General features: G+C 38.4%; 1 protein-coding gene across 2 annotated transcripts; it reads left to right on the plus strand.

The window, feature by feature from the left end:
- Nucleotides 1-32,627: 32,627 nt before the first annotated feature.
- Nucleotides 32,628-92,698, plus strand: ZEB1 (zinc finger E-box binding homeobox 1). 2 transcript variants are annotated; one of them, XM_019800979.2, is made up of 8 exons: nt 32,628-32,828; nt 60,305-60,367; nt 68,028-68,189; nt 75,093-75,295; nt 79,995-80,100; nt 86,184-87,991; nt 89,877-90,057; nt 90,175-92,698. In XM_019800979.2, exons 4-8 carry the CDS (start codon nt 75,266-75,268, stop codon nt 90,765-90,767), a joined length of 2,718 nt encoding a protein of 905 aa, XP_019656538.2. In that variant the 5' UTR covers nt 32,628-32,828; nt 60,305-60,367; nt 68,028-68,189; nt 75,093-75,265; the 3' UTR covers nt 90,768-92,698. The 2 variants fall into 2 exon arrangements, with proteins under 2 accessions (XP_019656538.2, XP_019656539.2); XM_019800980.2 differs by having other exon boundaries at nt 60,308-60,367.
- Nucleotides 92,699-144,179: the final 51,481 nt, after the last annotated feature.

The following is a 144,179-nucleotide window of genomic DNA, read 5'->3' on the forward strand; positions in this document are numbered from 1 at the left end:
ATCTAGTTTACTACTGTATTTTCCATGGTGGAACCCATGCCTCGGTCTTGCCCTGTTCAAATTTATTTAAGCAATGTCTTTATGTTTTCCAGTCCCACTTAGGAGTTGTAGTAGTCCCGAATTGGTTACCAGATCAAAACTAATCTCAACCTAGAATTTAAAGTTTTCCAAATCGTACTTATTCTTGCTCTTCAACAGAATTTCTTCATGGTAACATTTATTCTTCTCAGCATGGTATCCCACTTCTTGTCTTGGTACCTTATCATACCTCTTTAAGGATATACTTTAAGGATATACTTACCATTTAAAGCTGTAACAACCACAACGGCCAAAGTACCTTGTTAGGTTTGAGTTTTAGGTTGATTTAGTCATCTTATCTGATCATTCTTTTATTCTGGATCCTGAAGGCATCATCAGGAATTTGAGTATTCTAGTTAATTAATGGCTTATCCCATATTATTCATAAGTGAACAATGCTAAGCACTCTTTATTCAAATTCATGTTATAAGAAAATATACTGCAATGTATCTAATGCTTTGGTGATATAAAAGGCATTTCGCTTAGAAATTTTGATGTATAGGAATGCTGGTTAGTAGAAATGTCTAATTTTTACTGTCTTTCATATTTGATGATGTTTTATTTATTTGAAGATATTGTAAATATTTTGTATGTTTTATTTTTTTAATCAGACAGTATCTCTTTTCCCCTACTCTGAATACCTAATATGGTACTTTGTATATTATAGGTTTTCATAAAATACTTGATTCATTCTGTCAGAAAATACTTATTGAAGATCTGCTATGTGCCAGGACATAGGACTTTAGGACTATAGCCATGGAAAGACAGTCTTTACTCTTCGCTTGCTTATAGACTAGTAGAAGAGATAGACAGGTAGACAACATCCCTAATACCGTGTAAGCTTTCTAATAGAAGTAAATGCACAATAGTATGTGGTACCTTTTCATTTTGAAGGGTGTCAAGCAAACTTTTCCAGTAGAAGGAGTCAATATCAAGGAGAGAATTAAGAAACTTAAGTCCCTCATAGTCTTCAGGCCCCCAAACTGCACCGGATGAAATTTATAATCCCAGGACAATGTGTTTTTGTTATACAAATATAGCTGTAAAACAAATCTCCAGTTTTCTTTCCCTTCAGAGTACCACCACTAAACCTTCTCATATAGAAATTCTGGAGCCCCCTCTGAAAGGGAGGGATAGCTAAGTGGGGTAAGTAGAAAGTCATCCTAAAGGAGACAGGGAACAAGAGTGTTCCTGGAATGGGAACATGAACAAAGGACAACGGTGAAAAGAGAGCAAGGCGAGTTGGAGGAAGTAGTTCTTCAAGGTCACAGTATAGATTTGGTTGGAGGGGTTAGTGAAGGGAAAATGGTCATAGATGAGTTGTAGAAGTAGACAGGAGTCAGGTCATGAAGGGCTTTCAAGGCTTCACAATTCACGATTCTCTGTCATGAGACCAATGGGAAGTCACTGAAAGGTTTTAGGTGAAAGAAAAACGACAGGATCCTGTTTGTCAGAGTTGTTCTAAGCCCAATTTAGATTCTTAGTTTATTTTTCATGCTTTTTATTAATCAGATTTTTTAACGTTTCTCTATACTTTCTTAATCTTAAAAAATATTTTTTATAAAAAGCATTTGGAATCCTTACCTCAGCAATCTTAAAACTTGTTGTTTTCCTAGCATTGGAATTCTTAAGAATTTAAAAATTCTACACAGTATTAAATAGTTCAGTTATTTAAAAAGAGTAATAATAAAAGGAGAATCACTTTGTTTTTACTTCTGGTGCCGTTTAATGTTTATTTTGTTGTTTTTACAGTGAGGTGGTGGAGTGGTAGGGATGATAGTTGTCTTGGTTGCTTTCCTCTGTACTCTACTGAGGTTAGGGATTATGTTCTAGAGTGACATATCGCTAGGTGGGGCTCCGTAGTTCTAACGATGGTAGAAGTAGCTTTCATAATTTATGGTTGGCAGCCTCGTAAGCATTTAATTTTATTTATTCAACAAATATGTATGAAATATTCTTAGTACTAGTGATATTTCTCTGAGCAAAATAGACACAATCCCTGACCTAATGGAGCTTCAGTGTAATGGAGGACACGGATAGTAAAAAGTAATCATATGATATAATTGCAAGCTATATAACAAATGCTGTGTAGAAGGGGTAATTTATATTGGGAGATCATTGAAGAAGTGGTATTTAGAGATTTAAGCTGGGATCTGAGGGATGAGTAGGAGGTAAGCAAAGACAGAATGTTCCAGGCAGAGAGTATAACAAACATGCATGAATTCTCTGATGTAATACGGTAAGTGGCAAGGGATAAAAGCTGGAGAAGGAGGCAGAGGCCAGATTATGGAAAGACAAGTTAAGGGCTTTGGCTTTTATCCTCAATATAATGAGAAACCATTAAAAGGTTTTCAAGAGGGGAATGAAATAAGATGATTTGTCTTAAAATATTACTGTGGCTGATGTGTGGAAATTGGCTAAGAGCTAGAATGGATACAGAGATATCAGCTAAGAAACTATTGCAGGAGTCTTATTCTAGAATCAGGCACACAGTAGGGTATCAGTAGATATTTGTGGATTAGCCACATGACAACTCTACCACTGTCTCTGTTGTGACATCTCAAATTATTCATACTTTGAGTTAACTTGAGTATTTTCAAGAAGTCACAGAGTAGTGCCAATTTATACTAACGTTTCCTCATAAAATTTCATACTTTTAATCTACTTTTTCACACTGCCTAGTGTGAAAGTCATTCATTCATTCATTCATTCATTCATTCATCCATCCATCCATCCATCCATCCATTCATTCATTCATTCAGTAAATACTGAGTGTTTACAATATGCCAAATACTGGCTGGGGCCTGAGGATATAGAATCAGCAAATAAAATAAGCATTATATCTGCCATCAGGTGACTTCTAGTCTGGTTAACCAGATCGAAGCAAAGCAAGCAGTATATTGACCTACAAAAGGATGTGGCATGGACTTTGTCAGTTTATCCCAACCTCAACATCAGGAATGTCCTAGATGAACCACGTGACCTTTATGTATATCTATTCCTTACCTCCTCCTGGTTCTAATTTATACTACTAGGTTTCTGCTTTATCTTTGCTGAAAATTCAGCCTTCATAAATCCTAACACATATGTCAGAGACTGACAACCAAAGATTGAATCCCAGCCCTCCTTTACTTTCACAAAAGCTGGGACCTTGCTTGATGGATTACCTTCTATTGCTGCATAACAAATGACCACAAATTTAGTGGCTTAAACAACACATATTTATTATCTCACATTTTGTGTGGATCAGGGGTCCAGGCACATAGCTTAACTGGGTCCTCTGCTCACAACTGCAATTAAAGCATCAGTCATACTGCTTTCTTATATGTAGCTCAGTGTCCTCTTCCAAGCTCATTTAGATTATTGACAGAATTCATCTCCTTATGCTTGTAGGAAGGCTGCCCCTCATCATAGGCATTCACAACATGGCCCTTTGCTTCTTCAAGGACAGCAGAAGAGAGACAGTCTCTGCTAATTGGAGTCTCTGAGCTCAGTGAGGCCTTAGGCCTCTTTTAAAGCTTTTGCCTGATTAGGTTAAGGCCACTTAGGGTAATCTGTAAACACAAGGTCAGCTGGTTAGAGACTGGCAATATAGCTGCAAAGTCCCTTCACATTTGTCAAATAATCTAACATTATAATGGGAGTGGTATCCCATCATATTCACAGCTCCCATCCACACTCAGGAGGGGATTATTCTGCCTGTCTCATTTGCCTCTTTTTAGAATCTCCTACATCTCTTGGCTTCCAACAAGGCATGCTCTTCTTAGTCTCTCCGTGTCTTTGATGGTTTCTTTTCCTCTCTGTCTTTCCATTTTGTAAATGTTGAGGTTCCCCAGAACATCCCATTAACCATCCAACCTGTTTCTTGACCCTATATCTGTTGTTTTCCACTGACTGAGGACCAATGTCCTACTAAAAATTGATCTAAGAGAGATTTTTTTCCCCCAGTCACTTGCTGAGGAACACAGACTAATCAGATAATGAATAAAACAAAAGCAATCTATTATTCTGCCATTCTTGGATCCATCTAGGGAGAAGGGAAGATTCCTAGCTTAGGGGAGCATTATTGATTCAGCTCTAGATACTCAGGGTAGGATAAGTTGTTCATGGATGGTGAAGAAAACCTGAGGATGGTTGGGAAAACTTCACCAGATCGAGGGATAGGGAGTTGTGTCAACTGATTCTAGATGTAGCTGCAATAGTCTTGTTATGCCAGGGTACCTTAGGAGAATATGGGTGTGGTCATGGCTTTTATTGAGAGGGACCAGATACGAATGAGTTGGGCAACGGCGTGTTAATTCACCCACCAATGATTTCAAAATATATTGCCAGAAACAAATAGATTCTTTGACATTAGCCATAGAAACATTTCTCTAGATATGTCTCCTCTGGCAAGGGAAACAACAGTAAAATTGAACTATTAGGACTACACCAAAATAAACAGCTTTTGCGTAGAAAAGAAAATCAACAGCAAAACAAAAAGGCAACCTAACATGGATGAATATATTTGCAAATGATATATTCAATGAGGAGCTAATATCCAAAATATATAAAGAACTTCTGCAACGTAACACCCAAAAAGCCAAATAATCCAACTAAGAATGGGCAGAGGACCTGGAAAGACATTTTTCCAAAGAAGACATACAGATGGCCAACAGACACATGAAAAGATGCTCAATATCAGTAACCATCAGGGAAATAGAAATTTAAACCACAAAGATATGTCACTTTATACCTCTCAGAATGGTTAAAATGAAAAACACAAGAAATAGCAAGTGTTCCTGAGGATGTAAAGAAAAAGGAACCCTTGCGCCATGTTAGTGGAAATGCAAATTGGTTTAGCCACTGTGGAGAACTGTGTAGCGGTTTCTCAAGAATTAAAAATAGAATTACTTTATGATCCAGTAATTCCACTACTGGGTATTTACCAAAAGAAAACAAAAACACTAATTCTAAAAAGATATATGCACTCCTATGTTTATTATAGCATTATTTACAATAGCCAGGATACGGAAGCAACCCAAGTGTCCATTGATAGATGAATGGATAAAGAAGATGTGATATCTATATCTATATATCTTTATCTATATCTACACACGCACACAGACACACACATGGAATATTACTCAGCCATAAAAAAGTGAAATCTTGCCATTCTCAACAACATGGCTAGACCAAGAGGATATAATGTCAAATGCAGTAAGTCAGTCAGAGAAAGACAAATACTCTATGATTTTACTCATATGTAGAATTTAAGAAACAAATGAACAAAGAAAAAAATGAAAAACCAGACTCTTAAATACAGAGAATACACTGGTAATTGCCAAAGGGGGGGTGGTTAGGGAGATGGGTTTGAAAAACAATTTTTTATGTAAACTCAGCCCCCATTGTGGGGCTTGAACTCATGACTGCAGGATCAAGAGTTGCATGCACCATGGACTGAGCCTGCTAGGCACCCTGAAAAAAAATTTTACTAAAAAAAAAAAAGCAAATAACGTTCTTACAATTTAAGTGTAGCATTTGTGCCTGAATTTCACCTCTGTCCTCTAGCAAAATTGAGTATCTTGCATACAACTTAAGGCCTTCAGTCTTCTGCAGTCTTGAATAGCTTGGTGGAATCTACTTGGAAGAAGCAGTGCCTTTCTTCTTTCTGAAATGACCTTCATCTCTTTTCTTATCTGATTCGTTTATTGTTAAAAAACCAGCTTAGAGGAGCACCTGAATGGCTCAGTCAGTTGAGTGCCTGATTCTTGACTTCAGCTCAGGTTATGATCTCAGGGTCGTGAGATTGAGCCCCACCTTCGGCTCCGTGCTCAGCAGGGAGTCTGCTTGAGATTCTCATTCTCCTTCTCCTTCTGTCCCTCCCCACCCCTCATTCTCTCTCTCAAATAAATAAATCTTTTAAAAAATGCTTAGAAAAAAAAAGCTTAGACGTTATCTCACTAAAGCCCTTTCATTTTTAGAAACCTGCCCCCAGTGTCCATCCTTGAGAAAGTTTCTCTTCCAGATTTATATCAATTACACCTATCATAATGTATCACAACTTACTTATTTACGTGCTTGTCCACCCTATTAGTCAGATCCTTGCTGATAGAAATTGATATATTCATTTTCTTTTTTCTTTTAAGATTTTATTTATTTAGAGAGAGAGAGCGAGCATGCAGGGGGAAGGCGGAGGGAGAGAGAATCTCAAGCAGGCTCTCTGCTAAGTATGCAGCCTGATGCAGGGCCAGATCCCACAACCCTGAGACCATGACCTGAACAGAAATCAAGAGTTGGACACTTAACAGACTGAGCCACCCAGGGGCCCCAGCAGTATATTCATTTTCTTAACTATAGTGCCTAACATAACCAGTGCTCCATAAATGTTTTAAATAAAGAAATGAATCAATCATTGCACTCATCCAAATCATAATGTTTTCACCCACTTGACTTCAAGTGACCAGGTCTGATTCCCTCAGCTACAGACACTGACCCTGGTAAACCTCTTTTTACTTTGCTCCACGGATTTATACATCAAGTACTGGCCATCTGTTCTGTTGCTAGTTTGGTCTGGCCTAGAGTTCTTTGCCTCGCCCTCAGCCTCAGCAGTCAGCCTGGTTTAAAGTCATAAGACCAGACTTCCAAAGAGATATTATGGCTGGGACAAAGCCCTGTGAGTTACTCCAGAAAGTATAGGAAAAGAAAATGCTTGGCACAGGGTATAGCAAATAGCCAAGGATCTTCATTATGATTCTTCACATCTGAGTGAACTTCTGAGCCTATGGAATAGAAAAATAGGAGCTATCATTCCAGCATCCTTAAGTTTGGGGTATGGACCAAGGAGGACCTCCAGAAATCCCATTTTGAAATGTACGTTTCATTTTTAAGGCTGTGGATGCTAATTTAAGGTTATATAATATCTGGACTCTAAGGAGACTGATTTTATAGTCATACTTAACAGAGAGCTTAGAGATAGTATCTTCAGATTGCATCTCCACTGAAGATTCTTATGTATTTGTTGAAAAGCAGCATTAAAGTGATATAGCAGCATCACTAGAAATATGGCCTTTTTCTAACTTCCATATTAGAAATATCTTTTTAATATGAGAATTCTATAAAATATTGATGACTATAGCATAGGAGTATAGAATTAAGAGAGGGGGCGCCTGGGTGTCGCAGTCATTGGGCGTCTGCCTTCAGCTCAGGGCGTGATCCCGGCGTTATGGAATCGAGCCCCACATCAGGCTCCTCCACTATGAGCCTGCTTCTTCCTCTCCCACTCCCTGCTTGTGTTCCCTCTCTCGCTGGCTGTCTCTATCTCTGTCAAGTAAATAAATAAAATCTTTAAAAAAAAATAATTAAGAGAATGTGATACGGATTACAATGCTTCATTGATTTCAGAAATAGCTCTTCTTCTGGAATACGGGTAGAAATTAGTTTCATGGTTTTCTCTAGTCATCATTTTCTTTCTTTTTTTCTTTTTTTTTATAAAGGTTTTTATTTATTTATGTGACAGAGAGACAGCCAGCGAGAGAGGGAACACAAGCAGGGGGAGTGGGAGAGAAAGAAGCAGGCTCCCAGGGGAGGAGCCTGATGTGTGGGACTCGATTTCCGAACGCTGGGATCACGCCCTGAGCGGAAGGCAGATGCTTAAGGACTGCGCTACCCTGGGGCCCCGTCTAGTCATCATTTTCTGTTGGTACTTACCTCGTCAGAAGATATCTGACTATAATTAACTAAAAGTTCTTGTTTAAAAAATAAAGTCTTTTGTAGATGGAAAACAGAGCCCACAAGATTTTGCAAGAAATGATGTTTTTAACCTAACAGTTCTAAAACCAGGTGAAGGTAATAAATGATTCAGTAAAAATTGGGACATGCATGTGATTTTTTAAAAGATTGTAAATCTTTTTCCAACTTTTTTTCTGTTTTCAAATTATCCTGATAACAAAGGTTTATGCAGTAGGCATACCCCCACGAGGTTGTGTTACCATATAATGTGAACACATGAGGTCAGATTTTAAGAAACTAAGGAGTCACAGATTTCTCATTTATCTCTTCCCTAAATGTAATGTTTTATCTTTTGTTATCTCTAAACAGGCACACTGGAAGGAAGAAATGGAAAAATGGGGAAAAGTTGGTTATGTAGGATTTTTAGTTTGAAAACTTAATGGGAAATATTAAAATAGTCAATTAAAATCTGATTGTGGTTACTTGTTATCAAATGTTCTTCAGGCCCAGCCTTTTGATACTATCACTTCTTAAATGAGGAATTTTCACTCTCAGTCCAACAGGGAATCTTTGAAGGTGCCGTAATGGTAGAAAACCACTCTGGAATCATGGGGATAATTTAGACTTTTTTTAGAGATTCTATAAAGATCAGTTATTTATAAAGGACCTGTTACACAAAACCAAGTAGTTTCTTTTGTTTTTCCTTGTTATTGTCTGTTGTGTTGTCCCTGTTTTACTTTGTTTGTTTTAGCTTATTATTTTAGATCTTTGCCTTCAAAGTGGTGGTTTATCCCCTTATTCTCAATTTTAATTTTTTTCAGAAAGATATTCTGCCACTCTGTTAAGACATTTTGCATCTTTTCTAACATGTTTACATAAATTTATGTTGAAGAAATACATTCAGATTATCAGCTAAATGGGGTAATTAATAGCCAGTGGTATCATCAGTAATACTATACATTTTTCCTTGTAGAATAGTCTTTTCATCATGACTTTGTATGGCATTTTTCCAGGTAAATCAACAAATTGAGTATTATATTTTATTTTTATTATACCACGAATAATGCTTCATAATAAATGAATGAAATTTATTGGGCAGCCTTTCTTTTTAGGCTGTTGTATTTAAATAGTGCTACAATTAATTATTCCACTGAATCCACATAGAGTGCATACTTGACATAGTTAATAGAAGATTGTGTTAGCTTTCTTTTTAGTGAACATTTGAGAAATACACAGTTCTGTTGTGCATTAGGATTTGAATTCCTTATGTACAAGAATATTTACTACCCTCTTTGTTTCATTTCAGAATGACCTTATTTAAAAATGTATGAGGCTATTTATAATCGACTCTGTGGCAGTGATTAAAGAGGTGTGAATAATAGGTTATTGGAACTTGACAGCTCCTGGTTTGCTAAACTAGTGTTAGAACATTTATGCTGCTCAGATGTACTTTATTTTTCTAAGGTGGGAATTTCTCTTTTGACATGTGGGTTATTGGCATAATATATTCCATAGGGTTTTCTCTTTAAAGTGGTTTACAAAATCATAGTATTTTATTGATTTATTTTAGGTTTCATATTTTCTTCAACTTAATGAATCAACATTTTATGCTTAATAATTATAACCTGAGTATGGGTTATTAATCAAATATCCGATTTAAACAGAGGATTAGTCCCTTAGCAGAGCACTGGCCTATCTGAAGCTTTTCTATAAGACAAATGCAATCAAGATTTTATTTTTTTAATGGAAAAAACCCTTTCTTACAGAAAATTTGAAAATATTTAGTAGGTTGATACTCAGCGGTTGTTACTTTGGGGGAAATGTAAGTACTTCTGAAGATATTTGGGATAGCACAATATATCCAAAGAAAAGAGTTGTATACTTAGTATTTCAGCAAACCTTTATTAATTTTAAATGTCAAGACCAGAAAAACATTAATTTAAATTAATTGAATTTGGATTAGATAATATTTTTATTTAAGAATCAAAGGAAATGTAGGAAAGTATTTTAAAATTTTGAATAAACCAGTAATTAACCTAATGATTTTTCACTGTTATCATAGATTCAGAGCACTTGGTCAGTGCGCATTCTAAAATACACTAAAGATTTATTACTAAAACCATTTTAGTATTATCACTCATTTATGCCTTACCAGCCAGGAGGTTAGGTTTCTAAAAAGAATGAGGTTGGCAAAACTGAAGCAGAAAAAGTCAAGCTTCACAGAAAACAAAGGTTAGGGAAATAACAATAAAAATTACTCTGTATATATTTCACTCTAAGTCTGAGAAATCTTTAACCTAAAAAAAAATTCAAAATAAACCCCATCTCTCAGCAAGACAGACTTCCTAAGCTCTTTACTTGACCCACTCTCCTCAATTGTAATCGGTAGCACCAGTCTCCCACAAATTTTGAACTATGTAAATTGTCCCCATTTTTAAAGTTTTAAACTGTCTGGTTTGAAACTTACTTTTTCACTTTATTTTTCCCTTGTTTTTTTTTTTCCAAGTCTGAAAAATTATTGTGAAGCGGCTTGTATTTTTATGGAACTTAAGGGCATATTTTTCTAAAACTGAACATCTGTTGAGAAACTGGAATGCAAATGTTTACCGAAGGGTGGAAAAACTGGTCGAAGGTGTCAAACAGAATTTTATGTGCATACATATAAACAGCCCAAAGGTTTTGTGAAAATTTAATGTGATGATGTATTCAAAGCACCCAGCAAGAGACTTATATTTATTCCTGGAGTACCATGGTACTTTGGAGAGAATGCCAGAGACGTTTTTAATCCTTACTTTCCTAATTACTTTCTGTATGAATTTGAATGGTCTGCCTAATTTCTTCAAGCTTCATATACCTTTTTCTTAAAAAGTGATAATACCAACTCTGCCAGTCAGTCTTACAGTATTGTTCTGAGGGTGTTCTCATTAAAGTACTTTGCAATTTGTAAAATGCAGTAGAGTTGTAAAGTTCGAAGATGTTGTTTTGTTCCTTGTCAACTTGAAGATGCAGGTTGAATACAAAACAAGTGACCAAGAGAAAACATGACTCTCCACCCCTCCCCCATCCAGGGTGACTCAAGTTGCCAGCTGTTCTGAGTTAAGAGATACTTGGGAAAAACAGGATAGTTTGGGGAGGTCCCTATGGATGTTCTTTGACTTCAAGTTCACTTTGGTCTTCTGAAATGCTTTTCTTGAAAGACAGTTTTATGTCAGTAACTTCAAAGTCTATAATACGACGATATTGTGATTATAGAGTCAGCCTAACTTTATAGATCTGCAGTAATGCAGAGAACCCTCGTGTTGTTTAGGTTTTACAACTGGGGACGTCCTGTGTTCTGACCGTTCAAGTGCACAAGCTAATCCCACCCGTATCCTGTTTGTGAGTAATTGGATGGATGCCTGGAAACTCTAGTGCCAGATTATATAGCACCTTCTACAATAGAAGTCTCTACTTGGAGTGTTTATTTACCTTCTCCCTAATCAAACACCTCTTGTTAGGTGAGTCTCTTTGCTCAAAAAGACAAGATTATATAATAAGCGAGATCCTTAGTTATTTTTCCATAGTCATGCTTTGCATAGCATTTCCAGTTGATCTGGATGGAAGATAGATCTAAAGTACAAATATAGGGCTGTAGTCTTTCTGTATAATGGAGGAAATAGGTTTTGAATTTTACACCTCTTCCCATAAAAAATAGAAGAGATCCTTCTGGGAAGAGAAAGAATTTAATTATCTCCTTATCTAAATCATTAAGAATAGGAAAATACCATTTACATCATTGTAGTCTCTATTGCTATTCCAATCTCTTTACAAAGTGTCAAATATATGCTTAAAGATAGATACATACAGATGTGTGCAACCTTGTCTTAATTCAGAAAAGTATTCTATTGTTACATCTCAAGAGGATATATGTAATACTGCTGCCATTTACTACAGCGTTGTGATTAAGGACACAAGCTCTGGAGTCAATATCCTGACTATGCTAAATCCATCACTTACTAAAGGATTCTAATGGGTATGGTAGAAGTAAAACCTCCTTTTTGTCTAATTGCTACATTGTCACCCATAATTAGTGTATTAATAAAGACTGTTTTGGTTGTAAGCTTTAGAAACCCAACTCAATCAGTTAGGCATAGCCTAAAAGAGGGAAGAGAGCAATCTCTCTTTCTCTGTCTCTTCCTCAAATCTTTCTCTCCTCATCTCCCATCTGAGTTATAAAGAGCTTAAACTGGTTCTTTTAAAAATCGATGACTGTCAGGAATACCATAGACTGAATTCTTACTGAGGGGAGGAGTCTCATAGGATTTGTTTTGTGTTCTTAGTATGCAGTTGTGCATATGATTTTGAAGTCTAAGTCTTTTAATTTTTGTATTTATAGTTCTAAATGATATTTGAAATAATACACTATTTAAAATTTCTTACTATATCAGGCACAGATTACTAGAATGAATCGAGGTGAAATGCTTGTAAATATAGTTGTGTCCTAGGGAACCTCTGCGTGTGTACAGTGTGTAGGGCATTTATTAATCACTTATTGTGAATCATTTACTGTGCTAAGCAGTTTATATAAATTACCTAATTTGGTTCTTTAAGCAATCTTATAAGTGGTTTTAATTATCATCATAATTATCATGTTATATGTAAGGAAGCCAAGACTTAGGAAAGAAACTTGCCCCAAAACAACCAGCTATTGACTGTTTGACCCATAATTTGAACTCAAATCAGCCTGACTCCAAAACCTCTGTTACATGGTCAGCTTATATGTTTATGGCTTTTATTAATAAACTGTCTCCTTATGCAAGCTAAATAAATACTGCCTTTTAATATAGTATCTTGCTACTGTTAATAGACATGACTTGAACTTACTAAAAATTCTTTTTTTAGTTTAATAACTACTTAGTCATATGACTTTTATCTAAATTTTCTAATATTTCAATGTTAAAATTTAACCAATCTGAACCATAAAATCTGATTTTACTTTTTAAAAAATTTCTACCACTGAAAATATAGCACAAAAATTTTACCCTTGGCTGTAGATCGTTACTTGGAAAATAAATTGCTGCAAAGGCACACACCCAAACTTTATGGAAAGCAAAGCAGTTTATGAAAATATGTTAGCTCTTATTTAGATCATAAGCCTTTCTAGCTACAGAAACATTGTTTAGAATGAACTTCTATAGCAAGACAAAATTGAAAACAGAGACCTTAGAATTTAGCATAATATAAAGTTTACAGTTTACAAAAATTATTTTATTTAAATAGCAATTATTTTATTTCCTTTTATTGAAGAAATAAATACCTATGATTCAATTTATGGTACACGTTCTTCTGCATGGAGTAGGCCTGATTGTGTGAGGCTTATCAGTGCCTGCTCCATGTTGCACAAATAGTATATTAGGTTTGTAGATCGTGTTTTTGCTTCTCTCATCCAAAAAGCAGACTTAAGAAATATTTTATTCTTTTTCCAAAAAGAATCTGTAGGAGTATATGGAGAGAGTGATGCATAGTCCTAAATTAGCAGAGGGCTTGTGTGTATATACAAGTAGCTGATCTCTCACCTAGTTCCAGGTACATCTCTGGGTTGTTGACCAGAAAAGTACCTGGCCAGAAGCCCACATATCTCTCCTGTTATTCTCCTTCCTACAAATGTGGTCTTGCTTGCCAGGAACATTGCCTCAAACTACACTGGAAACAAGCAGCATTCACTACACTATAAATCTCTAAGTACTGTACAAGGAATAATAGAGGGCAACCAGAACATTACAGGCAAACCCTAGCTTTTTGGTATCCCGAAGTCCTTTGCAGTTCTGAGACGTGAAAATCTCAGAAACGTATTTAAACAAAATTTAATTTAATTTAAATTTTAATTTTAACAAGCTTTTACAAATTCTATTCACTACTTTTAGTAGGAATAAAGATTGTCAAATTAAAATAATAGGTGCTAAAATTTCAAGAAGTTAGAATCCTACAAAGCTATGAAGGAAATAAAATCAAGCTGTAAACCCTAGGTAATACTTACTCATTCAAAACAAATTTAGTTATTGTTTACAGATTTAATGTAACCTTTAAAACATTGCTTTCAGCCACATGTATGGAAGTCTTTAGAAAACTTGCAAGTCAGAATTAGTAGTCCATAATTATGAATAATATAACCAATAGATAATAAGAGGAAAGATTGTCTTTAATCCTCATTTATGAAAATATGAACTGAGGCAATGTAACATTAAATTGTTAATAGAATAGTTTATTATAATCACATGAGAACAGAAAAAGTGGAGACCCAGACCTTATAAATTTGAATAGGAATATAGTAAAATATGAAAGATAATCATAATTGCATGGTACCTGTCTTATATGAAACTCTCAATAAGTATTTATTGAGTTAATAAATACTCAGTTTAGCAGCTATCTTATTCAGCATATTTATTCCTAGTAATATATATATAAAGCATCTTTTGGGCTGCAAAATCATATATATACATAACAATATCATTATCATATAGAGATATAGATATCAGTGTTCTAGTCTCAGCCCTCAAAAGGCACATATATTCTTTTTAAGGCGTTAAAACAGGTATGGTAAAATATTGTAGGATTATACCAGTGATATTTAGTAAGATGCTAATTAACTGCCCCCACATATAGACCAGGACTGACCAGTAGGACTTTCTGTGGTAATAGAAATATTCTGTGTCTATTATATCTTGTAGCCACTAGCCACATGTGGTAATTGAGCACTTGAAATGTGTCTAATATGAATGAGGACCCAAACTTCCTATCTTACTTATAATTTTAATCAACTTCAGTGTGAATAGACATATGTGACTAGTAGCAACCTTGTTAAACAGCATGATTCTGAAAATTTTTTGATCTCAGGATCCGTTTACACTTTTTAAAAATGTTGAAGACCCCAAAGTGCTTTTGATTCTGTGTGTTATATTTATCAGTATTTACTGTACTCACAAGTAAAAGTGAAAAAAATTTAAAATTTTTATTAATCCTTAATAATAAAGGCAGCTGGGTTCTCATATTTGCTTCTGCATTCAATCTGTTGTAATTTGTTATGGTTGAAATATATTAAAACTTGGCCTCACATAGATATATATATATGGAATTAGCCTTTTGAGATAATTGTGGTTATTATTTGATTACTGCACCAAAGCTTACCATGTAGCATGTCTTAAAGTCTAGTTGCAATGCAGATTATGAAACCGTATCTTGAATTTTATAGTCTGTTACATTAAAATTCTATCAGTCTATTTTGAACTTTAAATGGATCTTTTTTACACACTCATGAATTTGTATTTCCTGCATTAGTCCTTTGGAATATATTGGTTCACTTAGTTGTATAGATATTTCAAGTGTTGACCCATTGCATTTTACCCTATAAAAAAATCCACCAGTACTAGCATCAGTTTCTTCAGAAGGCTCTTTAAAATTGAGAAGCTGTGAAACTCACAGTGGCAGTTGCATGTTTTCCAGAATTCTAATTTATACCTGAAATCTCAAATTTTGGTCTTTTGTTTTCCTTGAAGTGACAGGCTTATTACTTGGCTTATTTTTTAGAAAATGTCTTCCAAATATTCAAGTCTGAGAAAACCATAGTCAGTTGTTTTTCTTTCAAGTAAAATTGGTGTACCATGAAAAAAGCATCTAGTTCAGCTGGAATTTCAAAACAACTGCATGCTTTGGTACCCTGCAGAAGTGGTTTATGCATACATCCCATTTTCTCACACAGCATATTAAAGACATACACAGTATTAAGAGGTCATTATTTAATAAAATAACTTTTCCTGCTTCATCGGGGGACATTCTTAAATGAAATTGGCAATTTTTTTAAAAATATTTTTTACTGGGATTGAGCATCAGTGAAGAATACAGGATATGTGTGGTTTGTTGCCATGGTCTTGAATCACGCTGAAGTACCAACAGTTCTACCCACCATTGCCTTTGCATCAGTGCAAATGTCAAGAGTGAAAAAGGTACATAATGTGATACCTTAGCATTAATACAAAACCAGTTTTGGCCCTGTTGGCATAAACATCAAGGGAGGAGAGAAACTGCTGTTAGCTAGAATAAGTTGGGCAAGGCTTCATGATGGAGATCAATGTGATGTGCATGCTGTGCCCTTTTTCTTCTCTTTTACCGGATTTGTCCTATAAAAATTGTTTCATTTATTATCTAAAATTGTTTAATTATGTATTTTACTTTTATTTTTCTAAAGATTTTTTATTTATTTATTTGACAGAGACAGTCAGCCAGCGAGAGAGGGAACACAAGCAGGGGGAGTGGGAGAGGAAGAAGCAGGCTCACAGCAGAGGAGCCTGATGTGGGGCTCGATCCCACAACGCCGGGATCACACCCTGAGCCAAAGGCAGACGCTCAACCGCTGTGCCACCCAGGCGCCCCTATGTATTTTACTTTATAATCATTTATTGATTCAAGTATTTTATTGAGTACCTACTTTGTAGAAGTTATTATATTGTTGAGAAACAGGAAATATATAGTGTTTATGGTAACAGTCATACCAGTAAAAGCATCTACTGAACCCTTAATTATACAGCAGTTGCTCTGGTGAGGCCCTGTGTTTACGCGTGTGCTTTTAAATGCATTAAGTTAGCTTTCATGGCAACCTCAGAAGGTAGATTTTTATAGAAGTTCCACTGGGTTTTGTGTCAGGCTCACGATGTTTTGTGTAGCTAGACAAATTAGTTAGCTTCATTAGGTTTCAGTTTTCTCAAGTGTAAAATGTGGAACTGAGATTTATCTTCAGATCCTTAGCAGGTTTAAAATTCATTAAATTAATATGCATTTTACAGTAAGGTAATCCTTTACCAACAATTATTAGACTATTCTGCACACTTTATTAGGAATCATAAAAACAATTACAAAATCATTAACATAAACCTTTTGGAAATTTTTACTGTGCCTTTCACTTTAAAATTTATTGATTCAACACATCTTTCACAGCACTAAATCCTTTATTGACATATTATCATAACACTTCACACTTGACCAAAGACTTATGATAAGCATGTGAACATAATGAAAACATGATGGGATGTGGCACTATTGCTGAGAGATGTAAAAAATTATACAGAAGCACAGAGTTTAGGACAAGAGTCAGAAAAAGTCAAGAAGTGGGGGGCCTGGGTAGCGCAGTCATTAGGCGTCTGCCTTCGGCTCAGGGCGTGATACCGGTGTTCCGGGATTGAGTCCCACATCGGGCTCCTCCGCTGGGAGCCTGCCTCTTTCTCTCCCACTCCCCCTGCTTGTGTTCCCTCCCTCGCTGACTGGCTATCTCTGTCAAATAAAGAAATAAAAAATATTAAAAAAAAAAGAAAAAGTCAAGAAGAGCATCACCAAAGCAGTAGTGTCTTAATTTGTTCATTAACTCAACAAATGTAAGTGCCTTTGAAGTTTGGAACTTGGACTGCTGGAATGAACAAGACAGTGTCCTTGCCCTCATGGAACTTACATTTTAGTGGGGAAGTATGGTAGGTAGAATAATGGCCTCCCAAAGATGTCCCGTGTCCTAATCCCCAAAACCTGTGACTAAGTTATATTACCTGCAAAGGAGAATTAAAGTAGCAGAAGAAATTAAGGTTGCTAATCAACTAACCTTAAAATAGGGAGATTATTTTGTCTTATCTGGTTGGGCCCAATGTAAGAGTCCTTTAAAGTGGAAGCAGGAGACAGAAGAAGGGTCAATGTCAGACTAATGTGATGTCAGAAAAGTCTCAACTGGCCACTGCTGGCTTTGAAGATAGAAGGGGGCCGCATGCCAAGGAATGCGTTCAGCCTCTGGATGCTGGAAGAGGCAAGAAAACAGGCTGCCAGAAAGAACACTGCTCTACCAACACCTTGATTTTAGCCCAGTGAGACCTGTCTTGGGCTTCTGACCTTAAGAACTGTAAAATCACAAGTGTGTGTTATTTTAAGCCTCTTAAGTTTGTGGTGAGTTGTTACAACAGCAACAAAAACTAATCTAGAGAGAAAATAAGCAAGTAACTAAACCAGATAATTACAGATTAGATGCTTTGAAGGAAATAAACAGGATGATGTGAGGAATAAAAGATGGAGCATGTTTATCAGGTGGTCATGGGAAGGGTTCTTTGAAGCTAGGACATTGGAGTGGAGACTAAGGGAAAGAAAGAGCCAGCCCTGCAAAGAACTGGGAACAGCATTCTAGGCAGAGGGAAAGGCAAGTGCAAGGGCTTGTCACCTGCAAAGAATGAAATTTTACTCAGTGAGAATGTAGAAGAGTAGTGCAGAAGAAGGTGAGGGTCCAAGCTTGCAAACCCTTGCAGGCCCTGATAGAACACTGAAAAACCATTGAAAGTTTTCAAGAAGTAGAGTGACATGTTTTGCTTTATGGCTTGGAAAAAGTCACTCTGGCTGCTGTGTGGTAAATGGAGACAAGGGGACCCAGTATAAGGGACACGACAGTTTGAAATAGAGTAGTGGCCATGGAGATGGAGAGAGACAACCAACAGGATTTGTTGATGGGTTAGACACAAATTTTGAAAGATGAGTAGAAATTTGGCAGTAGAGGAAAAAGGGCAAAGGGGAAGATGGAAGTCCAGCAATGTCTGGAGAATAGAATATATTGGGCAGAATGGTAGGAGTTACAGATGACTGAGGCCCTAACGTTCACCGTCTAGAGACCCTTATTTGTTATGCATAGGAGTTTGGAATTCATAGTATATGCAGTGGAGAGCCGTCAGAATCTTAAATCAAGGGAATAAAACCATCTCTGAACTGAGGTTTTATGTATCTTCCATTGTCATTCTGATACAAAGACGAATAGTAAGGATATCTAAAATTTTATTTTCTTAAATTCTGAGGTCGGAAAGATTTAATTAAGTTCTTGTAAATGAAGTGTTTAGTAATTCATTGTAACGTTTCTTCTCTTGTTTTTGAGGATTTTTTGCTCATTTGTTGACTATAATCTGCTTGCTTCAGAGAAGCAGTGTAAGTGGTTCAGAGCAAAGTCTTTAGAGCCTCATGGCCTGGGTTGGAATCCTGGCTCCAGTACTAACTGGTCTCCTTTTGGCAAGTTATACAACCTCTAAGTCTCAGTTTCTTCATCTGTAAAATGAGGATAATAATTCTTCATGTGTTCCTTATGAGGATTACGCAACTGAATGCATATAAACGCACTGAATACTTCCAAGTACTTCATGGGGAAGGGTTGGAGCAGCATGCAAAACTATATTAGACAGCATTGATTGATTTAATTTTTCTTTCTGCCAGTAGTAGAAATTTGATAAAAGATAATTTCTTTGAAATACTCTAAAAATACCATTTTCTGTGTTTCTACACATGGTACTTAAGTTTCCATTTATCTGTATTTTTCCAAGATGTCCACTCTTTCACCACTAAGTCCATTGTCCATTTACTCTCCAAGATAAAATTTATATGAAAATGTGAGTGGGGGTGAGTTCACATGGTCTTCTAGTTAATTGGATATTATTTATTTTCTGAATATGTTGTATTCACAGATGATTACCATATTAAGTGCTTTTCAGATAAATAAGGTAAAACAAAACACCAGGAATGCTCTGGTACCTCAATTCAAATCCATTTAATTTTCCAACAACGTACTTCAAGTAAAAAAGAGTGTTTAAAATTTTATTTCTTTGGAACATTAGCAGGGCATTAAAAAAGAGTTTAGATACAGCAGGGTTGAGAATCCTATAGTATTGATTTTCTGTATCACTCTCAATTTAGCATTGGATTATTTATTGTCATATTTCTCTCTGTAATATTTAATGTACATTACTCATATTTTATAAACAGCGCACGTATGTTAGAAGCAGAGACTGTAAGTACTCTGTGTCTTCATTCTGCCTTCTGGAGCACTTAGGTCAGAGGAACTAAATTATTCATTCTAATATGATAATTCACAAGCTTGTAACATGTTGTGATGTTTAGAAGGTCTCAGTAAAACTAAACTGATGTTTTTAATGCTTCATTAAACTATAACTTCCAATTCAATTTTTATTAGCATGATCCTTGTTGTTCCATGTCTAGCCAGTAGAGGAGTAGAAGGACTTTAGACTCAGGGAATTAGCACACCTGTACTAAAATTTGGCCCTTCCCAAGGAAAGCTTCCTAAGAGGAGGTGCCCTGGATGGATACCATTAAGCCTTACCTGGATTATTGTTTACTGCCATTCCCATGGAAACAAGGGAAGATGAGTCAGCCGACTTCATCCTTGTAGATGCATCCCATATGACCTGTTTCTTTTCACTTAGCCTATGATTTCCTTTCCTGTCGTGGACACTAGTATCTAGCACATGACCAACAGTTTTAAATTTTACACACTAATTACATTTCTAGTTTAAAGGACATCTGTGCAGTGTGTGTGCAGCTGCCCTCAGCGTTGGCAAGAGGAAGCAGAATTCACTTATCTTGGTCTTCACTTCCCTCTTTTTTGCAAGTGTTAGCTTTCTTTTCATTTTACATAACTTCACACTTTATGTAGCTATGCATAGAAAAGGTGAGTGTTATTCATACTTTAAAGCAGACCACTGTCTTTCATACATAAAAAATAGAGATTGTTGGCTAATAAGAACTTCAAATAAATTGTTTTATTTCAAAACCCACAAGATAAAGGTTTACAGCATAGCATTTGTTTTCTTCTTAAATGTCATTTTATTTATTTATTTATTTTTAAAGATTTTATTTATTTATTTGACAGAGAGAGAGACAGCCAGAGAGAGAGGGGACACAAGCAGGGGGAGTGGGAGAGGAAGAAGCAGGCTCCCAGGGGAGGAGCCCCATGCGGGGCTCGATCCCAGAACCCTGGGATCACGCCCTGAGCCGAAGGCAGACGTTTAACAACTGAGCCACCCAGGCGCCCCTCTTAAATGTCATTTTAACCTTTATTTTTAAAATTTCATTTTAGTATGTTGATTGCTATTTCTTTTTTTATAATAATTTATTATGTTATGTTAGTCACCATACAGTACATCCTTAGTTTTTGATGTAGTGTTCCATGATTCATTATTTGTGATTGCTATTTCTAATTATACCTCCTACCTACTGTTATCAAAATTCAAATAACAAAAATATTAAGAAAATATTTCCCCCAATCCCAGTTCAGTTTTCTAAAGTTTACCATTGGCAACGGTATGCTGAATATTATTTCAGACTTTTTCTTCACACATTTGAAATAGATCTTTAAATTTTTTTTTAGATTATTTATTTGGGGTGCCTGGGTGGCACAGCAGTTAGGCATCTGCCTTCGGCTCAGGGCATGATCCCGGCATTATGGGATCGAGCCCCACATCAGGCTCCTCCGCTATGAGCCTGCTTCTTCCTCTCCCACTCCCCCTGCTTGTTTTCCCTCTCTAGCTGGCTGTCTCTATCTCTTTTTTTTTTTTTAAAGATTTATTTATTTATTTGAGAGAGCATGAGAGGGGAGAAGGGAGAGGGTCAGAGGGAAAAGCAGACTCCCTGCTGAGCAGGGAGCTTGACTCGGGGCTTGATCCCAGGATTCCAGGATCATGACCGGAGCTAAAGGCAGTCACTTAACCAACTGAGCCGCCCAGGTGCCCCTAAAATTTTTTAAAGTAATACATATAGGGGCACCTGGGTGGCACAGCGGTTAAGCGTCTGCCTTCGGCTCAGGGCGTGATCCCAGCATTATGGGATCGAGCCCCACATCAGGCTCCTCTGCTATGAGCCTGCTTCTTCCTCTCCCACTCCCCCTGCTTGTGTTCCCTCTCTCGCTGGCTGTCTCTATCTCTGTCAAATAAATAAATAAAATCTTAAAAAAAAAAGTAATACATATATTTAAAGAATATAGAAGGCACAAAATAGAAAAAACAAGTCACTCTTTCATTACCTTATTTCTTCAGTTGTATGTTCTTCTAGACCTTATCATTCATTATTCAGGTACATGTATGTGTACTACTATGTCTTCATTTTCTGCAAGAATGGAATCAAACTATTTTGGAGGACTCCTCTCTATATCAGTACAAAGGGTGTCTATTTAGGCTTTTTGTAGTTAAAAACAAGTTTGTGGATAAACATAGGTATCTGTATTTGCATACATGTGTAAGTTAATTTGTAGGGTGAATGCCAAGAAATTTCTGGGTCAACAGGTAAACATTTTAAATTTTGATAAAAATTAATTAAAAATAAAAATTTGTTTTGATGAACAAGTTAACACAACAGCATGTAAATGTGTACTCATTTCCTTAACTCTTGCATGTACCCTGTGTTATGAAGATTTTTTTTTGCTAATTTATTAAACATTTATTGAGCAGTTAATACTTAATGGACGGTGTTATAAATGCAGGGGGCACTGCAGTAAACAAAACAAAACAAAAATAAACCTGGCTACGTGGAATCTATATTCTAATGAAAGGAGACAATAAAAAAATAATAAAATATTACGGCAGTTGGTGATAAGTATTTTAAGAAGAAATAAATCACAGGAGATAGTGGGGTATGCTCTTGGTTGAAGGAGGTCTATAAATTTAAATGGAGTGCTCACAGAAGACCTCACTAAGCAGATAAAATTGAGCCATGCTTCAAGAACATTCCAAGGGGAACAACAAGAAATACAGAAGCTTTGAGACAAGAGACCAGTGTATGTGGAATGGATTGAGCAAATATGAAGTAGAAGATAAGAGATAATGAATGAATGAATGGGAGCCAGCTCTGAAGGGCCTTTGGATCACAGTGAGGCGGGATGCCATTAGATGGTTTGAGTAGAGGAATAACAGTTTCTTTAATGCTCTGTAAGGATTGTGTTGGCTGCTGTGTTGATAACACTCTATAAGACACAAGCGGAGGCAAGGAGACCTGATGGGAGCCAGTAACAACACTCTAGGTGAGAGATGGTGGCTTAGAACAGGGAGGTGGTGGTGGGGAGTTAGTGGTAAGGGGGTCAGTTGCCAAATTTTAAGGTATTTCTCTCTAGATTAGATGTGAGTTATGAGGGGGCGGGGTTGGAGAAAGAAGTCAAAACTGACACCAAGAATTTTAGCCTGAGCAACTGGAAGAGTAGAAGAGCCATTGACTGAAGTGGAGAAAACTGAGAGGATCAAGAGCTGGGTTTTGGATATGGCGTGTTTGCCTAGACATTCAGGTGGAGATGTCAAGGAGGCAGTTGGGTTTGGGGTGCAGAGAAGTTTGGGCTGGGATATAAAGCAGGGAGTCCTCAAATGGTATTTAGAGCCATGAGACAATTGAAGTCCAGGAGGTGGAGGACAGAAATGGAAAGGCAGCAGTCAGTGAGTTAGGGAAATCAAGGGAGTCAAGAGAAGAGATTGGTTTGAAAAGGAGAGATTTTATATCAGTTGCTGCTAGTAGGTCAGATGAAATGAGGATTGATCATTGTCATTGCCTTTAACAATATAAAGGTCCTTCATAATCATGACAAGAACAGTTTTGTGACCAGAGAGGGTTTAAGAGAGAATAGGGAAAAAAAGCTTTTCAAGAAGTTTGCAGCAAAAGGGCCTGAGGTATAGAATTTGGAATTCTGTAGACTTAATCAAAATAGGGATTTAGCCAGGATAAGGTTTTTAAATTAGACAATGGCAGGAGAGTTAAGAGTGTATGCAAAGAGTGACTATAATGATAATGGATTAAAGTAGGTATTTCTTTAATTATTACATGTTTACTGTCCATTCATATTTGTGTTTGTAGATTTTCTTTGTATATTCTTACTGGATGGTTCATTTTTCCCATGGATATTTAAGAATTCTCTGTATAATAAATCTTTAATAACATGTATTGCAGATATTTTTTACAGTTTGTGTAAAACTGAAAAACTTTTTTACAGTTGTTTGTGTTTTGACTTGAATTTTTTTCTGTGTATAGTCATGGGTTTTATATCATGCTTATAACAGCCTTTCTTATTCCAAGACTGTAAAACTATTTGCCTATATTTTCTTCTAGTACTTATCACTGTGACAATCCTATTAGGGACATACAGTTATTATTCCCACCTTAGAAATGAGGAAACTGAGGCAGGAGAAGATTAAGAAACATGCCCAAGGTGGCATGGATAGTTAATGGTGAAGCTATGGTTTGAACCAGACAGCCTCATTCCAGAGAGTGTGTTCCTACGTCTCCTTGTAAATGTTAGAATCATTTGGCCTAAATGACTTAGATTTAGAATTTGAAATACCATGTTAATATTTGGATCAGAATTGTATTAAATTTATAGATTATTTTGGGTAGAATTGACATCTTTATAATATGAAACCATTCTATCCAAATACAAGGTATGTCTTTTCATTTATTCAAATCTTCTTTTTTTGTTTTTATTTAAATTCCAGCTAGTTAACATACAGTGTAATATTAGTTTCAGGTGTGCAACATAGTGATTCAACACTTCCACACAGCACCTGTGCTTATCACAGCAAGTGCACTCCTTATTCCCCATCACCTATGTCACCCATCCTCCTACCCCCTCCCCTCTGGTAACCATCACATTTTTCTCTATAATTAAGAGTCTGTTTCTTGGTTTGCCTCTTTTTTTCCCCTTTGCTTGTTTGTTTTGTTTCTTAAATTCCACATAGGAGTGAAATCATATGATACTTGTCTTGTCTCTGACTTATGTCACTTAGCTAATACTGTCTAGCTCCATGCATGTCATTGCCAATGGCAAGATTTCATCCTTTTTATGGCCAAGTAATATTCCAGTGTGTGTGTGTGTGTGTGTGTGTGTGTGTGTGTGTGTGTGTGTAGGTATATATGTATATACACACACATCTTCTTTATCCATTTATCAGTCGGTGGACACTTGGGCTATTTCCACAATTTGGCTATTGCAGATAATGCTGCTATAAACAGCAGGGTGCGTGTATTCCTTTGAATTTTTATAACCCTCACTAGAATGTTAAAATTTTCTTTTATAGGTCCTCCTTGGTTCTTTTTTTTTTCCGTTCATGGGTTATCTTTTGATAGAGTTGATAGGTAGAGATTTAGTTGAGTTTTTCTTCTGTTATGTTTTTAGCAGGTTATTGTTGGTTTATTAGATAGCTATTGATTTTTTCTATTAAATTTGTAACTAGTCATTTACCAGATTTCTAATTGCTAGTAGTTTTTTGCAGTGATTTTTCTTGATTTTACCAGAAACATCAATATATCCCTTGCAAATAATAATTTTGCATTCTCTTTTCCACTATTTGTGTTTTTTCTTTTGTTGTTTTTAAAATTTAGCTTATTCTTTTAAAATGGTGTCAGTAATGATGACAATATACATCTTTATCTTATAAATGCCTCTGATACATAGTCATTTGTCATAATATTGACTTCAGTTATATTTTTATGAAAAACTATCAGCAAGGAATAGTGAATTTTATCAAATGTCTTTCATGGCCTATAAAAGTTCTATTGTTTCTCCTTTACTATGTTAAGATGGTGGACTTACATATTTCCTAATGTTGAATAATGCTTGCTTTATTTAACTTCTAATGTACCACTAGATTTAATATTTTATTTAACATTTTTACATCAGTGAGACTGAGTTTATGAGTGTGTGTGTGCATGCATGTGCGCATGCATAGAAGTGTGCTCTTAGATTTTAGTTGTCTGTTAGAAAGCTGGCTTCGTAGAAAGAATTTAAGCTCTTTACATTTTCCTCTCTTGAACAAGCAACAGAATTATCAGTCCTTTGAAGATCTGAAGACGTTCACCTGGGAAAACACCTGGCAATTTTTGGGTGGTTAACTCTTTGATGTCTTCCTAAATTTATTGTATGGTCTGTCTACATTTGCCATCTCTTGTATAATTTTATAAACTCTGTAAAATAATACATGTAGTTATAATCACTGATATTTTCCTAGCAAGTTATTTCATCCAAAGTTTTAAATTTATTTGCTTAGATTTGTACAAAATATTTCTAAAGTAAGTCTCTTAAATTCTTTTCTAGCATAATTACTTCTCTGTTTGCATTAATCTTGAATATCCTTGTGCCTCTCAGTTTTTGCTAGGATTAAGTGGGCTAGCAATTTATCTACTTTATTGATTCTTCAAAGATGTGGCTTTTGGATTGATTTATCAATCATATTTTTTCTATATTCTTCTCTATTTTTTGACTCAATAATTTCTGCATTTGTATTTTTAATTCAGTCTTCACACTTCACTTGATTTTGTCATTCTGCCTGTATTCCACAAGTAACAAGTCCTATAAATTAAAAAGCATCCTTTTTATAAATGCATATTTTCCTATGAAGGAAATATTACTTATTGATAATTTCATGTGAATTATTTTAGTCTAGATACTTTCTTCACACACACAAGAGAACCACCTGTCCCTGGGACTGATTTTAGTTTATCTGCTAAAGAACTTTGCTATTTAACTGTTTCATCTGTCTCTTTGTGAGTTGTACTTACACTGGCTGAAATTAGCACTCTGAATGAGTGGGAGCTTTGATAAGTCAGGGAAAGGAGAGGTAACTTGGGATGATTCTTGTTGGGGTATTTAGACAGAGAACCTGTGGAGAATGGGAAAGAGGGCAGAATAAAAACTGAGAGAACAACCAGAGAAACTTAGTAATGATTGTATAATGAGAAAGGGGAGAAAATAAGGACTAGGATTCTGTACGTGATGGCAACCCTCTCCCCTGCCTTCACCTGTCAGTTATCATTCTACAAATAGCTTGTATCTGAAGACACTGAAAACCACCAACCCTTTGCAGGGAGTAAATGTCAGAATCACTGACTTTTGGGGTACTAGGGTGGCTCAGTCGGTTAAGCATCTGCCTTTGGCTCAGGTCATGATCCAGGGGTCCTGGGATCAAGTCCCATGTCAGGCTCCTTGCCCAGTGGGAATCCTGCTTCTCCCTCTGCCTGCCGCTCCCGCTGCTTGTGCACTCTCTCTCTCTCTCTCTCTGTGTCAAATAAAATTTTAAAAAGAAAAAAAAAAGAATCACTGACTTTCATTGGAGTTATGTTTTTAAAATTATTTTGAAAATGTAAAAACATAAATGAGTGAACCCATATGATAATTGTCTTTCTCTGCTTGACTTATTTCACTTAGCATAAGAAATAGGAAGATCGGTTGGAGAAGGAAGGGAAGCTTGAAGGGGGGGTAAACAGAAGGGGGAATGAACCATGAGAAACTATGGACTCTGGGAAACAAACTGAGGGCTTCAGAGGGAAGGGGGTTGGGGGATTTGGATAGGCCGGTGATGGGTATTAAGGAGGGCACGTATTGCATGGTGCACTGGATGTTATACGCAAATAATGAATCATGGAACTTTACATCAAAAACTAAGGATATACTGTATGGTGACTAACATAATAAAAAATTATTTTTAAAAATTCAAAAAAAATGTAAAACAGTCTGTGATTATTGTTCAATTTAATAGGCACCCTAGATTTAAAAAGGTTTTACCTAGAGAAAGAGAGATTTAAAAGCTTTCCCCTAGATTTGCTGAACTGTTAATATTTATTTAAACCTAACATTAGGTTCAGGGGTGCCTGGGTAGCTCAGTCAGTTAAGCGACCGACTGGTGATTTCGACTTAGGTCATGATCTCATGGGTTGTGAAATCCAGCCCCGTGTCAGGCTCTGCATGCTCCCCTCATGCTCAGCAGAGAGTCTGCTCCCTCTACCCCTCCCTCCTCCTCCCCCCACCTTGTGCACATGCACACACGTGTGCTCTCTCTCTCTCAAATAAATAAGTAAACCTAACATGTTCATCGTGCTTGGAGCACTCTAAAATCATTATTATGCCTATTTTTAAAAGACTTAAGCTATAATTACATAATATACATATTGCATATTATACTTACATGTTACATTAAATATGCATATTATGTCATGACATTTATGCAGTAAAATACATATACATTAATATTATTTATCAGTTAGATTGAAGGCCAGATTAATATTTACAGTATGCCTGGGTATAGTATTTATGGACACATAAGCGCCTCTTTCCTAGAGTAACATTATTTTCAGAAGTTTTCTCCCCTTGGGATTGTCACATGACCTCTCTTTTTCATTTTGTGTACTACTTTACCAGTTCTTTGGTTATCACTATAGTTTTGTCATTTTCCTGAATCATCAGTAGCACTTAAGTATATTGACTTATATCTGCACTCAGAAAAAGCGTGGCCCCACATCCAATTCAACAAGTAATTCTATACCTACTATGTGGAAGGCAGTGTGCCAGGGACTCTTTTCAGGATAAGAAAAACATGTTAAGTGGTGTTGTTATGGTTTTGTCCCAACTGATGTTAAAGAATAATGGAAATACTTGTTCAGTGTCTCTAAATATTATCTTCATATTTCATAGCATTCATACCTATATTGTGTTGTTCTCAGCATAGTGCTAATGTTACTACTTAATCGAGCTATAGTCTATTACTCTTGAGAACATGACTCAAAATGTATGTTTTTCTGGGTGTTTCTTAAATTATGACACTGGGTTAATCTGATGGATACGGAGCAATTTGTTAGAAGTGCAGTAGTCTGTTATTTTGTAAGGCTCAGTCTTACATCTTTTCCTAAGAGAGATTTTATCTTTCTTTTCTGCCATGCAGATGAGTGTGAGTGTTTGATAGGAATGAGTGAGACAGCTAAGCACTTATTAACGGCATGATATAAGCAGAACTTCTCCCTCTAGGAAAAAAAAAAAGAAAATAAGCCTTTTTATGCCTGAAAATATGTTGACATGTGGCCTTAGCCTGTGGCTTTCATCAGCACTTGCCGTGGTTATCACCTGATAAGAATCAAAGACCCGCGGGTTAAATACGTCCTGCCCTCCCTCCTTCTCTTCCCCCTGTGAAGCCTAACCTGCTATTCAGAGCTATAATAAATGGAGTTTGGCAGGGTTCTTATTTCTAAAGCATTTAGATGATCTCACTCTTATCTTAATGACTGAAGTTGAGATTGTGTTGCTCTTTTTTGAACTGTATTCATCTAATTTATTTAATTCTTTATTATAAGTGTACATTACTTAAGAAACAGATGTTTACATGGGAGTTTAATTAGTGCAGTTGATACTGTACTACACGCAATCAGGTGCTAAAAATAGCATGTTATGTGAGTCTTTCAAAGGGTTTATTGACTATAATATACCATTGGTTATATAATAATGAGATTCTTCTGATGGTTAAAACTTTTTAGCCATTTGAAGATGTGTTGGTAGCATATTGTTAAGTATGGAATTCCAGAGCCCCAAAATAGGCTAAACACAAAAATACAAGTTTAAGAATATTTATCATTAGTGTAACAATTTTCAGTCAGGAGGCTTTTTATATAAGTAGTTAAAGTATGTGAGCTGTGGAATCAAGCACACGAGGATTCGAGTTCAGCTCCATAACTTAATAGCTAACTAACCTCAAACAGGTTACTCAGCTACTCTAGTTTTGTTTTGTTTTGTTTCGGTTTTTTGAGGGGTTATTTTTTGGTCTGTAGAAGGGGGAGAAAACAATGCCAACTTCTTAGGAATTGTTGTAAAGATTCAGTGGGATGATGATGATGATAAAATAATAATAATAATGCTAGACACTTCTGTAGTATTTACTGTGTGCCAGACACTGATCTAAGCACAATACATTTTTAAATCGTTAGATCCTCACAACTACCTTATTCGGTGGATACTGTTATATCTGTCATTAAATGTTAGCAAGTAATACCAACAAGAACTACCACCAAGAAGTCACTGTGTCCTTAACCACATTCCAGTGACAACAGATGCATTGAAATGTTACCATTCTTCTATAGAAATTTCAATTCATATTGTCTATTGTAAATTATATTTAAAGATTCTAAAAACTGTTTACCTTTTCTATTTTCCTTTATCTTTGTTTTCTTGAAATTCTTTAATTAAAACTCAGAAACAAGAGGTGATAATCACCTGTTTTAGGTGATAGTCACCTAAAAAAAGATAATCACTCTTTAGGTAAACTATTTTTCATTATATTTTTTTAGCCAAAGGTTTAAAAATATAGAGGCATGGAGATAGATGGGCAAACAGTTAAGATAATGGACATTTTTATTGGCTACTAGAATTTATCAGGGCCTGCATTATTATTTATGCTTTTCATACTGGAGCTCTATTTTTTAAATTAGCTCCATGGAGCTACAAAGCGGTAGATCCAGAAACATAGGAAGCTTGACTTTTTTCTAAGTTACACTAATCAACATAAGCAATTTTCATTGCTTTTTCTCTCAGCTAAGTAACCGTGAAGCAGAAGACAGAAGACTTGGAAAGTAGTTATTGGTCTTTTTTCCATCTTAACCAATAAAATGTAGTAGGTTTTTTTATTTTTCAAGTTCTTTGCCACTATTCAAAACATGCTTTGAGAAAATTCCCAAGATAACTGTAAAATATATGCAATCTTTGTTGTTTTGGGTATTTGACTTAAAATCTTCCATATCACAATGGCAGCTCATACTGGAGACCAGAGTCCTAAAAAGTGACAGGTACTCTTGAACAGTACTTTGGGCAACAGTGACCTAGGCAGAATAAAACACGGTGAAGGAACTCTGGATAAAGAGAACCTAGTGCAGCTCAAGGTACAATGAACTTAGTAAAAACTATGAAGCATGCAAGCAAATATTGGAACGAAAATGCGTATATGTCTTAAAGACTAATTCAATAGGGTACTTTTTAAGCCCCAAATACTCTAAATGTAAATGTAGGGTTAGAAAACCTGTGGCTAACAAAATTGATAGTGATAAAACTGAACTACAGTTTACATCATTAAAAGACAAGAATAGCGCCAGCATAAAACTGTGGCCAACTCAAGATACTGAAGAATCACTAAACATTCTCTTCGTAAAATAGTCAGAATTTCAACTATCCATACTTGTCCAAGCATGGTGAGAGCTATGGAACAACCTTGGAGAATCATTCCCTTTATCGACACTTAAAATGGCGCCATTTACTCTGCTCATTGTGTGTGGCTGGAGTACAAGAATTCCCCAGGTTTCCATATCTATCTACTTTTAATAAGTTTTCCCTTTGACTCAGCACTTCCATCTGTACTAGTATACCTGACAAATGTATTTAAGGAATGGCCAAAGATACATGTACAAGAAAGTTTGCTGCTAATGCTTAAAAAACACTTGGAAACATAGATTTTATCAATATAGGTTATTGGTTAAATTCTATCCATACAATGAAATTATGTATAGCCAGTGAGAAGAAAATGAGAAAGCTTCACATATACTGAAATTGAAAATTTTCTATGATATGTTATTAAGTTGCAAAAAACTAGGTGGCAAACAGTGTAATGTGATCCCATATGTGTGTATTTAAAGATGTAGAATGCATTTATATAGAGAAATGGTATTAAATATGATATATACATGTATAAGTTGAGGTCTGCATTATAATTAAATAGGATAAGGTATATAAAATTATTAGTACCATGCCTACCTCGTGCATAGATAAATTAAAATTTGAAGAGTGAGTCAATGAAGGGGTATGTGGTGTGAGGGCTTTTACTAATTTTACATGTTTTATATTATCTGATTTTTTTGTGCTAATCCTCTATTACCTCTATAGTAACATTAAAAAATAGTTTGCTCTTGGGAAAAGATTTGGAAAAATGTATTCACACTAAAATATTAATGACACAACAAAACTTGATATTTTTCTTCCAACACAAGATATTGAAGGATTTCTAATGTGAGCGAAAGGGTAACTCCAGTACACTTGAACAGAGGGGTCTTCCTAAGGTCTATAAAAGCAGTTTTGGAGATTTTTGCTTATTCATTCTCATTGTGACATATACATCCATACTTCTAATTGTATTTCTTTCTTCCTGTTCTCAGCTGTGTGTGTGTATTTATATGGGAAGGGGGTATATATGCATATCATTTAAACATTTGGTCATTACCTTCTTTCAAGAATGGTTGGAAATTTTAAGGAAGAAATGGAAAGAATAACTGAAAGTAATTACTGCTTAGTTATCTCAGCGAAGCAGCTTCCTTTTTCTCCTTTTCAGTCTTTGCTTAGCAAATAAGAATCACCTTGCCAATAATTGAAAAGAGGTATTCCAGTGACCACACCCAGTGAGGTACTAAATAATTTATACCAGTAGAATGATTATTACAAGGACTTTGAAGAAAAAATATTGACTATACTGTATTATTTGTTTTAGAGAATTTTATTCTCAGCTATTACTCATGGTTCTGTAAACTGTGGTCATTCCAAATACTTACTTATCTTCATAATGTTGGCATTAAATTTTATTGAAATTCATTAAAAGTGTAGAAAGGATGCCCATTTGAAAGCTTCTGGGCTTCTGGATGTCAGTTATTTTTTCCAAAATTACAGATTTACATACAAACATTACTTAAATCATGCCTTACTTATATAGAAGTTTGGCTAAATTGATTTGATAGATCCTTTCTAAATTCAATGTGGGATTAATATGAAATACATGGACCCAATTGGTATCTTGAAAATATCTTTCTTATGGTAAATTCAATGAGGTTTTTTTGTCTTATTAGGAGAGATGAACTCTTTTCTTAATTGTAATGCCTTAAGATTTGAGGTCCTTACTGTGCATAAGAAGTATCATATAGCATAAACTCATTATGACTGGAGAGGATATTTAATGTAGTATTTAAGAGCACAGAATCTAGAACCAGACTGCTAGGGTTCAAATCCTGGCCCTCCTACTTCTTAGCTATATGATCCTGGACAAGTTACTTACCTTCCTATATCTTGGTTTCCATTTCTGGTTTCGGAGTTATGAGTAGTAGATGGTAGATACTCACTCTACTTCATAAGATTGCTATAAGGTAATGAGTTACTATTTATAGAGCACTCATACTACGTCCTTTTTAAAATAAACTGATTTTTACACTAGTTGGTTTTGATTATTTGTTTCTTGTTTGTATTACAGTTACAAATTATAATACTGTGGTAGAAACAAATTCAGATTCAGATGATGAAGACAAACTCCATATCGTGGAAGAAGAAAGTATTACAGATGCAGCAGATTGTGAAGGTGGTGTGCCAGAAGATGACTTGCCAACAGACCAGACAGTGTTACCGGGGGGCAGTGAAAGAGAAGGCAGCGCTAAGAGCTGCTGGGAGGATGATGGTAAGTTTAATTTTTCCGTAATATTCTTGTCTCTTGATTCTTTAAAAAATATATATATTAACTGATAAGATAAATTTGATGAAGTTTGAAATGATCTGTGAATTTGTCTATTAATCAATCGAAGGTATCCCACTTAATGAAAAAGTAGATTATGAAACAGAATAATAGTTATTCTAATTATTTGTACAATGCATATATTGAATTTTAGTGGGTTTTTTTTTAACCAGAATCAAGCTTTCCATATACTGTTGATATAATTGAACTACCTTTAATTTCATATTATGACTTCTAATGAGGAATCTACTTAGAAATCTACGGGTTATAGTTTGGTACAGTAAAATTATAACACAACTCAACAAAAATCCTCAAAACAGATAAATCACAGTAGTATTTTTAGTGTTTGAAAGCTTCTTCCTCCTCCCTCTCCTCATCCTCTCCCCTTCCCTCCCTTCTCCCATATATATCAGAATGATATAAATTTTCACTCAAGTAATATTTTTACTTTTACTTATCTCAAGCATGGTCGAGTGGAAGGATTAGTAAAAGTCTCTCTAGAAGAGAGAGTTTCTCTGCTTACTTACATTGAATATTTAAAATTCTTCCTCATTTGTCAAATGAAGAAATTGGACTATAGTCTTTTCTTCTAGATTGAAAATTCCTCCTCTCTGCTTTTCCTAATAAAACTAATTAAATTATTTAGCTTTTCTTACCAGGATTTAGACAACAGTGGCATAAAACAAGAATGTGAAGAAAGAAGGTATTGTGAGTTAGAGGGATTGGGGATCAGGAATAGGGGCATCAGCAAAGGCAAAGAGGAACCTGGACAAGTGATCACATTCAAAGTCAGCAAAAGGCGAAGCCTCCCCAGCAAAAGCTTAAATTTGGGGAGGTCGTCTAAATAAGATACCAAAACTCAGTTTAGGCAGTCTGGGGAAATGAGTCAGGTTTGCAGATCAGAGAATCGAGATATGAAAATGTGGAAGCTTAGATAAAGTGTGGAAGCTTAGATAAAATGTGGATCAAATAATAGGCACAGTATAGCAGTAAAGATTTCTACAATAAGACAAATTTATAGCTAATAAAAAACTTTCAAAATCATGTAACTGCCCCCTCATTTTATAGCCTTGTTCACTGGTCCATTGAGCAAATTCTGCAGGAATGGAGTTGCAAACTTGAATAAGACTGTCTCTATATGAAAAGTGCTTATAGTTTAGTGAGTGAGAAGGATAAATACGTCACAAATTCATTACAGTTCAATGTAGGTGTAAATTTAGAGTTCTGTGGAAACATTAAGCAGGAAAATCCAAATCAAAGAGAAGAAGAGAAGTCCTAAAAGAATTTCTGAGTAAAACAGTGCTGGGCTTGAGTTATGAAGGACCAGAAGAGGTTGATTAGGGAAAGGAGAAGTAAAAGAAGGTGTTTCCAACAGAAGAAGCAATACACACGAAACCATAGAGTCTGGTTTGAACAAGTAGTGTTTACAGAAAATGAGATCGGAGAAGTAAACAAGGAAAAGATTATGAAGGGTACTGTGTGCTAAGTCAAGGAATTTGAATTTTACCTTAGAAGCTATGAGAACGTCATTGATACATACTTTAGAAATAAGTCTGGTAGCAATATGGAAAATGAATTTTGAAGGAAGAGAGTGTAGAGACAGGTAGCACCTTCAGTAAAGAGGCTATGAAAATGCGGCCAATGATGAGAGTTTTGGACTAAAGAAATGGCCCTTGGAATGAGAATAAAAGGGAGAGATTTAACAAGAATGTAGGAGGTAGAGGGGTGCCTGGGTGGCACAGTCGTTAAGCGTCTGCCTTTGGCTCAGGGCGTGATCCTGGCGTTCTGGGATCGAGCCCCACATCAGGCTCCGCGGCTGGGAGCCTGCTTCTTCCTCTCCCACTCCCCCTGCTTGTGTTCCCTCTCTTGCTCTCACTGTCAAAATAAATAAATAAATAAAATCTTTAAAAAAAAAAAGAATGTAGGAGGTAGAAAATATAAGATTTGGTTTGTTATTATATGGAAGCTAACAGAAGTAAGAACTGACAATTCATAGGCTTCTAGAAAGAGAACCCAGAGAAATTAAATTGCTTATTTATTATCACAGCTTATTAATAGCAGAGCTATTAACTTGTTAAACTATAATACTGAGCTCAAAACTTTTGGGAACAAGGATTTTCATATATATTTCCTGTCTGGGGCCAGAATTGATCCATTGGTATAGTTGATCCAAAGTGGGTTTGTTTGTTTGTTTTTTACAGCCCTTTTAAACTTTATTTTTTTAATTTTTTATTGTTATTGTCTTTTATTATGTTTTGTTAGTCACCATGCAGTACATCATTAGTTTTTGATGTAGTGTTCCATGATTCATTGTTTGCATATAACACCCAGCGCTCTATGTAGTGCATGCCCTCCTTAATACCCATCACCGGGCTAACCCATTCCCCACCCCTCTCCCCTCTAAAATCCTCAAAGTGTTAATATGGAAACAAGAAGGTAATGATTTTTCTGGAAAAAGGGGAGACAGGAGAATGAGGGAAACGGTAAAAGAAAGATGAAAAATCAACGAAGAGGTTCTATTTCTGAAAATATTTTGGGATAAGTTATTTGAACTGTCTCACTGAAAGTAACTAATGATACTAGATTTAAAAATAAATAAATCTTCTTGAAAGCTTTAAAAGAGCTAACTAGAGAGTAGACATTAATAGATCAAAATCTGAATGAGGACAGGATCCCGTAGAGGTAAGCAGAGCACAGCTTAGAAGACCCATTGGCCTTAAGGACATTTACTTACCCAGGATAACATAAGACATGGTTTTTCATGCCTCTGAGAAGAAACAAAGCCTAGGACCACCTACAAGCTTAAGAGCAGATCCTCCCCTAGTATGAATTACATCTTAACAATATGATGGACTATGGTGAACTAAAAGCAAACCCTCTACCATCCCTACCATCCTCAGGAGTTAGCAAACATCATTGCCTTGGCTAGGGATTGGGAAATTGGAGAACTGTCTACCAGCGGTCTTGCATTGATTTACAATTTAAATTCACATTACTACATGGCCTGATAAATCTCAAGCCATAACTGAGTTTAAAGTAGAATTGCTGCTGATACTCATAGGCACCAAGAAGAAGTAAATCCAAATCTTTTGGAGGAACATACCTTTATCCTGTGCTACAGAAATCTCCCAAATAAATTAGCAGGAAGAGGGCAACATTAGTGACAATTACCAGAAACAAAAGGAAGCAGAAACTCACCTGTAAAGACCTTAATTAGTAGAGTTATCAGATACAGATTATAAAATGACTGATATTTTTCAAGAAAAATGGACAAATTTGAAATTACCTGCTCTGAGAGAATAAAATATAACCAACAGATTTTAAGGAAAACCAAATGGAACTTCTAAAAATGAATAATTAGAATAATAGAAATTCAGATTAAAAGATGGATTTTAATAACGAAGTAAACAGAATTAAGAATTAAAGAATTGGAAGATGGAGAAATTATACTAAATACAACACAGAAGACAGAGATAGAAAGATAAAAAAAAACAGGATAAAAAACATGAAGGATATAATGAGAAGGTCCAATATATGTCTTAATTCTAGGAGAAGAGAGAATAGGGAAGCAGCAATATTTGAAGAGATAATGGCTGCGATTTTTTCAGAATTGACAAAGGACACCAGACCAGACTCAAGAAAACCAACAAATCTCAAGAAGTATAAATAAATCTACCCCCACTGACATTATGGTGAAATTGCAGAACATCCAAAACCCAAGAGAAAACTCTTAAAAGTAAATTCAGAAAAGTGAGATTTTGTTTGAGAAAGCAGCAGTTAGACTGAATTTTCAGTAACCACAGTGGAAGCCAGACAGTAAAAATTGCCTACCAATACAGACTTCTGAAAGCAAAAATATCTCTTAAGAAAGGAAGTGAAATAAGGTAATGATTTCAGGCAAGTTTGAAAATAGAAAATTTATTATCAGTAGACCCTTATTACAAAAGGAAATTTTAAAGAAAGTATTTTAGGCAGGAGGAAAGAGATCCTTGATAGAAGATCTAAGATGTAAGAACAGAGAAAATTACAAATAGATGGAACAAATAGATACCATAGATACATAGTATTTCCTATGAAAATACTTTAAAAAATGGATGTGACTAAGTTAATTTCAGATTATATCAAATTTTAAGCCTTAAAAACATTATTATAGATAATAGGATTACTTTATAATAATGAAAGATTAAATTCCCTAATAAAATACTATTTTAAGTGTGTTTGTACCTAATAGCAAGACTTCAAAAATATAGAAAGAAAAATAGGCAATCTACAAGGAGAGAAATACAAATCTAGTCATTGTGGAAGATTTAATACACCTCAGTAAGTCATTGATGGAATAATCACACAAAACCAGTGAGGATGTGGAAGATTTGAAAATATGCCTAAGGTGTATAAGGTTGTATATAGTAATCACAAAATATTTTTCAACTATATGGAATATTTATAAAAAGCAGTTTTTAGAGGGAAATTTAGAACCTTAAGTACATATTTTAGTAAAGGTTCTGGCTAAAAGTTAATGGGCTAACCATCTATTTTAAGAACTCAGAAAAAGAACAGCAAACTGAAATTTTTGAAAGTAAAAACAAAAAAAGTAATATAAAATTGAAAATAAACCTACAATACAAAAGGTCAACATAGGCAAAACTCTGGTCTTTGAAAACTATTGACAAACTTTTGGCAAGACTGACCAAGAAAAAAAGAGAGAGAAAATATAGCCAAAATCAGCTCAGGTCATGACCCCAGGGTCCTGGGATCAAGTTATGTATCAGACTCCTTGCTCAACGGGGAGGCTGCTTCTCCCTCTGCCTACTGCTCCCCCTGCTTTTGCGCTCTCTTTCTTTCTCTCTCTCTGACAAATAAATAAATAAATAAAATCTTAAAAAAAAAAAAAAGAATGATAGAGGACATAACTAAGATACTACAGACATTGACAAGGTAAAAGGAAGTATTGTGAACAACTGCATTCCAATAAATTTGAAATTATGGACAAGATACTAGAAATTCTTAACCAAAACTGGCTAGGGAATAATTGGAAAACATGAATAGTTCTAAAACCTCTAAAGAAATTGAAATTATGGTTAAAAAATATTCCCATAAAGAGGTAGTGAAGATATGGAACAACTGAAACTCTTGTACATTGCTCATTTTAGGTGATACGTCACTCTGGAAAACAGTTTGGTAGTTTATCATAAAATTAAATATAAACTTAACTATATGACCCAATAGTCCCACTCCTGGGTATTTTTTCTAGAAAAATCAAAACTTAGGTTTACCCAAAAACTCGTACACTAACGCTTAAAGAAGCTCTGTTCATAATTGCCAAAAACTGGAAATAACCCATTGTCCTTCAACAGGTGAAAGGATAAGGAAACTGTAGTACATCCATATAATGGTCTACTACTTAGCAGTAAAAATGAACAAACTATTAATATAAGCAACAAGTTGGGTGAATCTCAGAGTCATTATACTGGGTGAAAAAAGCCAGTCTCAAAAGGTTACATATTATATGATTCCATCCATATATATGACATTTTCAAAAAGACAGAGTATACACTGGGTAACAAATCAGTGGTTTCCAGGGGCTGGAGCTGGAGAGAGGCTGACTCTAAAGGGATAGCATTAGGGAGTTTTGGGGGGTGATGGAACTGTTCTGTATCCTGATTTTGGTGGTGGTTACATGAATCTATACATGTGTTAAAATTCAAAGAACCATACACCAAAAGAAAAAACAATAAAATTTTCTGTATGATAATTTATATATCTGTATATGTGTGTGTGTTTGTATATACATATATGTATGTATGTATGTATGTATCATATATGTATGTATTATAAAATTTATGTTTTTCCTCTCCTACAAAGAAAACTCTAGCCTAGATGGCATCCCTGGTAAATTTTTCTAAGCATTCAAGGGACAAATAATTCCAGTTTTAGACAACTCTTCCAAAGCCTAGTGTAAGAAGGAAGATTTCCCAACTCTTTAAATGAGGCTACCATAACCTAGATACTCACTCAGTAAGTGAGGAAAATAGCAAAATATTAGTTATACAGAATATATGTATGTACATATGTGGGATGCAAGGTCAGAATAACACTTAAACCAATTCAAAAATACCACTTTACTGGACTAAATGAGAACAATCAAATTATTCATTTCAACAGACAGGAAAACGTTAAGTAAAATTTAGTACATATGAATAGTATCATAAAAACCAGAAATCTAGGAATAGAGGGTACTTCCTTGTTCTAATAAAGTATATTTCTTTAAAATCTATCACATTATACTTAATGACAAAATGTTGAAAACATTTTTTTGCAATCAAGAACAAGGTAATGATTTCTGCTATCACCACTTTTCATCAATCTTTTATTACAATTGCTACCCAGTCCAATAAGACAAGAAAATAAATCAATAAATATAGGGAGTAGAAAGAAAAAAAAAAAACAAAACTCTCATTATTGACAGATGATATAACTGTATATAAAAAGGAATCCAACTAAATTATTAGAACTAATAAGGGAATTTGGCAAGTTTTTGGATAAAAATAATATACTGAATTCAAAGTCATTTTTATACATCAGTAAGAGCTATAAAAGAGAATAGATGTATAAAACCACATGAAAAAATTATAAACTCTTATTAGCAGTATTAGCAAATTTCTCAGTAAGTGGAGATATAAATTTTGTTCATGCATTAGAAAACTCATTTTTTTTAACCTCAACTCCAGACTTTATTTGGATTTCACTAGTTTTTCCATTAACATCCTCTTTGTTCAGGATCCACTCCAGCCTACTGCATAGCATTTAGTTATGTCTCCTCAGTTTCAGGAGACTAGCTTTTTGTTGTTTCTCGTGTCCTTGACAGTTTTGAGGAGTATGGTGAGGAGTTTGTGGTTTAGGTTTGTCTGATATTATTCTCATGATTATATGTGTGGGAATTTGGAAAGAACAACACAGTGGTAAAGTACCCTTCTTATCAACTTCGTATCAGTGGGCCACAAGCCATCACTGATTTTTTTTCCTACTAATTTCATAAACTTATTTTTTTGTTGTTTTTTTTCTTTTTGTATTCAAGTATAATTAACATACAGTGTTACATTACTTTCAGGTGTACAATATAATGATTCAACAATTCAATCTATTCTCAGGACTTCACTACCATATTTAATCTGGCATGTCAGGAAAAAGCCAGGAGTTTCATAAACAAAGTGAAGGAGGGAAAGATTAGTAGAAAAGAAGCCAGTGAATTAATGGAATGCCAGAACATTTAAAGGTCTTAAAAACTGTTGGGAATACTTTTTCTTCAAAAGACTTTATTTATTTTTAGAGAGAGAGAAAGGACATGAGCAGAGAGGGATGGAAAGAGAGAATCCCAAGCAGACTCCCCACGAAGCAGGGAGCCCAACGAGGGGCTCAATCCCGTGACCCTGAGATCATGACCTAAGCCAAAATCAAGAGTCGGACCAACTGATATATCCTGGGAATACTTTTACTGAAATGTGGAGACATTAGAAGAATTTGAATAGAGTAATAGTATAATTTGATTTTTATTTTGGAAGTATGACTCTGGCTGCTGTTTTGAGAATAAACTATAGAAGGCAAGGGTAAGGGCAGGAAGACCAATAAGGAGGTTTTTACCATAATCTAAGGTGGCAGTTTGAATTAGGAAGTTAGCAATAAAGATAGAAGATAGCAAATTCCGGTTATATTTTGAAAGTAGGAATCAGTAGGACTTATTGACGGACTTGGTCAGGATTGCAAAAGAAAGAGGAGCTTAAGATGATTTCATGGTTTCCTCCATTTGATGGTTATGTTTGGAGGGGATCTAATTATGAGACATTTATTACTCTTAATTTGTTGGAACCAGTCCCTTTATCTGTTTTTTATTCTGATTCTGTCATTTGTCATGTCCATGTCCATGTCTTGTCATCCAGAAAAGTGGTGATTCAGGCCAAGAACAGACCTGGTGGCATGGCACTAGCTTTCTTCTATTGTCATCATTCTATAAATCACCACTTTTGAATACATTTATTCAATTACTTTTAATCCATCTATATTTTCAGAAATAAATGTCATATTGAGAACATGTGCTGTCAAAAATGGATATGAGGCCAGTTTGACTTTTTTTCAGTGAACGCATCCTGGATGCTCACGATCAATGTGGTTTTTTTTAAACACACACACAGACACAAAACCTTTATGATCTATTCTAGAAGACATTTGTAGGATATAAATCAAAATCTCTGATCTGTAGTTTACAAAAGGAAATCAGAGGTAGAAGGTGCAAATTAAATGACATTTGTTCATCTATCCTAATCTTCACCGTTCCTTAAAGATCATAACCAGGTCAGTTATTTATTTTCAAGTGCTTTTATATTTTCTAAAGATATATGAGCCAGGAGATCCAAGTGCTTCTGTTTAATGATTTATCTATCCTGAGCTTTGATTTTCTTTTGCTTCCTGAACTTACACTTTCTGGAAGAGAAAACAAAACTAATTCTTGTAGTTCCTGGTTTCCCATAGGATTTGAGTGTAAATTCTTTAGCATGACAGCTATGCAATGTCTTTCCAAACTTGATTCTGCACCACTCCCTTTGTCCATACTCATTCATCTCTTTAAACCTTTGTATATCCTATTCCATCTTCCTAGCATTTACTTCTCTTCCTTTTCTGTCACCTCCTCTGTAAACCATTGCTTAACCTCCATAGACATAGTAAATTAGCTTTCCACAATTGATTATAGATTTTACACATTGTATTGTGATTGACAATGTGATTGACTGATCACTCTGTATCACTAAAAATTTATCGAGGGCAATGATTCTATCTTATTGATCTCTTTTACCACTAATGCTTAATCCATATTATATGCCTAAATAAACTCCTACAAATGAGTGAGTGAATTAAGATGTTTTCCTTTTTTATTTTAACCTTCATTAATTATACCATCAATTCTCAAGAAAATTGTTTTCCCCTCTTTGCTTTCCCTAGCATTTTGAGAGCTTCATGTTTTTTACATTTTTTTATCTTCTTGGCGCTGTTTAGGCATTGCATTGTCTTAACTCATATATTTATCCTTGGCTATATGACGTTCTTTCTATTCTTTGTAAATATATTTTTAAAATGTGAGCTACCTGGAAATTCCATCTGTGTGTCACTTTTCTTTCTTAAGAAACATTTCTTATATAAAATATGGATAGAGATTAAGGAGTTTTTGTGGCCTTACATGAGGCATCCAGGAAGAAGTAAAATAAGATAATCACAAAATTCTTTATCAGTTGTTTAAAAAAGAAAAAACAGCTATAGAGACTTCCTCTTCTAGAAAGATGGCATAGATACATTTTTCTCTATTCCTCCTATTAAGCACAGCCAAAATCTCAAATTATATATAAAACAAACAGAAGAGTCTAAAAGGTAGATAGAAGGAGACAGACAGGCTTAGGGACCTGAGGAACAAAGGAACAATACTGCAGTGAGTTCCCTGGTTTTCTTCTAGCTTATGTACCCTCTTATACATCTCTCATAGATCATACTGGGTGCTAGAGAAGCCAACCCACAAAAACCTTAAGACTTGCCAGTAATGAGACAATGCCTTCTTTCACACAGGAGTCCTGCTAAAATAGAACATCTAAATAAGATTTAGTGTCTTTCTTTATGCAATAACTGAAATGTCCAAGTTTCATTCAAAAATCACTTGTCACACCCAGAACCAGAAAAACTTCAACTTAATTAGAAAAGACAGTCAACAGACACCAACACTGAAGTGATAAAGATGTTAGAATTACCTGACATGGATCCTCATGGATTGCAGCCATGATAAAAATCTTTTTTTTTTTTTAAAGATTTTATTTATTTATTTGACAGAGATAGAGACAGCCAGCGAGAGAGGGAACACCAAGCAAGGGGAGTGGGAGAGGAAGAAGCAGGCTCATAGTGGAGGAGCCTGATGTGGGGCTCGATCCCATAACGCCGGGATCACGCCCTGAGCCGAAGGCAGACGCTTAACCGCTGTGCCACCCAGGCGCCCCTTTGATAAAAATCTTTTGACAAGCAATTACCAACATGCTTCAACTAAATACAGTCTCAGAAAGAAGAATGAAAATGAGAGCAGAAATAAATGAAATAGACACTGAAAAGACAGTAGAAAAGATCAATGAACTAAGAGCTGGTTCCTTAAAAAGATTAATAAAATCAACAAGCCATTAGCTAGACTCACCAAGAAAGAAAGAGGGCTCAAATAAGTAAAACCAGAAAGGAAAGAGAAGTTACAACTAACACCAAAGAAAACAAGTATCGTAAGAGAATACCATAAACAATTAAATACAACAAACTGGACAACCTAGAAGAAATAGATTGCATACAGTCTTCCAAGACTGAATCATAAAGAAATAGAAAAATCTAAAAAGATCAATTACTAGCAAGATTGAGTTAGGAATCAAAAAACCCCGACAAACAAAAGTCCAGGACCAGATGGTTTCTCTGGTGAATTCTACCAAACATTCAGAAAAAGTTAATACCTGTCTTTCTCAAACTCTTCCAAAAAACCGAAAAAAGGGGAATGCTTCCAAACTTATTTTATAAAGCCAGCATTACCCTTATACCAAAACCAGACAAGGATGCAACAAAAAAAGAAAAATTATAGGCCAGTATCCCTGATGAACATAGGTACAGAAATTCTCAACAAAATATTAGCAGACCAAATTCAACAATACATTAGGATTATATACCATGATCAACGGGAATTTATTTAAGGAGTGCAAGGATGGTTCAACATCTACAAATCAATGTGATACAACACATTACCAAAATGAAGAATAAAATTAAACGATCATCACAGTAATGCAGAAAAAGAATTGAAAAAAATCAACATCCATTTATAATAAAAACTCTCAACAAAGTGGATATAGACAGAGCATACTTCAACATGATGAAAGCCATCTATAATGAGCCCACAGTTAACATCATACTCCATGGCAAAAAGCTTTTCCCTTAAGATCAGTAATAAGACAAGGATGCCCACTCTCACCACTTATATTCTACATAGTATTGGAAATCCTAGCCAGAGCAATTAGGCAGGAAAAAGAAATAAAAGGCATCCACATTGGAAAGGAAGAAGTAAAACTGTCACTATTTGCAAATTACATGATTCTTGTATATAGAAAACCCTAAAGACTCCACCAAAAAAAAAAAAAAAACAACTTTTGTTAGAACTTAATAAATTCAGTAAAGTCGCAGGGTAAAAAATAAATATATGAAAATTCTGTTGCATGTTTATACATAACAATGAACTATTAGAGAAATTAAGAAAGTAGTCCCCTTTACAGGTGCATCAAAAAGAATAAAACACTTAGGAATAAATTTAACCAAGGAAGTGAAAGACTTGTACACTGAAAGCTATAAGACATTAATGAAAGAAATTGAAGAAGGCACTAATAAATTGGAAGCTATTTTGTGCTCATGAATTGGAAGAATCAATATTGATAAAATGCCCATATTACCTAAAGCAACACACACATTCAATGCAGTCCCTATCAAAATTCCAGTGGCATTTTTCACAGAAATAGAACAAACCATCCTAAAATGTTTATGAAACCACAAAAACTCCCAGATAGTCAGAGGAATCCTGAAAAAGAAGAACAAAGCTAGAGGCACCATGTCCCCTGATCTGAAATTATACTACAAAGCTATAGGAATCAAAACAGTATGATGTTGGTTTGAAAAACAGACACGTAGATCAGTGGAACAGAAGAGAGAGCCCGGAAATAAACTAACAGATATATGGTCAATTAATTTACAAGAAAGGAGGAAAGATTATACAATGAGGAAAGGATAGTCTTCAATAAAGGATGTGGGAAAACTTGACAGCCACATGCAAAATAATGAAACTGGACCACTATCTTACATCACACACAAAAAATTAACTTGAAGTGGATTGAAGACTTGATCTAAGACAAGAAACCATAAAATTACTAGAAGAAAACATAGGTGGTAAGCTCCTTGACATTAGTCTCATTGATACGCATTTGGATCTGATTCTAGAAACAATGACAACAAAAGCAAAAAATAAAAAACAAAATGGGGTGATATCAAACTAAAAACTTTCTGCACAGTGAAGGAAACCATTGACAAAATAAAGAGGCAACCTGCTGAATAGGAGAAGATATTTTCAAATCATATATTCAATAAGGGATTAATATCCAAAGTATATCAAGAACTCAAACAACTCAACAGCAATAACAACAAAAAAGCAGTCCAATTAAAAATGCACAAAGGATCTCAAGAGTCATTTTTGCAAAGATGGGCCAACAGGCACATGAAAAGATGCTCAATAGTACTAATCATCATGGAAATACAAATCAAAATCACAATAAGATATCATTTTATTCACCTGTCAAAATGGCTGTTATCAAAAAGATAAAAATAAATAACAACTGTTTATGGGGATGTGAAGAAAAGGAAGCCCTCATGCATTGTTGGTGAGAGTGTAAATTGGTATAGCCACTATGGAAAACAGCATGGAGATTACTCAGAAACTTAAAAATAGAACTGCCATACAATCCAGCAATTCTGTTTCTGGATATTTATCTGAAAAAACGGAAAACACTAATTTGGAAAGATATATGCACCCATATGCTCACTGCAGCATTATTTATAATAGCAAAGATATCAAAACAACCTAAATGTTCATTGATGGATGAATAGATAAGGATGATGTGTGTGGCATATCTATATATAATAGAATACTATTCAGCTATAAAAAAGGATGAAGTCTTGCCATTTGTGACAACATAGATGGACCTCCAGAGTATATATGCTAAGTGAAATAAGTCAGACCAAGAAAGACAAACGCCGTATGATTTCACATATATCTGGAATCTAAAAAACAAAACAAATGAAAAAAGAAAACTCCAGATATAAGAAAAGTTTGGTGGTTGCCAGAGGGAAGGGTGGTGGAGGGTCAAAATTAGTGAAAGAGATGAAGAGGTACAGACTTCCAGTTACAATGTAAGTAAGTCGTAGGGATGTACAACATGGGGACTATAGTTAATAATGTATTACAATTTTGAAAGTTCCTAAGAAAGTAAATCTAAAAAGTTCTTATCAAAAGAAAAAGGTTGTAAGTTTGTATGGTGACACATGGTAAATAGACTTAATGTGGTGATCATTTCTCAATGTATACAAATTCAAATGATTATGTTGTGTATCTAAACTTAATACAATGTTGTGTCACTATACTTCAAGGGAAAAAACAGATGGAGAAAGATACAGTCTCTTTGTTAAAATAGAAAATATAAAGAAGCACGGAATAGATAATTTAGAACTGAAAAATACAATAAATAAAGTTTTAGAACTCAGTATACAGACTCAGTAACAGCATGGAAGGACAGTTGAAACAATTGATGAATTTGGAGATAGAACAGTAGAATTTAATTTAACCAGTTTGAACAAAAGAAAGAAAATAAGGTGGAAAACAGAGCAGAGTCTGAGCAACCTGTTTAGATCTAATGTTTATATCATCAGAATTCCAGGAGAAAAGAATGAGGATGGGGCTGAAAAAGTATTCAAAGAATTAATAGCTGAATTTTCCAACATTAGGCAAGTGACAAAAACCTGTGCCCCAAACAGGATAAATCCAAAGAAATCCATGCCAGGACACATCATAGTCAAACTCCTAAAAAAGACAAAGAAAAAATCTTGAAAGCAAAGAATAAAAAGGGATATCTTTATCTTTACGGGGGAAAATTATTTGAATGAAAGTAATTTCTCGTAAAAAACTGTGGAGGCCAGGCAGAAATGGGACACTTCAAATGCTGAAAGAAAAGAATTGTCAACCCTGATTTCTGTATCCAGAGAAAATATCCTTTAAGAATAGAGAAGAGATCAGGACATTTTCAAATGAAGGAACACTAAGAATTTGTCCCCAGCAAATCTATCCTAGATGAATGGTTAAGAGAAGCTCTCTAAACAAAAAGGAAATGGTAAAAGAAGGAATCTTGGAATATCAGAAAGGAAGAAAGAACACAGGAAAGAGTAAAAGTGTGGGCATATACAATATAATTTCATTCTAGGGTTTTCTTAATTATGTATGATGTTGAAGCAAAAAATGTAAGTATGGGTAAATAAAATTAATGAAACGTGGTGAACATTAATACTTATTATGATTTGTATAATAATTACAATTTGTTTTGTATACAGCTTACCTAAAGAGTTCTGTATAACCACCTTTTATGGTAAAGTTGACACCCAAGTCATAGGATATTTAGAATTACACATTAATTCCTACCTTAACTATTTTCATTTGAGTCATTATTATTCAACATGCATTATTTTAGAGTATATTCTCAGACACTAAAAACTACTTAAAATTCCTATAAAGAAAAAAATCCTCCAGTTGAAGATACATTTCTTTTGTAAGTAAACTATATTTCTAAACCTGTCTAAGCACTAATTTAGGTTTTACCTCACCTAATTTAAAAAAATGAAAGGTTTATTTGTGTCAAACCATGTTCAAAACAGTTTTGCCTGAGCAAATAGAACAAATTAGTAAGCACAAAACTGTTCCTTTCCTAAACAATTTTGACCAAAGTAAGAAATTATTATCAGCCACCAAAAATCACAAATTAAGATAATTCTGGCATTCCCTCGTTAACAAGTATCTTTTCCCATTGTGAGAGTTTAAAATGTCTTTATGAAACGGGCACAAGAGATCTGCAACACTGCCTAGTGATGCAAGGCAACCAAGACTTCTTGCTAGAATACTGATTCAGAATCCTCAGCAAATTAATTTAAATTCACAAATATCGAGGTTAGTAACTCTTAATAGTTCATTTAGTTGTTTACCATGAAGTCATGCATTAAAATGAAAGTTTATATAGCAGAGCATCAGATCCAGAGTACTCCTACCCTTGAATTGTTTTATGGCTCCTCAAGATGATTGCTGTGGCTGCATTTGAAGTTAGTCTATCAAATTGTATGTGGTTGACCAAACCAACCTGCTCCTGAAGCAGAAGGGCAGTCAGTCAGCTTGATAGAGAGCCACTGTTTTCACAGTTACTTTCAGATTCTTTTCTTTCATGAGCCCTGTCTGCACTGCTCTTCCTATGTTCTTTCTGGAGCATCCCAATCATAAACTACTACCCAATGTGAAAAGCAAATGAAAACAAGGGGTAAAGTGTAGGGTAATCATATCACTACTAAAACTTCAAGAAGACAGCAATATGTAAAATTTCCTGCTATTGAAAAAAGAGATTATCAGTGTTTTTGCTTACAAAACAGAGTAGCTGCAACTTAGGTTTTTAGAAGACAAATTGCTCAGTGTTTCTTTTCTAGTTACTCGAGGGTGACCAAAAAATAGTGATGCAAAGGCCATTTACTGTCACTTAGTTAATGGGAGCCACACCATTTATGCCAGTGAGTTACTTTAAAACTTTTAAGAAAAGGGAGAAACAATAGAGAAGAAAGTGGTCACTGACATTTACCCATGCTAGAGACCAGCACATGGAACTGATATTCACAGATCTGTAGCATAGTGTAAATCAATAATCCAAAGTGTATTTGAAAATATAATGTGCCATTGAAATGTTAATTACGTAATAATTACCTTTAAAAAGCTATTCCTAGCTGTGAATGAAATCTCAAGTTAGATCAAGTTCTTAGAAGGAATATATAGAAGAAGCAATATTTTTATTGTAGACATTAAGTAAACTAGGACATGTTCACTTTCAAACATAAATAAAACTAGGTTAATTAAGTCCTGTTTTTGTAGGGAAGACAGTATAACTTGGCAGTACTCCAACGTATCTCTACCCATCTTAGAAGAGCTTCTTGTGGTTCAACCCAAAACTCTTCTGCGTCTGTCAGTTAAACGTTTTTAAATATGTGCTCCTGCTTTTGAGACACCTGGTTTTATAGGCCTTTCATAATTTTAGTTTTAAAACAGTAATCTAATAACTAATTAACTAGTAACTAATCTGAATATATAAAATACTGTTTAGTATGTTTGTTATTCCTTTTTTTTAATCGATGAGCTGAAAAAAATGATCCCAGGGGTGACTTAAATATTTTTCTGACTTGAAGTTTTTAAAACTCTGTAGAAATTTGCACGTTTACAAAAATGCCAAGGAAATGAAAACTTCTTTACCATAAAAATATTTAAAATTCTGATGTTACCCATAGCAAAAAGGCTTTCTTAGGCTTAGGTACAGGTTATAACAAAATAAAGTAAGTAATCTTATGCAAAGAACACATCAATCACTATATAACTCAGCATTGAATCATACTATACTTCTCTTTCAAGAGTCAATTTAACCTATTCTTTGGATCCTTTTTCAACCAAAGGTAGTGTGTAATGTAGAAAAAGCTCAGCATGTGGTTTCTAGTCTTCATTATACCACTGTGTCTCTTGAGTTCCACCTCTGCGTCTATAAAATGAGAAGACTGGCCCACATGACCACAGAGCTATTTTTTAGCTGTACTTATAAAAGAATCCAATTTTCATTCGCACTAAATATACACCTCTAATATTTAATTACCTCTAATATCCAAGTAATAAGAGACGACACTAATGAAGGAATTTGGGCTTTCCCACAATGCTGAACCTCAATTGGATACTCTCTTCTCTTTAAAATCCTTGTCAAACAAATTTACTACCTGGATGTACAGTGCTTTTTGCCATTAGCCTTATAGTATATATTCAAAATGTTATTTTCCAAAGTTATTTAGGTTATTTCTTATCTTTCCCACCGCCTTCAATGTGTTATAGAACTCATTTATAATATAATTAGGTTCATTTGTCATCGCTTATATTTCATTGTCCATTCTCTCTGTCTGCTGAGGCTTAAATTATTTTTGTGTGAATGGGGAACATTTTCATGGTTAAAGGTATGCTCAGAGATGAGTCATCCCCCCATGTCTACTACCCCAACCCCATTTTCCCTCTAGTAAATAAATTTGTTTCTTGAAAGCTATGGTTTATTCTGAAACTACTTTATGTATATACTGGAATTGAACAAATAAGTAGATATATTGAGGGTAATGAGACCAAAATTTCTCACTATCAGAGAAAGAAGTTACAAACAAGGAAAAGTGAGAAGGCTAGAATAAATCCTATGGCTTTCTATTGGAATCAGAGATGTCAATATGAATTCATGGTACAAAAATATAGATGGGCTTTATGTGGGTATTAGTATACATATATATATTTCCTAGCTCTTGTTTGCTGAGAATGCATGGAAACAATGATACCCAGTAGCAGTGAGCATACCTAGTGCCCAGATCTGGGATTCAAATACCATTCTCCAATAAAAGGTACCAACACACTTTGCATAAATGACTGATTCTAGAACTGTGGTAGGGAAAATATAAGCTAAGCCCAGAACAACAAGTAAGAAAGTGTTTTTAAAAAAGTCATCCTGTGGAAAGGGGCCAAGAGCCAACCTGAGGAGGGAGCTCCCACTGACCAAATCTGGAACAATATTAGCAACAAAATAAATAATGATAGTACTGGATTATAATCAGTAGAATAAAATAAATATACATCGATCCATACTGATATAAATTCTTTAATAAATGGGGGAGAAGGAAAAGTTTAGTAGAATTTCAGTTATAAATTAAGAAGTAATTAGGGAAGTGGAAAATCACTGTTTAGGCAAATACCATGGTAATAATTGATGCAGGCAAGAACCATCAGTGGGGCGTCTGGGTGGCTCAGTTGATTAAGCGTCTGATTCTTGGTTTTGGCTCCAGTCATGATCTCATGGGTCATGAAATGAAGCTCAGCAAGGAGTCTGCTTGAAGATTCTCTCCCTCTGCCCTTCCTCCCATTCAGGCATGCTCACTCTCTTTCTCCCTCCAATAAATAAATGAATTGTTAAAAAAAAAAAAAGAATTGTTAAAAAAATTCATTACATCAATGAATGCTAAAATTAGTGGGTAAAAGTATATGAAGAAAAATGATATTTGCATAATATCAAAGTATTTCCTCACCAGAGGAATTATTATACTATATACTATTATACTATAATAATTAGTATAAAGAAACCTGACAGATACCTTCTTAACCAGGTGATCAAGTTTAATGTCCCAGTAATAAGATAAAGTGACATTATATACTACTGGTGAGATATATTAACAAAGGCATTATCACTTCAGTGGTATTCTTGCTGACAATGTGTTTCCTCATCCAATCAGTAGAAAACATCAGGGAAATCAAATTGAGGGACACCCTGCAAAACCAGTGATCAGTACTCTTCAATAGTGTTAAGGTCATGAAAAAAAGCAGAGTAAAGCAACTTCTCAGAGACATGATCGGATTGTGAAATTTTGGAGGAGGTTATGGAGACCTGACAACTAAATGCACTGTGGGTCCAGAATTGGTTTCGTAACCAGAAAAGGAAAGGGCCTTAGTAAGAAAACTGGCATAAGTCAAATAAGGTATTTATGTTAGTAAATAGTATTATGTTAACATTAATATAATGGTTTCCATAATAGTAGTGTGATTATGTAAGCTGTTCTCATTAAGGGAAGTAGGTTGAAGGGTATACAGAAGTCTGTGCTAGTTTGACAACTTTTCTGCAAGTCTGAAACTATTTTAAATTAAAATGTTTTTTAAAATCCTCATCAGAAAGAAGCAAAACCCTTTTCCTTCATTCTTTTTTTCTCAGGATTGCTTTGGCTAAATAGGGCCTTTTAAGATTGTTTTTTCTTATCTCTGTAAAAAAAATGCCATTGGAATGTTGGTAGGGATTTCATTGAATCTAGAGATGGCTCTGGGTAGTATGGACATTTTAACAATATTAATTCTTCCAATTCGTGAACACAGAATATCTTTCTATTTATTTGTGTCATATTCAATTTCTTTTATCAATGTATTACAGTTTTCAGTGTATAGATCTTTCACCTCCTTGGTTAAATTTACTCCTAAGCATTTTTTTTATGGCTCTTACATGTGAGATTCTTTTATTTCTCTTTCAGACAACTCATGATTGTTATATAGAATTGCAACTGATTTTTGTATGTTGATTTTTTTATGCTGCATCAGTCCTTGATTTCTCTCATTAGTGTTTTGTAGTTTCAAAAACAGATTATAGCATGTTTCATTAGAGTTATAGCTATGTATTTCTTTTTTAAAGGGAGAAACCATTGTGAATGTTTTTAGTTTTGTTTTAATATAGCAAGCAATATGATCGATTTTTGTGTCGACCTTGTGTCCTGTGGACTTGCTAATTCTGTGTAGACAATCTTCTCAAATAGGGCATTTTTGTTTCTTCCTTTCTAATCTGTATACTTTTTATTCCTGTTTATTGACATAAGATGTCAGGAGTGGTAAGAATAGACATTTTCCTTTTTCCCAATCTTAAAGGGAAAGTACTCAGTCTTTTACCTTTAAATATAAGAACACTACATCAAAAACTAAGGATGTACTGTATGGTGACTAACATAATAAAAAATTATTTTAAAAAAAGAGTAAAACTCTGCAGACACACACATACACACAAATGTTACCATTAGGTTTGTTATAGATGCCTTTTACCAAATTGAGTAAGTTCCTATCCTAGTTTGCTGAGAGTTTTCATCATGAATAGATGTTGAGTTTTTTCAAATGGTTTTTGTGTCAGTTGATATGATCATGCGGTTTTGCTGCTTTAGTCTATTAACACAGTAAATGCAGTAATGGATTTTCACATTTTGGACCAGCCTTGGATTCCCTGGAAAGCCCCACTCAGTCATTTTCCTTTTACATATTGCTCAATTAGATGTGGTAAAATTTTTTTGAAAATTTGAAGTCTATTTTCATGAGGGATATTGGTCTATAGTTTCCTTTCTTTTTTATACCATTTTTATACAGTTTTGGTATCAGGAAGATGCTAGCCTCATAAAATGAATTGGAAAGTGTTCCTTTTTTATTTTCTTGAAAATATTATTTAAAATTAGTGCTATTTCTTCTTTAAATGTCTGATAAAATTTTCAAGGGAAAGAAATCAGCTGGGTCTTGAGTTTTGTTTTGTTTGGGGGGAAGATTTTAAACTACAAGTTTAACTTCTACAGCAGTTACAGGAATATTCAAGTTAGCTTTTTTATCTTGGATGAGTTTTAATAATTTCTAATTTTTGAGGAATTGGTCCATTTCAGTTTTCAAATTTATGTGTGTAGAGATGTTCACCTTACAGACCTGTATTAAGGAAAATAGCTAACGATTACATAGCACTTACTGTGTGCCAGGTACAGTACTAAGCACATACTGTATCTAATTTAATCTTCACAGCTACCCTGAAAGGTACTATTATTATCCTCTAAATTTATTATATAAAATAATTATATACTGCCTCCCAAATTTCTTAATGGGCATACAAATTTTTCAAGTATAAGTAGTTGAAAACAATCTAATTTCTAGCATATTAAATATATTTACATTTTTAACATTCTTATATATGAGATCCATAGCAATTTAACACCTACTGTCATTCAATTTTTTAAAAAAAGAATAAGCTCTTCAAGAGTCAAAAATGTTATATCATAGTGTTTACTCCTTGAACTCAGAGCATTCCTTTTACTGTCTCCTTTTACTATCCTTTTATTATCCTTTTACTATCTTCAGCTCTGTAGTGATATTCCCTTTTCATTCCTGATCTTAGCAGTTTGTAGCTTCCCTCAATTTTGTCAGTCTTACCAATGGTTTGTTAATTTTATTGATCTTTTCAAAGAACTAGTTTTCTTTTTCATTGTTTTTCTTTTTTGTCTTTAATTTTATTGATTTCTACTCTTTATTCCTTCCCTCTGCTTATTTTGTTCCTTTTTTCTGTTTTTTAACACAGAGGTTTAGAATTTTAATATGAGAACTTTTCTGTACCATAAGCATTTAATATTATAAATTTCCCTTTAAACACCGCTTTATGTACATCGCACAAATATTAATGTTTTGTTTTTTTCATTTTTTCTCTTTGACCGATGGATTCTTTAGAAATATGTTAATTAATTCCCTATGTGTTTAGAGATTTTCTTATCTTTCTGCTATTAATATCTAGTTTTAATTTATTATGGTCAGAGGACAAACTTTATATGATTTCTTTTAAGTTTTATTATATGATCTTGGATATGGTCTGTCTTCATTAGTTTTCTATGTGTATTTGAAAAGAATGTGTAGTCTGCTGTTGGTGAGTGGAATGTTCTACAAATGTCAGTTGGATGGAGTAGTTGCTAGTGTTGCTTAGTTCATTTTATATCCTTGCTGATTCTCTGCTTCTCCTTCTTGTTCTGTCAATTAACATGAGAAGAACACTGAAGTCTCCATTATACCCATGGATTTTTCTCTACTTTCTGTTCTGTTGGTCACATATTTTGAAGCTGTGTTGTTAGACACATACTCTTTAAGATTGTTACGTCCTCTCAGTAAATTGGCCCTCTTATATAATGTTTTTTTAGATTTCTGGTGATTTTCTTAGCTCTAGAGTCTACTTTGATGTAAAATAGTCACTCTAGATTTCTTTTCCAACTTTTCACTTTTAACCTATCTATATTACGTTTGAAATAATCTTTTTTGTAGAGTGCTATAAATGGGCCTTGGGTTTTTTAATAATCTCTATCCCTTACTTTGGCTCATTTAGATCATTTACACATAATGTAAGTTTTGATGTTTGGATTTAGGTCTATCATTGTATTATTTGCTTTCTGTTTGTTCCCTCCATTTTTAATGTCTTCTGTTTTCTTGCCTTCTTTTGAATCATTTGCATATTTTTTAGTATTCAGATTTCATTTATTTCATTTTTTACTGTATCTACTTGTATTGATTTTTTAGTAGTTGCTCTGTAGATGAGAATGTACATACTTCTCATGATCTACTTAGAATAAGTATTTCACCACTCAAATTAAAATATAGAAACGTTACCCCCTATGTGGTTTCCATTACCCTCCCTGCTTTATGTGACCCTTGTCATGTATACTACATCATTTCTTGTGTCCTCTTTCAGTCCTAACATTTCAAATTTTCCTCTAATATCATTTCCCTTTCTTTCTGAAGATCTTCCTTTAGTAGTATATCAGGTTTGCTGGCCGTGTACTCTATTCACTTTCCTTCCTCTGAGAATATCTTTATTTTACCTTTGTTTCCAAAGTATATTTTCACTGGATATAGAATTTTGGGTTGACAGGTTTTTTTTTTCTTTTAGCACTTTAAAGATGTTCCATTTCCTTATGAAATCCCTCATTTCTAATGATATATATGCCTTCTTTTAAGTCATTGTTCCCTTATAGTTATGTATCATTTTCTCTATCTCTTTTCAGAATTTTTTTAACTACTAAGGTTTCAGAGTTTGATTGAGGGTCTAGGCCCAGATTTGGGGGGCTTTGTCCTGTTTGAGATTCAGTTAACTTCTTTAATCTATGGGTTTGTGTTTTTTTTTATTAAATCTGGGAAGTTTTTAGATACTATTCCTTCAACTATTTTTTCTGCACTATTTTTTCTCCTTCTGGAACTCTAATGACTGAATGTTAGATATTTTATATTGTCCCACACATCTCTCGAGACTCTGTTTATTTTTTTAAATGTTTTCACTTTATTGTCCAAATTGGATAATTTCCATTTACTTACCATCAAATTCACTGATCTTCCTTCTTTCATCTCCATTTTGCTATTGAGTCCATCCAGTGATTTTTTTTCCAAAAAATTTGTTACTGTATTTTTAGTTCTAAATTTCCTTTGGTTTCCTATCTATATCTTCTTTTTGCTGATAAGAATTAGCCTAGACTTTTTATCTTTCCATTCTTTCCAAGTGTTCATCCTTAGCTCTTATTGTACTTTCATAACAGCTGCTTAAAGCCTTTGATAGCTTCAACGTCTGTCTTCTCAGTATTGCCATCTCTTGATTATCTTTTCCTATAGAAGTTGAGATCTTCCTGGTTCTTCATATGCTAAGTAATTTTGGATTGTATCCTGGACATTTCGAATATTATCTTATGAGACTCTTGGTCTTATTTAAATCCTGTGGAGCATCTTGATATTTTTGGTTTAGCAGGTGACTTATCCAGTTCTATCAGGCTGTATGTTCTAAATAACTTTCTTTGGGTTATGTTTCCAATATCAGTTTAGTTGTCAGAGCCTTTACAATTCTTTTTGGATCTGTGCCCTACAGTGGCCATTCTGGGACATGATTAATGGCCTTATCCTTTCTTCAGTTCTCAAAGCCTGTGGTCAGATCCACACATGGGAAGTTGGATATGAGCCCAGGATTTCACAAGCAGCTTTATACGAAGGTTATACAGGTTGCTTTCCTGCGCTCCTCCCTTTCCATGATCTCCCTAGTACTTTCAGTTCCCTGGGACTTCCCTTGTTAGTTCTCTATCCAAAAATCTGGGACTTCCTTTGTCATACTTTGCCACATACTTCCCAAAACTATGCCTGCAGGAAGAAGAGCTGCAAGAAGATGGGGAGAAAGAACTTGATGGAAGTTTGTACCATCTCTTGGGGACACTGCTCCTCTGAGTGGATAAGAAGGTTCCCCTTTCTTGGCATTTTAAGTATCTTTACGTTCTTGCTGTCACCATGATCTCAACCACTACCTTGTGGTGATCTAGGGACTAGGACACAACAGAATTGAGGGGAAAATAATTTCTCCCTTCTTTGAGCCCTTTCTTATCCCGTGAGCCTAAACTAGAGGGTTCTTCCTAGAGTTTTTCTCTGCCATGCCCCAGTGCCCACTTCTAAATCTAGGCTGCCTTCAGGCCAGGCCAGGGGGTAGGAGAAATTACTCCTCAGTGATTCAGTGGTACTTTGAATTCTTGTTGTGATTTCTTCCCCATTCTTCCTGCTACGATTTAACTTGTAGAGCCTTCAAATAATTCCTCCGTGAATTCTCCCCGGGTTTTTTTAACTTCATTCAGTGGAACACACAGGGTGGTTTTTGTTCATTTCATCTTAACCAAATGTGACCTCAGTTATGTATTTTTTTTTACCTTTGTTTAAGTTAATAGGTATTCGTGGAGACTGTGAGTTGCATTTACTGTGACTTTGATGGACAGTTATACCAAAAATATATGCATATATGTAGAAACTAGGGGATATAAGAGAGAAAAATGAAGCTTTTTGGAAATACTCTGAAAAAGTACACAGTAAAAAAATCATTTCTAATTATTTGAACATTTTATGTTTGAATTCAGGAATCTGTTGGCATTTACTTCTGAACAGGGTGGGGGAAGAATTACAGATTGAGAGAAATGTGAACTGATCTTTTAAGAATTGGGTTAGTAAGTTTTTCAGCTGGAATGGGTAACAGCATTCTAGACAGAGAGGTCAGCTTGAGAAAAACAGGTATAAATGTGCATGGCATATGTGCGCGTGTGTCACGGAGGAAGAGACGAAAGCAGGAAAGGAAAATCTGGTTCAGTCACCCACTTGTGCCTTATTAGAAATTGCTATCAGATCTTCCCACAAACACATTTGAAATGGTTAGAAACACACTGGTATGAATTTGAAATGAGAGTTTTAGAATTTTGAACATGTGCTTAATAATCAGTCCTATACTTTGAACTGTTCTCTCCGGCCATTGACATTGAGCCTTCAGGATTTTTGGTTAACATGAATTGCATTTGCCATTCTTGCTTTTACTTACGAGGAGTTACATCTTATGGCAAAATAAACAAGTGCTATCTCTTTTTATCTAAATTTGTGATATCAACCATTGGCTTATTTTTCAATTAAACTTTAAATTTTGAGATAATTATAGATTTACAGATAATTCACAAATAGTTCTAGATTCACAAATAATTCAGAGATCTTGTTGTATACCCTTTACTCCATTTTCCCTGATGGTAACATCTTGCAAAACTGTAGTATAGTATCACAACGAGAATGTCATCATTGATAGAGACAAGATACAGAACAATTCCATCACCACCAAGCTCCCTCCTTGCCTTTTACCCACCCTCCCTTCCCCTCCCCTCTGCCCCAACCCTAACCCTTCACAACCACACATCTCCATTTTTATAATTTTGTTATTTAAAGAATGTTATATAAATGGAATCAGACAGTATGTAATCTTTTGGATTGACTTTTTTCACTTTCCATAATTTCTTGAGAGATTCATCTAAGGTGTTGGATATATCAACAAATTGTCCCTTTTTATTGATGAGTAGTATTTTTTTACTTATTTTTTAGCTATATTTTGCCACTATTTGAAAAAACAAAGTCTTGTTACTTGAGAGTTTTTCCTCATTTATGTATTTGCTTTGGAATTTAGACTAAAAGCAAAAGCCTTAGAAACATTCCAGTTTACCTTTCTAAGTTGCATTTAGGTTAGTCAATCACAATGTGTTGACATTAGTAAGTCTTACAGGAGAGAAAATCTCATGCACAAGGAGATTCTATTACTTTACTCCCTTACATTTTCTAAGCTGTGAGATCAGAACACATGAGGGAGGAGGCTGTTGAACAGTATTTAGCTGTTCCAGTACACCCTCATGATGGTCCATGGATGAAGCAGGAAGGAGACTGTTCCTGGCAGCAGTCTGTAGTGAAAGAAGTTTGTTCATGCTGCAGACCAGCATTAGGATATTTTCTGTTTTCATTAGGCAATATGATTTTACTTGTTGAACCAAAATTCCAGCCCCAGTGATGAGGGAAAGAATGGAGACTTCCAATTTTTAAATCACAGTAGAGAAGTCCGGGACCAAATTCTGAAGTATGTTAAATGCTTAGATTTCATCCTGAGCAGAAATGAAGAAATCATTTAATTGAATTGCAGACAGATTTTTAATTAGCTATAATAACTATAAGCAAAAAAATTAGTATTGTCCAAAATATCATAACTTTTAATATCACTGTCATCTTTCATCTTAGTAACTCTGGCTGTCTTAATTTTCATTTGAGGAGAAATAAAGAGCATAGATTGATCAACAATCAATAACTATATTACTATTCTATAATTATCCAGCTGTCATACTGTTTATTATTATTTTAGTTTAACTAGATACTTTAGAGGAAAAAAAAGATGTTAAAGATTTGCAAACATTTATCTAACATTGGTGTTCGTCCTACTATATTATAAACAGTTTAGCAAGGGTTTTTTAATTGTCATTTTGCTGATGGCAAATATAAAATGAGAATTATTTATCAGACATTAATCTCTTTATTACCTACTTTAGACAGTGTTTTTTATGCTGATCTAAAAAGGTTTAGGCATATTTTAACTTTTTCACATAGTGATCATCTTTAAGTACTAATATAAAAGTTAATGAGTAAAGAAGATCTGCTGACTAAATCCACCTGATAATCCAAGGCACTTACAGAAATACACGCTTTAATGTGAGCAAAGATTTTACTTGATTAGTGTTCTATTTCTCAATTCAATTATCAAACTTAGGGGAAATCTAAATCAAGATCTTTGACTGGCATATTCAATGGGATTTGATTGGGGTGTAGATTAACTACATGAGGTGATGTTTCAGCATGACTTATAAGTATTCTGATCATAATTATGTATCCTCTGCTGCGAGTTTTTTTAAAAGCAGTTTTTAACTCCTTCATGTTTTTATATGCAGACATGTACATAATAAACTATTATAATAAATAAAATGTGCCTGAATACACAAAACATACTTTCTCCTTGCTACACTGATATGCCTATTTACTCTGATCTTATTCTGTATAGAATACTACAGTCAGCTCACTATAAACCTAGGTGGCAAAGGAGGACAAATGACATCTAAAAATGTTTACCAGTACTATTATTATGATGATTTATCAGTAGTTAGAATAATGAATAGAGTGAAAGAGAAAATATTGTGCCCTAGGTGTTTACTCTGGACACAGTGAAGTTTAGTACAGTCTTCTTTTTGGTGAGTTGTCTGGTCCTCTGGTCTTACAGGCAAGGGCGGAGCGGGAAGTAGGTTTTACAGCCATTCAGACCTGAATTCAAATTCCACTTCTATCACCTAATAGCAGTATGTCCTTGGGCTATTTAACCTCTTCAAGCCTCAAGTTTTGGTTGTCTTTTTTTTTTAACTTATAAAATAGGTAGTTATGAAGGTTAAAGGAAATCAGTTTATAAGCATCTAGCACAGTGCCTAAAACGTAGAAACGTGTACTTTGCAGAAGAAATTTTAAAAAAAAGGAATCCTGCTACCTAGAGGCAGAACTCCTCTCCTAAAAAAAAAACACTAAAATTCCAGTATGCATATAATTCTAATGTATGTATAATTCTAGGATTATGTACAAATCTTCACTAATTTTGCTTCTCTAAGGTACCTTCGTGAGTCTGGTAAAACTATCTGCTTAATCTCTTTTAGAAAGTTCTCTTTTCAAGTGCACATTACTTCTAAAAGGGAAAAAAATCCAAATTAAATATAATCTAAAAGTTCCTTTTCAGATTTCTAGATGTTAAAAATGTTTGTGCCACATGGATCTATTTTAATCCTTTGTTCTTTGAATTTAGCAGGAAAGGAAGGACAAGAAATCCTGGGGCCTGAAGCTCAGGCAGATGAAGCGGGATGTGCAGGTAGGCGCTTGCCATTTTCTTTCATACTGTAGCCTTTGAAAGAGGTCTTCTGTGTCACTGGTTTTTGCATTTGTGAGTCATGAATTTAGTCTGTTTCCTCCTCTTTTATCTTGACCTCCTTCAGTGTTTCAGTACTCAGGCATATAGGGCACGATATGAAAAGTTAGAAATTTATATTCTTTAAATACAGCGTAAATTTGCGGATTCATCTGACACAGCATATTTTCCATTCCATAAGGATGACAAGTACAATCTACAGATAATCCAAAAAATGATGATTTGAATTTATATCAAATTTTTTTACCAAAGCTATAGAAATACAGATTTAACTATTTTGAGTTTCATTATTAGTTACCAAGATCTACATTGAGTTGCCCACAAGACAGAAAGCAGAAGGGAGAAGAATAAGCAAATATCATGAGTTATCTATAAACTAAATGAAAATCATGAATATTGATGAGCTGAGTGAACATGTCACAGCAAACAAGAGAATCAAAATTTTTTCTTATAATTTCTGTGGTTTTGAAAAAGGCTAAGATGAAGTTAAATTATAGTAAACAAGGAAATTTGCTTCTAGGTGACTAAAAGTACATACTCCCTGAGACTTAAGGCTATTCCTCTATAATGGATTCAAATCAGATTTAAGAATCAAAAGAATAAGTGGAAAACTTAAATCAAGATCTTACATATAATAACACCAGGCACTTACTGTGTCACCTAAGTCAGCCAGAACTCTTAGAATGAAAACTTCAAAGATGGATTCCAAGTTATTAAAACATTTCCTCAAAATACTGTACTTCCAAGTAGTATGATTGTATTTTGTATGGTCAATCATAAATTAGAAATGTCTGTCATATCATTTTAATTAAATTTTCTGTTTTTTCTTCTTTTTTTTGGTTGAACACTTGCAGTTTTTTCTTTTCTCTGCAGTGCATTTTAGGAATACTCCATAGAGCCCTATAAGTTATCTTTCATTATGTAAGATGAGTATATTTCATAGTAATATGTCAAAAATAGATTTTTATCTATAATATAAACAAACACTCCCATACTTGTCAGTCAGTTCTTAAAGATGAATTCCAAATTAATTAAATAGTAATGGGATATGTGATGATTTATGGTACCTGATGCCTAAGATTTTATATTCTGCCTTTAACTTGGTTGTGTTTAACTTGCATGAATAATGTATTCAAATATGTTGTTATCAACTATTTGTCATGCTAACTTACACATTATATAAAATATTTAACTCTCTATTTGTTATTAGCAAAATAGTCTTAATGAACACAAAAGAATGCTGTTTATTAACTCTTTTACCTAACGTTAAAATTAGATGATTTACATTACCAGAGTTACAGAAGATTATTTGCCCTTTTAGGCAAAATGCTATCAAAAAAAAAAAAAATTCACAATTCCTAGTGTTAGTATTTTACCTCACGCTTTGCTCTTCACTACAAAAATAAATTCTTTCATTTAGTACTGAGTAGTATATACATTCCCTTAACCAACCCTCCTCCCAAAAAATCACATCTGGAATGTAAAGTAACCCTGTATTAACTTAAATTGTTGCTGAAATCTGAGGTCCCCCCCGCAGTGGAAGATGATCCCTGCTGCACTATTTCCCTGGAACATGGGAAGTTAGGAGTAAGCAAACATTTAATAAAGCCCTGATAAGTGTAGTTTCAAGGAAGAAGGATAGAATTTGGACGGTCGAGGCTTTTAAGCATTTAAACTTAAAAATTATGTTTTGTCTTTGCTTTTGTTACTTCCTTGACTTCTAGGGAATAATGTGCTGACAAAGTAAACAAAAACATTGTACAAAGGGCACCATCATTAGTTCAGAACTTTGTCAGATCCTTTCTTCAGCTGACTTCCTTTTGCAATTCATGAAGTTAAGAGAACTGTAGTCTCAGCTTAGTATTCAGAGAGTGAAAATTTTACCCAAAACATCCTTTGTTCCTTCTGAGCATCCCTTTTTTGTTTATATAGTTATAGCTTTACAAAGTTTGAAAAATGGAAGATAAAGATAGGAAGGAGCCTAAGGACAGCTGATCAGAAAATACCTTCAAACAGGAAATATATACTCTGTTAGCATCAAATTCTATTGGTTATGTAGAATAAAAATATGAGTTCAAGGAGTAAACATTATGATATAACATTTCTGACTCATAAAGAAGAGCTTATTCATATTTTTAAAAGTTGGATGATGAGCGGGTATTAAATTGTTGTGGATTTCACATAGAAGAGTGGCTCAGGTCATGATTCTAGTGGAAATAAAATATAGCTAAATAATTTTTAATCTTTATATTAAATGTTTGCCTCTCTCTCTCCTTGCTCTCTCTAATTTGTGATTATAACCCTATAATTCTACACTTTGGCAAATGATAATGGTCATATAGGCCTGTGGTCCAAAATAATTTTATATTTGACAGCTCTGAGTTTTGCCATATCTGAAGAAAGCCAAATTATTATTATGTTTCTATGTATTTGCTCATCTCTCTATTATTTAAATATGTAAGTTTATCAGTCTTAAGACTAGAAATTTTGCTTTATAACTGACCTTTTACAATGTGCACTTCCCAACACTTTAAATTTACATGTAAAACTGCAGGATTTCTTGTCTCAGCTTAGAGTTGTTTTGGCTTAGATGCAGGTTCCTGAAGACAGGGTAGTTTAGTTGGAAAGAGCCCAGAATTTGATACCACACCTAATACCAAATCATCTAATCTAATAGTAATAATTTAATTCTCACAAATACCCCTAAGAGGCACTGTTATTATCCTCTAAATTTTATATTATGTAAACTGATTATGTACTGTCCCACATATTTCTTAATGTACATTTAAAATTTTTCATCTTAAGTGTAAGTAGTTACAATCTAATTTCTGGCATATTAAAAATGACATTGTTAGGGGCGCCTTGGTGGCTCAGTTGGTTAAGTGTCTGCCTTCGGCTCAGGTCATGATCCCAGGGTCCTGGGATGGAGTACCAAGTGGATCTTCCTGCTCAGCAGGGAGGCTGCTTCTCCCTCTCCTTCTGCCCCTCCCCTGCTTATGCGCACACATGTGCACATGCCCACTCTCTCTCTCTCTCTCTCAAATAAATAAAATCTTTTAAAAAAATAAATAAAAAATAAAAATGACATTTTTAACATCACTCTTGTATGTAAATCTATAACAATTTAATACCTGCCCATCATTCAATTTTTAAAAATATGAATAAGCTCTTCTTTAGGAGTCAGAAATGTTATATCATAATGTTTACTCCTTGAACTCATAATTCTATTCTACATAACCAATAGAACTCAATGCTAGCAGGGTATATAGTCCCTGTTTGAAGGTATTTCTGATCAGCTATCCACTTCTTTATAAGAAAAACATGTATATAAATTAAAATTTATGTTTCTTTTTAATTTCTAGGGACAAGGCTCTTAAGATTTTTTTAATTTATGGATTTATTTATCGTATAATTATCAGTACTACGTAGTTGATCACAACATAAATACATTACAAATTTAAACAAATAATTATTACAAAAAAATTTTTGCTGGAAATGAGATTGAAGGAACTGAAGTATTCTTCAATTAGTTCATTTATCAATAGTTTAATGTTACTTATTTCTTTTTTTAAAAGATTTTATTTATTTGAGAGAGAGAGAGCATGAGCAAGGGAGGGAGAGGCAGAGGGAGAAGCAGCTCCTCACTGAGCAGGGAGCCTGATGCAGGACTTGATCCCAGGACTCTGAGATCATGACCCAAGCCAAAGGCAGCCTCTTAACCAACTGAGCCACCCAGGGGCCCCAGTGCTGCTCATTTCTAGAGGAAAAACTGTTCAGCATTAATTCTGTTTCTGTGTTTTGTTTAGCACTCAGATAACTTTATTCTCTTAAATAAAAAGGTGAAATACATTTTTGTGATAACTGATTTACTTTGATTATACATCCTTAGAATGATGTGCAAAGAGTTATAGTTATATATCAATAAAAATACTTTTAATGTCCTGTTAAATGACAATTCCTTCAATTCTGTTGAAAGCAAAAATTCAAAGCTGCCTAATTTGCTCAAGAATTTGTTTCCCAGTCATTAGACTCTTTCACTCCCTGATTTTCTGGGACATATACCAAAAAAGCTCTGCCAACACTTACTTCTCCAAGTACTGATGCTACCTGTTCTTGGCTTTTGTTATTTCTTCCCCTCACTTAGAGGTACCTTGATTAATATATTCAGAAACGGTTAGGGAAATTGAAATATTGTGAATTTCAGTAACTTTTGCCAATATATTTTGGCAAAAGGGTAAAAATCATTTTATCTTACCACATGAGATAATAATATTCTTATTAATGCCTTAGAGCTACAAACTTTAGTTCATTCAGTTTCTAGAAATTTTGTACCTAATAACCTAACTAGCAAAGCCAAGTGTTACTGTTATAGCAATCAACCTCATCAGACTTGTTGTCAAGAAAAAGTGTGTTTTCATTTTTCTAATTCAAATAATTTTGCCAATACACAATCTGAGAAGTTTTATAAAAATTTCCTCTATGAAAAATATGTAAATTATAAATAATGAGGAATATACAAAGTACAAATAAACATATCTTTTAAAAAATAGATTATTCACTTAACAATAGAGAACAAACTGATGCTTACCAGAAGGGAGATGGCTGGGGGGTGAAATAGCTGATGGGTATGAAGGAGGGCACTTGCTGTGATGAGCACCAGGTGCTGTATGGAAGTGTTGGATCACTATTGTACACCTGAAACTAATATTATTCTATTTGTTAACGAGACTGGAATTAAAATTAAAAGCTTAATGATTTTTTTAAAAAGTAGATTATTCAATAGTGAGATGAAGATTATTTATATCTAATATAATTTTTTTAGTTATGAAAATTTTTGTTTCCAAATGAGTAGTACATTTAGAACCAGTCAGTACATAGGTAAGCTTCTAACTTATTGAAGATGCAAGGTTCATGTATAAAATACAGACTATATAATTCTGCAAAATGTATACTATTTAAAAACTCATTATTCTAGCATCTAGCCTATACACACATGTATATACACAGATACTTAATAGGATGTAGAAAATATAAACTTTATAAGTGAAGACTATAATAGAAATAAATATAATTTGATAAAAATATTTTTAAGTATCTTGTAATCCATATGGAAATCAATCACATAAAATATAAATTTCGCTCATGAGTTTTATCTAGTTTAACTTGAAATTTTGAAGTTACATTGAAAAGACTCAATGACACTGACTTGTACTGCTTTAGCATATAAGCAAAAATGCTTATTTTTCCAGCTAATGACAAATGTAGGAATGATTTTTGAGAATACACTTTGCTTTGCTCTGACCAGGTTCCTGAAGAGCAATGAAATTTTTAATAATAGTTAGGGAATGGAACAGATGACATCATTAAAGGAAACTACTCTCACTCCCTCTGACCATATTATTATATAGCTGATTTCAGATCTTCCTAACTAGAGTCAAAATATCCCCATTTCAGAAAATTGCCATGCTTTACCCCCAATAGAAATCCATGTAAACAGGAAAAACTGGAAGGCCTGTGGTGGTTTTATGTTGTCTTGATTAATCAATAAGAAAGTTTTCCCAGAGTGCCTGGGTGGGTCAGTCAGTTAAGCCTTCAGTTCAGGTCACCATCCTGGAGTCCTGGGGTCAACAGGACCTCCCCCGAGGTGGGCTCCCTGCTGAGCCGGAAGTCTGCTCCTCTCTCTGCCCCTCCCCCCCTTCTCTCTTGCTCTCTCTTTCAAATAAATAAATAAATCTTTAAAATAAAAATAAAGCTATGCTAAAAAAAGAAAGAGGGAGGAAGGAAGGAAAGAAGGAAAGAATGTTTTCCCCAATCAGTATTTTGAATATTTTCCTTTGGCAACTCCAGGGTGATGCACCATATTAATGTACTGGGATATGCCTTTTTCTCTTCTTTTTTTTTTTTAAGATTTTATTTATTTATTTGAGAGGGAGCAGGGGTGGGGCAGAGAGAGAAGCAGACCCCTCTCTGAGCGGGAAGCCCAAGGGGAACTCGTTGCCAGGACCATGAGATCATGACCTGAGCAGAAGGCAAACACTTAACCAACTGAACCACCCAGGCATCCATCTTCTAACTTTTTTTTTAAGGATTTTATTTATTTATTTATTTATTTATTTATTTATTTATTTATTGAGAGAGAGAGAGAGAGAGCGCCAGTGTGAACACGGGTGGGATGGGGGAAGCAGAGGGAGAGGGAAAGCAGACTCCCAGGTGAGCACAGAGCCAGATGAAGGGCTCAGTCTCACAACTCTGTGATCATGACCTGAGCCAAAATCAAGAGTCAGATGCTTAACCCACTGAGCCACCCAGGCACCACTTCTCTTCTTCCTTTTGAGTTTGAGCAAAGGTACGGTGGAAAGGGGAGAGTAGAGACAGTCTTCCAGAGTCTAAGAAAGAATGTACAAAGAAGGTGAGGATTTGAAAACAAACTCCCTTAAAACCCACAGTACCAACTTCCCTCTTAAAGAGTCTTCACTTATCCCTGGATCCAGTAATCCATTGCTAAATAATTGATAGCTATTGGCTATATTAAAAAGGAAGGGGAAATGATGGGTCACCATTATTATTATGCTATTGGCTTTAAGGTTTTAGACAGCAGTTGCCCTGAGGAGTTCACTTACTATGCTGTGCAAGAGATTTAGCAAGATTGTTTCAATAACTGTTACACAAAAAACATGCCCCCACCTCAGCATTTTAATCTGGCCCAATTTTAGTCTGCTGGGAAATGCGGTTTTACAGATTCAGAACTGAGAGTTCAGCCCAAAGTGTATAAAGAAGTCAGCCATGAGACACCTGGGAGCCATACAACCCATTACAGTTCCCACCAGCATGGAGTAAACACTGTCCTCTGGAGCCAGTGGAGGAAATGGAGGGAAACATAGTGCAGCAATACTGCTTTAGAAACTCAGCAGCACTCTGGGTTACTTTCTCAAAGTGAAAGCATTCCGTTATCTCTTGAACCTTTCTAACCGAAGGAAAAAAATGCCTCTGCCCTCAGCCCACCGTTAAACATTTATTGAAGTGAAATAGAGGAAGAGTAGCCTTGTTTATATGAATACTAGAGGAGATAGGAAGCAGTTTTATGGATCTGATACTCCTGACCCTTACTAGAAATATTTCCAACTACAGATAACTATTAACACTGTTTCCTAAGAAATCACATAACCGCACTGAACTTTGAAGTGGTTTAAACTGAGAATGATTGAGATTTAAGCTACAATTCTAAGTAAATATCCGATAGGTTACTAGAAGGGGCTAAGGTTTTCTCCTTTTTTCCTTGCTTTATCCTTGATTGAGAAATTAAGAATTCAGTCAAGTATATAACCTTTTCTGCGTCTTGTTTATCAGTCACATAGACTAGAAGTACACTCTAAAGTTTAAAAGGGATATTGTGAAAATTTTAAGACTTCTATAATGCTTTCTAAAAGACTTCTTAGTAGTGCACAACAGAATGAGTGAATTTTGTTTTTAATTTTTGGTAAATATTTCCTACAAATTCAAGAACGATAGTGTATTCTCTTAAGGTAAATAATTTCTTATTTAGAAAAACCTCATAACAGCGTGGTGATGAAACTGCTTTCTATAAAGTATGCATTTCTTTCAGTAAAAGATGATGAATGTGACTCAGATGCAGAAAATGAACAAAACCATGATCCTAATGTTGAAGAGTTCCTGCAACAACAAGACACTGCTGTCATTTACCCCGAGGCACCTGAAGAGGACCAGAGGCAGGGCACCCCTGAAGCCAGTGGTCACGATGACAACGGTAAGTGGGGCTTCACAGCTGGCTTTGTTTTCCTCTTGACAGGCTTATTATTTCCACAGCTGTACGATGGGAACCTACTTTACTCTAGGGAACATTTCTGAAATCTAACATCTATGGCAGGTGCCCATAGAGAATAATCTCTTTAGTGAAAGGAAAATGTTTATGATAACAGTGTAGTATTCCATTTGTGGCATTTCCTGTGTATCATGGTAAGGCCACTGCAGTGAATGCTTAGAACAATGCCTGGACGTTGATTTCCATTCACTCACATAGCAGCAAGTAGTAGAAATGGGAGCTAGGATGACCTTTAACTTTTTCTTGATTTTTTTCCACCATTCTGGCAAGCAAAATATGATTGTCTGGTTCAAAACATTCTGATTTGGAGACAAATGAGGTTTTTTATATTTGCTCTAGTCTATTCTGATATGAACAGCCAGTATACGAAGAGTTGTAAAATGTAGTTCTAATATGTTCATACTCTCCTGAAAGGAAACAGGCTGCTGTTCCCTCCTGCCATGCTAGAAACAGATGACAATCGCATGCAAATATTCCTGTAAGAAATTTTATGCAATATGTACACCAAGAACCAAGAAGTCACTTGGAATGTTTAAGGATATTTAAAGTATTAAGATCCTAAATCTGGTTTGATTTTTTCCAAGGTTCCTAGTTTAATGGATAGATTTAACTTAACATTTAAATAATCAACTTTTTTTGGGGCGCCTGCGTGGCTCAGTCCGTGAAGTGTCATCTTCGACTCAGGTTGTGATCCCAGGGTCCTGGAATTGAGCCCCACATCGGGCCCTCTGCTTAGCGGGGAGCCTACTTCTCCCCCTCCCTGTGCCTGCTGCTCTGCCTACTTGTGCTCTGTTTCTCTCTCTCTCTCTCTCTCTCTGCCAAATAAATAAGTTCATTAATCAATTAAAATCTTTTAAATAAATAAATAAATAATCAACTTTTTAAAAAGACATTTTTAGAGAAGCCTAAAGCTTACCAAAAAAAGTGAGACAGAAGTACAAGTATTTCCCATGTACCTCTTGCCCCCCAAAGTGCATAGCTTCTCCCATTATCAACATAATTCACCAGAATGGTACATTTTTTTTTTTTTTACCAAGGATGAACCTACATTGATACATCATAAACATCCAAAGTCCATAATCTACCTTAGGGTTCATTCTTGGTGTTATACATTCTGTGGGTTTGGACAAATATTTAATGACATGTATCCATCATTATAGTATCTCATAGAGTATTTTCATTGCCCTAAAAATCCTCTATGCTTTGCCTATTCATTCATGTTTCCCCACCTCCCCGCACCCCTGGAAACCACAGATCTTTTTGTGTCTCCGTAGTTCTGCCTTTTCCAGAATGTCATATAGTAGGAATTATATAGCATGTAACCTTATAATTTGGATTTTTTCACTGAGTAATATGTATTTAAGATTCCTCCATGTATTTGCATGGTTTGATAGCTCATTTCTCTTAAGTGCTGAATAATATCCTGTTGTCTGGATATACCATAGTTTATTTACCCATTCACCTACTGAAGGACACCTTGGTTACTTCCAAGTTTTGGTAATTATGAATAAAGTTGCTATACCATCCATGTGCGGATTTTTGTGTAGACCCAAGTTTTCCAACACCTTTGGGTAAATACCAAGAAGTGCATATGCTGGATCCTCTAGTAGGAGTATGTTTGCTTTTGTAAGAAACTGCCAGACTGTCTTCCAAAGAGGCTGTACTGCTTTGCATTTCCACCAGCATGGTGAGTTTCTGTTGCTCCACTTCCTCACCAGCATCTTGTGCTGTCAGTGTTCTGGATTTTGGCCATCCTGATAGGCGTGTGGTGGTGGCGTGTTTTAATTTGCATTTCCCAGATGACGTATGATGTGGAGCATCTTTATTTACCAGCTGTATATCTGCTAAGTCTTTGGACTATTTTTTAATCAAGTTATTGATTTTTTTATTGTTGAGTTTTAAGAGTCCTTTGCATACTTTGGATAATAGTCCTTTATATATGGTGTGTCTTTTGCAAATATTTTTCCCAGTCTGTGACTTGTCTTCTAATTCTCTTGAGATCATCTTTCACAGAACAAAAGTTTTCATTTTAATGAAGTCCAGCTTGTCAATTCTTTCTTTCATGGATCATGCCTTTGGTGTTGTATCTAAAAAAAGGCATCGTCATACCCTGGGTCATCTAGGTTTTCCTCTGTTATCTTCTAGGAGCTTTATAGTTTTGCACTTTACAGTTAGGTTTGTGATCCATTTTGAGTTAATTCTTGTGAAGGGTATAAGGTCTGTGTCTAGATTCATTTTTATGCATGTCCTGAATGTTCAGTTGTTCCTTTACTATTTCTCTTATTTTGTATTTAAATTCATTTTAGTTAACTTATAATGTATTATTAGTTTCAGGGATAGAATTTAGTGATTCATCAGTTGCATATAACACCCAGTGTTCATTACATCACGTGCCTTCCTTAATGCCCCTCACCCAGTTACCCCATCCCCCCATCCACCTCTCCACCAGCAACCCCCTCTGTTTGTTTCTAGGGCTAAGAGACTCTTATGGTTTGCCTCCCTCACTGTTTCTATCTTATTTTATTTTTCCTTCCCCTCCCTATGTTCATCTGTTTTGTTTCTTAAATTCCACATATGCATGAAATCATATGATATTTGTCTTTCTCTGACTTATTTCGCTTAACATAATACCCTCAAGTTCCATTCACATCATTGCAAATGGCAAGATTTCATTCTTTTTGATGGCTGAGTAATAATCCATTATGTATATATACATACACATATGTATATATACACACACACATACATATATATACACACATCTCATATCTTCTTTATCCATTCATCTATCGATAGACATCTGGGCTCTTTCCATAGTTTGGCTCTTGGGGACATTGTTGCTGTAAACATTGGGGTGCATGTTCCCCTTCAAATCACTATTTTTGTGTCCTTTGGATAAATGCCTAGTAGTGCAATTGCTGGTCATAGGGTAGTTCTACTTTTAACTTTTTGAGGAAACTCCATACTGTTTTCCAGAGTGGCTGCACCAGTTTGCATTCTCACCAACAGTGTAAGAGGGGTTCCCTTTTCTCCACATCCTTGCCAACATTTGTTGTTTCCTGAGTTGTTAATTTTAGCCATTCTGATCAGTGTGAGGTGGTATATCATTGTGGTTTTTATTTGTATTTCCCTGATGCCAAGTGATATGGAGCATTTTTCATATGTGCGTTGGCCATTTGTGTGTATATATATATATATATATCCTGTATATATTTTTAAAGGCAATTGAGAAGAAAGAAGAAAATAGATTCTGTTGCAGAGAGTCAACTGTACTTTCCTTAAATCAGGAATCAGCTATGAAAAAGCAGAAATAGAAGTTTCACCTCAGAATAGATAGGATTTTCTTTTTTTTTTTTCTTAAGATTTTATTTATTTATTTGACAGAGATAGAGACAGCCAGCGAGAGAGGGAACACAAGCAGGGGGAATGGGAGAGGAAGCAGGCTCATAGCGGAAGAGCCTGATGTGGGGCTCAATCCCAGGATCCGGGATCACGCCCTGAGCCGAAGCAGACGCTTAACTACACTGTGCCACCCAGGCGCCCCTAGATAGGATTTTCTGTAACTAAATGAGTGACAAAAGAAATAGAAGTAGGACACTCTAGAACTGATTCCTCCAGTATGCCAAAAGGACACATTTTTGAAGACTATGGATTATTGCCCCTGGGGACACAACATTACAGCTTTATGAATAGTGTTGTGTTGATCTATTTGCATATTTGGAAAGTCTATAGTTATAGGCACTGTAATCCTGTAGGGCCCTACAATTTCTACTTTGATTTCTCAGGGTTTTTTTTCTTTTTTTTTTCTTTTTTTAATATGTATTTATTTAGTTGAGAGAGAGAGCAAGGGGAAGGGCAGAGGGGGGAAGAAAGGATCCCAAGCAGAGTCTGCTCTGAGTGCAGAGCCTGCCACAGGGCTTGAAGTTGCGATCCTGAGATCATGACCTGAGCTGAAACCAAGAGTTGGACACTTAACCAACTGAGCCACCCAGGCGCCCCAGTTTTTTTTCCTTAAAGAAAATTTGTTAACATTTCACATGAAGAAGCAATAGGTTACAATAAACATGAAAAGAAAATTTCAGAATTTTAATGTATATATATGTAAATGTTTTATGTAACATAAAGTTTTTCAAGAAGCCTTATTAAAGAAAATAATGAGAACCAAAAAAATGTTTCATTGCACAGACCAAATAAGGTTAAACTTTGTAAAGCCCATTGTTACTAATCAACACAGTAAAATCCCATAAAAATTGGCCCCCTAATCATTCTGAATCAGTAAAACATTTGAATTCTAGAATCTGTCCTAGGTAGTCCTTGAATTCAGGTAGTCATTACTTTCAGGTATACAGCCAATGAAGTATTTCACAGTAGGTATTCTGTCACACCACTAGATCCAATTATCCTCAGAAGCCCTTAGTTTTTTAAGTTTTAGTGGATTCAGCATGCTCTCCTACACTTCATAAATTGTGAAAGCGCAAACTTTACTCGAGCAGGTTGAAGTATCACAAACTCTGAATCGGTGGGGCACAAGTAAAGAAGATTTTTCAAAAGTTTTATATCAAGTACTACTAACAGTCTGAAGCGTCATGCTACCTAGCAAAGGAAGTTCAGGATACAAAAATTACAGTTTTTTTTAAATAAGCATGTTCATAGTCACAGGTATATAAGGAAATTATAGATAGCTCAAAAAATAATCAGACATAAGTTGGATTTTTTAGTAGTCTTCAATCACTACCTTAAGTTTATTGTAAGAATTCTAAAAAGAAAAATTTTTTCCTTACATGACGAGCCTTCTTTGCTAAAAAAAGTGATTCTTTTTAAAAAGCAAACATCCAATATATTTCAAAAATAGAAACAAAATTTTCATTTAGCTTTCAAGCCTGTTCATTCTATAATTTGCTTATTATGGCAGATATTCAGGTTTACTTTTCATTGTTTTATGCTAGTATCCTAAAAGAATAAATTCGTATCTCTTGTGTGAGAAATTCAATAGATACTGATTTATGAAAATAATAACTTGCTGGTAAAATATCATGAGCAGCATGCCATTTTTCAGAATTATTAGTATTTCGTTTATTAATGATGAAAGCAAAGAAGAAAATAGAATATAATGAGAGCAGACAGCGGTATTATGCTATGGATTATAAGCAGCTTAAGTAATGGAAATCACATTGTGATTGTGGTGCCAATAATAAAGCACCTGAAATGGCTGACTTGGACTTTTGCCCTTGTAACCAGCTAAAATCAATAGGATGGATTAGGTTCTCTGGCAAGGAGAATGTCCCAAATGTGGATTTCCTACCTGCCTATACAAATAGGAAATTAATACTGGACCAAACATAGCATGATTTCCAAAACAATTTCATGTGGCTAATCTACCCCCCCACAGAAGTAGGTCATTTTAGAGACATCACCAACAAAAAATTCTCTGATTCCAATTGCCTTGCTAGGTGATAATAAAGATATCATCATAAACTTTGGGGGATTTGGTTATTTGATTTTATGCATATATGTGATACATATTTTAACATAATTAACAAACTATGTGGGGTCAGGTCCTCAGTCTATAACATGCAGGCTGGTTCTTGAGCAAGACTTTTAATTTATATGGACTTGGAATTTCAATAAAGGTAATATATGTTTATGAAGGATTTTGAGGTTATAAAATTTTCTTTGGTAGTCTTTTTCAATAAATTCAAAATGAAGGTAGAGATATGATTTATAATAAATTATCATCTTTTAGGAACTTTTTTTTTAAAGAAACAAATCAAATATGGAAACCCACTCTTAGTTAAATAGTATTAATTGGCAAAATAGTATGTTTTAGGATTGTCAGGCTTAGGTGGTTCCATATGTAAAAATATGGTCCATTCAGGGGCACCTGGGTGGCTCAATCAGTTAAGTGTCCAACTCTTGGTTTCAGCTCAGGTCATGATCTCATGGGCCCTGGGATCAAGCCCTATGTCAAGCCACGTGGCAGGCTCGGTGCTCAGCAGGGAGTCTGCTTGAAGATTCTCTGCCTTTGCCCTTCCCCTCACTCACACGCCCCTCTCTCTCAAATAAATCTTAAAAATATATATATGGTTCACTCAGTGAATTCCAGTTTTTCTATATTGCCTTTATTTTCTGAATGCTATCCTATATTTATCCATATAAAATTCTACAGAAAATGTATCCACGTATTTCAGTAAGAGAAAGAACATAAAGAAGTATGCGTGGGAGCCCGTTGTGGGCCAGACCTCGATTCGGCTCCTTTCTTCTCTTGTGGTCCAAACTCTGTCATATGGCTACACCTAACTGCAGGAGTGGCTTGAAAACATAGTCTAATTATATACTACTTACTGTCTAATGACAATAACTTTATAGTGTCATTTCCAAATTAGAAAGAATGAGCATTGAATAAATAATGATACATTGTTACCAATAGAAAGATTCTATTATGGTGTGCAAGTCCCCTTCAATATGTATATATTTACAAACATAATGCATATTCTAATTCTATCTTTATTTTCTTTGTCTAATTAACCATACAAAAAGAAGGGAAGATTTGTGATTTAGTGGAAAAGATAGGGGACTTTGAAGTCAGACAGCACATGTTTGAATCCTGACTTCATCATTTACTGGCCATGTGACTTTTAAGTTATTTAACCTTTCTGAGCCTCCTGTTTGCTCTTTTATAAAATAGAGATGAGTATCATTGTATTGGTTTAAGGATCAAATATAAAGTGGGTGGCATAATATCTGATACAAAGCATAGGGACTCAGTGGTAGCTTTGGTAATATTTTTTGAATGTTTTAAATTCAAAATACCTGATCTTTCTTTTACAGGAACACCAGATGCATTCTCCCAGTTACTCACCTGCCCGTATTGTGATAGAGGCTATAAACGCTTTACCTCTCTGAAAGAACACATTAAGTATCGCCATGAAAAGAATGAAGATAATTTTAGTTGCTCCCTGTGCAGTTATACCTTTGCATACAGAACCCAACTTGAACGTCACATGACGTCACATAAGTCAGGAAGAGATCAAGTAAGTGAAATCAATCATCCGTAGAAGGCAAGGGTTTTAATATACTTAATAGGATGTACCAGAGAGCATCTTATCTTGTAGCCTTACAAGAATTAAAGTGATTATTTGAAGTATCTGGTCATTTCTGAGTTACAGAGTACATGTGAACATTATTTTCGATGTTTTTAAATTCTTTTTCAGGTAAGATCCCTTTCTTGTCGTTTTAATTATTTTGTTTATACTGTAACAAATATTTCCCTTAAGTTTAAAACTAGATTTCAAAATGCATTCTACCAAAATACTCAGTGTAGGAAAAATAAATACTAGTTTCATAAACCATAGGACTAAGTACAGACCAAATTGAGAAGAAAGTCAAATGATAATAATAATAAAAATAAATTTTCTGGGAATCAAAGACTACTTTATTTATTCTCGGTATAAGTTACTGTGTTCTGTTTACTATAGGAAAGGAAGTTGCTTCCTCTAAGAATTTAAAGTTTAGATTCTAAACATTTTTATTCTGAAGACTCAGTTTTCAAATGGTTTGTTCTATTCCTGTGTCACTGTGCCTCAATTTCTATATGTATAAACCAAGACTATTCTTCCGTAAGTTAAGTTATATTTGAACTGTTGGTTATGTACTTAAGAATTAAAGGCTAAGAAGCTCTTGCCAGTTGTCCTTTTTTTAAAATAAGATCCTGATAAGTGTCAACTCTAAAAAATCAAATAATATCAACATGATTCTAACTTTAAAAGTCAAATAAATATTTAGCTGCAGAGTATATTTTAAGGGTACGTGTTATTATTGGGGCACATGTCCAGTTTCTTATATCAAAGGATTATGACTGTCTATAAACACGAATCTGTGAGAACTCTGCCCTATGCATGTACCTAATAAAAGTCCTGTATCTCGTAGAGAATAAGTTAGACCCTTTCTAAGATGATGGCTAAACCAAACAAAAAAATTATGGCAGAAACAGGATCATCAAGGAGGGTCAACCTTTCTTCTCAGGACTTTGGCAGTAACACGCACAAAATCACAAAATAAAGGGGGAGAGGATGGTAATCAGGAAGTATAGGACCAAGATTTCCTTAGATAGGTTAATGGTTAAGTGCATGAGGGAACGCTTGAAATGGGGAAAATACCAAAAGAAGGAAGAAATTGATACAGAGAAGGAATTACTGAAGGCAAAGACCATCTATCTACCATCTGCCCCTATACAAGTCTTATCGGGGACAATGCAAAAGAGTGCTTTTTCCATCTGAGAGTCCTAACATGACTACAGCATAGTCAAGCCTTGGGGAAAGAGCCTATTCATGTGACATTTGGGGAGCAGACCCAAACTGCACCTGCTGCCCCCATATCCTTTGTCTACAAAGGCCCACCGTCAAAGAAAGAATCTGCAAAGCACAGGTAGAGCTGATGGTGAAAGTGAGAGATGCCATTATAGAAACAGATCGTAAGATCAGTGGTGAGCATGAAAGCCAATTTTGTGGTGATTTTTCTGATGGGTGAAAGGTAGTAGGTTTTATATATGAAGTATGTAATCAGACAAAAATCAGGAAGGAGCTGTGATTAATATGGGGACCAGTAATGTGAGGAAATATGATCGGGATGTCCTGGGAACAATTTAGATTATGGGGCAGCAAACTTGAGTTTGAAAATCATGCCAGGACCTAAAGGTAAGAATTTCCACGTATTATTAATTTATTCATTAAACAAACATTTATGTTTGTATTATGTATCAGGCCCTGTTCTAGGTGTTAAAGGCACAATAGTGAAAAAGATAAGCAAAGATCAAGACAGTAGGGAGCATATATTAGCAGGTGATATAAAATATAAGAATGGTAGTATGAAGAAAAATAAAGCAGAAGATAGAAAGTGAAGAAAGTTGCTACGTTTTTAAGGATGGAGAGACCTTTCTAAGAATGGGACACCTGAACTAAGACTCAAATGAAAGGAAGGAGCCAGTCATAAGATGACTGGGGGGAGGGTGTTCCGGTCAAAGGGAACAGAGGGAAACATGAAAAGGCCTTGAGGCAGCAGCCTGCCCAGCATCCCCGAAGGATAGCAAGGAGGCCAGTGTGAATAAAGAGGAGTAAGGTAAGTGAGGCCAGGAAGTATTAGGGGCCAGATGATATACCCCCTTGTATAGACCACGATAGAGACTTTTAATTTTATTCTTCAGTGTGACAGGGAAGCCTTGAAGGATATTGAATTTTGTCTTTATTTTTTTAACCATTTTTAAGGAAACACTGGTTGTTGGATAGAAAGTAGATCAAGAAAGACAAGAATGGAAGCAGGGAGACCATTTGGAGGCTATTGCTATAATCCAGGCCAAAGGCGGTGGTTTTGAAATCACTGGTAGTGACAGATATGACACAATGATGAATGTTGCATGCAGAGTATATTCAGATGGCTTGCTGAATCAATGATTACTCCGTAGTTCAGGGTCTAAGCAATAATCAAATAAATGAAGGTGTCGTTCACAAAGGTAGGAAACACCAGAGGAGGAGCTGAGTCTCAGAAGGGAAATGAAGAGTTCAGTGTTAACCATGTTAAGTTTTACATCCCATTGCTTTCCACCTGGCAGCATCAAGGACTCAATCGGCTGTAAGAGTCTGTGAAGTTAAGCGGAAGAGGTCTAGAGATACACCACTGGGAGTTGTCACCATATATTTGGTGCTTATAGCCATGGGTTTGGATGAAGTAGGGCCTGATCCATAGGAAGTACTCATTCTTTTTCCTTCCTGTATGAAAAACAAAAGAAGGGAAATTCCAGCCAGGGTGAGCGCGAAGCAAGTAGTACTTGAGTTAAGTCTTTGAAGTATGGCTAGAATCTTAATAATCATAATTATAGGGAAATATAGCCAAGAAATAAGAAATAGTTATAAACCAAAGCAAGGAGATAGAGAAGAGTAGTATATGTGCCAAAAACTGAGACTCACGAAGTGACTGAGGCATGAACTTCTTATAGGGAACTGGTGAAGAATCAGCCTGGAAACTCAGGTAAACTTGGAATGTATAGACTTAGAATCTATATTCAGGGGTTAATGGGGGGAGCTTTTGGATTTTTACAAGCAATTTATGGTTTATGGGGTTTATGATAGAATTCAATTCAAACAGTGCTTTTGTATGATTAATCTAATAAAAAGCAACAACAACAAAAAAACAGAAACAGACTCATAAACACAGAGAACATGCTGGTGGTTGCCAAAGGGGAAGGAGGAGGATGGGCAAAATGGGTGGTGGGGAGTGGGAGGTCCAGGCTTCCAGTTATGGAATGAACAAGTCGTGGGGATGAAAGGTACAGCATCGAAAACAGAGTCAGTATAGCATAGCATAGCATAACGTATGGATTGTTGACTCACTGTGTTTTATGCTGAAACTAACTTCGTATGTCAACTAGACNGGTATTGTGATAGTGTCGTATGGTGACAGATGGTAGACCTTGTGATGAGCATAGCATAACGTATGGATTGTTGACTCACTGTGTTTTATGCTGAAACTAACTTCGTATGTCAACTAGACTTGACTGGAAAACAGTTTTTAATAATAAATAATTTAATGATGGATAAATAAAAGTAAACAAAGTTAATGGGACCTGGGAAAAAATCAAGGAGTGAAGAATATATTTGAAATAACTTCGTATGTCAACTAGACTTGACTGGAAAACAGTTTTTAATAATAAATAATTTAATGATGGATAAATAAAAGTAAACAAAGTTAATGGGACCTGGGAAAAAATCAAGGAGTGAAGAATATATTTGAAATAACTTCGTATGTCAACTAGACTTGACTGGAAAACAGTTTTTAATAATAAATAATTTAATGATGGATAAATAAAAGTAAACAAAGTTAATGGGACCTGGGAAAAAATCAAGGAGTGAAGAATATATTTGAAATAACTTCGTATGTCAACTAGACTTGACTGGAAAACAGTTTTTAATAATAAATAATTTAATGATGGATAAATAAAAGTAAACAAAGTTAATGGGACCTGGGAAAAAATCAAGGAGTGAAGAATATATTTGAAATATATAAAAGTGAGAATTTGATAAACCAGACAGAAAGCTATTATAATACTGCATATTCAGATGAAAAGATGGAAGTATTTTTTAAATTCATCAGATTAAAGTACATTTTGGAATACCAAGCATCTAAGACATAGAATAAACTACTGGGAAAAGCCTAGCCACAGAAGAGATAATCTCTAGTTTCTAGTAAAGTATATGTTATCTTATTTGTGCTAAATACTATATTACTCAATAAAGTATGATTCTAATACTCTAAACTAGCAAGTGGGGATTTTTTCTCTATGTCAGAATTCTGATCCCACTATCACCTTTCTTTTTGGTGTAATACTCCAAGTGTTAGAGTTTTGTGACTGCCTCAATCTGAAGCCTTTGAGAAGCAGAACTCATCAAAATATTACTTTTAGGGGTGCCAGGGTGGCGCAGTAGCTAAGCGTCTGCCTTCAGCTCAGGGCGTGATCCTGGAGTTCTGGGATCGAGCCCCACATCAGGCTCCTCTGCTATGAGCCTGCTTCTTCCTCTCCCACTCCCCCTGCTTGTGTTCCCTCTCTCGCTGGCTGTCTCTATCTCTGTTAAATAAATAAATAAAATCTTTTTTAAAAATATATTACTTTTAGCAGATTGGCTATTCTTTTATGTCCAAGCTTTTTTGCTTTATAATTAAAATATCAATTCTTTCTTACAGAGACATGTGACACAGTCTGGGGGCAATCGTAAATTCAAGTGCACTGAATGTGGAAAAGCTTTCAAATACAAACATCATCTAAAAGAGCACTTAAGAATCCACAGTGGTAAATATTTGTTTTCCTTCTACACCTTGAATATCATAGCATATGTGGTAATAAATAAATCTGTTGTAACGTGGTCTACACACATGGTCAGAAACTTTTTGCTTTTCTTGTAGAATGAAGACTAATCTGGAGGAGTTTTCTATTTATAAATGGTATTTTATTGGAGTCTTAATCTTTAACTGAAGCATATTAAGCTAATATAATAGGACATACTCCAAATTTCCTAATCAGAATATAGCATGTTTTAACAAGAAGTACAACCTCCTTGAGCTTTCTGATGAATGCTAATTTCGTTGCCTCTTTTGCACAGTTAACCAGGGAATGGAAAAGGAGATAGAGGTACAATTTGCACAAGCAAGTAATGAGGCATTCTTTACATGAGAGAAGTAAAAGTGGAAACTCCAGATAGGAAGTGGTCAGAGGTGATGCGGAGTCACCCAGACAGGGCAACACTGAACATTTAGAAGAAAAATGTGTTTACCTATCATTTCACCTTTCTATTCCCCATCCTTTTCTGAATTTTACTTAAGAAATGATACGATATGATAAAAAAAATCTGTTTTAGAAACTTAGAAACAAAAAGAGCTGTATTTGCATGTCTTTAGGGCTCTACTTCAGCAAAAGCTATAACGAAAACTCGGTAGCATCTCACATTGCACTGTGACATCTGTTCATCAGATTAATTTTGGTATGTTATTTTAGATTTAAATAGTAGTGAAAAAGAACTGTTTTCTAATTAATGAGAAATGATGGGTGTCTGCACATTGCTTATTTTGTGAAAATGATTATACTGATATTTACAGCTTACCAACATCCTACCAAAAGAGGACAGCGGGTGGCTTTGTGAGGGGTGACTGGTGATCTGTTTTATTTTGGAACTACGTTTCTAGAAGTTTCACTGTCTTGTTTGTTGAGGGCTAAATAATGTTAAAGTTACCAATTTGTTTAAACCAAGATTCTTGCAAAAACATGTATTTATTTTCACACTTTAATATTCCCGGAAATGAGAAGTTATCTTTTGCAGTCTGCCACAAAATCCTATTTGTTAGCTTCTGGGCTATCAAAAAATTTTCTTCAAGAACCTATTTTTATTGACCTGCTTTCTTACTGCAGCTGATTTGTAGTTGATAGAGATAGAGCTAATTCAAGGGAGCTTTCTTAAATGTTGAGATTGGGGTAGGGAAAATAAAATAAAATTTAGAGTAAGATTCATGTACAAAATGAATGTCCTAGGGTCCTGTTGCACTTAGACAGGATACGGCTCCGTCAGACCTGGAGATGTTACAGAATCGGGAAGCGTGCATCACACCAGAGATTACAACGGCAGGGCAGAAACAGGAAGTTGGTATTAATCACAAAATTCTGCATTGATATTCCAAAATCAGTCTCAATCAAGTAGTAAGTAGGGAGCTACCGTCTGTAGAACTAACCGAAAAATTTTAGGAGTTTGGAAGGACAGGAGCTTTATATGAGCTCCTTAACTGCGCGCTTTTGCTGTGGCTGCTGAAGTAGCTGGTGCAGACCGAGGCCGCATCGCAGAGCGCGCGCCCGCCGCACTCTGCACTGTCCGCTCCTTGTGTGTTTCCTGCAGGTTACGTTATATGAGGCTTGTATACCTTTAATACAGCAAGAAATTCTAATTTAAAAATACATTAGGAGGGGCGCCTGGGTGGCACAGCAGTTAGGCGTCTGCCTTCGGCTCAGGGCGCGACACCAGCGTTGTGGGATCGAGCCCCACATCAGGCTCCGCTGCTGTGAGCCTGCTTCTTCCTCTCCCACTTCCCCTGCTTGTGTTCCCTCTCTCGCTGGCTGTCTCTATCTCTGTCAAATAAATAATAAAAAATCTTTAAAAAATAAAAATAAATAAATAATTAAAAAATAAAAATACATTAGGAAAATAAAGTTAAGAAAGTAACACAGGCATGAAGTAAATATGAAATAAAATGGGTACTCTGAAAAGCCAAGCACATGCAGCCTCTAAGGTTTAGGAAATCAGAAAACGGCAATCAGTAACCAAGACCCAGACTGTCTGCAAATAAAAGAAATCAGTCGCTAGGAAAAGGACAACTCTTCCTGCTACAAAGCCCGTAGAGAAGCAAAATGCATTTTATACTATTTTCCAAAATATCCTTGAAATAGTATAACAGAAAACTCGATAGAGTTTCCTTTTTAAAGTAAGTTTCTCCAATAGGAAGCCAGTGTGATATTTCACCAAAATGCAGTTCAGAAAAAGCATTTCTCCAGGGTAGCCACTTGGGTACAATATAAGTATACAGCTCTCTGATGGTCTGGTTCATTCCAAAGGAAGATTTCTGAGTTGTGGCTACTCAGTGTCAGCCCAGGACTGGTCTGTAAGCTTGTTTCAGACTGGTTCTTGAAGAGCTAAATATAGAAGTTAAGAGTAATTTAGAAACTATGAGACAAAGAAAATTCTGTGACAATTTTATTATATTTTATACACTATTGATCTTACAGTAGATTGGAAATTTAAAACAAAAAATGGGGGGGGAAGGGTCCTTCACCACAGATAGTTTTGAAAGGGCTGTTTAGAGTATCGAATAATGGATGAGCTTCATATCCTTCAAGAAACCTCTGTAATCTTTTTTTCTCAGCTGAGTTTTTAATCAGGGTCTTCAGATTATACTCCCTAAAATTACCTGGATTGTTGCCATCTTCCGACACCATTGAAATGAGCCGTAAGCAGAGTCATGTGTTTCAGCCATCATCAGAACTCCTCATGTGGGAGTTGAGCTATGATGACCCTCCCCAGAAAATGACTCGGGTTTGTTCTGTAGCCCTAGGAACTTCAGCCTGGAAAGCTTTTACGTCAGGTGCAACCAAATGCCCACTTTAGCCATTACAAAAAAATCAGTATTCATAGGACATCTGACTTTTTACAGCACAACTTTACATCCAGGTTTTAACAGTTACTAGACAAATTAGGTGATGTACTTTAGCTATAAAGCTTAAAGCTCTGAAGTTAGAAACAAGGGGTTTTCCAACAAACATAGTGGATTTGGCTTTAGAACAATTGTTCTGCACTTTCTTTCTGGCAATGATAAAATATCAGGTAATCCCCAACAAGAACACTGATAAGTAGCATTTATTGAGTACTTAAGTATGTACAGCCACATTCTAGTTATTTGTCTACATTAACTTATGTAGTCCAACAGTAGCCCTATGAGATAGATACTATTATTTCCTCCCTTTCTACTGATGAGAAAATGGAGGGTGAAAATGGGGGCTCAGAGAGCTTAATTAACCTATCCAGAGTCACTCAGCTAGTTGATGGCAAAGCCAGGGCCCCAGTGTAGGTATCTTGACTCCAAAGCTGTTGCCTTAGCCACTGTGCTTTTCTAGCCCCCTGTTTGTAAAGATAAAAATAATCTATGGGGCACCTGGGTGACTCAGTCAGTTAAGTGTCTGCCTTCTTCTGCACAGGTCATGATCTGCAGGTCCTGGGATCAAGCCCTGTGTCAGGCTCCCTGCTCAGCAGGGAGTCTGCTTCTCCCTTTGCCTCTTCCTTTCCCCCTGTCCCTTCCCACTGCTCCTGCTCTCTCTCTCTCCCCTGTCTCCTTCTCTCAAATAAATAAATAAAATCTTTTTTAAAAATAATCTATATTATAGATTCTTATTTTCTGAGTGTCTCTAACAAGAGAACAAGCATATAGCTCATCTAAAAATGTTACACAAGAATTTAAAATGTTAAAATGGAGATACTAGAACACATCCCTTGTTTCCCCTCTCCCCCAGAAATTTACCTGATGCATTTTGAGTATTGAATCATATTTCAGGCATCCCATTGGAAAGATACTGAGAAAGTGGAGAATTTCCAGAGATGAGTTAACAAGTGGGTAAGTGGGAAGTGTTCTAAAAACCATGTCCTAGGAGGAATCTTTGAAGGACCTGGTTATATTTAATCCATACAAGGGAAGTTTTAGGATACAGATGACCGCTCTTCATCTGTTTGAAGGGCTGGCTTTTAGAAGAGAAGTTAGGCTTGCTCCGTCTGGCATCAGAGGGCAGGCTAGGACAGGAAAGTGGGCATTAGAACAAGTGAATTCTGGCTTAGTACTCAACCTATCTCTCCATAGAATTACTTTTTAGAAGAATCAATAACATGTACTGAGACAGAGCTTTGCTATATTGTCATATAACTGCTGCAACAACCTAGTGAGGATGTATTTACATTTATTTACACACCGAAACCCTGAGGTTTGGGAAGATCAAGAAGACAGTAAGCGACAGGGGCACTTGGAGAGCTCAGTCATTTGAGCGTCCAACTCTTGATTTTAGCTCAGGTCATGATATCAGGGTCGTGAGATTGAGCCCCTAGTTGGACTCCATGCTCAGTGAGAGTCTGCTTAAGATTCTCTCTCCTTCTCATTCTTCACCTTTCCCCACTTGTGCTCACTCTCTCTCTCAAAATAAATAAATAAAATCTTAAAAAAAAAAAAAAAGAAACTAGTGGCCGAGTCAGGTTTTGAACCCAACTTCATGATCCTGAGCAGAACCAAACTAGACCATCTTCCATAGAGCTGTGCAGCAAATAATAACCGCCTTTTAATAAAGGAGCTTAAGCAGGAGGCTAGCCAGAGTCAAGGATGATATAAAATGGACTTTTTTACTGTAGATCCCTTCCAGTTCTAATATCTGATTCTTCAAGTAATTATACTTTGAGAAAATGTAGCTCACTCTTTAAAAACTTTACAACACTGAAATTACATTATTAGAAGAACTTACGTCGACTTTCTCACTGCTTTCATTTTCATTCTTAAAAAGAACAGAGGAAAGAAAAAGCGTTATCTTGGTACTGAGTAGGTAAATAGCATCACCATATTCCCTAATTTTGCAATTCACCATTCATTCATCCAAAAAAGGTTTATTGAGCACTTTTTGTGACCTATACTTCAGTAGGTACAAGGCATAAATGGCACACAAGACCCAAGTTCCTACCTTATTGAAACTGATGGTCTTTAACCTATAAATTATAAATTAACACACTATAAATATAAATTAAAATTAAGGTGAAAAATTAGGGTTGTACTGAGTTCACGTGAATGTTGTCTTTTTCTCCATAGTATAATCTGTGTTTTAAATTACTATAACCACTGTCACTAAAATTGAAACTACAAGAAAGCTTTGCATATCCACTAGAACATTGTCTTCTAGCTCCCAGAGTGCATACCTCCCGGTTTAATAAGGCAAGGCTTACAGTGATACCTCTTATGGAAAGTTTCCTGCCCACTGAGAAAGATCTTTTCAAGGAAACCTTAAAACCTTGTGGATATGGAAAGGATAGGTATTCGTATTTGTTAAGTCTTATATAAGGGAGATTTTACTTACTTTTCTTTCCTCTAATATTAATTTCTCCTGCAGATGGCAAAGTATAGTGAAATATAGAAAAATTACATAGGTAGGTGAAATAGGATAAGAAAAAAAATTACCTGAAAGAGTAGATGTACGTTGGACCCTTGAACAATGCAGGGGTTATGGGAGCCGACCCCCCATGCAGTCAAAACTTTTGACTCCCCCAAAAACTTAACTACTAATGGCCCACTGATGACCAGAAGCCTTAGCTATGACATAGTAAATTAATACATGTTTTGTATGTTATATGTATCGTATACTGTATTCTTACAATAGAGTAAGCAAGAGAAAAGGGTAATTAAGAAAACTCATAAGGAAGAGAAAATACATTTCCAGTACTGTAGTGTATTTATCAAAAAACATTCAGGTATTAAGTCAGCCCGTGCAGTTCAAACCCATGTTGTTCAAGGGTCAACCATAATTATTTTTAGCATTTGAGAGTTGTTTGAAGTTCTAAAGGTTAGCGGGAATACTATACGTATATGCTGAGAAGATCCCCTTATGGGTTAGCACATGTACTACAGACGAAGGTTTCACTAGTCTTTATAACATTTGTGTCAGTTTTGAACTTAAAATGAATATTCTAAATAAAATTGTGTCACAAGATACATGGTAATCTCTTTTTAAATTGATGCTCTTTGTTTTAAGGAAAATGTGGACACATAAAAATTTGTATGTAATAATTCAGTGAATATAATTTTTTTTTTGTTTAGGAGAGAAGCCATATGAATGCCCAAACTGCAAGAAACGTTTTTCCCATTCTGGTTCCTATAGCTCACACATAAGCAGCAAGAAATGTATCAGCTTGATGCCTGTGAACGGGCGACCAAGAACAGGACTCAAGACACCTCAGTGTTCCTCACCATCTCTTTCGGCATCACCAGGCAGTCCCACACGACCACAGATACGGCAAAAGATAGAGAACAAACCCCTTCAAGAGCAACTTTCTATAAACCAAATTAAAACTGAACCTGTGGATTATGAATTCAAACCCATAGTGGTTGCTTCAGGAATCAACTGTTCAACCCCTTTACAGAATGGGGTTTTTAGCGGTGGTGGCCCGTTACAGGCAACCAGTTCTCCTCAGGGTGTGGTGCAAGCTGTTGTTCTGCCAACAGTTGGTTTGGTGTCTCCCATAAGTATCAATTTAAGTGATATTCAGAATGTACTTAAAGTGGCAGTAGATGGTAATGTAATAAGGCAAGTTTTGGAGAATAATCAAGCCAATCTTGCATCCAAAGAACAAGAAACAATCAATGCTTCATCCATACAGCAAGGCGGCCATTCTGTTATTTCTGCCATCAGTCTTCCTTTGGTTGATCAAGATGGGACAACCAAAATTATCATTAACTACAGTCTGGAGCAGCCTAGCCAACTTCAAGTTGTTCCTCAGAATTTAAAAAAAGAAAATCCAGTCCCCACAAACAGTTGCAAAAGTGAAAAGTTACCAGAAGATCTTACTGTTAAATCGGAGAAGGACAAAAGCTTTGAAGGAGGAGTGAACGATAGCACTTGCCTTCTGTGTGACGAATGTCCAGGAGATATTAATGCACTTCCAGAATTAAAGCACTATGACCTAAAGCAGCCCTCTCAGCCTCCTCCGCTCCCTGCACCAGAAGCCGAGAAGCCCGAGTCCTCTGTTTCATCGGGTGGTGATGGCAATTTGTCTCCCAGTCAACCACCTTTAAAGAACCTCTTGTCTCTTCTAAAAGCATACTATGCTTTGAACGCACAACCAAGTGCAGAAGAGCTCTCCAAAATTGCTGATTCAGTAAACCTACCACTGGATGTAGTAAAAAAGTGGTTTGAAAAGATGCAAGCTGGACAGATTTCAGTGCAGTCTTCTGAACCGTCTTCTCCTGAACCAGGCAGAGTAAATATCCCCGCAAAGAGCAATGAGCAGCCTCAATGTACAAATGCAAATGAACCCCCGGACAGCACAGCAGAGCTGCAGAGCCCCCTGAAGATGTCTGACTCCCCAGTTCTACCAGCGGGATCACCCATCAATGGTTCCAGAAGTAGTCCACCCTCCCCATCACCTCTAAACCTTTCCTCATCCAGAAATACACAGGGTTACTTGTACACAGCAGAAAGTGCACAAGAAGAGCCACAAATAGAACCTCTTGATCTTTCACTACCAAAGCAACAGGGAGAATTATTGGAAAGGTCAACCATCACTAGTGTTTACCAGAACAGTGTTTATTCTGTCCAGGAAGAACCCTTGAACTTGTCTTGCACAAAAAAGGAGCCACAGAAGGACAGTTGCGTTACAGACTCAGAACCAGTTGTAAATGTGATCCCACCAAGTGCCAACCCCATAAATATTGCTATACCTACGGTCACTGCCCAGTTACCCACAATCGTGGCCATTGCTGACCAGAACAGTGTTCCATGCTTGCGAGCACTAGCTGCCAATAAGCAGACTATTCTGATTCCCCAGGTGGCTTACACATACTCGACTACAGTCAGCCCTGCAGTCCAGGAAGCACCCTTGAAAGTGATCCAGCCAAATGGGAATCAGGTAAAGATCTCCCCATCCCAAAGCTATTTGGTAAAATGCTAGCGTGACTGCTTTTGGTGAAATTTTTCAAATAAAAATCAATCTCTGTAGAGCCAAACAGGTTGTTACAAACTGTCATTTTTGAAAGGAAATAGATGAACACTTGCTTTAACTTTCATAGCATCACGCCTTCAGTTTCCTCCTAATCCAAGGCATGGTTATCAGTTAGAGTTGTGTTATTCTACCGGGGAAATGAGAAGACTCAGCTCAAGACTTGACTTATCTGAAGCTTGAAACAGAGAAGAAAACTTGGAATACTCACTAATTGGATTTCTGTTTTTAGAGTTATATTCCCAGATTAATAACAGTTTCTGCTGTATCATCATTAATACATGAAAGTACATTCCCATTCACAGACATTTCACACCAGCAAAACTGAGCTTTTTACGTTAAACTTTTTACATGTTAACACCTATATTTGTTAAAGGCTTTAATTAAACAAGAATTAAGTATAGAAAGAGCTAATCTAGTGAATTTGCTGATCACTTTATGAGCTGTAATCTAAAACAGTATTCAGTCATAATTAATATATATGAACCTATATGTGCATTTTCCTCCCTACTTTTCCCCCAAAATCCCTGATATAGTTTCACATAGAACCATTTTGTGTGACTATTGTGTGGCTCATTATCCAGACTTTTTCTAGGTTACTAACCTTGATGGCCCCCCAATTTTTTTCATCAGTTTCTTATTGAATCAACCAAATACTAGAGATAAATTTGTTCTTTCATCCAAATACTTGCTATAAGTAGGTGCAGCTGAAATAATTACAGCATCCTGTTCAAATGTGTATGTGCTGCTTTCTTCCCCTGAAATACTGCTACTGACTGGGTTTCCTGCAATTGTGGTTACTCTTGAAAAAAACTCTCACATAACTAATGAATCCACCTAGACTCTCAGTGTATAAAACACTGTGCACACCTTTGAATAATAACGGGGGACCCATCAGCATTTCGCTTAATCGTATGACCACATCAGATAGCAAGGAAAGTAGTCCAGTTACTGGTGCCTCACAAACCAGCCAGGCAAATGGCTCCGCCTCGCCCATTTTGCAAAACTGTAAGAAATGTTGTGAAAAACCTTTGAGCTTTTAGACAGTTTGTGGGTTTAGAGGCAATAGAATGGAAGGCTTTAGGAAAGGCATAAGGATCTTGAGGGACCCAATTCCACTACCAGTCATTTTCACCTACATGAGAGCTTCCTGTACATTACCGCCCTGAGACTGCCTGAAATGTTTTTATTCCACTGAAATTCTGAAGATTTATTTTGTCTAGCAAGTATTCTTGTTTCAAAATATAGACCCGCCTGCATCGTTTTGCCCTCTTGTTCCATAGAAAAGTAGTAGAGCAAACGCCTCTCTTTTCAAAGAAACCATGAAGGTCAGTTCATAGACCTCTGAAATTCTGGAGGGTACAATTGGAAGACCAACTTTCAAAAAAGGAATCTTCATTTTTGCTTAGTAAAACCCAGAAGGAAAACAATGAAGGTAAATGAGGCAGTTAGAAATTGCTGATGATGTAGCAAACTCATGAGTTAAAATTTCCTACAAATTTCTCATAAAGTCAGGTAAATTTTGTTATTATACGTTTTACATTCTTTCTTTTCATCAGTTGATCACTTGTTTTTGTCATCGTCGTGACTGTATTGCTCCCAACCTCACTTTTTTCTGTATCAATCCCCACCTAGCATGTAGCCCCCCACCCTTGGAGCCCATCTGCAGCAATGAGCTTGATTTGGTCAAGCTACTGAAAGTCAAATCAAATCAGTTTTTTTAACCTGTACTTTTATACATGTCTCTCGTTTACCTTTTAATTTGAAATTAAATGTTCTTCTTTTCTTCCTTCAGGATGAAAGGCAAGACACTAGCTCAGAAGGAGTATCAAATGTAGAGGACCAGAATGACTCTGATTCCACACCACCCAAAAAGAAAATGCGGAAGACAGAGAATGGAATGTACGCTTGTGATTTGTGTGATAAGATATTCCAAAAGAGTAGCTCACTATTGAGACATAAATACGAACACACAGGTATGTCGATAAACCCGACCACTTGTGGAAAATGACTCTATAACGCTTTCTTCAAACTGAAGTGCCCCCAAAAGCCTTCTGAGGACTCTGTGTCATGGCTGTGTTCTTATTTTGCAGGTAAGAGACCGCATGAGTGTGGAATCTGTAAGAAGGCGTTTAAACACAAACACCATTTGATTGAACACATGCGGTTACATTCTGGAGAAAAGCCCTATCAATGTGACAAATGTGGAAAGCGTTTCTCACACTCTGGGTCTTACTCTCAACACATGAATCACCGCTACTCCTACTGCAAGCGGGAGGCGGAGGAGCGCGACAGCGCGGAGCAGGAAGAGGCCGGGCCGGAAGTCCTGGCCAGCGAGCACGCCGGGGCCCGCGCATCTCCCTCACAGGCCGACTCGGATGAGAGAGAGAGTCTGACGAGGGAAGAGGATGAAGACAGTGAAAAAGAGGAGGAGGAGGAGGAGGACAAAGAGATGGAAGAACTGCAGGAAGAGAAAGAATGTGAAAAACCACAAGGGGAGGAGGAAGAGGAGGAGGAAGAGGAGATGGAGGAGGAGGAGGGGGAAGAGGCAGAGAATGAGGGAGAAGAGGCAAAAACTGAAGGTCTGATGAAGGAAGATGACGCTGTAAATCAAGCGAGCAGCTTAGAACAAAAAGTAAGCAAGAATAGCGAGCAGGTGTCTGAAGAAAAAACAAATGAAGCCTAATAGTTTTTCTAGAAGGAAAATACATTCTAATTGGTAATGAAGTTTGTTCTATATTATACATGCTTTTCATGGAAACACAGTAACCTGTATACTGTGGTTTCTGTTCACTACTGTGTAAAGTAAAAATTTAAAAAAATACAAAATACAAAAAAAAAAAAAAAAAAAACCCAAACACACAAAAAAAAATCCGGGTGTGCCTGATCTCAGACCTAGTAATTTTTCATGCATTTTTCAAAGTTAGGAACAAGTTTGTAACACGAAGCAGATTAGAAAACTTTAATGACTCGGAAAGCAAAGATTTAACAGGTTAAAGGAAACTGATTAATTAAAGAAGCATCTGGCATTGTTTCATTTTGTCAGTATTAATTATCACTCTTACATTGGTTTATTCTTAAGCTGTACAATTGGGAGAAATTTTATAATTTTTTATTGGTAAACGTATGCTAAATCCGCTTCAGTATTTTATTATGTTTTTTAAAATGTGAGAACTTCTGCACTACAAAATTCCCTTCACAGAGAAGTATAATGCAGTTCCAAACCGTGCTAACTACCTTTTATAAGATCAATCTAGAAGGTAGTAATTTCTAATATTTAGATGTCATAGTGGAGTATTATCATTTCAAGTGTATTGTTAGCCTTAAGAAAGCAGCCGATAGAAGAACTGAAGTTTCTTACTCATGTGGTTTAAAATGGAGTTCAGGAGATTGTCATTGAGTTCTGATTGCAGGGACTAACAGTGTTAATCCTGGAAGGGTAGCAGAGTCGTCAGAATCAGTGTTCGTAATTGTGTTTGAGTATGTGGTGACAAAAATGAAGGATATGATATGAAGCTTTGTATCTCCTTTGGCCTTAAGCAAGACCTGTGTGCTGTAAGTGCCATTTATCAGTATTTTCAAGGCTCTAACCCGCCTTTGTTCAATGTGTGGCCTACAATAACTAGCATTTGTTGATTTGTTTATTGTATCAAAATTCCAAATAAAACTTAAAACCACTGACCCTGTCAGAGAGACCTAAACACTGGGACATTTCATCCTTTAATTCCTCAGTATTCATTTTATGTTAATTGACTTTCAAAATTTCTCTACAGAAATGAAAGGGAAATTTTCTAATCTGCTCTGTCCATGTACTTGCATTTCAGACATGGACATGCCATTGTTATTTGGCTCATAACTGTTTCCAAATGTTAGTTATTATGGACCCAGTTTATTAACAACATTAGCTGATTTTTACCTATCAGTATTATTTTATTTCTTTTAGTTTATAGATCTGTGCACCATTTTTGTACTGTATGTCTTCAAACCTGGCAGTATTAATACCCTTCTTACTGACATGTACTTTTAGTTTTAGAAAACTTTTATATTTATGTGTCTTATTTTTATATTTCTTTATTTATTACACAGTGTAGTGTATAATACTGTAGTTTGTATTAATACAATAATATATTTTAGTATGAAAATTTGGAAAGTTGATAAGATTTAAAGTAGAGATGCAATTGGTTCTCTTGCATTGAGATTTGATTTAACAGTGTTATGTTAACATTTATACTTGCCTTGGACTGTAGAACAGAATTTAAATGGGAATGTATTAGTTTTACAACTACAATCAAGTCATTTTACCTTTACCCAGTTTTTAATATAAAACTCTTAAATTTTGAAATTCACTGTGTGACTAATAGCATGATGCTCTGCAGTTTTATTAAGAGATTAGCCTAACCATAAACCTCTCATTTCCTTAGTAAGCCAAATTAGGATAACCTTATATAAACAGTGTTGGGAACAATGTTTAACATTTTGTGCCAATTTGTTCCTGTATTCATGTATGTAAGTTACAAATCTGATTCTTCATTTTTAAGTTCCTTGTTACACCATGGTCATTTTCTAGTTTTTTACCAGACTCGCCCATCTCACAATAAAATGCATCAACAAGCCTGACCTGCTGTCATTCTTTTCATTATGATCAAGATTTTCTTTGGAAAGCTTTCTGTGAAATGGGGTGTTGCACGGTCATCCTGCACTCAATTTATCTTGGGCTGAATGTGGGTAACTAAATGTTTCAGACATTCACCACCAAATCATGGACTTCCCTATGGCCGATTGTTTCTGGTGAGATCAGAGTTGGCAACTAAAGGCTTCCTGAGAGGTTGCTCTCTCTTCCTGAAACCCTAACTGCACCCCATCATGATCCAATGACTTCTCATCCTCAGGTCACTTCAGGGAAGCCTGGGTGTAGATGACTTTCCTCTGTACGTTCCTTGTCCTTTCTTGCCATAGCTCTTACGCACTTATTTACATTCCCTCCCCACTAGGAACAGGAACTATATCTGCCAGAGTCACTCTCACATCCCCAATGCCTAGCAGAGTGCGTGGCACTAGTAGGTACAACAGATTTTATTGAATGAAAATGTAATTTGCATGTTAACAGAGCTCAGCTATGTCTTTACTGCTCTTTTGCCTCTAATCCAAGAATATGTATATTAAATAATTCCAGCAATCTAATATTTTTCTTAGGTCCTATTAAACATTGGACATCATAGACAGTAAATTATGCCTTTTTTCCCCAATAGAATGCCTTACTGTTCTGATTTGAGAGTTTATTTCTAGGTGTCTTTCTGATGCTTACTTACCCTCATGGTACATGACACAAGCTTTCAAGGCCTGTGGATATGACTGCTTCTAGTATGAACGATGTCACCAATTCTAGGGGACTCTTATTTTAGGACTCACTTCTGTTTCTATGACCCCACATTCCTAAATACTCATTAACGTCATGTTGCTTCATTTCTTCTGTCACTGACAACAGCTACCCGATAAACTCACTATGTAGGATTAGGAAATAAGAATAACCCTTTCTAGGAGGCATTTATACAGCAATCACTGTAATAAGCTCAAAGAAGGCAGTGCTTGATACACATTGATAAATGGCTAAGAAAGGAATCTAGCCATTATCAAAGAAGTTTTGGAAAGGAAGACAAGTGAACACTTCCCAGAATTTGCTTAAATCACATAACAACAATAGAGCCGTATGTTATTTACTTGTGCTATGCAAAGGTGCTTCGCTACTATTATCAAAATTAATTTTCACAAAATATATATAAAAACCATGTGCCCATGAACACACACACACACACACATACACACATATTAATAGAATAAGGATTTAAACACAGGCCTATCTGGCTTTAAATCCATGTTCTTAACTAGCCTATGCCATATCTCATAAGAACAGCTCACATTACATTTAAATTCAAACCTGGCCTTAAAGAATATGAGAAGAAAATGTCACCAAGACCAATATACATTACATTAACAGGATGAAAAAGGAAAGGAGGGGCATGAGATTTTTCAGATCTGTGTGCAAGCTTAAAATTATCCTTGAAAACATGAAACTGTAAACTTAGATTTCTTCTCTTAAGATCAAGGGAGGACATACTAGGACAATCACAATATGGACTTTGTCTCCAAAACTTAAGAAAAAGCAGAAGCTCCTCTTCTCTAATGAACAAATACATTCCATTCAACACAGCAGAATACACATTTTTTTTTCCAATAGCTCATGGGACATTCATAAAGAGAAACCAGATTATGAGCCATAAAACAACTCGCAAATTCAAAAGAATTGCAAATAAAATGTTTTCTGAGACTACAAAAAATTTAAACTAGAAATCTATAACAGAAATATATCTAGAAAATCCCCCAAAACTTATTGGAAATAAACACTTTTCTAAGTAACTCATGGATAAAAAAAGAAATTAACAATTGTAAAACGGGGTGAACCAAATGAAAATGCACTATATCAAGACTTACAGTGTGCAGCAAAAGCGGTGCATTTAAGAAAATTTATAGCATTAAATGCTTATATTTTTTTAAAAAAAAATAGAGGGCTCAAGTATCTAACCTTGAGATCTCACCTTAAGAACTAGAAAAAGAATAAAATTAAAACCAAACCAAGCAGAAAGGAGGCAATAATAAAAGACAAATTAATGGCATAGGAAACAGAAAAATCAGTGAAAAAAAGTAAATCAATGAAATCAGAATCTGATTCTTTGAAAAAATTTAAAAAATTGATAAACTCCCAACCAAATAAAAGGAGACAAACTGCCAATATCAAGAATGAGAGAGAAGACATCCTTGCAGACCTACAGACTAAAAGGATAAAAAGAAACCATGAACTTTATTCCCAATGAATTTGACAACTTTGATGAAAATGACGTATTTCTTGAAAGATCCAAAATACCAAAACTTACTAAAGAAGAAATAGATAGCCTCAATAGTCCAATGTCAAAGAAGTTAAATTTCTAGCTAAAAATCTCCCCACAAAGACTGTAGGCCCAGACAGCTTCACTGGTGAATTCTATCAAACATGTAAGGAAAATATCATACCAATTCTACATAAACTCATTGAGAAAATTAAAAAAGGAGAAAACACTTCCCACCCTAGTCTGTGAAGCCAGGATTAACCTGATAACCAAAATCAGGAAATGACATTACAAGAAACAAAAACTACACACCAACATCTCTCATGAATATTAGTGCAAAAATCCTTAAAACAATATTAGGCAATCGATTTGAATAGTGTATCAAAAAGAAAAGGTCTCACGACCAACTGGGATTTATCCCAGGATTGCAAGGTTGATTTTGAATTGAATTCATAATTCAATTAATGTAATGCATCATATTTACAGAACAAAAAGAAAGCCTATATAGTCATCTCAATAGGTGTAAAGAAGCACCTGACAAAATTCAACACCAAGTCATAAAAATTCTCAGCAATCTAGGAGTAGAAGGAAATTTCCTAAACCTGATAAAAGTCATCTCACAAAAAAAACCTATAGTTAGTATCATACTCAATTATAAAAAATGAAAGGTTTTCTCCTTAAATTATGAACAAGGCAAGAATGTCTGCTCTCACACTTTTAGTAAACATTGCACCAGAGGTCACACCAGGGAAAACATGACAAAAAGAAAAAAAAAGGCACACAGGTGGGAAAAAGTAAAACTGTATCTGCAGACAGCTTGGCTGTCTATGAGGAAAACAAGGAATCTACAAAAAAGCAACTAGAAATGGTGAGAGCAAGGTTACAGGATACAAGGTCATCATAAAAACTCAATAATATTCTATGTAGTAGTGATAAAAAAAGAAATTTAAATTTAAAAAACAGTACCATCGAAAAATGAAATATTTAGGGATAATTTAACAAAGTTCACACACACACATAAAAAACTTTGTGCCCTGAAAACAATAAAACATTGCTGAAAACACTGAAGATGCAAAGAAAATAAAGAGATCTTACTTTTTTATGGATTAGAAAACTCAATATCATTATGGTGTCAATCCTCCCCAAATTTATCTATTGATTCAACACAATTTCAGTGAAAATTGCAGCCACATAATTGTAGAAATGGACATGCAAAAGACTTCAAGTAGGCAAAACAATTTTAAAAAGGAATAAAGTTGGAAGACTTACACTAACTTACACTACCTGATTTCTAGAGTTACTATAAAGCTAGAGTGACTATAAAGTAGTCAATACAGGATTGTATTGGCATGAGAATAGACATATAAATCGAGAAAACAGGATTAAGAGTTGAGAAAAGACCCACACATGGACAGTCAATCGATTGTTGCCAAAGATGCCAAAATAACCCATCTTTTCAAAATGTAGTGCTGGTATTAAATATCCATATGCAGGAAAACGAACTTGATGTCTACCTCACAACATACACAGCAATTTTTCAAAATGAATTACAGACCTAAATATAAAAGCTAAAATTGTAAATCTTGAAAACAAATTCTTTGTGACCTTGGGTTAAGAAAAGATTTACGAGGGGCACCTGGGTGGCACAGCGGTTAAGCGTCTGCCTTCGGCTCAGGGCGTGCTCCCAGCGTTATGGGATCGAGCCCCGCATCAGGCTCTTTCACTAGTAGCCTGCTTCTTCCTCTCCCTCCCCCTGCTGTGTTCCCTCTCTCGCTGGCTGTCTCTGTCTCTGTCGAATAAATAAATAAAATCTTTAAAAAAAAAAAGATTTACGAGGTAAGACACAAGAAAGATGAACAAATCATAAAGAAAAATTTGACAAATGGAACTTCATAAAAATTGTAAACTTTTGCTCGCCCGAAGATACTGTTAAGAAAATCAAAAGGGAAGACAGATTGGGAGAAAACATTTGCAAACATGTATCTTTATCCCCAAGAGAAATGAAAACAAACATCCACACAAAAGCCTGTATACCATGTTCATAGCAGCATTTTTTATGATAGCTAAAAACTGGAAACAACTCCATTGTCAATCAACTGATGAATAGATAAATATGGTATACCTGTAGAATGAAATATTACTTGACAATAAAAGGAATGAAGTATTGATGCACGCTACAACATGGATGCACCTTCAGAACTTTATGCTAAGTGAAAGAAGCCAGTCACAAAATACTACGTGTTCTATTATTCCACTCTATGAAATGTCCAAAATAGGCAAATAGACTAGTGGTTGTCTAGGGCTAGGAGTGGAGAGAGAATGGATAGTGAGTGCTAATGCGTATGGGTTTCTTTTTGGGATAATGAAAGTGTTCTAAGTTAGATTGTGGTGATATTTGCACAAGTCTGCGAATATACTAAAAACTATGGAACTGTACACTTCAAATTCGTAACTTTATGGTACATGAATTATATCTCAACAAACCTTAAAAATATGTGTATATAAATTCTGAATATAGAAAGAACTATACAACTCAATAATAAACAACCCAGTTTTTTTCAGGAAGCAAAATATTTGAAAAGATAACTTTACCAAGGAAGGTCTAGAGATAGGAAATAACCACGTGAAAAAATGATCAACATCTTTAGTGATTAGAGAAAGGCAAATTAAAACCACAATGCATATCACTATACACCCAATAGAAGGCTAAAATTCATAATTACTAAAATCCAATAATACCAAATGTTGGCCAAGACATAGAGCAACCAGAATTTCCAGGCATTGGGGGTGGGAATTTAAGATAGTACAACCACTTTTAAAAATAGTTTGTCGATGTTTTGTAAACACGTTAACATACCCAGAAATCCCCTCCTTGGTATTTGCCCAAGATAAATGAAAACATATGTCCAAAGACTCATACTAAAATGTTCATAGCAGTTTTAGTCATAATAGCCACGCTGACAATAACCCAAATGTCTATAAAACATTGAATTAATAACAAATTGTAGTATTTTCATACAATGGAATACCACTCAGCAATAAGTAACAACAAACACGTAACAACATGGGTGAATTGCGAAAGCAGATGTGGTGGTATACCATGATTGTGTGTTGGCTACACAGGTATGTTTGTGAAAATTGTAAAAATTATCTTTTCTGATGTCAACCTCACATAACCTGCATTTCCTTTATTAAGTGAAAGAAGATCAAAACAACAGGTAATAAGCACTGGTTTTGTGTTCTAAGTATATATTTTGGTGGTGTTGCCATTGTTTTTGTGCAGTGACTCAATATTTTAGTTATTGGATTGAGTTTCTTTTTCTTTTAAGTCTTCAAATACTAGAAGGTGCAAAGAAATATCTCTGAAATCAGCCAGAAATATTCAAGGCAAATTACAAGTTAGATTTTTTTCCAAGTCATCTGGATCTTAGAAAATGTTGTTTTCTACTATTTCTTGGGCTTGTATGTTCCTTTTTGTGGTCAAATATACCACATGAAATGTAAAATTTATCTTTTTAACCACTTTTAAGTGTACAGTTCAGTGACATTAAGGGCATTCTCAATGTTGTGTGACTGTCACCATTATCTATTTTTCATCACCCCAAACAGAAACTGTTCCCACTAAAGAATAACACTCATCACCCCCTTCTCCCCAGCTCCTGTTAACCATTTATTATATTTTGTGTCTCTATGAATTTGTCAATTCTAAGCACCTCATATAAGTGGAATTATGCAATATTTGTCCTTTTGTGTCTGGCTGGTTTCACTTAGTATAAAGTCCTCAAATCCATCCTTGCTGTAGTTTGCATCAGAATTTCATTTCTTTCTAAAGCTAAATATTCTATTGTATGTTTATGCCACGTGTTTATCCACTCATCTGTTGATGGACATTGGGTTCTTTCCACCTTTGATTATTGTGAATATGCCTCTATGAACATTGGTGTACAAGTATCAGAGCCCCTGCTTTCAATTATTTGGGGGTGTGTATACCTACAACTGGACTTGCTGGATCATATGGTGATTCTATGTGAAACCTTTTGAGGACTTGCCCAGCTGCCTTCCACAGTGCAAGACATTTTGTATTCTGCTAGCCACGCATAAGCATTTCAATTTCTCCACATCCTTGCCAACACTTATTTCTGTTTGTTCTTTTATAATAGCCATTCTAACGGGCGTGATGATGGTTTTGATTTGCCTGCACTTACCAACAACATACTTCTTCCCCAGGCATCCCCATCCCAAGAAAAACCACTGTCACCCACCCAGAGGCTCAGGCCACATTTTAGAATCAAGAAGAAGGCATGAAAGAGAGAGCCTTTCTCCTGTGGAATATCTCTGTAAGGAACTGATCTCTTATTCTCCCTTTTGACAATGAAAACAGCAGCTTTTATTTTTCTAATTGCCATAGGCACCATTATTTTGGTTACGGACATAAACATTTAGCAGTGTAAAAATGATGAAAATCAAGACCTATGAGAAGGAATAGCTGTCTTTTAATTCACTCAGTATTTTTCTTTTTGTTATTATTATTATTATTATTATTATTAATTATTATCAGTTTCAGGAGTAGAATTCGGTGATTCATCAGTTGCATATGACACCCAGTTCTCAACATACCAAGTGCCCTCCTTAATGCCGTCACCCAGTTAGCCCCATCCTCCCACCCACCTCCCCTCCAGCAACCCTCAGTTTGTTTCTCGTAATTAAGAGTCTCTTATGATTTGTCTCCCTCTCTTATTTCAGCTTATTTTATTTTTCCTTCCCTTCCCCTATGTTCATCTGTTTTGTTTCTTAAATTCCACATATGAATGAAATCATACGGTATTTGTCTTTCTCTGACCAACTAATTTTGCTTAGCATGATACCCTCTAGTTCCATCCACACTGTTGCAAATGGAAAGATTTCAATTTTTTATGGCTGAGTAATATTCCATTGTATATATATATACCACATCTCCAGGAAACAACAGATGTTGGTGAGGATGCAGAGGAAGGGGAACCCTCTTACACTGTTGGTGGGAATGCAACCTGGTGCAACCACTCTAGAAAATAGTATGGAGTTTGCTCAAAATGTTAAAAATAGAATTACCCTACAACCCAGCAATTGCACTACTAGGTATTTACCCAAACGATACAAACATAGTGATTCAAAGGGGCACCTGCACCTCAATGTTTATAGCGGTAATGTCCACGATAGCCAAACTACGGAAAGAGCCCCAGATGTCTATTGACAGATGAATGGTTAATTCACTCAGTATTTATTGAAACTGAGTTGGAAGGCAGTAAGCATAGTATTAAGGACAGAGCAGATTGCCATGTTCACATCCCAGCTTAGACAGTGATGCACCTAACAGCTCCATGATCCTTGGCAAGTTACCTAACATCTCCGAGCCTGTTTCCTTCCCGGTAAAATGGAGATGGTGTTAAAGGAATCCACTTCAAAAGGTTGTTGTGATGATTACATGAATTTGTACACTGAAAGCACTTAGGACGGTGCTAGGCACATTGTTATTGCTAAATGCAAGCTGTGACTATCTATGATGGGGTATGTATTGTGAAGGGGAAGCATGTGTGGAATACCTTAGTATAACACAGGATACAGTCATACACACAAGTACATACAGGAGAACACAAGGAAAACTACGGAGCATAGGACATCTCCTTTTTCCCCCAGCTTCTCTGTCATTTGGGTCTTTCTCTCATTCTTACAGTCAAATCTCTTTGTTACCTCTTATCCCATCACAAGGAAACCTGTGGTTTCTCCCAGTCAGATAGACAGAAGTTTAACTCTCAGAATGTGAGAATTACTCCTCAGATTCTTCATTCGTGAAATGTATTTACTATGTTCTGTCATGAGAATTAAATGAGAAGATGTGTGCAAGTGTTTTGTGCACGTGCTGCATGTAGTAGACACTTAGTAAATAGATTTTCTCTTTTGACTATTCATCTTCACACGCTGCCCTATTAATCTTCCTTAAGGACAAGTCCGATTCCATGTTTGACCCATTCATGTGTGACCATCTTAACTGAATGAATGAATAAATAAGGATGTGAGAACAAGGAATACAGTATAGCAGGGAAACATTTCACAAAGTGTGCTCTCTGGGATATTAATGAATGTTGTTTGAGGTGGGGGAAGGAATTCCATGGTCAAAGAAGTTTAGAAAGTGCTGAGCTGAGCAAAAATTAACAGATGTCTTTAATGTATGACTTCTCAGAACATTTAAGGTGTTAACTTTTGCTTTGTGACGCTCCAAAGAGCAGAGTCCTTATGATCATAGAGTCCTTATGATCCTAAGATTGGTGTTCTGAGGTTGGGAAACATAATTACAAAGAGCACATAAAGTTTCCAAGAGGCATGGGGCGTATGAGCTGATTCTAAAAGAATTGCTAGGATTTCAGTAGACCAAGATGGAAGAAAGAAAAAGAACTTTCCAGGCAGCATTTCAGAAACTACAGAGGCAGGAAGGTGCAAGTCACATTCAGGGAAAAGTATGAAAACTGTTTATCTCTAAGGTTCCTATAAGAGCCTGAAGGGCGACAGGGTCAGGAAGGAAGGTTGTGGGAGAGTTGCACTGCAGACTGTGATATTTGGCATTTATCATCTAATGCTGTGAAGGTTTCTGCACCCAGAACTGATGGAACAAATGGTGACAAAGGAATCCCTGGTTTTAATTAGAAGCATGCTACATGTGTAATCGTTTGCCAAGAAGAAGTCCATATGCTGCAAAACCAAATGAAGCAATCTCAGGTTTTATAACCAAAGCGATTTGTTTGTCACATTACTAAATCCATAGTCATAATAAGGCTTCTGTCATGCTTAATGTTCTAGCTTGCAATAAGTGTCATGGGAAAGAATCTATTAAAACCCTATTAGGATGAGCAAATTATTTTTTTCAACTTCTTCAGAACAGAAGCTATAAATCACTTCCTCCTAATTTCTTGGCTCAGATTTGCAGCCTATATTCACATATTTGGGGTAGCTGAAGTTTGTATCCTTTAAGCAAACCTGAAGCTTATTCACTTGAGATATTTAGTGCTTGTGGATACCATCTTTCAACCAAAAAGCTGGTATATGGCACGACGTAGACAGAAGCGCCGATGCATGCACACCACTTCCTCCATAAATCAAGGGGCAACATCATCATGTGTTGCTGCTGAGTTTGTGCTCTTAGGATAAGACTGGTTGTTGCAGATTGGAAATTTCCTAATCAGCACCTTTGCATTCAAATTAAATGAAAGGCCAATGCTATTTTATAAATGGAAGATATATTAATTTTCAATATTAAGTAATGGGAAAGCTGAACAAATTTTACTCCAGATCTAACATGTTCCCTTGGATTATATCATCCCAAAGAACCATTTTTTTTTCTTGTAATAAGAACATCTAAGACATACTGCCTTAACAAACTGTTGGTTACCAGCAGGAAGGTGGGTGAGGGGATAGGTGAAATAAATGATGGGATTAAGGAATGTATTTGTCATGAGTATTGGGTGATGTATGAAATTATTTAATCACTACTATATTATACACCTGAAACTAATAAAACACAGTGCATTAACTATACTGGAATTGAAAGTTACACTACAAAATAATTTCATAAAAAATAGTGTTTATTCATGCACACACACAAAAAGATTTACTCTTAGCAACTTTCAAATACATAATACGGTATTATTAACTACAACCATAATGCTGTACATTACATCTCCATGACATTTATCCTATAACTGGAGGTTTGTACCTTTTGACCCCCTTCACCCAAAGACTCATTTTAAATTTAAAGTATTTTTTATTTCAAACTGCAACATTTTGAGTTTCAATTATTTCAAATCAATGTAGGAACAATTGCAAAGTCTTCCAAAGACAATATTTGTTATGGCGCTTGCAGTGAGGGAGAAGTGCTTCCTGAGGGTACGTTCACTTATTAAAATCTGTCTCTGTACTTCTTCTCCAGATGCAAATAAGATTTATATCTTTCGATTTGTCTTTTGGTTTTTTTCCAACTGTAATTCATGGCCCTTTTAGTTTATAACCTAGTGCTCATACTCAACACTACTCTTTCTAAACATACAACCAACCCCACTGTTACAGACTTGACTATAGGAATCCCTGGATGTATTCATTTTTCTTCTCTTCGCTCAGTCACACTGGCTCCCTGCGCTAGGACTTTTGTTCATGCTGCACTCCCCTCCCCACCCAACACCATATAAAATGCTGTTCTTTCTCCTCTTCACCAGATTAAGTCTCATCGTTTGCAAAGAGAAACCTTCCTTGACTGCCATCACTGAGTCAGTCTCCTTGTATTAGCTCTCAAAGCCTTTCTCCACTCCTTAGAACTCACCACAGGTGTAATTTTTGTTTTTACGTGATCATTTGATAGTAGCCTGATTTCCCCTAGATCCTAATCTCCCTCAGATAAAAGGATCTGGTCTCTCTCTTCTATCATATATGATATGAAATTACATTTAACTTACATACTCTAAACCCTTTAATATGACTCCCAAGGAGTTGTCTGGTTTGGAAAAGTCCCCCCAAAAATTGAAAAGAGGACAAGAATTATCAAAAAGTGGGAAAGGTTTTGCTGATTTTTAAAGAAAATTGGATCTGCTTTGGCCAATACAAACAAATTAGAAGATGAATCTGACTAATTGGGTAGACATACATCTGGCACAACTATCCAAGATAAAAAGAGATGATGTAAATCAAATCCTGAATTAAGGGAGGATTAACTATGACACAACAGAGATATAACAGAAGTAAAAATATTAAGAACCCAGCCTTAACAAGCATAGAAAATCTAGACAAAATGAATAAATTCTGGAAAGATATAAAATACAAAAAAAAAGTGGTTTAAGGAGAAAGAAATATTGAGTAGACCAATAATTATTAGGGATATTAAAGTTTCCAAAAAGCACCCAGACGCAAAGGGTATTGTTATGGATTGAGTGTTTGTATCCTCCCAAAATTCTTATGTTGATGCCTAATCCCCAGCATGATGGTATTTGGAGGTGGAGTCTTTGGAAGGTGGTTAGGTCATGAGGGTAGAGCCTTCATGATGAGATTAGTGTCCTTATAAAAAAGACTCCCACAGAGCTCCCTCTCTTTCTTTCATGTGGGGAGTACAGCACGAAAATGGATGTTCATGAACCAGGAAGCATATCATCAGACAGCGAATCTATTGGCACCTTGATCTTGGACTTCCCAGCCTCCAGCACTGTGAGAAATAAGTGTTTGTTGTTTATGCCACCCAGTCTCTGGTACTTTCATTATAGCAACCTGAACTAAGACAGGTATTATGGGTGCATTCTACCAATATTGTAAAGGTAAAACATCAACTCACAAAAATTAATTTTGTTCTCACCTACAATAGCCAACTTAGAAATAAAATAGAAAAGAAGATAGAATTCACAATAGTTACAAAGACTATAATGTACATAGGAATTAGAATAGTAAATCATGCAAAAGATAAATTATTAATTGATACAAAAGAATATCCAAATAAATGGTGAGATATACTATGTTCCTGGATGGATGAGTTAACATTAAAATCAATTATTCTCTAATTAATCTATAAATTGAATGCCTAATAAAATTCCAGCTGGATTATTTGAGGAGTTCAAATATTCTACTATAGATTGTTTACAGAAAAACTAAAGTGCACAGAAAGAAAAGTCAATTTAGAAAAAGAAGAACAAAGAGTTGAGAAATCCATTCTATTAGACATTGACACAATCCAAAACAACTAATAAAACTTAGGGAGTGGTACAGGTATACGCCAATAGACAAAGGGAGCAGGAAAAGTGGCTCAGAAACAAATGTAATTGACCATCATTAATTGTGGATTCCATATTTTTAAATCTGCCTACTCACTAAAATTTATTTGTAACCGTAATATCAATATTCACAATGTCTTAGTGGTCATCTGAGAAGACGCGCAGAGTGGTGGAAAATGTGAGTATTGGATGCGCGTGTTCGGAGCTGAGGCAAAAAGGCAACACTCTGTCTTCTTGTTTCAGCTTTCATACTGTAACAAATGTTTTGTGGTCTATTCAGTATAGTGCCACATTTTTCACATTTCTGTGAGGGTTTTTTGTTGTTGTTGATTTCAATGTTTAAAATGGTCTGCAGGCATAGTGCTGAAGTATTGTCTAGTGTTCCTAAGCAAGAAAGCTGTGATGTGCCTTATGGAAAAAAATACATCTTTTTGATAAATTTTTTCCAGATATTTTTGAACGTGCTGTTGACTATGATGAGTTCAATGTTAAGGATCCAATAATGCAATATGTCCACAAAAAGAAAAAGGAAGTTTGCTAATCTGTACGTGAGGTTGCCCGGGAATACGCCACAGTAACATCCGGAGTGCGTGATGACGCGATGGCGGAGGGGACAGCAGCTGCATTTGCGGACTTGCTAGATGAACACCTGTAAGAGAAGCACAGCAGAGAGCACGGTTGTGAGCCACTAAAGCCAAAAACGTTTGCTATCACATTTTACCCAGGGGCAGGGGATGCTAAATCCTCCTTGGCAGGTGCTGGCTGGCTTGCAAGTTTCAAAAAGCAATACAGTCCGAAAAATGTGTAACTTGCAGGGAAATTGGTTCTGCCGGCCAAGAGGCTGCAGAAGAATTTTTAAAATAGCTGCTAAGTGTTATGCAGGAAAAGAGTTCTACGTGGAAGAGCAGGTGCTCAATGCTGATGAGACTGCCCTGTTTTACAAGGATGTTGGCAAATGAACCTATAGAATGTGAGTGGCCTCCAAAGCCCCTGGCTTTAAATCATTCAAAGACAGAGAATTTAATTATTTGTGAGAAATATCTCTTAAACAAGTTGTCTCTAAACAGAAACACCTACAAAACCAGGTTCTGTGTGGACTGGTTGATGAAAACCTTGTGGTCAGAGGCTCAAAGAAACTTGACCTTGGATTCCCCTAGGAACAATGGTTCCCTGTTCACCAATTCTGGGTCAGTTTAGCACTATTCACTAATTTAGCAACAGAAGATAACTACAGTGAGTTATGAGAATTGACTGTGTGTGTATTGTTCTATTGGTTAAACACGGAGGCCATTCGGCTGAGGTGGATCTGATGCCCTAGCAGCCTACTGAAGCAACCAAAACCTAAGCTTATAAATACCTCGGGGTCATGAAATTGAAATGCTAGGGACAACCAATCACAAAGAGCCAACTAGGCTTTAAGCTACAGCTGATCAAATAATTTCCATTCTTTGCTTCTAAACCTATGCCCTTCTCCCAGCTCCTATCAGGAGACTGCCCCTAACCTCTTCTGGCGTGGTGCTGCCCTATTCAAATCGATTTTTGCTCAAATAAACCTAAAAATGTTAATATGCCTTAGTTTTCTTTTAACAGTGTGTATGTGTATGCATTTGGTATATAATAAAGTTGGCACCACAAGTTAATGGGAAGAGGGCAGATTGTTTAGTAGGTGGTACTGAGTAAATTGAATCACCATATGGAAAAATAAAATTAAATTCCTATTTATATGACTTGTAAAAATTGATCCAGAGGAATTAAAGACCATTGAATTTTCTGGGAAAAACTATAAGGCTAATGGAAGAAAATGCAGAAGAGTATCTCTGATTTAGGGGCAGAAAAGGACTACTTCAACAAGACCTGAAAAGAATGAAGCATAAAGTTAAAAAAAATTAAAATATTTGACTACGTAGAGTTAAAGATTTCTTTATCATAAGAGGTAACAATCAGAGTTAATTCACATATAACAGACTAGGGAAAGATATTTTCTCTATCTAAAACCATGATAGGAGATTGATGCCCAGAATGTGCAAGAAATCCCTGGAAATCAATAAGAAAAAACAACAGAAAACCCTATAGAAAAGTTCAGAAATGGATATGAATGGGCACTTTATAAATGGGAAATCCAAATGACTAGGAAAAATATGAAGAGATGCACAAACTCTCAATCAAAAAAATGCGAATGTAAACAAAAAGAGCATTCACCAGACAAGGGGGGTAATGTTAAAACAGATCAAATCAAACGAGAGTAAGAACATGAAAAAAACAAAATGCAGAAACAGGAAACCTCATATACTGTCAATGGGAAAGTAAACCAGCCCAGCCATCCTGCCAATATGTACTCAGGTTAAGTACGCCCATATTAGTGACCCAGCAGTCCCACCTCTGAGTACATAACCCAGAGAAATTCTCATAGAGGTCTTTCCTGGTGGTGGGTAGGAAAGAGTTCACAACGTTGTTTACGGTCTCAGGAAGCTCAGAAATCTGTGTTGATTTCTATGAGAATAAGCAAGAAACTATGCAGGAGGCATATTGTTTAATGCTGTGCAATATTAGAAGATACAAAATCGATCTGCCTACCGCGACTGGAGGAGGTCTTAAAAACAGCGCTGAGTGGGAAAAAAAAGAAATAGAATCAAAAATACACACAGTATTGCCTATTTTATAAAGATGCATCTATACAGTGGCACTAAAACCTGAAAACATGAATAATGTTTTATTTTTCTGTATATCAAAACCCCCCGATTATTTCTCCTGGGGTATAATAAAGGTGCAAGTTTATTGAGTATAAATCAGAGGCACAGGTCATCAGAACCAGCACATGATAGACACATGTGCAGGGATGGATAAAACGCTGTGTTGATGCATTCCTTGAGTTTCTACACTGAACTATGCATTTGCTAAGGAGGGATCACACACCGATTTTTTTTTATCAATAAAGCATTTTTAAATTCTCAATATCAATAAACCATTTATCATGTGAATTTTATGATGTACCCAGACTTTATAAACACACTGTATGTCTGTGGGCATATCAAATACAGTAGAGTGCATGTCTATGACAAATGCAAGATTGGGAATTAGGACTGTGGACGAGGGAGGAGAAAAGTTTAACAAGAGGCTTTCCCATGGACTGATGAGAAAAGTGTGTCATAAACTGAACGTGATGAACTCAGCTTTTGCCTGTGAGCTTGAAGCCTGGCTGCAGCCAAGTGTGACAGGTAAGCTATAAGTGGACTTGCCCTGTCATTACAGGACACAGGCTTGAGCCTTTGGTCTGTATGTTTTTTAAATGACTGTTACTGTAGACAATTTTGTTAAAAGAAAGTGGATCTTCCTCCATCTTCACTAAGTAATTGTTGAATGCATCTGAAAGATCATGAGGGCCTAAAGGAGTGTAACCTAAGACTATACACTTCCAGAAGCAAACACAGGCAAAAATATTTGTGATGTTGGCATAGATCAAAATGTCTCCAAGATGATAATAAAAGGCCAATCCAAAAACGAAAGAATGGATAAATTGGATTTTGTAAAAATTAAAGCTTTTGCTCTTTAAAAGACATCACTAAGAAAATGAGAAGACAAGACATAACTGGGAGAAAATGCTTGCAAATCATGTATCTGATGAAGGACGGGTGCAGAAAATATTGGAAGAACTCAGAACTCACAAAACAACCCAATTATAAAGTATAGATGATGTATCCAAACAGATGCTTTATCAGAGGAAATACGCAGATGACAAATAAACCCACGCAAACGTGCTTCACATCACTAGTCGTTAGGGAGATGCCAAAGTCATGAAAAAATGCGAAGTACCACTGCATACTTATTCAAATGGAGGGAAAAGCCCAGAACTTGACAAAAGCAAGTGTTGACAAGGACAGGGAGCAGCTGGAAATCTCATACCAACTGTGGGTTTCCAGCTACCCTGGAAAACAGTTTGGCAGTTTCTTATAAAGATACACATGCTCTTACCAGTAACACCCAGTCTTCTCACTCCCGAGAATTTACAAATGAAATGAAAACTCTGCTCACACTAAATCTTGTATGCAACGGTTTCTAGAAGCTTTACTGGTGATTGCCAAAAATCTCTCGATGGTGGAAAAGATAAACAAGAGGGAACAACGCAAATGAATCTCAAATGCATTCTGCTAACTGAAAGAGGCCAGACTCAAAAGCTGATGATTCCATTTATATGACCTCCTAGAGGAGATGGGAATGATAGGAACAGAAATGAATCAGCAGGGGCGCCTGGGTGGCACAGCGGTTAAGCGTCCGTCTTTGGCTCAGGGCGTGATCCCGGCGTTATGGGATCGAGCCCCACATCAGTCTCCTCCGCTGTGAACCTGCTTCTTCCTCTCCCACTCCCCCCTGCTTGTGTTCCCTCTCTCGCTGGCTGTCTCTATCTCTGTCAAATAAATAAATAAAATCTTAAAAAAAAATAGAAATGAATCAGTAGTTTCTAGGAGCTGGTGGTGGGGAGAAGGAGCTCAGGGAAATGTGGAGGTCAGGGAGGGGTGCCAGAATGTTGATTGGGATGGTTGTTCCCCAACTATATACATTATGCCAAAGCTCACAGAACTGCCCACTGAAGGAGTTGATTTTACTATATGTGAATTATACCTCAATTAAAACAAATAGAAAAAATCATCAGGCTTTGATGGGATGTCAAATCCTGAAACATGAAGGGCACGTGCATGTCTCCGGCGGATCCGAGTGCTGCCCTGTGCCTTCTGGTTAGCGTCCACCTCTGCCTCACTGAGTCCTGTCCCTCCCTGGAGCACGCCCCAAAGATTGTTGTGGCTACGTGGCTTCCCTCGTCCCCGTACCCCCTTCAACCCACTCCCTACTGCGCACACACTCACACACACTCATACTCATACTCAAGAGGCTGTCCTTTCTTTCTCCCCCTCCCCCCCTTCTCTCAGAGCGAATCAGAGCGGAGCTCCGAAGGAAAGCTTGGGAACCACAACTGCTATTGGTACTGTACCCAGCCACCTCATGGGGCAGTCAAACTCTTGGGGGCTAACCCAAGACCCTAAATTACCACCAAGCGGGGCACTGTTCCCTCCAGAAAATAACCAAATTAATACTGAGTGTTCAGAGTATACCCTGGTTCTAAGCTGAGGACTGTCTGTACACTTTCCTTGAAACAACTTCTTCCCTTGGGGGTTTCAAACCGGGCCTGTAGACAGGCCTAGCGGAAGATCCGGAGTCATCCCATCCCACCTCTGCCAGGCCTAACGAGAGATGCCCCACTCCGAGCGCGTCTGCCCAGACAGATTGAGAAGCTAATGGAGCTTAAGGCCCTTTCTTTCCTCTCTTCCACTGTAACCCCCCTCCCCCCCCAGCACCCCACCCCTGCCATAAGTGTATCCAGCACCCTGGTGCTTTCCCATACTCACTGTGTGGGGGCTCTCTTGCAAAGTCTCAGGCAAACTCTTCCATAACAAGTGGCAGAGCCTCATGAAAGCGAAGGGTCTTCTCCTGGACCCACTCTTTACTAGGGAAAGAAGCCTTAGCTCAAGTCGAAGCCTCTCAGATCCCAAATTGCAGGGGTGGGATTTAGGTGGGGAGGAGGCAGGGGAGGCTTCTTATGGGCAAAGGCGTCTTGCTTTGGAGGAGCAACAATGGCTTCTCCCACGTGTTTTCAGTCTAGAGGGAAGGCTTGTGTCTCGGCACTTGGCCAGAGATCTGTCACAGGACCCTCACTGCCTCCTGCTGAGCCACAGCTCAGTGTGAAGGACAAATGGCCTGGAGGTCACTGCTCAGGGGCTCCGTCGGGATGAAGTGCAAACCTCCAAGCCACGTCTGAGGCTCCTGCTGGCTCTCCTGCCTGCCCCTCCCCAGGGTCCGTAGCCTCTCCAGCACGGCAGGCCCCAAATGCCTCATCCCCTGGCCTAAAATGCCCCTCTCCATCCCCCACCTCCTCCTGCCCTGGCGGAGGCTCCCCACTCCCCCCAGGCCAGGCTCCCGGAGCTGCTCCATCCGGTGCCATCTCAGAAAATGGGCACGACATAGCCAGGCTGGACTTACTCTCTGTCCCCCTGCGCCTGGACAGCCTGCTAGGAATGGCATCTGGAAACAGCGCCACAAACCGGTGTCTTTGGTCCATGTGTCCTCAGATGAAAGGACCTCCTCACTGAGCCAGTCTTAAAAACTAGGTCAGACCAGTCTGCCTGTCATGACTCAGGAGTAGCCCACCTGAAGGCGGGGGGGCAGCTGAGACGCTTGTGGAGGCTGAACTAAATGCAGGGCAGACCTCCAGCAGCCGAGGGGCCGTCAGGATCTGCCTGGGAGCAACAAGCTGAATCTGGAGTTTGTGGACACCATGGTGGAGAATCCCCAGGAACTTCCTTTGCCCTTAGATTCTCACTGAGCGGCCCGGTCCTGGGCATCTCATCCTCCTGACTGACACTGTTCGGGGTGGAAGTCCAGAGCACACAGCTTACTGAGATGAGGGCCACAGCCCTGCAGAAGGGTTCGTCCACGGGGAGGGTTCGAAGGGCCCCGGGCATCAGGGCCTCTGCACACACCAGGCTGTGATGTGGTCACTCAACACCAGAGGCTGTGGGGAGTCCAAGCAGGAAGTGAATAAGGAGGCTCTGAGATTCGAAACTCCAAGGTGGGCACTGAGTAGGGACAGCATGACCTTCAACAGGCCACTTAACCTCTCCAGACTCAGTGTCTCATCTGTGCTCTGCATGGGAAGGAGGACAGTCTTTATCAGGAAATGAGAACATGTATCCGAAAGCAATTAAAATTAGTAGCATGACAGAAATATAAACTATTTTCTGAGGTCCCTCCCAGACCCAGGCTGTATGTTTCTGCAAAATCCAGACTCAGAGAGGCCAGCAGCTTGGTGACTCGGCAGACGAGGAGCTGGCAACACAGCAGGAGAAAGGGACTGGGTGTCGACAGGCCGTCTTCCCACTGACACGAGCACGTGGCCATCTCAAGGGCTGGCGTGACACTGTGGAGAAATTGGAAGCACATCACAAAAAGGACTCGGGTGGTCCTCAGCATCTGAGATGCCTCCTTAAGGAGCCAGGGATATTTTCCTGTTGGCTCGTTCAGCCCTCAGATTCGAATCTGTCACTGATCTTACTGGCACAGCAACATCAGAAACCAGTCCATCATGGCTGCCGGCAGCCATGGAGGACAGCAGGGCGGCCACCACTCTCAGAGCGCAGGAACACAGCACACAGTCCCCTTGTCCGTCTCCAATCACAGACAGACCATCACCAAGGGGACCGATCTCCCGACATCCCAGCACTGAAGGAAGCGGCATCTCTGTGGAGAGCCTGAGGCCAGACAAGCCAAGCGCAGGAGGCTCTGAGGAGGCCATCACAGGGGTCTGGCTGAGCTCTGGCTGAGGTGGCAGGGCCATCGAGGAGAGGAGACTTCTAAAAGGGGTTGAGGCCAAGGGTGTGGTCAATGAAGGAAGGCAGGGAGGCTGTGGGCACCTGCCCATATCCCTCATGCCAGGGCTGCAAGGCGGGAAGGCCCAGAAGGTTCTTAGCCCCCTGAAAGGAGACTCTCCACCTTGTTTTTGTTTAGGTAGGCCTTTTCCCTCGAGCTCTTTGAGCGAGTTGACTGATTCCCTCCAGTCATGACCTTTCACAGCATAGTCATGTTTTGCCATATCTTTATGTTGAAAAGAATCATGTTGTTAGTCATTTTTGTCCACTGACTTTTTTCCAGCCACGTCCCTGAGGGCTGCCTACTTTCACAGAGCCACTGGAGGATGATGACTAAAAGGGGAACTTGGCTGCCCGGGTTTATTTCTCCATTTCTTTCAGTCATTTCCCCTCTGGGGCAAACCTAGAAAAAACGAGTGGCTGTAGCTGGTTCGGGAGCAGAGATGCCAGGGGCCCCAGGGGGCTTGCGATCCTCTGATCTCTCAGCTTCCCTCACTCAGTTCTGAGATTTATCCAGAAAAAGCACTTTCCTGTCCGTCTGTGGAATGATTATATAAATGTAACATTTCATCTACATCAGCTCCTGGAGGCTTTGGCATCAGACTGACTTTAATGCCGAAGGAACAGAACGCAATCCATTTAGGGGACCAGGAACATCTCAAAAATGTCCTTTCTTCCCGTTCCAGCTGCTCCATGATGACATTTACACAAAATGAGATAAGATAATAACATTTTTTGAGAACCCTGATTCTCCGGCTCTGAGCCACAGAATGAAATTAGCTCAATTTAATTACACGTAACAAATGGCTGTGCTCATCTCCGTGGTGTGCAGCAATCCCGAGGGTCCTTTGTGGGCTCCCTGCCTCTACCCACCCCCATGAGACCATCTGGGGGGCCGACATGTCTCCCTCAGGGCCATCCCCAAAAGAGAACGAGCTGTGATCCCGGCGTCCTCTGATGTTTGTTTATCTTGGTGACGGTTGCTAGGGCCAGCCAGTGGATTGCCATGAGCAGAAGCGTGGTGCGGCAGATATGAAGAGCCCCAGAGAGCTCCCAGGCTGCAGGGCTCCCAGCCCCCTGCCCCAGAGCACGTGGGACTTCCACAGGCCACAGCTGTTCCCCTGGGACAACGCTCAGGCTTCTCATAGTTACTGGCCTTGCCCCAGGAAGCCAGGGAACAACCACGCAGCTAATGCTCCCAAGTCCTCCAAAAACCTGCCCCAGGGGCAGATGCGGTGCAGTGGGGACCCCTTCTGCCTGAGCTCCAGCCACTCTTGGATCCCCGATCACAAAAGACTTCGGGTTCTTGGGCACAGTTATTTCTGGCCTGTGGCCTGGGAGCTCACGGTGTCTCTACATTTGCCCAGCAATATTTATCTAGCACTTTCTGGGCCAGGCGCTGATAAGTGCTGGGGGTTCAGAAATAAGACACAGTCGCTGCCCTTCAGGGAGCTCGGACTCCAGTCACCCGGAAGGACAAGATACCTGCTGCTCTCGCCCCACAACGATCCAGGACTACCCTCCTCTTCCGAATTCAGAATATCCTTAGATACAACAGCTTTCTGAGTTGCTCAGCAAAACATACAAGACGGCTTCTGGCCTCCGGCTTCCCCCTGACGGGCACAAAGTCAGCACTTCTCAAAATGTGAGAAAAACAACAGCTAAATATAAGCTCCTACAAAGGGTAGGTCGATGGGAATGAGGTGTCCCCAGGCAGCGCGAGTCACAGGCAGATAAAAAGGTGAGACCCAAGGGCTTTGGGGCTGGCTCCCGGATGTGGCTCTGCAGGCTGGCCCACCCGGGCTGAACAAGGCTGACGATCTTCCCTGCAACCAGTGAGAGCCGACAGGCCCACGCGAGGAAGGCAGGTGCTTGAATTGAGGTTATTTGGAGTTAATAACTTTGATTTGTCTGTGCACAATGACAGCAGCCATTTCACTAGAAGACACGAGATGCGCAGGACCCCTCGAGATGAAAGAAACTGCCCTGCCCTCTCCAACCGTGTGGGTCATTTTCTCTTGTTGGCTGTGAGTAAAATTGCTTGGATAATGGTCAGTTTGTGCCATATGTCCGGGATGCAACTGTAAGTGTGGGGGAGGCGGGGTGGGGGGTCACCGCATCCTTCCAGGAGGTAGGAACCTCGGAAGTGGAGATTCCAGGAATCCAGGAAGGGAAGTGATTTCTGGAGGGGTGTGGCTGCCTGCCAGGGGCTGATCTGACATTGTTCGGCACCAACCCTCCCGGCCCCTGGGCTGAACACCCCAACAGAAAAACAGGATGCCCTGCAAAGTGCTGAGCACAGACAAGAATTAGCCTGTCTTCCCCAACATCCTTCCCCTTTCCCTGCTGAGACAGAAGGGATACAGGTGGGGGTGAGCGCCAGGTTTCTGCGAAGGGGAAACGGGGGCACCCGTGGCACTGGAGGGGAAGGCAAGGGTTTGAGGGGTGAGTCAGTTCCAGGCTCAGCACTCCCCCAGCTAGAGGGTTTTCGTTCTCAGTCCCCGATCTCTAAATGGGGCTGAGGGCTCCAGACATGCCAGCCTTCCCCTGCCTTGGCCAGCTGGGTGGTGGATGATACTTGCCATCTGGTCAGACCTGGCACCTTCCCTGTGTCTAGCATGCTGACAAGATGGACCAGGGAGAGGAGAGCAGGAGGGAGCAGCTCCTGCTTCTCCACCCCTAGCTGTGGCCGGCTCGCAGCCGCCCCAAACCCTGCAAAGCCCTCCTCCACCCTCCACCCTCCCCCACCTTCATGTGCCCACAAATTGCAAGCCCGTGTGGCCGCCCCATGAGCTTCTCCAGGCTGCAAACTGGAACCAACCAAGACAACCCAAGCCAAAAAACCCCAGAGATGCTGGCCAAGTGCAGGACTGTGGGCAATGGAAATGGTTCGGGGGTCCTGGCCATGGGTTCTAGTCCCCTGCCACCTTCCGCCCCCCGTCCCGCCGGCAGCCTTCCTCCACGAACTTGGCCGAGACATGTTCTCCGTGAGCCTTGGTTTCCTTGTCTGAACCATGGGGAATTGGCTTTGTAAGCACGGCCCATGAACGAGGGCTCTGAGAGCCCTGGCTGCAGGCTTAGTGCCCTGTCTGCCTGCGGGCTGAGATGTCTCCCAGGTGCCGCCACCCCAGCCTGGCCACCGGGCTGCAAGGGTTCGTGTACCAGGGCAACCAGACCCATTCTCCTCACACTATTAATCTTCATTACAGTCCTCCCCAGGCCAGGGCGGCTTGCTGTGCGGCAGGCACTGGGATTCCACCTGCTTCTCGGCAAAATAGGAGGTGTCCTCCTCGATTGTTTCCCCTCCTCACTTGTTTCCCCAGAGCAGGGGGAACGAAGCACTTTCTCGGCTACTGGACCAGGCAACCTGTTCCTGGGAATCATGTTATCTGCTCTCCATCCTTCTCCCCCTCTCTCCTCTTCCTTCCAACAGCAAGGGGGAATGCTGTCAGGCCCCTCATCACTCTCATCTGTGACCCACCAGCCTGTAAATTATAACAATCTTTCCATAAAGTGACCGGATAGAATCCATTGCAATTTTAATTGCCCATATCCTTTCATTAGGTATCCTACAAAAAGAAATACCTAAGGATGTGTGTGCAAGGTTGTTTCTTGCAACATTATTTAAAGTGACAATAAAAGGAAATAAGCTATATTTCCCACTTGGGAGTGGTAGAAGAAATTAGAGTGCCTCCAACTAGCAAATCCATACTATGAGATATGCAGTTATTAAAAAGAACAGTTTAGAGCTGCACATAGTTACCAATAAACCGATTCATTATGCATTGGAAACAAGCAAATTGTAGAAAGTATTGTGTATAGAATGATCTCATTTTAAAAAATTGAAAGTGGGCAAGGAGACAGAAAGCTTTGCATATTTATTAATGACGCCCAAGAAAGGCGTGAAAGAATGCACATCTAACTGTTCATATGAGTTCCAGGTGTGCGGGGGGCGGGGGGGCCACAGAAATCTTTCTTTACATATCTTTGTATCACTTGATTTGTTATCAAAATACTTTGTATCACAAGTATTTTGAAATTTTAAAAAATTGATATAGTAGAAAGTTTGATCAAAAATATGTGTCAGAGGCTGTTTGCTGTCCCCTCACTAATCATTCGCTTTTTATGCCACAGTAATAGCCCTGTCAATATTCAGCTACGTTTGTGGCCACATTTCTCCGCCTTCCTGTAGCCAATGGAGTGTGAAGAAGGGAAGTGTGCAACATCTGGGACAAGATCCCTTAAAGAAAGTGTCATGCCCCTCCTGGTGTCTTCCATCCTGCTCTGGGGACATTGACTCACCTTGGACCTGGGGGCACAGAACCGCGCCCAGATGGCTGAGCAGGTGGCCGGGAGAGCCTGATTTGGGGACCACCCATACTGCCCCTAAATGCCTTCATCCAGACTTTGACCGCAGGGGGAAAGAAACCTGATCTTGTTTCAGCCATCGTTATTTGGGATCTCTTTCACATGCAGCCAAATAAATCCTCCCGAATGTGAGAAATGGAAAACTAGACTCCTACCCTTATCATCAGAGATCCTGCCGTGATGCCACACTCGGGGATTCAGGGGGACACCCAGGAACTTGACATGCCAGCGGGGAACAGAGAGAAGCCGGCAGCCGGGAGCTGTGCAGAGATCCACTGCGGGGTCACACGGCCAGCACGGGCACCGAGGGCGCCGGAGTCTCTCTGCTGGAGTAGTACCTGGCCCTGAGCTGGGCTGCTTTCACTTCCCGCTGCGGCACCTCCTTGGAACAGAGGCTCGGTGACCTCAGTAATGCCTGGAGGCCGAGAACAGGCTCTGGAAGAGTCCTGGGCAGGAATGGGCCCCTCTGTCCTCCCAGTGCGAGTCTAGATGGGGCAGCAACTCCCTTCCCTTGCTTCTCAGAGTGCGGCATTTTACCACCCCTTCCCTGCCTTGGCCTTGGAGGTCAGACCTTCTGGAAGGAAAGGCAATCCTACAGTGAGTTTTGGCAAAAACTGAGCTTTGGCTCCTCTCTCGGCTGTAATTCACCCCTGCCGTGGGGAAGACATGAACTCTTCCAAGGAATGGTGCTGACTTGCTGCTACAGGGCAAAGTTGTGCTCCCTGCTCGAGGCGGCAGTGTGGGGCACTCTGCGCTGTATCTGTGGTTTCTGCAGTGACAGTGAAAGAAGGGAGGGGAAGCGTTCTCATCCATCAGACAAACAAACCAGGACCCAGAGCCCAGCATCGCCCTCCCTCACCAGTCTTAGTCAAGGAACAGGGACCTCGTAACCCCAACTGCCAACATTTTCTGACTGACTTGGGTTTTGTGTCAAACTTCAAGACTCTCTTGGAAAGGCTCTGATTAACCTAAGGCCATATGGTACCCCCAAGTCCTACCTCCACCCCACGTGGACTGTGGGGCTGCTCGTGGAAGGCTTTCCAAGGGAAGAAAGAGGAAATGTTAGCTTCTATCGAGACGGGCAGCCCAAGGCTGGCAGTGCTCCTTCCTGGCTCCAGACAGAGAACACACTCACGCCCTTCCCTCCCCTGTGACCCCTGGCGGCGTTGCCGAGGCTGCCGGGAGGCACAGTGGGGTTCGCGTCTGTCCTTCCAGCAAACTAGAAATTTGATCATTTGTATCCAACTTCTTTGACTATTTAGAGAGGGCCCACCATTGGGCCATATCTGTCTCTTGAAACACAAACTAATAATTTAAAAAGACTGTGATAATGTGTAGTCTATCTTAAAAAAATGAAAATCTCAGGCTCCCATTTGAATATCACCAAGTACTGTGCTAATTACAAAGTGTGCTTATCTAATCATAAAAGCAAGCCTAACAAGAATTCATTAAACATTGCATCTTGTTTTAATTGCTTAAAGGTATTAAGACAACTTATTTTGAAAATTTTTATCTGCTTTTATCACTGATTTGAGACTGAAATTAAGACTGTTCCTCAATAACATTACCCCTAGAGACTTTATTGGAAAACTGGTGCCCGAGCATGTTTGTGGGGGGAAAGGGGGGACCGAATCTGGATTTTCATCATATCTCATTCTACAGGAACTGCCGTGCTGGGCTCTAGCCATCAACACAGTTTGTCTTCCTATGTGTTCACACACTTGAATTTTAGATAGATCAGTTCACGATTAGAAAGCAAACACCATGAGAACATTGCCCATTGCAACTCACCTGCTCAGGGTTCTTGGGTTCCAAGGTAAAGCTGGAAAGTCCAGTCAGATTTCTTTAAGGACATTCCATTTCTCAGCTACTGTGTATTAGCCAAACCCAGTCTGTATTGGTTTCTTTTTTTTTTTTTAAGATTTTATTTATTCATTCGACAGAGAGAGAGACAGCCAGCGAGAGAGGGAACACAAGCAGGGGGAGTGGGAGAGGAAGAAGCAGCCTCCCAGGAGCCCAATGTGGGGCTCGATCCCAGAATGCCAGGATCACGCCCTGAGCCGAAGGCAGACGCTTAACAACTGAGCCACCCAGTCGCCCCTGTATTAGTTTCTTATGTTACACACCAAATTACCACAAGCTTAATGGCTTAAAACAACACGCATTTATCATGTTGGTTTTGGTGGGTCCTGAGTCTGGACTGAGTGCTCTGTTTCACAAGGCTGTAGTCAAGGTGGTGGCTGAGGCGCATTCTCATTGGAATGCTCAAGTGGGGAAGATTCTTCCTCCAGGCTCATTCAGGTTGTTGGCAGAAGGCACTCCTGTGACTGGATAGCCAACAGCTCTGTGCAGGCTGTTGGCTAGAGGCCACCCTTGGGTCCTAGAGGCTGTCCACAGTTCCCCAGGTGAGCTTCTCCAACATGGGTGCATCGTTCCTTAAGCTCATAAGGAGAGTGTCTAGCCCCAGTTTGTTGAGTCTTATGTAATATAACCTAATCATGGGAGTGACTGTCCACTACTTTTGTCATATTCTATCAGAAGCACAGGTACCACTTACAAATATGGGGTGATTATGCAAGGTCAGGGACACCAGGAAGCAGGACTCACAAAGGCCACCCTAAAGTCCCCAACACCAATTGTAAAGTCTTTAGAATTTGTTTTTGAGCAATGTCTACAGAAATACCCCTAAAGAACTTTGGAAAAAGATTACACTAGGGAAGAAAGAGGTAGGGTCCGGTGAGAAGATATTATTAGTCCATAGCCTGTGGGCTAAGTGGTAGCCCGCAAGACATGAGAACTCACCTCCCACTTAGACCTGCTCAGGATGCTCTGGTTTAAACAAAGATGAGGAGCTCGGGTGGATTACGGCCTTGACCTGTTTTTCATGCAAACAAGCGTGGACCCTTAGAACTCAAGAGATCTTCATTATCATCTACCTCAGTCTCCTTGTTTTGAAATTTTGCGAAGGACATTCCCAGAAAGGCCACTGTAAAAACATCTCTGGAAGCCAGGTGGTCAGATAGCAAGATGCAAAGTTAGGAAGTGTGGGAAATACAAATGTACAGGGCACGGTACTCAAAGTCCAGCCAGGAAGTCTGTGTGAAGGGCTAAACCATGGCAATGCAGACAGAACTCACTCGTGCTGTTACGGGAAGAAATGACTTGTCAGTGTTAGGAATTTCAGGGAGGGCTTCTTACAGAGATGGAGTTCAAGATGCCTTAGGAGGCTGGATTAGGACTAAGACAGGAGAGGAGGAGGACAGCAGCATGGAGGTGTCTGTTGGGGACATTTCTGGCCACAGTGGAAACGGTGGGGATTTGTGGAGAAAGGATAAACAGAAATCAGATTATAAATCAGAAAGAACTTAGATTTTACCCTGTAGGCAGTGGGGAACCACTGAAATATCACAAATAGGATAACAACATTTCCAAGGCTTTACTTTGGGATAATTAATCTGGTCCTGTAGACAGAATTCTTATTTATTTCCTAATTTATAAGCTGCCTCATTCCACACACCAATCGAAGCATTTAAATTGCACTAAAAAGGGAGGAAGAAAGACTGTGAAAGTAGGGGGAGTGGTGAAGAAGTTGCTACATGACTTTATTATAGTGAAATATTCAAGACATGAAATGTATTATTTTGACCACTCTAAGTACGCTGTTCATTGGCATTTGCTTTTGCTGTTGAGTTGTACAAGTTCTTTCTATATTTTGCATGTAAATTCCTAATCAGGTATATAATCTGGAAATATTTTCTCCCATTCTGCGGGTTGTCTTTTCACTCTGTTGATCGTTTCCTTTAACAAGAAGTTTTTGAGTTAAATGTAGTTCCATTTAGCTACTCAGTTTCTGTGGCTTGTGTTTTTGGTGTCATACCCAAGAAATCATTGTCAAATTCATTGTTGTGAAGATTTTGTTCTATGTTTTCTTCTAAGAGTTTTATCATTTTAGATCTTACATTTAGGTCCTTGATCCATTCTGAGTTAATTTTTGCATATGGTGTAAAGTAAGGGTCCAGTTTCTTACTTTTGCATGTGGATATCCAGTTTTCCCAGCCCCTATGTTGAAAGACTGTCCTTTACCCCAATGAATGGTCTCAGCACGCTTGTTGAAAACCTACTGACCATACATGTAAGGATTTATTTCCAGCCTCCCTATTCTTTTCCCTCGATCTGTGTATCTGTCCTTATGCTGATGTTTCACAGTGGTCATTTCAGTGGTTTTATAGAAAGTTTTGAAATTAGGAACTGTGAGTCATCCAACTTTGTTCTTTTTCAGGTTGTTTTGACATTTGGGGCTCCCCGAGATTCTGTATGAATTTTAGGAGAGGTTTTTCCATTTCTGTAAAGAAAACTGTTGAAATCTTGATAGCAATTGCATTGAATCTGTAATTTCCTTTAGGTAGTATTGTCATCTTGTCAATATTATCTTCCAACCCATAAACATGGGATATCTTTCCATTTATTTGTCTTTGCTTATTTCTCTTAGCAATGTTTTGTGATTTTCAGGATAAAAGTTTTTTTGCCTCCTTGGTTAAATGTATTTCTATGTATTTTATTATTTTTTATATTTTTATAAGCACAATTATTTTTCTAATATACTTTTTGGATTGTTCATTGTTGGTGAATAGAAATGCAACTGATTTTTTTAGTGTTAATCTTGTGTCTTGTAACTTTGCTGAATTTATATATTAGCTCTAACAGGTTGTGTGTGTGTGTGTGTGTGTGTAATCTTTAGAGTTTTCTACATGTAAAATCAAGTCATCTGAAATAGAGATAATTGTACTTTTTGCTTTCCAGTTTAAATGCCCTTTTTTCTTCTTGGTTAATTGCTCTGTCTGGAACTTCCAATAAGATGTTGAACAGAAGTGGTGAGAGTAGACATTCTTGCCTTGTTCCTGATCTTAGAAAAATGCTTTCAGCCTCTCACCATAATGTTAGCTGATGGTTTTTCATATATGACCTTTGTCATGTGGAAGAAGTTTCTTTCAACTCACAGTTTATTGAGTATTTTTATCATGAAAGGATTTTGCATTTTGTCAAATACTTTTTCTGCTTCAACTGAAATGATTTTGTTTTTCACCCTTTATTCTATTTATGTAGTGCATTATACTGATTGATTTTCATAGGTTGTACCATCCTTGTAATCCAGGAACAAATCTCACTTACTCGTTGTATGTAACATTTTAAATATGCTGTTGAACTCAATTTGCCAGTATTTTGTTGAAGATTTTGCATCCATATTTATAAAAAATATTGGCTTGTAGTTTTCTTTTACTGTAGTATCTCTGTCTAGGTTTGGTGTCAGGGTAGTGCTGACCTTCTGGAATGACTTAGGAAATGTTCCCCTCTCTTCAGTTTTTGGAAGAGTTTGAGAAGGATTGGTGTTACTTCTTCTTTTAATGTTTGGCCTAATGCACCAGTGCAGCCATCCGGTCTGGGGTTTTTATTTGTTGGGAGGTTCTGATTACTGATTGCATCTCCAGTTAGTTATAGGTCTGATCAGATGTTTGATTCTTTCATAATTCCATTTTGGCATATATGTGTTTCTAAGAATTTGCGTAATTCATCTAGGTTATCCAAGTTTGTTGGCTTATGATTATTCATGGTATTCTCTTATAATTCTTTTTATTTCTGTAAAATCAGTAGTAATAGTCCCACTTTCATTTTTGATTTTTTATCATTGGGGTCTACTTTCTTTTTTTTTCTTAGTCAGTCTAGCTAAAACTTTGTCAATGTTGTTGATCTTTTCAAATAGCCAAACTTTGATTTTGCTGATTTTCTCCATTGTTTGTCTTATTCTCTATTTTATTTACCTCTGATCTAATCTTTATTATTTCTTTCCTTCTGCTAGTTTTGGGGTTAGTTTGCTCTTCTTTTTCTAGTTCCTAATGGTGTGCAGTTAGGTTATTGACTTGAGATCTGTCTTCTTTTCTGACTTATATGTTTAATACTATACATTTCCCTTTTATTATTTTAAAGATTTTATTTATTTGTGAGACAGAGACAGAAAGAGAGAGCAGGTGAGGGGCAGAGGGAGAGGGAGAGAAGCAGATTCCTGGCTGAGTGAGGAGCCCGATGTGGGGCTTCATTGCAGGACCCTGAGATCATGACCTGAGCAGAAGTCAGACACAATTGACTGAGCTACCCAGGTGCCCTGTAAAAACTTCACTTTAAATACTTCTTTCACTGCATCCCATAAGTTTCAGAGTATCATGGTTTTCTTTTCATTCATCTCAGTATTTTCTAGTTTCCTTTGTGATTTCTTTCTTGATCCACTTATCGTTTAAAAGTATGTTATTTAGTTTCCATATATTTGCAGATTTTTCAGTTTTCCTTCTGTCACTGAGTTTTAGTTCTATTCCATTATGATCAGAAAAGGTGTTTGTATGACTTCAATCTTTTAAAATTTATTAATACTTATTTTGTAGTTTAACATCTGGTCTATCCTGGAGAATGTTCCATGTACACTTAAGAAAAATGTGTATTCTGCTGTTAGTGAAGTGTTCTGTACATAGCTATTAGATCTGGTTGGTCTTTTCTGTGGTTTAATTCCTATATTAACTTATTGATCTTCTGTCTGATGCCCCATCTATTATTGAAAATGGGATATTAAAGTCTGTTACTGTAGAGCTTTCTATTTCTATCTTCGATCTGTCAGCATTGGCTTTATATATTTTGGGGCTCTGATACTTGGTTCATATATATTTATAATTGCATATCATCTTTGTGAACTTTTTTTGTCTCTTATAACAGCTTTTGACTTAAAGTTTACTTTGCATACTGTTTATTATTTGTATGGGATTTTTTCCCATTCTTTCACTTTCAACCTATTTGCATCTTTAAATCTAAAGTGAGTACTTTGAGATAGAATATAGCTTGTATCTATTTTGTCCCATCTGTCAACCTATGCTTTTTCTAAAAAATATATCTTTAATTTTAATGTTTTATCACATTTCTAATAGTTACATTTTATTTTCTTTCTTAGGATCTTTGCAGTGTAAGACTAGAGACATACTGTAATAACTGTATGGCAGATTTTTATCCAGTCCTTCTTTATTGTGTAGCACAATGTATGCCTTTGGAGAGTTTAATCCATTTACGTTTAAGGTAATTACCAACAAGGAAGGGGATCTGGGTCACTCAGTTGGTTAAGTAGCTGCCTTTGACCCAGGTCTTGATCCCAGGGTCCTGGGATCAAGCCTCACAACATCGGGCTCCCTGCTCAGTGGAAAGCCTGCTTCTTTCTCTCCCTCTGCTGCTCCTCCAGCTTGTGCTCACTCGCTCTCTCTTCCTCTCTCTCATTCTGTCATATAAATAAATGAAATATTTAAAAAAATAATTATTAGCAAGGAAATACTTCTGCCATTTTGCGATATATTTTTTTCTGTGTCTTACAGGTCTTTTCTTCCTCATTTCTTCTGTTAAAGCCTTTTTCTGTGTTTACTTGATTTTTTTTTTGTAGTGACATGTTTTGAATCCCTTCTCATTTCCTTTGCATATGTTTACATTTTGTTTGTAATTACCATGGGAATTACTTACAGCATACTGCAGATGTAACAATCTAATTTGAGCTGATGTCAATTTCAACCACATACAAAACTACTCAGATCCATCTTCATCACTCCTCCTTATGTTATTGATGTCACAAATTACATCTGTATACATTGTGTCCCCAAAAACAGATTTATGATCATTTTTATACACTTGTCTTTCAGAGATAAAAGAAAATTCAAAGTGGAGTTACAAACTAAAACTGCAATAATACTGGATTTTATTTTATTTAAAGGTTTTATTTATTTATTTGAGACAGAGGTGGGGGGCAGGGAGAAGGAGAAACAGACTCCCCACTGAGCAGAGAACAGGGCTCGCTCCCAGGACCCTGAGATCATGACCTGGCCAAAGGCAGATGCCTAACTGACTGAGCTACCCAGGCATCCTAATACTGGATTTGTATTTGTCCATATATTTCCCTTTACTAGATATCTCCTATCACATCAAGCTACTGTCTAAAATCTTTCATTTCAAACTGAAGAACCCCTTTTAGAATTTCTTGGAGAGCAAGGGTAATGGTAATAAACTCTCAGCTTTTGTTTATTTTTCTTTATTTATTTTGAGAATGTCTTAATTTCTCATTTTTTGAAAGACAGTTTTACCAGATACAGAGTTTTTGGTTGAGAGGTGTTTTTTTTTTCTAGTATTTTAAATAAATCATACCATTGCTTCCTGGACTCCATGGCTTCTGATGAGAAATCAGCTGAAAATCCCTTCTATGCAACAAGTTACTTTTTTCTTGCTATTTTCAAGATTTTTCTCTTTGTCTTTGGCTGTTGACAGTTTAATTATATGCCTCCTTATCAATCTCTTTAGGTTTATCCTATTTGGAATTTATTGAGTTTCTTGGATTTGTAGATCCATGTCTTTTCTCAAATTTGAGGAATTTTCAGTCACTATTTCTCCATATAATTATTCTACCTCCTTTGCTCTCTTCTCCTTCTGGAATTCCCATGTGCATAAGTTTGTCCATTTAATAGTGTTCCATAAGCTCCTTATGATCTGTTCACTTTTCCTCACTCTTTCTCCACCCCCCACACCTTAGATTCAATACTTTCAATCATTGTATCTTTTTTTTAAGATTTTTTATTTATTTTTTATTTATTTATTTGACAGAGATAGTCAGCCAGCGAGAGAGGGAACACAAGCAGGGGGAGTGGGAGAGGAAGAAGCAGGCTTCCAGTGGAGAAGCCCGATGTGGGACTCGATCCCAGAATGCTGGGATCACGCCCTGAGCCAAAGGCAGACGCCTAACGACTGCGCTACCCAGGCGTCCCTCAATCATTGTATCTTAAAGTTCTCTGATCCTTTCTTCTTGCTCCAATTTGATGTCAAACTGCTCTAATGAATTTGCATTTAAGTTATTGTGATTTCAAGCTCCAGAATTTCTGTTTAGTTCCTTTTTATAATTTCTATCTCTTTGTTGATAATCTCATTTTGTTCATATATTGTTTTCTTGATTTCATTTAGTTCTTTGCCCATGTTTTCCCTTAGTATTTTAGAGTAAAATATATATCTAATATCATCAGCTTGAAGTCTTTTTCTAGTAATTCTGATGTCTGGGTTTCCTCAGAGACAGCTTCTGTCAGTTAATTTTGTTCCTTTGAATTAGCCTTGTGTTCCTGTTTCTTTGTTTGCCTTAGCAGTAACTCTGGAAATCAGATTCTCCTTCTCCCTTACCTCAGAGTTTTCTCTCTTTCTTTCTCTTTCTTTCTTTCTTTTTCTTTCTTTCTTTCTTTCTTTCTTTCTTTCTTTCTTTCTTTCTCTTTCTTTCTTTCTTTCTTTCTTTCTTTCTTTCTTTCTTTCTTTCTTTCTTTTCTTTCATCTTTCTTTCTCCTGGTGGTGGTGGTGGTGGTGGTGGTTGAAGGCTGCACCAATACATTTGTTTCTAAACTTTTCCAAATATTTTTGCAAAGGCAATATACCTGGTCATGTGTAATCACTGGGGTTTCTATTCCTTTAGCTTGTGTTCAGCTAGTGTTTGGATAGAGGTTTCCTGAAATGCTAGGAACTAAAAAAAAAAAAAAAAAACAAATAAACACACACACAAAACCACCCAGGCCAAAACAAAACAAAACAAAACAATAAAATAAGAAAACATCCACCACTTCTAGTCTTTGTGAAATGGTTTGGTCCTGGAGTCATTCCTCCACCATTTAGGTAGGCTTACTCTGAGCCTAGGGATTAGCCCAATGTGGAAGATTAAGGTCACGGGATTTTTCTTAGCATGCAACTTCGTTGGCATGCACACATGTTCATACATTCCCCTGTATACATGGCTACTTTTGAATGTCTTCATTTCCCAAAGCATCTCACCTCAGTTTATCCTCCTGGCCTTAGATGGTAGATGGTTACTGTATGTCTCCACTCAGAATCTCCTTCCCCACCTGTCTTTAGGTCTGCAGCCACCTAGTAGCTTTTACAAGCAGTGCCCACTGTTTTTCCTACTTGCATTGAAGTTATGGGGAACAGGGCTACTACCTTGCATCGGTCCTTCAGGTACCCCCAGATGATTTAGAACAGACATACACAGCAATTTGAAAATAAGATCTGCTCTGCTCCCTCTGGTGGGGAAGGTAGTGGCCCAGGAGCTGGGCCACTACCTGCTCAAAACCAAAATCACCATCTACTGGGAGGGGTGAGTTGGGTTGAATCAAGAATGAGTGAAAACACAGCAAAATTTCCTACCATTTTGAAAATGAGTTTTTCATGACTGGGCATTACTTGGTTGCTGTAAATCTTTAACCATTTTCCAGAGCTCCCACAAAGTTGTTTAAGACAGCTTGAGTTTTTGTTTTGTTTTTGTTTTTATGTTTGTTTAGGAAAATAAGACCTAGGAGCTTTCTGGTCTGCCACTTTGCTGGTGTCAGTCTCTGCTGTATGACTCTGAACACAGGTGCTGAGGAATTAAATCAGGCAGGACAGCTGTCATACAAACTGGGAAGAAAGGCTCAGTTCATTATTGAATTTAACAAATATTTTTTAAGCATTTTCTATATGCAAGGCATGGTTACAGGTGCTGACACCTAGGCCAGAAATGCAAATATGAATATTTTTTTACCTTTATTAGTTCATATAATAAACATTTATTGAGTTCCATCCCTACACCAAGCACTGATAATACAGTGATAAATAATGCAAGCACCATCCTGCTCCCACAGAGCTTAGAATTTAAGTAGAGATTAGTTCATGCTAAACCATTAAAGTGTAAAAATTAGATATATTACTGCCAAATTACTAGAGGAGAGAAAATGGAAGGAAATTTGTCTTAAAAAAGACAGGAAATGAAGAAGGGTGAGAACAGAATGAGGAAACTGGTAGAGAAATAGCACTGTTGTGAGAAGACGTAGGCAACCAAAGAGGCCACGGGATAAGTAATGTGGTAGGGAAGCACAAGGTGTTATGGGAGTCTAGAGGTTAGGAACAAGGAGCGCTTTGCAAGGGCAAGTATAACTAGGCAGATCCTTAAAGATGAACAAGAGGTAACCAGGTGAGATGTGGCACAGGTGTCCTGGCAGAGGAAAAAATATGTGCAAAGACATAGAATCAAGAGAGACTATGATATATTCAAGTAACTAAAAGAAGCCCATTTGAGCCAGCTATTTGAGGTTGTAAGTAGCGAGAGATGAGCCAGGAAACATGAGTAGGACCAAGGTCATGCAGGATATTTTAAGTCATACAAAGCAGTTTGAAATTATCACAAGAGCAAAGGAAAACCATTGAAGGATTAATAAAGGAAGTCACGTGAAAAGATGAGGATTTAGAAAGATTACTTTGGCTGTCTTGCAGGTCATAAACCAGGGTGGTTTATTAGGAGCTATTGCAGTAATAAGAACAATAGATGATGGAGATGTCAACTGGGCAGTGAGCATGAAAATGGAAAAACTAAGTGGAATGATTAGGAGATTGAATACATATTTCTGAGATTGATTTGATTGGATTGAGAATTGAAAAAAAGAAAGAGGACAAGCATGATTCCCAGGTTTCTAGCTTGAGCAACTGGTGGACTGGGGAGCTATTTACTGAAATAGTCTTAGAAGTTGTTGGTGTCCTGCCCGGATCACTTTACAGGCCTCTACACCCATCTGCCAAATACCAGAAAATTACCCTCAGCCAAACAGAATCCAGGAGCTGCCTCAGGCAGGAGGTCACACCACCCCCAGAAACCTGCAGCTAATGACCAACGGGCATAGAAGTACAAAAGGCTGGCTCTTTTGCTTCAAGGTGGGACTGGTTCTGAGGTACCCTTCAGGGCTACCTGAGAAATGAAGTTCTATCTAGACTCCAGCCCTATGCATAGGTCCTTCCTCTGGCCTATCCTACTTCTCTCACTTCCTTTCTCCTAAGACCACTCCTTCAGTAAACCACAGCAGCCCAAATCCCTGTCTCAGACTTTGCTTTTAGGAAAACCACCTTAAGATAGTTGGTACAAAGAATATTCTTAAGAGCAAATTCTGAAGATGAGATTCTGGAGTTGATCAGTTGCCAACCAGCTGGCAATGAGGACCCTGTTGGAAGTGGTAGAGTGGGAGATTTGAAAGGCCTTGCCCTGATGTAACAGTGTAATTGCTCACCTGTGGCGAGCTGAGAGGGATGCAAGTTGAAGGAGATGCTCTGGTTTGTGTAATATCTCTGGCACTTGAAAGGTATGGGACAAATAGTAATTAAAGGACTGTGGGATTGGTGGTTATTCTTGATCATCATTAATGCATTAAAGAGAGAAAATGACAGGCTCAGGCAATCAATTATCAATTCACAGCAAAAGGTGAAAGAGGCTTCCTTGGCAATGTTAAACAAACAAAAACTAATTTTTTAAAAAATCTCCTATAGCCAGAAGGTAACCAAGTTGCAAACCAAAACCAAACTCAAGATTCTCAGTAAAGCAGACCTCTTACATCAAAGTCAGGGCCTGACACAGGTTGGAAGGGACTGAGTGAGACTGAGATGTGGACGGGTGTTTCCGGGGAGATGTGCTAGAAAAGCCAGATTCCCCTGAACTTCTAAGGAACTCAGTCTAAGACAGAAATAGAAGAGGATGAGCTCAGTTTACAACATGCTGACTAGAGGTGTTTATGAAACATTCAAATAGAATGAATAATCATCTTGGGCTGCCTGGGTGGCTCAGTTGGTTAAGTGTCTGCCTTCAGCTCAGGTCATGATCTTGGGGTCCTAGGATCAAGCCTTGTATCAGGCTCCCCTTTCAGTGGGAGTCTGTTTCTCCCTCTCCCCTCCCTCCAGGTCATGCTTCCACCCCCCTCAAATAAATAAACAAAATCTTTTTAAAAAATCATCTTAATCATAGCAAGGATTTATGGAAATATTATCAAGTACTAAAGCACTGAGTCTAAGTTTGACTTACTAATTTTGCCCAACAATACTATGAGATAAATTTTATTATTATACTCATCTTAAAGATGAGGAAAGAAAGGCACAGAGAGATTAAAGAAGTAACATATTAAATGTCACTATATTGGTCAGGGTTCTCCACAGGGTAGGAGACTATATATATACAATTCATTATAAGGAATTGGCTCAGATAATTATGGGGGCTAAGAAGTCCCAATATCTGCAGTCAGCAAGCTGGAGACCCAAGAGACCTAATGGTATGGTTCTAGTCCGAGTCTGAAGGTCTGAAACCCAGGAGAACTAATGGTATAAGTTCCAGTCTGAAAGCTGGCAGACTCAAAACCTGAGAAAAGCCGATGTTTCAAATAGAGTCCAAAAGCAAGATAAAACCAATGTCTCAGCTCATCAGTCAAGCGGGATGAGTTTTCTCTTACATACGGGGGTCAGCTTTTTTGCTCTCTTCAGGTCTTCTACTGATCAGGTGAGGCTCACCCACATTAGGGAGGGCAATCTGCTTTACTCAGTGCATTCAAATGTTAACCTCTCCCAGAAATAGCCTCAGAGACTCACCCAGAATAGTGTTTGATCAAATATCTGGGCAACCTATGGCCCAGTCAAGTTGACACATAAAACTAACTATCATAGTGACCCAGCTGGTAAATGGTGGATCGAGGATGCGATCGCCATAGTCAGATGGATATGAGGATTTTGATCTAAGGAGAAGTATCTGGGCTAGACAGAGATAGAGACTGGGGAGTCAACAACATGTTGGTGGTAACTGAAGCCGCAGGAGGAAATAAAATAACCAGGGAGAACATGTAGTTTGAAAAGAGAAAATAGCCTAGAACAAAACCCTGAGGACTAGCAGCATTCAAGAGATGGGCTGAGGGGCTCCTGGGGGGCTCAGTCGGGTAAGCGTCTGCCTTCAGCTCAGGGCCTGATCCCAGGGTCTGGGATGGAGCCCAGCATCAGGCTCCCTGCTCAGCGGGGAGCCTGCTTCTCCCTCTCCCTCAGACCCTCCCCCTTGCTCATGCTCTCTCTCTCTCTCTCTCTCAAATAAATAAATAAAATCTTAAAAGAGAGAGAGAGAGAAAGAGAGATGGGCTGAGCCAAAGACACTAGGGCAGATTGGCCAGAGAGATGCAAGGAATTCAGGGGAGAAACTAAAGGGAAAAGGTGTGGGGTGGGATAGAAAGGGTTAAATAGGGCAAAGTGACCTAATGACTCTGGTGAGGGCCAATACAGGGGTGGTGGAAGCCAGATTGCAGTCATTTAAGACCCAAAGAGAAGAGGATAAATCAAGCTAGTAGATGAGTATAACTTTTTAAAGGAGTTTGTCTCTGAAGTGAGGGTGAGAGAAAATTGTTATCTGAAGGGAGATGTTGGGAAAGTTTTGTCAACTTGTCTTTAGGATGGAGAGACTTCAGCATTTTGGGTCAGTGGGACTTGGGACCAGCCTGGCTACCAGTCAGTGGAGGGACGTCTCCGAGACATGGGATAAGGCCAGGAGTCCAGTCTGAGTACCGCTCTGAGATTATTTTGCCTCTCCAGGTGTCATTTCTATAGTAGCCTACTTCAAAGTAATGTTGAGGGTGAGTTAGAAATGCATGCGAAGGCACTCTACTAATAATAACCATTATTTCCAAATAAGAAAGGCAAAGGAAGACACCTCCAAGCTTTTCAAGCCCAAGAGTCTGCGAAATAGTCGTGTGGATGACTGAATCAGGGAAATCCTCACAGGAAAAGCTTTGGAGAAGGGACAAGGTTGGTTCGTGCCGGCTGATACTTAAGTCATGGCGGGACATCAAAAGTGGGAATACTTAGCAGATATGGGGAGACGGAGACCAGACACAGGAGAGCAACTGGGAATGGGGAGAGACTGCTGTCGTTCCTCGGCCCAGAGGTGAGAGGTGAGCATGAGTCAACACGGGGTTGTGTAATGCTTGGCAAAGTCACAGAAGAACACCCCTAACCGCTGTGCTTAGCAAGTACCTGGTGACAGGCCCTTTACCTATGATATCTGCAAACTCTATGATTATCTGCATTTTACAGTTGAGCAAATGGAGGCCAGAAAGGTCACCCAACTAATAAATGATGCAGCTCAGAATCAGACAGAGTCACTCTGGCTCCCAAACCTACATTCTTTCCACTACCTCACGCTGCTCCCAAGCGTGGTGTCTTAGGGGTTGAGAGGAAACAGCTCACTGGACAGGGGACTGTTGAGAGGGTGTGACGTATGGAGGCCCAGAAGGGATAGAGTTTCAAGACTGTGGACCTGGCAAGCAGCGCCCCAGACTGCAGACAATAAGGGTGAGGGCTGAGAATCATTACTGATTTGGTGAGCAGAGGGCTCTCCGAACCGCAGACGGTGAAGGCTGGTAGGGGGGACTGTATCAGTAAAAACCAAGGTGCCCACAAAGGAGTAGGACCACATCCTCCCGTGCTCCTTCTCTGGGGCTGGTGGAGAAACTCCTTCCGGAGGCAATGCAGCTGCTGTCTGCTGGCCACTTCACGTAGCTAATCGGGGAAGGAAAAGCCAAAGCACTCAGCCTCATGCCGCTCACGACTTCATTAGGGACACTAGCTTCCACATACGACAACCAGAGAACACACGGCCCAAAGGGAACACACGTCTGCCCCAAGACTCCTCCCATTGCCGTGACTTCTGTCTACTTCTGGATGGGGGGCACCCGAGCTCCTGAGAGAGAGCTGGGCCAGCCCTCCGTGCCACATCTGTGTGTGACCCATGACCTCCCCGACAGTGTGTCCCGCTGGAGGAGAACACAGGGTACATGACGGAACCCTAAGTAGCATCAGCATGTCAGGGATAGGCAGAAACAAGTGGGAAATGACGCTGGGAAAGAGAGGCCAGTGGGGAAGGAGGACAGACAAGACTCCAGGTAGGGGAGAGGTGAGCTGAGGCTGAGTCCCTCATTCAAGTGCCTCCTTTCACCTTGAGCCCTGACGTGCTTCTTCCTCTCTCTACACTTGCCTTGGTGGCTCACTGCTTTCCCAGTGCCTCCAGCAGATTCAGCCTTATTTCCTCCTTCTTGCATCATTTTCTAAATTCGCAGGCCAGTGGGCATTGTCCTTATGAGAGAAACAAGGCTCTGGGCTCTTCTCTCCTATTCCACTTCGGCCTCTCACCTGCTGCAGGTCAAGAGAGGACAAGCAGAGTTCCTCTGCTGGACCAGCCTGGTGCTCGGATGCCTCTGCCTGAGAAGCTTCCAGCTGCCCCCTGCCTGAAATGCCAATATTCTCATCAATTCCTCCGGTGAAGAATTCGTCTCTCCCCTGGTTCCTGTCTGCAAATGTAAATGTACCTGGGAAAGTAACAGATTTTGTCTCAAACACTCTAGAGCAAATCACTGAGAAGATGTCTTCCCCATGTCTCGATTCTATACTTTGGGAGCTCCGGACAGCTGAAGCTGGCACCAAGAGATGGTTTCGGGAACAGAGAGGAAAGGTGGGGGGGCTGACGAAAACCGTAGCCCGTTACGCAATCATGTCCTGCATTAACCTCATCCGTTGGCTTGGCTTCAGGGGAAGTTGTCATAACTTATTCCTGGCTGAAGCTGTGGATGTTCCAGCCATGTCCCCTCGGCCCACCTGAGAACCCACCTGCGGAAAGTTCCAAATAACAGGGGGGAAAGTCAGATGATCTGGAGAGTTAATGTCCTGCAGAAACAAATGGGGGTCCATTCACTCCGAGGGTCACCAGCCTACCTGGACCCCAGTTGCCCGCAGTAGGAACCCCTTCATCAGTGCACCCTCTATGGCGCACCTTTCAGAATGCCTCTGGGATCACCTCTGAAAAAAACTACGCACACCCAAATTCTTGTTTCAGATTTTGTTTCAGTGGGAATAACAACCAAGACACCATATACAATGGACTTTCCCTGTTTTTCCTCATACCAACAGAGGAGGGGAAAAAGCCCACTTGCTTCGGAAACAACCCACAGACCCAGAATCTAAACATGTACATCAAAATTTTAAATGTCCGTATCCTTTGGCCCAGTAATTCTACTTCGAGGAGTTTCCCTTAAGAAAACTAACAGACTGTATGCAAAAGTGTATGTGTGAGGACGTTGATTACCATGCAGAAGAGGAAAAATTGGGAAGCAACTTAAATTTCCAGCAGTAGCAACTTGGTTAATAAATTATAGTAATCCTATGTTGCCATTAGAAATAATAAATTGGGGCACCTGGGTGGTTCAGTGGGTTTAGCGTCTGCCTTTGGCTCAGGTCAAGATATCCTGGTCCTGGGATGGAGCCCAGCCTGAGGGCTCCCTGCTCAGCAGAGAGACTGCTTCTCCCTCTCTCCCCCGCCTGCGCACGCACTCTCTCTCTCTCTCTCTTTAATAGATGGGTAAAATCTTAAAAAAAAAAAAAAAGAAAGAAAAGAAAAATACATCGATTTTTCTACATCTTTCCATGTCTATGGTAAGTTAAGTGAAAATGTGGATGACACAGCCTCACGTGCAGCAATATCTACTTTTGTAACTACTACATTCATGTGCGAACATGTGTGCAGGAAGAATCTGGAAGGATGACAACAAAATGTTAACAGCGTTTATCTTTGGGTATAAGAATTGGAAATTGCGGATCATTTTCATTTCCTTCTTTACACCTTTATGAATTGGGAAAAAACACTTTTTTTTTTACCACTAAAACCCTTTTAAAACTCCCAAAAAAATTGTAAAAAAAAAAAATAATAATGTCCTCAGCCACAAAGAACTGAATTTCACAGCTAAAACTTCTGAGAAGAGAACAGAAGGGAACCGTCCCACTTAGCGGGAGCCAGAGCTCGGCAGTGGCTGTTCTAAGCGAGTCAGCAACTACATCTGCTAACCCGCGGCCACGGGAAAGCACCGCGTGTCACGTGTTCAGCATGTGGGGCCGCATCTGACTCAGAAGAAACACGCGCAGCCCCGCATCCATGCTGGGGGTCGCTTGTCGGGCTCGGTCGCACCCCCTCCCTCTGCAGACCACCTCCCCTCCTCCCTCTCCGGCCTCGAGCCCCAGCTGGCACTCGGCAGGTCCCTTTCCAATTTGCTGCACTTTCGGGAGTTCGTTATTCCCACGGGAAGGAGGAAGAACTCGTTGCCATGGCGACGTGAGCCTCCCAACCCCGAGACCTGCCCGAGAGGCCCGATCCTTCCCGGCGCAGCCTCGCCAGGCCTCCCCGGCTCGAGGCGGCCACGATGGGCCCGCCCTGCACTGCGGGAGAAGGGTTTTAGGCTCCAGATTCTTTGGGCTTGAGGGAAAGAGGGGACATTAATTTAGAAGGCAAGGTAAGAGGGACGGGGAAGGAAGAAACAGGGATGAGAAGTTTTCTTTACAAGCCCCTTGGCCACTCTGCCCTTTCCTCCCACCCACTGGGACTCCTCAGTCAAATGCTGTCTCCCCGGTTCCGGAGCATTTGGGTGGGGATGTCGGACGCTCTGCTTTCCTCTCAACGTCTTCCAGGAACCCCGGGGCATTTTTTAAATTTTCTGGCACGTAGCATACTGGAACGGAGCTTTCACCTCTCCTGCCCGTCCAGCCTGGGACTGAAAAGAAGTAAGGGGAGCGAGCGGGTCGGAGCGACCAGCCGAGCCCCGTGACCGTGGGTGGAAGGGAGGCGACGCTTTCTGCGCCCGGAGCTGCACCACCCTGGCCGGGCCCGGGGCCACGGCGCCGAGAGCAGCGGGGTCAGGTAGGAGACTCGCGGCCCGCCAGGACCACCGCTGGCCCCGGGACCCCGCCGCCACGCCCAGCAGGAGGCGGCGCGCAGAGCTGGCGGTGGAGGGAGCGGTCACGCGCGCCGCCCGGGTGCTGGGGCCACGCCCCGTCGCCCAGGCCACGCCCACTCCCTGAAGCCCCACTGGCTGCCTAGGTGCCTCCCTCGTTGGCAGCGCGGAACGCCCAGACCTTCGGTTTCAGAAAGAACCACGTCTCCTGTTACTCACCCCAGGGTGGCTGCCCAGGGAAAAGCTCCAAGCATATCACTGACTGGCCTGGAAACCCTTTCATCTCTGCTCCACCAGCAGCAGCTCTTTGATTAATTGAGTCTCCTGGCATTGGAGCCTCCAACCATCGCCACGCTATAAATCCCTGGGTGCCTGCTGGCTCCGATCTGGGGCACGTGTACACCCAGGTGCACCCTCTTTCTTCAGCTTTCTTCCCTCTTCCTGCTGCTCCCTATCCCTGAAGCCTTAGGACTTGCAGTTGCAATGAACCTTAGGTTTTTCCAAGAGTTTTTTTCCTTCCAGCGCCTCTGCGCACCCACCTACTGCGACACCTGACGTTTTCCTTCAGCTACACCCTTCCTCCCCTTGGTGTCCACACACACGCACGCGCGCAGGCCTGTTCCCGGACCTCCATCAGGCCAATGAGAGGTCGGCTCACCGAAAGCGAGAGCACAGGCAGTCGACAGCTGCCCACACAGCCCTAGAGCAGCACGCCCCTGTGGAAACAGTGCTTTTGACAACCCCAGGCATCGTATTTCATGAGTGAGCCAAATGTAGAAAGGATTAGCTGTTTCACCCAATAAGCCCACATCTGTAGTTACATTCTGATGGGGATAAAATTACTCTGGTTATTAATCCTTCTGCTTTAGGGTATACGCTGATCACCAGCTGGGCTCAGGGAAAAAATTCTACCCCAGCTCCCGCCAGCCTCCTCCCCACCCTCACCTGCCCCATCTTCTGTGCTGTACTGTTGCACGTTTAGGTCTGTAGGCCGAGTTGGAGGCCACCAGTCGAGGCACCTCTGAGACAGAACAGCTCCAATCTGTTCTGCAGAGGACATCCGCTCAATAGTGTGAGTATGGTTTGGGAATCCACTTTAGGCAAGACTTCGCCGGTCTTTACTGTGGCAGAAGTGAAGAGGATTCCTGCATGGCGTGTCTTTTTCATGCTAAGGAAAGCTGGAGTGGGCGGTTGGAACCTGCCTGTGGTTTCTGGGACTTCCTGCCCTGAGGCACCCTGGCTGTTTCGAATGGCCAGGGGGATGCAGTTTGGGTCAGGCAGTATTTTCTAAGCCAGCGGCCAACGAGGAGCAGGACCGTTTCCTGCAGCCTTCACTTCTGTGGCTTCTCCCTATAGGGAACCAGCAGGACAGGGTAGCTTTGTTTCTATCCTGATCCTTTCTCTTTAGACCCCAACTCTGCGGGCACTGGCGACTTTCGGGAGTCTCCCTGTCCCTGGGTGACAGAGCTGCCATCGATAATTACAGATGGAACTTTCCTGAGCAAACCAGTGTGTGTTCACCTTACCTGAGGGGTCATTAACGTTTGCAAGGGCCATGTTAGGAGGCACCACTGAAACATGACAGTGGGTTAGCTCCTCCCTGAATCTTTAATCCTTTTTAAGAATTTTAATGTGCATGATAGAATTTCTGTCTTCTAAAGACCTTTTCCTAGCATCACTTTGCTGTAGAGAACTGGCAAACTCCTCCAAAGGAAACTAAAGATTAATGTGCATTTTTTTAAAGATTTTATTTATTTATTTGACAGAGATAGAGACAGCCAGCGAGAGAGGGAGCACAAGCAGGGGGAGTGGGAGAGGAAGAAGCAGGCTCATAGTGGAGGAGCCTGATGTGGGGCTCCATCCCATAACGCCGGGATCACGCCCTAAGCCGAAGGCAGATGCTTAACCGCTGTGCCACCCAGGCGCCCCTAATGTGCATTTTTAAGCCACTCCTGTTTTTTAATACTGTTCAGTTCTTATTTCAATGTTGAATGAAATATTCATTTTTTAAAGGTTTTTTTTTAAAGATTTATTTATTTATTTGACAGAGATAGAGACAGCCAGTGAGAGAGGGAACACAAGCAGGGGGAGTGGGAGAGGAAGAAGCAGGCTCATAGCAGAGGAGCCTGATATGGGGCTCGATCCCATAACGCCGGGATCGCGCCCTGAGCCGAAGGCAGACGCTTAACCGCTGTGCCACCCAGGCGCCCCTGAAATATTCATTTTTAAAATGAAAAAACAAAAAAACAAAAAACCCAGTCCTAGCTTCCTCTTCTGTAGACACCTACTTCAGCTCTTCCTCTCCCTTCCACTGGTTTGCCCACTTTCCTGAAGCTCCTATATTTCCACTCTCTGACGCTGGATCAGCCCAACTATCTGCTTTTATTGGTGCTATCTATGTCTAAGATGCTGGGAGATAATAGAGATTGTCATCAATAATGCTCGTTAAGTGACTAAATCAGGATTGACAGCATGACACAATTATGCTTCCCGCCCTTGAATGCGCGTGAGCATTGCTCAGTTGCTCTGCTGACTTTCTCGTTTCACATGGTAATGTTCCAAGCCTTCGGTAACCCAAATCTCCATCTACCCCCTAACTCTTGGCAGTGGCCCTACCTTCTCCAAGAACAAAAACCAAAAACCAAATAAACTTGAGATATGAGCTTCTCGAACTTTCTAAACTCTCTTCCACCTCCAAACTACATATATTCATGAACAGCCCTCTTCAGTAAAAACTGCCCTCCTTTCTACTCCATTTGCGTGGCCCCCATGGTCGCTGGCATATACTTACACAGGACCTCCTCCTCACAGCCTGGCCACAATTTATTGACCCACAGTCGGACTCCTAAAGACTCGAGTTGGACCAATGAGAATATTTCCATAGGATTTTGGGTCAGCGCAGTCTGTCTCCTGTGGCTGCAGCTGTCTGTCTTGTATCCCCATCAGACTGAAGAAGCTGAGGACCTGCAGGGGATATAAATAAGTTCATCTCTGTATCTAAAAACTAACTAATAAAACAAAGACTTTCTTTCATCTCTGTCCCTCCTCCAGTTTCTAGCCCCTTCCCTCTTACCTCCATTTTCTTACCTGCTACAATACCCATCTACTGCTACCATCTGGCTCCCTCTCCTCTTCCCTCTGTCAACCTAAATAAAGAGGGGAAACTGAGGCAAGCTCAAATCACCAGAAATTAAGTTTATTTGGGAATAACGGAGCAACTGCAATTCAGGAAATGTGTGCTGTAGTAGCAACAGGCGAGGCCGTTGAGGGTTTGGGACAGGCTAGATTTATGGGCGAAGGGTGCAAAGAAGGGGACGTCCAGCCAGCATCTGCGTAGAAGTTCATGGGCTTGAAGATGGGGAGCGATTCTTGATGGAATGTTCCCTGGTCTGGAGATGAGTCTCACTCTTCTGTAAATCATGCTTTTATAGGAAATCAGTTTCTTGGTTCTTAACTTCCGTTTTTCTGAGGGCATATGTGTGAGATTCTTTATTCCAGGTCCTCTGGTTCCATTTTCAACTGAAATCCTTCTCCACCTCTCTCCTCATGAGCAGCGCAAACTATGTGCACTTCCAACATTCCATGTAGCTTGTCTGCAGCATCTGGCATCCGCAGCCACCGTCTCAGTCTTGAATCTTGCACTTCTCTTCATGGTTTTCCTTCTGGTTCTTGCTCTAACTTCGAAGCTGTACCAGGATCCAAATATACGAAGGATCTATAGCTCTAGGCTTTCCCAAACTTCTTCTCACCTCATAGAAATGCAACTGGCCTGGGCCTGCTCTCCTGGGGCCCCACGAAGTGAAGACTAACTTATCTAAGGAAATCATAGAAGCTAAGGTGTTAACAGGTGAGTTATTTCACTATTTCGATAATAGCTCTCACAGACTTAGCCTAGCATCTCTCAAACATGGATTAGAGTGGAAGGAGAGGGTGGAGAGCAGGGATAGGGATGGAAGAGCGTGCTAGGGATGTACTCTTGAGGGTCTGAGAGTTTTAATGACATTTAAGTTTTGTAGTTTCCCTTCACATTAATCACTGCTCGCCTGTGCATTTTAATTTACCGTTCCCTTGGCATCAAGGGATCACCAACTTTTAGTGCGGTGTTTTCAAAGCGGAATGTATTCTCAGTGTTTCAGAGAATTTCTACTTCTAAAGTGAGTCTCTTTGCTCCTCAGATTGGGAAGTACTGACTCAAGGAATAAGCTTCCTTGAAATGTGAGTGCCATCTAGGTACCTAGCAGCACCAAAGGGAGAGACAGAAATGTAACCCCCTGAATCTTGCCCTCAAAAACTCATAGGCTCATTAGGAAGATGACACGGGAACCCTTAAAAAATGAAATAGAAGCATGAAGTCACAATGTGAGACACGTCACAGAGTGGTATATTATTAAGTGATGTGAACAACACTTTGTACGAAGGTCAGATGCAAGACAGCTTTCCCTCTGTGGGAATGATCATGGAGGCTTCTCGGTCTGGGGAGGGTCTGGCTGTATGCAGGTCGGGGAATTGGGCAGGGCTATATACAGATGCAAAGTAAGAGCTACAGGGCCAGCAAAGAAAGAGAGATTCTAGGCACGAAAGAAGCTCATGGAAAAACAAAGCCCTGAGCTTGGGATGGAGATCACACTGGACTGATGGAGGGTTCTCGTGGTGACAAAGTGGACAATGTGGGTTCCCCTCTATCAAGCTGAGTGCATACTCGACATCGACACAGGAAGGACACCAACAAGTTTTGCTTAAGATTTTGTTCCTTGATATTTTTGCAAAAGCATCCAGAAGTCATCATGGGGACATTTAGAACAGAGTTGGGCTTCCTTCCACCTACATTATGGTTTTTAATAATGTATATTCACTTCTGCGGAGACAGAGGTGAGACCCCGCAATCGTATCAGTGCTTATTCCCCGAAAGGTCTCATGCAGCCCGTTAGAAAATGAAGTTGGGGCCATATTCTGGCAGACTTGAATGGCAAGGGAGGCAGTCAGACTCTGCCCGCCTTGATGTACAAAGGGATTCCAGGGCACTGACAACCTCACACTCTCTGGGTCCGGGACATTCCACCCCTAGTCTGACACCCGGTTTCAGAACTTTCACTGCACAGCGTACAAGGCCACACACAGGACAGTTTTCTTGATTTCCAGGATTCATGCCTCTTTGTTTTACTGCCATTGCTGACTGGCATTGGTTGGAGTAAATATCACCCTCTTGAATGCAAAGCCTCCCTGGCAGAATATCCCCTAAAAAAAAGTGGTGATGTTTATTGCTCATATGAACTTGACAGTCTGGAGACAATATTGATGATATTCATACAACTTTTTAATTCCTCCAGGTTACTGGGATACCACGTTGTTGTTGTCACCTCCACCCACGTGGTGCTGGGGACACTGAGGACATGGCGAAATATTGCCATGAGTCACGGGCATCTGTGAAATGAGTGAATGAGTGAGTAAGTGAAAGATGAAAGAGGATCCATGCTAAGAAGAGACATCCCCAGATCGGCACTGAGAGGGCAGCTGGAGCAGACAGGGGTGAAGGCCTCCTCTGAGCCTCAGAACTCTCCTTCCCTGGCACAGGTCAGAGGGGACCTTCAGTTCTCCAGTCATCCCCCAGGAGAGAGCCCCTTTCTGTCTTTTCCCTGGAGTTCTCTGAGAAACATCGCACCACGCCACAGTAGGGGATCTCTGCCTCTCCACGCCTCAGGGGAACAGTTCTTCCCATGGCCAGCTCAGCTCCCTGAAACGGCGGTCTAGTGCATCCGTCCGCTTGCCCCTTCAATGCCAGCGGCTCTTCTCAGGGTAAGGGTAACACTGTGGTGAGAGCCAGTCCAGGGAGAGAGTCCACAGAAGGACCTGGTGGGGAGGAGGGGAGAGGCATGTGCAGAAGCACCATTCAAGGTGCTGGGGATCTGCGGGAGGCGAAGAGGGGCCCCAGGGATTCACTCAGGAAGAGTAATTACATTGAGCACAGCAGATCTCCGGGCCAGCATCACTGCCCAGAGCACGGCCCTGAACGAAGGTGGATTGCTTCAATTATCTGGGCATCTTGATGAATGGGCGCCGCACACGCTCTGGGGAAGATGGGCGGAAACGAGCCACAGATTAATCACTCGTGGCATCACTGCACGGAGGGTGTTTAGAGCCTGCAAGAGCGACAGGGACAACAAGTTCACAAAAGCAGTGAGGGAAATGGAAAGCAATCAGGGCATGATAGGAAAAAAAGGGAGGAAGCAAATCTAACACTGAGACTCATCTTTTTTAGATGAATTTGCATAAAGGTAGTGACAATTGAGGTAGCCCAGGTAGGGACTAGGGAGGGACAGTGGGGTTCAGTTATGGGAATTGCCTGCCTCAAGTGGGTCCAAGGGCTGGGCCCCAAAGGTAACCCCAAACCAGAGAAGGAGGGTCTCAGAAGCAAACGGGAGGGGGCAGGAGCAAGACAAGGAGACAAGGACTAATGACGGCCATACCCTGGAGGCTTCCAGAGGAAGATGAGGCAATGTGCCGTTCCAGCCTTTCCTAGGACTCCAACAGTGTGCCCCATTAGTGGGATCTCAGGACCTCTCTGCCCCCAAATTACTATGGGATATGTGAGTCTAAATAACGAGAATTATTTTTCCTGGAGAAATATTTGGTTGTGTATGTCCAGCATTTAACATATCATAAATGTTTCTTGAATGAATGAACATGAATAGCTGGCATTTGTTGCGCTGCGACTACGTCAGGCAATATGCTAAGCGCTTTACACAAATAAATTTAATGTAATTCACACAATCTTCCTCTGAGGTGTTTTTCAATTCCTCATTTAGGGATTAAGAAAAAACAAACCACCAAGTCTCAAATAAGTGAAGTAACTTGTTTAGCCAATAAGTGACTGTATGTTGGATGCAAGGAAAGAAGGGCAAAGGGGTGTATGGGGGGGAGGGAGAGAGAAAGGGAGGGAGAGGAAGAGATGGGGAGGGACAGGGACAGAGAGAGGAAAAGAAGAAGGGAGAGAGAGGGAGGAAGAGAGACAGGGAGAGAACAGGAGGGAGAGGGAGATAGAGAGAGACAAGGGGAGGGAGGGGGAAGAGAGAGGGAAGGAGAGAGAAGGAGCAAGAGAAGGAACATGTTAAGAAGGGCTGTGAGAAGTCTCAGAGAATTTCTTTTGAAAATCATCTGACTTAACAAAAATGTGCCTGGCACGCGGATCCACTTTAATTCCTCTTTAGTACCAGGTGTTGAGTCCTGTGGAGAGCTGCGAAAACTAGCACAGACTCACATGGGACTAAAAGAAAATAAACCAAGAGGCAGGACTTTAAGTGAACATAGACAATCCGACACACGCAACCCCGACTCTTTGGGCTGCTGACTCCTGCAGCCTTTGGCCACTGCACGAAGACAGTGGGGCAGAGGGCTGTCGGTGTGCTCACTGCCCAGCTTGCTGGTTGTCGAGAGACACAATTCTGTGACCCTCATACAATCAGGTTTTATTCAGAATGAGAACAATAAAAACCATTGAGGGACTGAAGGAAAATATGAATGAGAAAATAAAAGTCAGATGACCTCACACATGAGCACACAAAATGATCTGCCTCAGGTACAGAGAAGCAGGGCACAATTTGGACTCTGAGCTCCCTAGCAGCCTAAGCAATGAGGGAAATAACTGCAAGGGCCATGGTATCCATGGGACAAAAATAAACCCATGGTTTAGAGGAAACACAGCTTTTTCTGATGCTGAAAGCTCAGATTTTTTTTTTTAAAGATTCTATTTATTTATTTGATAGAACAAGGCGGGAGGGGCAGAAGGAGACAAAAATTTAGCAGACTCTGCTGGGGGGGGGGCTCGATCTCACCACCCTGAGATCATGATCCGGAGATCACTACTTCAGCTGAAACCAAGAGTCGGAGGCTTAACCAATTGAGCCACCAGGCGCCCCTGGAGCCCCAGATTTTTTTGTCTTGACAGCGTGAACAACAGCACCCTGCAACGATGACGCAACCACTGAGTCTCCTGCTTGTGTGCCTGGACTCCAGGCTCGCCACAGCAAACCTGCAGCGGCAGCCCCTCAGAGCAGGAACCCAAAGGCATCACAAGCCCCTGCTGCAGGGACAGAGCCTTTCTTGCCACCACCACGACTGCCACTTCCTTGGAGGCAAACTCCAGAGCGAGCTGAGCAGCAGGGGGTTTCAAAAGGCCAACCAGGGAGCACCTGTCTTGCCAGCCTTGTTCTCTGCAGACAGCTGCAGCTGGCCCACCACCTGCCCCGAGGGGCCAGTCGCCAGCCCGGGGACAGGAAGAATTCAGCAACCTGGGAGGAAGCCCTGACCACGAGGGAATAACCCCCAGGGAACAGGTAGAAAATGCAATTGCAGGACAGCCGCCTCTCAGCTCCCTGCAGGAGGCCTGGAGCAGAAAGGCAACTCTATGGTCAGATCGTGGTCTATTCTCCTCGGCTGCTGGACGGGGTCCTACAGACGCTACAGGTCAGATGATGACTTGGATTCAATTAACATGGGCGGAGCGGTTTTCATGCGCCAAGGACCGCAGGGTGAGCCCTGCGCTCCCGCCCAGCGCCCCCGCCCCTCCTGGCTCGAAACTCCCAGGCCGGCCTGTGTATTACCCACGTTCGCAGGGTGTCACTTCCCGGGTTGCCTCCTGCTGTCGCTCTGAGGACACTCATCAGATCTCCCCCTTCCCCAGGTTGGTAAAGACAAGCTGGGCTGCGACTCCTTTGTACCATCCTCTTCCAATTCAAAACAGAATTGACAACAGACCTTTAGAAACAAAAACAAAACCAAACAAAACCCTAGATTGCTAGATCACAAAAATGCAGCCACTTTGCCCCCTTTTACCTTCCCTCCTTCCTTCTCGCTAAAGTGTCTTATGAAGTATTTGCAGTGTCCCCTTCCCGGCGTAAGGGGCTCTGAGGGGCACAGAACACGAGCCCCAGGCTCAGGAGCTCACACTCGGCTGAGCCGACGGGGTTTCCCACCCCCCGCAAGAGGGGCTGGCGCAGGGCGCAGGCGGGGCCCGCAGAGGACGCCCCCTG

The sequence above is a fragment of the Ailuropoda melanoleuca genome, chromosome 15 (assembly GCF_002007445.2).
Source record: "Ailuropoda melanoleuca isolate Jingjing chromosome 15, ASM200744v2, whole genome shotgun sequence".
NCBI classification, from domain to species: Eukaryota; Metazoa; Chordata; class Mammalia; order Carnivora; family Ursidae; genus Ailuropoda; species Ailuropoda melanoleuca.

Excerpts from the sequence above, each read along its gene's own strand:
- ZEB1 (XM_019800979.2), top strand. The coding sequence starts at position 75,266 with ATGACGTCACATAAGTCAGGAAGAGATCAA. Across the intron at positions 80,101-86,183 it reads GCACTTAAGAATCCACAGTG|GAGAGAAGCCATATGAATGC; the intron begins GTAAATATTTGT and ends TTTTTTGTTTAG. Across the intron at positions 90,058-90,174 it reads ACATAAATACGAACACACAG|GTAAGAGACCGCATGAGTGT; the intron begins GTATGTCGATAA and ends CTTATTTTGCAG.